This window comes from Dermacentor silvarum, chromosome 6 (genome assembly GCF_013339745.2).
Source record: "Dermacentor silvarum isolate Dsil-2018 chromosome 6, BIME_Dsil_1.4, whole genome shotgun sequence".
Lineage (NCBI taxonomy): Eukaryota > Metazoa > Arthropoda > Arachnida > Ixodida > Ixodidae > Dermacentor > Dermacentor silvarum.
This window is the reverse complement of record NC_051159.1, coordinates 176,218,189-176,348,003: the sequence shown is the minus strand read 5'-3', so window position 1 is coordinate 176,348,003 and position 129,815 is coordinate 176,218,189. Positions and strand designations below refer to the sequence as shown.

General features: G+C 45.3%; 4 protein-coding genes across 23 annotated transcripts in view; 3 read left to right on the top strand and 1 right to left on the bottom strand.

Annotated features, from left to right (window-relative positions):
- The first annotated feature begins 30,395 nt into the window (after nucleotides 1-30,395).
- On the top strand, nucleotides 30,396-37,901 carry LOC119456440 (neprilysin-1-like). The gene is made up of 3 exons (XM_037718227.2): nucleotides 30,396-32,324; nucleotides 32,865-33,215; nucleotides 37,529-37,901. The coding sequence occupies exons 1-3, from the start codon at nucleotides 30,396-30,398 to the stop codon at nucleotides 37,841-37,843; spliced, it is 2,595 nt and encodes an 864-aa protein (XP_037574155.1). The 3' UTR covers nucleotides 37,844-37,901.
- A 1,554-nt stretch (nucleotides 37,902-39,455) lies between these two features.
- LOC119457064 (solute carrier family 22 member 7) lies at nucleotides 39,456-41,933 on the bottom strand (the record flags this gene model as incomplete). Its single annotated transcript, XM_037718890.2, has 1 exon — nucleotides 39,456-41,933. A coding segment is annotated over one exon (1,980 nt), but the record flags the coding sequence as incomplete, so codon positions are not given.
- Nucleotides 41,934-45,179: 3,246 nt separating this feature from the next.
- LOC119456438 (cytoplasmic dynein 1 intermediate chain 2) lies at nucleotides 45,180-113,666 on the top strand. 19 transcript variants are annotated; one of them, XM_049669859.1, is made up of 19 exons: nucleotides 45,180-45,392; nucleotides 45,655-45,739; nucleotides 45,858-45,993; nucleotides 46,861-46,967; nucleotides 54,607-54,630; nucleotides 55,964-55,984; nucleotides 65,653-65,670; nucleotides 66,965-66,985; nucleotides 74,781-74,957; nucleotides 76,930-77,086; nucleotides 79,159-79,258; nucleotides 84,242-84,367; nucleotides 87,050-87,196; nucleotides 89,542-89,655; nucleotides 94,984-95,104; nucleotides 99,229-99,389; nucleotides 100,219-100,359; nucleotides 106,136-106,261; nucleotides 113,054-113,666. In XM_049669859.1, exons 1-19 carry the CDS (start codon nucleotides 45,279-45,281, stop codon nucleotides 113,207-113,209), a joined length of 2,052 nt encoding a protein of 683 aa, XP_049525816.1. In that variant the 5' UTR covers nucleotides 45,180-45,278; the 3' UTR covers nucleotides 113,210-113,666. The 19 variants fall into 19 exon arrangements, with proteins under 19 accessions (XP_049525816.1, XP_049525814.1, XP_049525811.1 ...); XM_049669857.1 differs by having other exon boundaries at nucleotides 74,757-74,957; XM_049669854.1 differs by having other exon boundaries at nucleotides 66,932-66,985.
- Nucleotides 113,667-117,597: 3,931 nt separating this feature from the next.
- Nucleotides 117,598-129,815, top strand: part of LOC119456437 (succinate dehydrogenase cytochrome b560 subunit, mitochondrial) — a 16,423-nt gene continuing 4,205 nt past the window's right edge. For both annotated transcript variants that reach the window (XR_007467604.1, XM_037718174.2), the window contains exons 1-5: nucleotides 117,598-117,751; nucleotides 118,124-118,186; nucleotides 119,061-119,171; nucleotides 121,045-121,106; nucleotides 129,000-129,163. Coding sequence is in view for 1 of the 2 variants with exons in the window: in XM_037718174.2 (XP_037574102.1) it covers nucleotides 117,735-117,751; nucleotides 118,124-118,186; nucleotides 119,061-119,171; nucleotides 121,045-121,106; nucleotides 129,000-129,163 (417 nt within the window). In the remaining variant the exon portion in view is untranslated. The remainder of the gene's footprint in view (nucleotides 117,752-118,123; nucleotides 118,187-119,060; nucleotides 119,172-121,044; nucleotides 121,107-128,999; nucleotides 129,164-129,815) is intronic.

The following is a 129,815-nucleotide window of genomic DNA, read 5'->3' as shown; positions in this document are numbered from 1 at the left end:
GTACAAGGAACAGTTCTTTACGAGAGACGGAGCGCTGTGCCTGTTCCCGTGAAAGAGGCATCTTCTGAGGAGACAGGTCGTGGATGCGAAGAATGTAAGCATCGGGCGAAATCAACCTCTGTTTCCGTAATTCTTGAAGCCGATAACGGGCCGTTGCTTAAGGAAGGCGCTACTACTACAGACTACCGGCGCCAAGTCAACTGACTCTCAATGCAGAAGGACAACGTGAACAAGCTCTCTCGCTCAGAACAGGCGCTTCCTCCAGGCACGAAATCGATCCGCCAAGGCACGGTGCAGGCCACTGCGGCTTTTGGCAAAAACGATGAGAATGTTCGCCCCGACATGGCTGTCGGCCAGCAACTCGGGAACACTACTCGTGAGCAAACCTCTGGATATCCACAGGCTACTGATCGTTTACAAACTGGCAATACTCTGCAAGCTTCAGCGAACCCACAGGCTCCTACCACATCACAAACGCCTGTCCACCCGCTGCCCGCGAGCCCACCGGAAGCATGCCGCTTCCCGCAAGCTCCGCAATACCAACAAGCGCCTTCTTACCCACTGGTACCAAACAATTCACAAGGTATCGGATACGCGCACGACCCTGGTTACCCGCGACCTGTCGAATATCCGCAAGCACCAATATATCCAGAAATGTATGCCTATCCGCAGGCTACGAGCTACCTTGAGTCTTATAGATACCCGCAGGTGCAAGCCTACCCGCAAGCTGAAAACTATTCAGCAGCTTCCGGCTTTCAACCGACACCTGCTCATGCCCAGACTTCTGGTCAAATATACGCCCAGGGCTTGCCGCCAGCCATGGACCCATCCAGCCACATGTACTATAGCGCCACCAGAAACGACATCCTTCCACAAGCGCCATGGGGCGCAGGCTTCTATTACACCGAGCCACCACCAAACGTCGGCGCTCCTTGGGAGGCTGAACCATCGCACTGGATGCAGGGTAATCGAGAGCAGAGGTACGTACACAGCTGTTCGAAAACATTGCGTCCCAATTCAGACGTACGTCCAATGTGGACCGCGGATGCGACCATCCAGGCAAAAAGTTTGCTACTCGAACACATGTAATCGTTTTTTTAATGGGCTATGTGTTGCGTTGCTATAATCACGAGGACGCGGGTTTGACTACCGTCCACGGTGACCAAATTTCGATGAGGGCGAAATGCAAAAACGCTCGCATATCGTGCATTGTGTGCGCGTAACAGAACCTCAGGTGGTCAAAATTGACCCGTAGTTCCCCTCTACGGACGTGCCTCACATTCAGATCGTAGTCTTGGCACGTAAAATCCCGCAATTTAAAAAAAAAAACAATCTGCACTATAAGGCGCAAAAGTCGTACGAGAGCTTCGTCGTCATTGCAAATTAACCGAACGGATGCCACTATGTTTCCATTTTTTTAATATATTATGCCCTTGAAACAAGAAAATTATGTTCTTGTACATACCTTTTGCATACAGCCGACAACCCTGTACGCACATCGACTTCCCGCCACCATCGTGAAGGATAGACATGCGGGCGAGCGCACAACGCGCGTAGAAATATTGTGCACGGCGCGCGGGCGCTCTGTTGCCGGTCCTATTGAGTTTACTGTGATGTTCTGAGATGGGATAGGTGGAATATCCTAGTAGGCTTCCGCATTTGCTCCACGAGAGCATCGTTGACTACTGCAAAGCGAAAGCGGCGAAGGAGAGAAGCCTTGACTGCAGGAGATCTGCAACGTTTGTCGAGTCTTAAAACCATTTGGGATTTCATCGGAGCAAACTATACATGAAAAAGAGGAAAGCTGAGAAGCGCGGCATGCTGCGGTATATCGTGTACTGGTGTCGCGATCCTGCGCGGTCATCTAGCACGGCTGAAGGGGCCTCGCAGAACGCTACAGTATTCGGCTATATAATAACGGGTCAGACTGTTGCAGCTGCCTGGCATACCATCATCGACTCAAGAAACGTGACTGCTGTCGCATACACGGTTGTAAGCGAACGAGGCAGTTCAATTATGACTGCGCTGTAGCTCATAAGTGATATAAGCGGTTAAATAGCCATGTGTGCACTGTACACATTCTTTTAAGTTGTGACTCGTGAATCAAAGCTGCTGCACTTAACTGTTAACTGGGTCACAGGCACACTCCAGCTGCAACACAGTAGCTTTGCGCCTGCCATCCCCGTGCCTCTTTTTGAAGTAGTGCATGAATAAAGTTTCATTCATTCATTGAATCAGCGTAAAATATGGGCGAACGGTTGACACGGCTACGAAGTGGCCTAGTTCAGAGGTGAAAACGCCATATTGAATTTTGCTCACGTACGTGTGTCCCTTACAGCCGGAACTCTACACATACACTGCTTGCATAGGGGCACGTAAGTGTAGGTCGGCATCTCGGATTTCAGTAAAGGGACGCTGGAGAGGAAGCACAGAACATACAAGCACATGGGGGAGCAGGCGACCAGCTGCTAGAATCTATAGCCGTGTCTATCACTAGCAATGGCTGCCAAAAACCAGCGTCGCAGCACATGGTTGTTGGCTTTATGCAAGTCCTCTATATTCAAAATTTGGGAAGAGGCGTTGTCGGAGATAACCAATCAAAATTTGTAGGACTGAAAACTTTGGTCGTCAATACTCGTTGCTAGAACTTTTCGGAAATTTTCGAAAGCTAAGGTGACAGCGACGAAGCATGTTCGGCGCAGTTCTTGCCTTATGAGCAAAGTGCACTCCTCATTTTGAGCAGTTGTGCCACTATTTTATATCATCCAATGCCTGTGCGTTGTCATATTCTGCTTTGCGCCGCTCTCAGTCCTGCGCTGGTCATAATATGAATATCCATTGTGAAGATATCGAAATAACAGCAGAGGACTAAATGTCAGCAAGGGACTAAACGTATGTTCATCGTCAAATCGAACAGCTAGCGCGCTATGCAGCTTTTCTGAAGAGTCAGTCGCTTGGACGACATTTTGTGAATGCCTTCGAGCAGATTCGAACATGGAGGCTGACTGTAAACTCTACAGTAATCAAGAGCATAATTTTAGACACGCTCAGTCACCGACAAATATTGGTTTGGTGTGCGGGCTGACGCCGCTGCCTGTCTTCGACCAAATGATACGCGGCATGTTTACTAGATGCCTCAGTTGCTCATTTCGTGTGTAACTCTGTCTCTTTATTACGCTATATATATTCCCAGCTTTTATGCTATTAATGTTATTACGCTAATCCTAGCGTAGCGGATCCAGTTTGAACGCTCACAGGCATCAGCGCTTAGTAGCTCGGGCAGCTGCATGAGACTGCAGGGCGATAGTATGTTACGGCATCAAGAAATGGGCTTGGACAAGCGGCTGTGAGAGTGATGTCACGTACCACGCAAGAGTGACGGACTGTGACTGACGATGAGTGTGCTGTGCTGTGCTTCTATCTCCTCCCCATCTTTCATTCTCCCTCATCCCACTCCCATGTGTAGGGTAGCAAACCGGTTGTGCTGAACTGGTTAACCTCCCTGCCTTTCCTTCTCCACTCTTTTCTTCTTCCTTCGTGGTTGACGCGTCACTCTTCAGTCGTGTTGATTCTCAAAGTATTTCTTTGCTTAGATTATGATCCCCACCATCGACCTTCACGCAGACCACTGCGTGATCCTTGTTACTAAAGTTCATTCCCTAAATGGCTTTGGCGTTGCGCTGCTAAGCTCGAGGGTGTGGGATCGAGTCTCGACCGCGGTGGCCGCATTTCGATGGGGGCGAAATGCAAAAACGCCCGTGTCCCGTGCATTGTGGGCACGTTAGAGATCCCCAGGTGGTCAAAATTAATCCAGAGTTCACCACTACGGTGTGCCTCATAATCAAATCGCGGTTTTGGCACGTAAAACACCCGAATTCAATATCGTAGTTCTGAGATGTAACCCCCCTCCACCCCCCCCCCCCCCCCCCAAAAAAAAAAAGAAAAGTTTATTCCTTGTCTCACAGTTACATGTGGCGCGATGGTGCGCCGGCTCGCTGCGGGAACCAAGGCTGTTGTCGCAATTGTTGCGGCGAGTGCTGCGGACGGGCGGACGCCGAACGTTGGGATCGAGAGCAGCGAATGCGGGAGCGAGAGTCCACGCTGCGGAGGCCTTGTTTCGGCAGATCGTGGCCTACTGTGCACACCAGCCCTTGCGTAGCAGCCTCGTGTTCTGCGCTGTGCTTGCCACGACACCTGTGGTCCACTGGTGGAAGCATTATCACCAGAAGCCTTTCCTGGTACGATACTCGAACAGTGCTCTCCGCGTACCGTTTAGATCAACTGTTTGAAAGGTGAAAGTCATGATGGTGGTGCTATTTTCTGTAGGCATAAGCAATGTGTTTGTTCTTGTGATGTAATCCAGAACTTTTGTTACAAATGCTGACACTAATTATCCTTTTTTTATGTGTGTTACAATGATTGTATAATATTTTTAGCATTGTTCGTTGCATTTCTCAGTGTTAATTAATGCATATGTACTTCTTTTCCTGCTTAGTATAGCACCAGTCTGTCAGTGTTGTGTCGGGCGTCCCGAGCCTTGCCAAGCCGCACCAAAACGGCTTTTTCTCCGGTTGCCCTTTTTATTGCGATAGCAATTATATGGACACTATAAAGCGGATTTCTGCTGTCGGCGTCGTCGTCGCCGTCGCCGTGAGGTTCCGTATGACGTCAACGGCGATGAAATCGTCGCCGCGCTCTGGAGACTGTATGTGCGAGTGAAAGGGCGCGAGGGACGCGCGCTTTCACGGGGAGCGAACGCACGTCGGAGAGCAAACGCGCGTTCTGCGCCGTGCTCCCTGAAGGGCTGCAGAATTAAGCGTCTCTTTCCTCCTTTACAATCACCATATATAGAGAGCAAACACGACTTTTTCCGTCGCGCGAAAGGCCGTGGGGGGACGGGAGGGAGGGAGGGGAGGCGACGTTTAGCTGCGGCACCAAATGCGTATTTATATAAAAACGTTGCGAGGCGAGAAGGTGGGTAAGATTTCCGACGCAGCTCGACGATTGTCCCGCTCTGATCTCGTCGAAAACTTCCGAGCCGCCCCCAGGGGCACAGGCAACAGTCATCAACGCCGCGCGCGATCGGTGCGAACGCCGTCAAAAACCCCGACGGCGTCGACAACAGTTCTGCGCGTTGCTGGTGCTGCTGCATGTCCAAGTTTATACAGCTGATAAAACTACTATCCTTACTCCGTATAGCTCTCTACTAATTTGCTATCGCAATTGATGCCTTCGCCTTTCGGGTGAAACTGCGACAATTTTTATATAATTTCAAAGCACGTGTCTTAACACCAATGTGCAATTTTATTTAGAAGTACCGCTAATTTCATATAGAGCTTCGGAAGTTTAAATTTAGTCTCAAAGCCTTTTATCATTCGCTTTACTACTGCTATAATATTTTGTCGGCGCCAGTTATTGATGTATGATGCATAACTATACATATAGGTCAGAGCAACGAACATTCTTCTTCAATTACATATTAATGGTATCTGCTGCTTGCAAAGTTCCTAACCTTTTTTCACTTCTATTATACGCAGGCCGCTGCTCGGGGATGCTGTACGAGCAGCTTCGAGCCAGATTTTGCAGATGATCCGTTTTTCTTGGGGCTCTCACGAAGCTCTCTCGACTTGCCAGGGACATTACGCGCCATTAAGGTAAGTGCTATTTCACTCTTACGCGTGGTATTTCGTAGTGAATGCTATACACAATTTACATATCAAATTTACAGTGCAGTAGCAATCTTTCCACTCAGCAGATTTCGTTAATGCCCTCAACAAGGAGTGAACGTGCGTTCGCATTCAGTGGAAGTCACAAGTTTGACCGTTCGCATGTAGCCCCAACCACAAAGAAGATGTTTTCGATGGATTTTCAGTGTTGGCGTGGGCCAGCGTCGCTCGCTCGACGCCGAAGTCTGCTCACAGCTAGGGTGCCTCGATAGTAGCGCCGGCGGGAAGCGGTACTATCGCGGCAACTAGCTCATGCTAAGGCACGTGCTAAGGTCACAGCGCCGACGAACGAAGTGGCCAGCAAAGCATAAAAACCTGGCCGACATCTGCCGACGCCTCGTGACGTCTAAAATTTGTCGAAAGCTTTTTCATTCTGTTTGGGCATCATATGACCGAAATTGAAGTTCAGCCGGTTGCGCACTGTATCTGGGATAGCAGAAGCTTCGCGCGAGTTAAGAGCATCGGGCCACTTCAGCATAAAATGTTCTCACCACTCTGAGTGGCTTCACCAGATTAATACAGAATATCCTGAAATCTATAAACAGACAGTGCAAATCCAAAGAATGTCCAAAATGCAAGCCAATTTTATAGCCATTGGCAATTCAATGAATATTGTCATGACCTACTAGGACATGGGAAAGCCGGTGCACAGCACGGATTAAAGCACCTTATAAGAACCGTCAACGCAACGTAGTTGTCTCTGTTTTCCTATACGCGCGCTACCTCAGCGTCGTTTTCATGGCCTGTAACATACGCGCGGCAACGATTTAGGGCAATTGCCCCCTCCCCTTAAGAAAAAGAAACATCGTCCCGATGCTCTAAGTTCCGAAGGCAGTGCAGAGATGGTGCAAAGTTGATGTCATTAGGAAAAGTATGGCTTCATACGAAGCACGTGCACAACCTCGGACAGACGCCGCCGACGTTTGGAGCAGTAAGGATTGTCGGGAACAACTTCATAATTCACATCATTAATGTGCCGCAGAACTGTGTACGGTCCGAAGTATCTCCGCAGGAGCTTCTCGGATAGCCCCCGCCAACGAATGGGAGTCCATACTTACACCTGGTCGCCAACGTTGTACGTGACGGGTCTGTGCCAAAGATTGTAGTGTCTGGCATCGTAGTCCTGTTGTTCTTGGATTCGCAAACGCGCAAGCTGCCTGGCTTCCACTGCGTGTTACGTAGTCTCTTCGGCACCAGTCTCGTCATCCCCACACTCGTGTGGCAGCATCGCGCCCAACATTGTTGTAACTTCCGGGCCGTAAACGAGGTTGAAAGGTGTCACGCGTGTTGTCTCTTGGCGAGCCGTGTTGCACGCAAATGTAACGTAGCGTAAAATATGTCCCAGTTCTTGTCGTCGATGTCGATGTACATACTCATAATGTCTGCCAGAGTTTTGTTCAAACGTTGTGTCGGCACATTGGTTTGGGGGCCGATAAGCTCTTTTCTTTTGGTGAGCTGGTACTACTCAGTCGCAGAATGGTATCCAGAAGCGCCGCGTTGAATGCAGTACATCTGTCTGTTATGACCACTGCGGGGGCACCATGCCTTAGGACGACGGCTTCGATGAAAAATCGCGCTGCTGCGACTGCTGTTCCCCGTTGGAGAGGACCTGTTTCGTTGTGTCGAGTGAGATAATCTGTGACGACGATTATCTATCTATTGCCGGCAGTAGACATTGGAAATGGGCCTAAAGGGTCCATGCCAATTTGTGCGAACGGCGCGGCGCGTCCGGGATCTGAACAGGATGCATCAGTACAGCTGGCTTGTCGGGTGGAGTTTTGCGGCGCTGGCAATCCAGGCATGTCTGAACATAAAGTTTCACGACCGGCTCAAGTCTCGGCCAGTAGTATTTTAGCCTAATTCTTGACAATTTGCGGGTGTAGCCCAAGCAACCAGTGGTTGGCTCGTTGTGACAGGCATGTAGGACTTCTTCCCGAAGAGATGCGGGAATGACGAGTAGGTGCTGCTGCCACTAGGTGATTTTTTTTATAGAGAACATCATGGCGCAAGAAAAATGAAGGCAGCCCTCTGGCGAATAACCTCAGCAAGCTACTTGTTCTTCCTTCTAAGTAATCAGCAAGAGGAACCAGTTCCACGTCTTCGCGTTGCTGTCGTGGAATTGCGACAGTGGTAGTGCCTAGAAAAGCCGCGTCATCATCGTCGTGCACTGCAGTCTCAACAGGAGACCGAGAAAGGCATTCGGCGTCGGCGTGCTAGCTGCTTCCCCGATTAGTACATACATAACAGTGCAGTCGAACTCCTGGAGCCAAAGACTCCAGCGCACAAGCCGACCAGCTGGATCTCTTAAATTAGTCAGCCAGCAAAATGTATGGTGATCGCTGACAATGGTGAAACGGCGACCGTACAAATATGGGCGAAATTTCAGTACAGCCCGCACCATTGCGAGGCATTCTTTTTCTGTAGTGGAGTAGTTAGCCTCCGTTCTTGATAGCAAGCAATCATTCTTTCGTTGCCGTCCTGCTGATGAACAAGCACTGCGCCAAGGCCGCCATTACTAGCGTCGGTATGAAGAATCGTCGGGGTGTCTTCATCAAAGTGTGTGAGCGCAGGAAGTGGCTGCAGCCGTTGTCGGAGCTCGTGAAATGCCCTTTGCTGGTCTTAAGCCCACACGAAGGGGACATCTTCTCTGGTGAGATGTGTTAATGGCCACGCGGTGCACGAAAATTCCGCAATAAACCACCGGTAGTAGGCGCAAAGGCCAAGACAACGTCGCGCGGCCTTTTTATCAGATGGCGTAGGGAAATTAGCGACGGCAGCGATTTTATCAGGGTCAGGTCGGACACCTTCATGACTAACGACCAAAATGGCACTTTTCGGATTTCAGAGTTAGACCAGCTGATCGTATTGCTTCAAAGACCGTCTTCAGTCTCCGTAAGTGTTCCTCGAACGTGGCGGAGAAAACAATCACGTCGTTATGGTACACCAGGCAGGTTTGCCATTTGAGGCCTGAGAGTATACAGTGTCCGTTAGTCGTTGAAATGTTGCTTGCGCAGAACACAAACCGAAGGAAAGCACCTGAAATTCATAAAATCCGTCGGGCGTTACAAAAAGTGTCTCCTCACGGTCTCTCTCATCAGCTTGGATTTGCCAGTAGCCGCTTTTGAAGTCCATCGACGAACGTGCGTTTCGTAGCCTGTCCAGTGAATGATATATACGCGGTAGCGTGTTTCTCCACCTCCACCAGTGAATTGCGCCTGTGCAACAAAGTAAAATTTTGTCGGCTGGCGGAAGCGGTATTCCTGACCAAGACACAGTGCCCTGGTGTGGCGCAACCGAAAGACGTGCTAACCAGTGAGCCATGAACCAAATGCAGATCTCAAGAGCTCGTGGCACGTAAGGTGGGCCTAGCGTTACTCTATACGGCAGCCATATACAGTAACTCTAGGTCTGCAGCAAAATGAAACCGCATAAAGAAGTGTACTAAGTCAGTATAGCAGATGTCACGCAATCAAGGTGCAGCAAATGATTGTACAATTGAACCGCGTTAGCTCCGGGTTTATTGGTGAAGTGTCTGATAAAGCAGGTACTCAGAACACATAGAAAAGTGTGGATTTTATTGCGGATGTCTCGGTTGTGTACAAAAAAATGCGAAAACAGAATTTGGCTACTATAGAAAGACAAAAGAGTCCTATCAATGCATTGATTTATTCACCCTGCAATAGAGATACGGTGCTTATAGTGGTGTACGACGGTGTTATATGAACATGTGGTAATGCAGAAATATCCCAGTTTGATTTACTTTATTTTTTCTGAACTGATTGTGACAGGATCTTCTATAAATACAAATAAAGCGCGTTCACCTAGACGAGTAATTCAAGAGCGATAATCATCTGTATGACGCTTTATCTGACCGATTTTGCACTGATAAAAAAGTTACGTCTTATTAAACTCCGTGTTCACCATTTTCTTTATTTCACAGGCATTTCGTGGAGCCTTCATTTGAATCTTACGTGACTCAAGTCACGGATGAATGCACGTAAGTACAATAATCAATAGAGTTGTTTAGGCAGTGTTCTACATCATTTATAATTCACGATATAATTTAAAAGTTGCTCCATAGGAAAAATCTGCGTAAAATTGGCGATGACGAAATGCGGAGCCTAGAAAAAATATGTATATAAACCATTCACCAGGGGGAGGGGGGGGGGGGGGGTATTGTGAATGTAAGCGAATAGCCGAACAGTTCAAGAAAGCTATTCGCCGAAAGTGGTGCGCTTGGCGACATATATTTGTTGCAGTGAGGATATTTAGGCAGAAATTGTTGTCTCATTGGATAATTTAGTACAGAACAGAGCCGTTGACCAGCGCACCTCATGCAGTACTTTATCCGCTCTAAATACAGGAAATTACGGGAAGAACTTTAGTGAATAAATCATGCGTCGCAGCCAAACAAATTTATCTGTATGCTGATTGGAACTCACAAATCACCCCCCGCCCCCCCCCCCCCCCCTTTTTTTTTTTTTTTAAGCATGGCACATTACTGCCACGCCTGGAGACAGGGTTTACAAGCCTCGTTCCTGACGCGAATTCTTGGAAACCAGAATTCATCAGGACTTCAGGGGCTCTCATACATTAACGCGTGGAGTGGGTCTGGGCCATTTGCATTTCAGATATTCAATATTACAGTGAGCTGTCGTGAGTTGTCTAGAGGTCAGCATCGACACAGAATAAGACAGTACGGGAATGCACGGTGCACAGAAGAGAATGGCATCTACGAGCACGAACTTCTCTTCCGCCCAATGCTCGGCTGAACTGATGCGCACGAAACATCGGGTGTGAACGAAACATGCGTAGTCGGCTTCAAAACGTCTCCTTTAAAATGTCATCTAATCTTTAATACCGCGTAACAAGAATTTTACTTACCTCCTTTTAGCTGTGTTTCCATTTCGCCTCACAAGATGTCTGCTTACATTTACTCAACCGTAGTGGCCCACAGTTCCTGGCGTTCTTTAGCCGAGAACGAGTGCTCAGACTCGATTCCCAGCCACGACGACCGCATTATGGCAAATGCATAATGCGAAAACGATCAAGGACAGCTTAGGCAACTTCATATATAGGTTAACGCGAATTAATGAATACAGTGAGTGACTATTTGCGTTTAGCGCTCTCTATTTTTCTGTTGCCCAACATGTTCGTTCGATCGGGGCAGCATCAGTCAAATTTTGCTTTAATGTGTGTCTAATGTCCCCCGAGCTCCCGTCACGCACCAGAGCACCTCATGTGACCGGCGTGTCGTTGACCGTACTTTCTAAACTCGTCTGTAATTAAACTCACACGCCTTCATTAACAAAACCCGTATGAACCATCCGAAACTGCAGGTTTGTGGGTGCAGCTTCATTGGTCACAGCGACGACAACTTGTTTGAAGCGGCCTATGCAGCCGGAGTTATGTTGGCGATGACTGTTCGATTAGAAAGTTTATTTTACGTACGTTTGCCTTTCCCAAAATCCGTAGGGAGCCCGTCTTCCAGCGTGTCGTCCCGGTACCTACCGCGTTAGATGTCACCTACTCATTACCTCCTACGGGGAGCTGGGTCAGTTACAGCCTGCCGACTAGCTACGAGCCTCCGGCACCACCTCCGCCGCCACCCCCGCCACCTCCGCCGCCTCCAGCCCCTCCAAGCAATGTGAACGTGCAGAGCACTGTGTCCTTCAGCGGCATGCGGGACCTGCAGCCGCCGCTGCAGCCATCTCCGTCCTTGCGCGACATGCTGTGTCGGATGTCGTCCTACCTGGAGGACAAGAGCCCATGCACAGCACAGCAACCGGTACCGGTGCGTGCCCATATTTTTCCGTTGGCTGTGTTCAAGTTTTCTTGCTGTGTTTCAGCGACCGCGATCGGCTTCATATTTGGCATCTTGAGCCGACAAAGGGGTATACATGGCGGACTTCGAGTGCGCCGCGTGAGTGTGCCGGTATCGTCCTGGCCGTACTGCGATATCCTCGGGACCTTTCGAAGCCCTTTGTATTGGCCCATAAAATGCTTCGCAATAGGTCGACGGAAAATTGTTTGTGCTTTACGCAGCGCACGCCAACACTCCTTAACAACCAGTTCGCGAGTTGTGCAACCACGCCCTATTGTCAGTGCACTGGTGCGCTGATTTGACTATATAACTGTATATCTAACACGTTGCACACAGTATATGCAACGATGCTAAAAGCACAACGACCTGCCGTGGTTGCTCAGTGGGTATAGCCTTGTGCTGCTGAACAAGAGGTCGCTGGTTTGATCTCGGCCGCTATGGCCGCATTCCGACAGGGGCGAAAAGGAAGAACGGCCGTGCAGGTTAATGAACCTCGCGTGGTAAAAATTAACCCGGAGTCCCTCACTACGGCGGGCCTCATAATGAAGTCGTGGTTTCGGCACATAAAACCGCAGAAGTTCTTAAGAGCACAGATATGCAAGCTTTGTTTCTATTTGTGACGTTTCACGAGTGCTATAGCACAAGAGACCACACACTAGAAGATAGCGCGACGTCGACGCGAGCAGTTACGTTTCTGTAGTTGTAGGCTTACTGGTACTTGTTGTTACCTTCATTCTTGTCGTTGAAGCGCTACGAAAGTGCAGCTTGTCCATAAAAATGTTATTGCTTTTTTCATTGTCTGATTATGTGCAGGTTACAGCAACAACCACAAGAACTGTGGCAACCGAAGTCGAGTTCCGCTTTGCGCAACCCAGGTAAAGGAGTTGTGTTCTGCTGCGCATGAGATCTACTGACATTGAATTAAAACTGTTGAATTGAAAATAATTTGAAACACGCGACAAAGATAACGTCCGCAAAAGAACGATACGTATTGTTTAAAGGAACTGCGGTCTTTACTCCATCGAACTTGCATTAACGTAGGATTGGGCAAGTTGTAATTAGGCTACAAGGCGACTTTGTCTGGAAGCACACATTAACCAGTTATGTGCAAACTAGCTCAGTGCAAACCTCTAACACGACTAAACAATTAAAGAGGGTTGTTATCACATTTCAGCGTCTCTTCCGGCATCAAAACAATTGACAGTCGCTTTAGTGTTCTTACGTAATTTGAATGCGAAAGCATTACGACTTTTATAATTGGTTAAGTCCAATGATGTATGACGTCATGCGTTGTCACGTGTCCTTCACAACTCTACCTTAATACACCTTGCTCTAATTTGTACCAACCTTAATCCTCTTTAATTCGCCTTCCTTCACTTCACCTTAATTCACTGTAATTCTCATGAATTATCTATAATTACAAACTTCTTACTAACGAACTTATTCACTAACTTGTTCTAACTTTAATTCACTTTACTTCACTCTAATTCACCTTAATTCACATAATTCATACTAATTACCCATAATTGCTAATAATTCTCTTTGTTATACCATTTACTATCTTCTGTATTACTACTGACGTCATACAAGACGTTGATGACGTCACATTGATTTTTGTTACCACTCGTTGCCGACAACGCCGGTTTTTCTGCCTCATGGGATATATAACGCTTTCGCATTATTAAGCCTTCCAAGAGGAGCAATCACCGAAAGGTCATTACTTGCTAACTTTTTATATTTGGTTATAGTATTTGGTTGCATTACTCAATAATAATTTGCTGCCGGAAACTTGAGATCCTGTCGAAATTTTAGGGCAGAAAATGCAACATTGATTAGACTCCAATTATAGTCAGTTTGTTTAAACAAAACTCAAATTTCGTACATTTTGCACCAGTAACGTGCTCAATTTTGGGGCATAATCAACATTATAACAGCATCGCTGACCAGAGAAAACAGCTCTACACATTGTAGAACTGCTGAATCGATGAGGACAAAGGCTGGGCATGCAGCGAAGAAAGCGTCTAGAAAAATGGTGTTGACGCCAGTTTGTGCTATTCAGAAGAAACAACGTCCATGCAAAATGCGATGCTTGCTTCGATCGTGACGTGTGTTCTGCTATTACGACGTCCACGTTGAATCAAGAAATATGCGTGGAAGCACTGCTATAGTAGTAATATTGAAAAGCGCGCGCTCCAAACGCGTCTTATCTTACGAAAACTACTATACTATATATGTTTCAATAATGGGGTAGCATACTGGTTTAACAGTGTATTCTGGACACCGTGTCTTTCGAAATGATAACTTTGGACTAATGATGCCTAACAGTCATATTACATTATGTCCTGCCTATTCTGAGCGTGAAGCGATAACCGGCGCGTAGTCGCGCCGCTATAGAAAGTGCAGAACATTCCAAGTTTAGGTTTTGTACTGAGCAATGATCGGGACGTAATGCTCATACGAGCGATGACGCATGGGCGTGTCTCTTGGCGTTTGGACTGCCATTTCATTTCCTTAGCCTTATATAGCGGCTGGTGTCGGCAACACTGGGGTGATAAAGAATCACAGTGCCATCTGGTCACTGTAGGGTGTTTTATACAATTACTTACACGAAACACCAGAATGCTTTATGGACTGCGCCACAGGTCGTGACAGCTGATGGTGCATCCGAATGGCAGTGCCCTTTACGTAAGCGGATTCCTGTGCTTTCCATGCACTTTTTTAATCTTGGTGCAGAATAGACAGGCGGAGCGTGAGCGTGATGACGAGCTTCGTGCCGTGCGAGGACGACAGGACAACTGGGGACACCCATTACGAGACAGCGATCTCCCACGAAGTCATCACCCCCGACCATGTAAGACCCTGTATCGATGCCGCTAAGAAATCCTTAGCGCGCATTTCACATAAGGGACAGTGTTGACCTATAGGGAAGACGGCATTGCTTTTCGGAACATAAGTCAGCGGGAACAGTGCAAAGATAGAGTGCGAATAAGACTGTAACAAAGACCACGCAAAGCCGGGTCAATATGTACTGTAGTAGTATCACAGCGCATCAGTATACTGATACTCGCACACATCAGATAAAGGCAACTGCCAAGTAAGCATTTTGGTACATGTACTATTACGTGCTAACTGTCTTTTCATGCCTCGGACACTGCCAATGTACCACTACTGGCATAGTACGCTCACGTGCGTAATTAAACGAGTATTATGATGTGATGGTATACAAAAGACAATGCGCTGTTTATTAAATATTTATTTTGGGTAATGGTCCTTTGCTGCTCATAATATTTGCCCTCGGTTTCTTTTTCGCTCTCAGGAACGAACTGAACCAAGCGGGCTTGAATCAGCCTTAGAGGCGATGGACGCCGCGCCACTAGGCGACCAGTCAGCCTCGGAGCACGGCTGGTACCAACCCCTCCATATTGTGTCGAAGGTGAGTGCAATTGTGCATGCATGACAGCGCTTTGTAACGTTATCGTCAGTTCACTGCAACAAACGGTATTCTCAGCCAGCCTTGGGGCTAGCAATGGACGATGTGCAAAAATATGGAAGTCGCCTGCTGAGTAAAAATTTATTCCCACTGCAACAACTGTCGGCCGCAGACCACCCTGTAGCTCTTTTTATTTTTTTTATTATTTTTTTTTTGCAAAGGGGAATACCAATAGCTTCAATGGTTCCCAGGGATTTGAGGTCCCTATATGCTCGTCTTGCATGCTCAGTGCGGAAGGGAGGGTGGAAGTCACGGGAACAGGTGTCTTTGCATATAGGAGCGCAAAAGGGAGACCTCGTGGTGACGCAGAGCTGTAACCAACTTTTCCGTTTAGTACCAATAACGACAACAACGTCAAAAAAAAAAAAAAACAGAATGCGGGACTCGCAAGTTTCTACGCAGTCTGACAGACCTATCGCCCTTGCCCGCCAATCTTATGATCATATCTCTACATTTGCTATATATACATATATACCTCCTCGTGGCTCCTCTCTCGATTAACCCCAATGCTTTATGTCTCAATGCGTCCTGGATCTCCGCGCTTGCCTCGTCTGTTTAGGGATGAATGGCACCCTCCCACAACTTGTGTATATCGCCGACAGGACGGCGTGAAAGAGATAGCATCTGTGGCCTATTGTTTAAAAAGAAATTTCACCAACGATTGCAATACTCCCTAATGCGAATTTTGAGCACATCTGTTAGGTGTTTTGAATTCGCGATGTATTGTGGCAAATAATTTGATTCTGAACAACAGGGTGCTCTGGGCTGCGGCGCTGAGCCTCTTTTAGCAGCAGCGGCAGATGAAACATTTCCACCGGTTGCGTCGCTTATTGTTCAGAAAGAAAGAGTGAACACGGGAACGCGCATTCTCTAGCGGCGGCGGCGTCGTAGGTGAAGTAGCGCATGCGCAGCTTGTTTTCCTGCTGAAAAGCCATGTTTCTGGCCTCCGCACAACTCCATCATGGCGAACTGACACATCATGGGTAACCGATGAGCTCGATCAAACCCCCGCATGTGCCTACTTGTAATTTATTCTTTTATGTTCTTGACAATCGAAAGCAAAACGCCAAGCTGCACGCGCTTTGTCATTCGTAGAGTGTCGAAAGTTCTTCGTCAAATGGAGCCCTGAAGCCTGCTGTCGCGCAGGACTCGTTTGGCACCGAGGGCACTGCACTGCAGTTTTTCGACTTCACGTGGGACGCCCCTCAGCAGGGACCAGCGCGAAACTCCTGCGCAGTCCGTACGATACGTGCCACCGGCGACAAGGATGGTAAACTCAAAATGAACCCTTTCTCGTGGTCTTCCAAACAACTGCTCAAGCTCAAGAATCACGAACCGACCACAACCCAACAGTTCAAGCCGGCTCTTGGGAGCGGGATAGAAGAGGAGGCGTAAGTCATAGCACTTAATCAAACGAAAGGCTGTCATTCACCTCACTATAAGCGAGAAATTACAAAGCAAATCCACAAGTGTTTCTCACAAAGAAACTGCACGTATTTAGGTTGAGGAGGCTTCGAGTTACTACACTTTAAAATACATTTGCACTCTTTTGGTCTTATGTTCCCACGAAACAACAATCGTCACCTGTCTTGCCTGCTTTTTTTTAACACTCTGTGCCGGCTACCTTCCTGTCAAAGAAAGCTGTGTTACGTTGACACGCGTGCGCCGTTCGTGGCCTGGAAGTACGAGTCGCTCTGTGTTAAAGAAAGATGAGGCACGCAGGATTAATGAAAAAGGTGCACATTTCTCCTGGAGCGTAGGAGACTGTGATGAAGCTGCAGAGCTACAGCTCCGTGACAATTTGGCGATATCCGCGTTCTTCATTCGAGTGATACTCTCAGTAAGCCATCGCAGAGGAAGTACTTAAAGTAAGCAGATTGCATAAGTCGTTCAAAACTCTCTTGGCGTTCCTCCGCTTCTGTGGCTCCTTGCGTAAACATCACGCTTATTTGGCTCCTCCAAATATACGGCGAATGAGCACATGTTGCTATAGCAACGAGATCCGTACTTTGAGCAAATGAACACATGCTCGGGCGTGGGCTGTATGATGTTGCAGTCAACGTAACAAGGGCCTGCGCAATGGCACAGTGCACTATACATACATATATGGTTCATACATGCCCGAAAATAACGTTGTTTGTCAGGTTTTAATGCGATGACCGTTAACGATGAATAATGATATTTTGGTGTTGCATAACCATATCCCGAACACCGCTGAACGTATCTTCATGGATCGTTGAAGCCGTAACCGGCACAAGTACTTTGCAGGACAGAAAGCTTACTTGTCATGAAATACCAACTAACCCGCTATCACGTCTTACTTTGCCTCGTCACCTTGTTCAGTGCGTACACAGAAATGACTGCGTTTAGTGCAAATATTATGCTCCAGGATTTGGCAATTTCTAAGACAAATGCCGCCAAGTTTATAACACTGAGCTATTGCCAGCGGAATATGGACCTTTGATCATATTTTTCCACGCGTAACAGCTGTTATGGTCAGTTGCTATAGATTGCCCTCTTTTTTTTTTTTGCGGGTTGGATTTCTTTCATTAAGACTCTTCCCTGATTATTAAGGTGAAACCCTCAGATGTCTCATGGGCCGGAAAATCCGACAACCGTCCAGCGTTATGGCACCAAAATTCAAGTGACGTCTCGGGTGACGTCTCGCAGGCACATTAAAGAGACTGTTATCATGAATAGAAGCACGTTCGTAATTACTATGGAAGCAACGAACATAGCCACATTTGGTGACGCATGCCCCAGTGAGCCATCAATTTCTTTATCAATGAAAGAGCTCGATTACCTTTGTTCGCGTTGAACGGACACCCTTCTAAATAATCAGTGTGGCCACAAAAGTGTCTGCTTGTGGTTTTTCGGTTTTGTTCATATTTGCCAAGCAATGTACACGTGTCTTACTTTTTACGTATTCGGTCTTTATCAGCGTAAACCATTTCGCGAAAATACTTTTTCTCTTGATTTCTCGCTTTCTGCAGGAGCACAGAAGCTGAACGCGAAGAAAAAACGTAAGAAATACCTGCATTTAGTTCGTTAGGGTTCACGACGGCAGCAGCCCTCACGAAATATCGTAATTTTAGTAATGGTACATGTGTTACCAGTATTACACACAACAATGGTACACTGCATTGCATTGTTCTTACATATTCTGTCGCAAGAACAAGGACAATACCAACGACGTTAAGCATAATCTTGCGTCGAAATGTGAGCGAACCGACATAATGGCTGCGTGATTTTAGGACACAAATACAACAATAAGCATGCTGCGCACACAGTACGCTCACTACATCAGATCGCAAGTGGCTGGGTATGGCTAGTAGTTCTCCATCAACCTGATAGTTGCGCCGGTATAAGAGTGCATCTCGTATTGCAAATGTATGGCGTGCCGGCGAAGAGCACGGGGTTATGCAGTGGTTGAAGAGGCAGAGATAACTTTGAGGAGGGATGCGATCAAGGGGTCTTTCCGCTTTTCTGAAGGCATGTTTGTGACGGTGAGAGTAGCCAGGGGTAAGGAGGCCGTGGAAGGTGATTCGTTGGCGGACTTCACAGGTTATCGAGAGAGCGCATCCGCATCAGAATGCTTCCGCCTTGATCGGTAAACAACGCCAATGTCGAATTCTTGTAGAAGAAAAGCCCCGCGATGGAGACAAGCAGAGGGATCTTCTAGGGAAGCCAACCAGCAGAGTGTATGGTGTTCTGCCACCTCGTCAAAAATCTGGCTGTACAAATATGGACGAAATTTGCCTAACGCCCCCACAATTACGAAACACTTTTTTTTCGGTGATCGAGTAATTCGCTTCAGCCTTGGTTACGGCGCGGCTCGCATAGGCAGCGACATACTCTGGGAAGAGCCGGGCTTAACTGCGTTGCGCGAGAACTGGGACGCTATAACGTAAAATGATTCCAAACTGTTTTGATTCCAATTTCTGCAATCAGCTTCCACGATTGGTCAAAACATTTTCGGGCCACACCCAACTTCGCCTGTCGGTCACGCGACGTCACGAAAACCGCGATAGCTCTCCATCTGATATAACGTGTACACACTGATTATGCATGATTAAACCGCACAAAAGAAAAATAATCATTCCTGATTCGACGCATTTTCACCATTAGCCCTCTGCTATTGGTCCAGTGTTTTCTGGCTACGCCCACTTCGCCTGTCTGTCACGCGACCTCACAAACCTCGAAAACTCACCACGCCAAAGTGACGTGTACGCGAAAAAAATACATTAATATGCTGAACAAGACGGAAAATTTTTTTTCTGAATAGCCACAGACTGCCCCGTTCCGAAAGAAATAGAAGATGGCTGCCCGACTATCGCTCAGGCCCTCGCTATTCGCACCTGCCGGTGAGCATGTATTTATTTGCGCATGATAAACCTTCTTGCGTGGCAGTAAAACGTTATCGAGCCCTTTCGGCACGTATACGACATCGCTCTGCCAACTCTTCCTTGCTGAGGATCCGTTTTAGCGGCATTCTTATCCTTCCGTTGCACGCGGCCGCGATTTTCGACCAGCCACCGCAAGCTAAGTAAGGCGAAGCGGACCAATCGGAGAAGCCGGCACCACCCTCTTCATGCGGTTATCTATTTTCACTGTGCTGGCTCGGCCCCATCGAAACCCTCTCCACTAGAGCGTGCTCCTCGTCTCTTGTCAACCAATTAGATAAGAAAAACCGCTGAGTGTAGACAATGTTATTGGTTTTGAAAGCGAACAAAGGTGACCTCCTAAAAACGAGGAGAGTGTTTGATTGGGTTGTTCAGACAACGCTGCGGGTCACCGCCGGATGCTTGCGTCGGTGGGTACGTAAATTTGACGTCAAGAGTTTGGAATCAAAACAGTTTGGAATCAAAACAGTTTGGAATCATTTTACGTTATAGCGCCCCTGCACCAAGACCGACAAAGCAGGTGTGGCGAAGTAGACAGCGCAGTGTCGCAAAGGCTTCGTAGCAGGCTTGTGTCCATTGAGAGAGGTCGCTATTGACCATTTCGCGGTGCTCCCGTGGGCGCTGCCATGTTTGATCACGTGGTGACGCGTCCATTTCTTGCCTCAGCTGCCTCCGCAATTGACAATGTAAGCGCGTGACGCCGGCGCGGTGCAGCAAACCTCGGTTTCGACGCATATCGTAGACGGTGACTGTGTGCACGACACGAAGCTTTGGCCACAGCTTTAGAGGACATGTAAGCGCTTTCATAGCTCATTACGCCTTGTCCAAATTGTGCGAGCAGCGTACGGTGCTTGTACTAAAAACTGGGCTAGAAATGTATTCCAAACTGTCCAAACTTTCCGCTTATCAATTAAATCGGGATCAGTGTTCTCTTGTTCTTTATTTGGCAAACATTTTGAAGCAGCGGCTTGTCATGTTTCTGACTTAGTAAAGTTCCTCGTTTCCTCGGTGCGGCCACTATATCAGTTTATTTTCCGCCTAATCGCTCGCGGGTGTGCTCTGCTGCGATAGATTTGTTCTTGCTGCGCACAAAGCTTGGAATGTAAATGTTCTGTACTTTCATTGCGGTAACTTGTAGCAAAGACGTATTGTCGCTAGTCCCTCGCTTACTCTGTGGACCGTCACAAAACGTTCGGCTTCCAACATTCGTGTCTTGTCGGTGTATTCGCCGTCACTCATGCTTCGGCACATTGATTCAAGTGTGCGCCCATTCACCTATTATTGATACGTTGGCGATAGGGTGGGCGTAAGTTTGCGTGCGAGTAGGGTTGAATGTGTGTAAATAACGTGCGAGAAACTTACTATGCCAATTAGCGGTGCTACTTCCATGTGTAACGAGCGGTACTCACTCTTAAGTGCCGACGTTCCGGAGTTGAAGTCCTTTCTTTGGAGGTTATTTATACAGCGCTGGCGGATGAATTATCTTTTTTTTATCCTCGAAGAAAGCCGCGCATCGCGAAGGGCGGTAACACAGGCAGTCCTTATCTAGCAGTGGCGACACAGGTTGATTCCATTCCTTAATATGCGAATCACTATTTTTGCAGTAAACTACCGCTCACGTTTTCCCTTTATCGTTACACATTTTGCAGCACGAATTGGGTGAAGTGCATTAGCGAACACCAAGTTGCATTTCCGACAGCTGATCGCACAGTAGCAGGGCAGAAGTAGTAATGGTTTCGTATTCGTACGCATTCGCTGAGGCAACGTATGGCGCGCAGCCGAAAGCGCCATCTCGTTCCTCTAGAGCAAACTGCTCCACGAAAAGGGTCAATAGGGCCAGCCAGTAGCTTTGTCAGCGGTGCTATGATGGAAGCAAAATTTCAGACAAAGCCTCATGCCTCTTGTGTTTTCTAGGCCTTAACGCATATATTAATGTGTAACATCACATGAGCATGGGTTGGTTGGGCCTCCTATAGATATTTATGTCAACTCGCAGTGTTCTAAGCTCACGTAGGAGATGTTTTTCATCGTAACTTACTACCGGATGGTCTGGATGAAATCGGCGTCAGCTTTCTCGAAAGCTGACGGTAAGGTACGTGCATCGCGACAATATTATTAAACCAAATGTTAAGAACGCCGCGCAAAAAATGACAGAACGAACACACACACACAGCATACAAGGAACGAACATTGCTCTTGCGTGTGCACTGTGACAGGAACACCCAGCACACGTTGTGTGTTCATCGTCCCCGTTATTCTTGCGCTGCATTTTCCCCAGTTAGCTATAAACTAACTTGCCCAAGTCAAAGTGGTGCGTGATTAAGCCACTCCCATACAGTACAGCGCGCGCCCGAATTTATGTGCGGGACGAATATTATTACGGAAAATTTTACGTCATTGTTTTTTTGGAGTCTGTAGAGTCTGTGTTTTCCAGCTACTAAGCGCAGTTTACTGTGCATTTACTGTACATAGTATTTATTTGCTCTAATAAACTGATATTTACCTAAGGGATGCCAACTAATCCATGACTAGGGATGCATATGCACTTACAACAATTTTCTCCATAATATTAAATATGGCAAATAAATATGGTTGGTTGATTCATCGATTGAGGTAATTTTGGAAAGTGTTGAAGGCAATGCGAGGGGACTTGTAATGTACCAAGGGTCGCACGGTGATATGCCTCTGTACCTTTCCCAAAATGCACCGTCAGTGTACGTCCCTTTGTGACACTCTCTATGCACAGTGGCTCGACGTCTCCACAGGATGAGTCTTCAAAAGCGGCCGAGACAGGCAGCCCTGCTGCGTTGAGCACCAACCTGCTTTGCTCGGCGACGTCAGACAACGACCTGGTTCACAAGGAAGACGGTTCAACGACCAGCGTGCCTGATGCCCACGAAGCAGCGTTTCCTCAAGTAGGTTAATTTGCTTTTACGTTCCATAGCTATATATTTTGATCATAAGATGCACTGCAGTGAGAGGGTGCTTATTAATTGCGTTAACTGTGATTCACCAAATCGCCTCCATACCAATTTGATCGTGCTTTCGCGTCTACAAAGTTACTTCCGGCTTCTGCGCGCCCGGGCATCGAACGCTCGACTTCGTGCTAAAGTGCAGAAGGGATACGACCATCGTATTCCCCATTTGTGTTTGGCAAACGAATGCAAGCCGACAAGAGGATTTTGTCGTAGCGTGTGTTTAGAGAGAAGCAAAGTTAGGATTTGCGCGTATAAGCATCGTCATTTACGAGCAGGAAGAAGGAATAAAGAATATACGTCTATTGTTCTCTTATATGACATCCACAGGCCTCGATTGTGTCGCTACCTCGTATGCGGACAACCACTGGAAATGTCGCTCTAATGGTGCATTCTTAAAGAAAGCTAAATTAGCGAATGTAATGACACCATACAAAAAGAATACTCGCTGGCCATTTATTGTATTCAGCAGTACACAACCAGTAGGCTATAATGTAGCGGCTGCCTAACAAAAGTGGCCGATAAAGATTTATTCTTCATGTCTTTAAAACTAAAGTTACATCGCTAAAAGTGGCATATTAGCTGCCTTAGCAAGGAATTAAGCACTTCATAGTGGGTGCCACTAATTTTGACGCCTTTTTTTTTTCCTTTTACATTTGTGCGGATGTCTTCTGTGCGATGTTAGCTGAGGCCACATTTTCTTTTAGATCATTCGCTGACTTATGACATTATTTTATGCTGCAGATAAAGCTTCTATTCCGAATCCCTGCAGTATGTAAGCTGTTCGCTGCAATCGCATAAACAGCTGAAGAACAGAGCCAGCCTCGTCCTTCGACATTTTAAGCCAATGCTACAAAAAGAAAACGGAGCGGGGCTTGTATACTGAACATACGTACGCGTAAATTACGTGGTTTGGAGAAGTACAATAAGGTAAATAAATGACCCAAGCATAACAAGAAATGGCTATCTTTTTCGAAAGTCGTTCTATTATAATAGGTCTCAGAAATTTCCTATAGCTCCGTTCAACCTACGGGACATAATGATGCAGCGCTGGCTGAATTCTGCCGCATTGGAGCCCAGAGCTGCTAAGAGCATCGTCAAATCTTTTATTGCGCAAAATGTATACGAGTCCAACTCACGCAATAACTTAAGAACGTTGCTGTGTTATTACTGTATTCTTTTGTATTTTGTCCTCTCGCGTTTACGTTTTCGGTAAGGAATGAACGGAGTAAATGCGTAGCCGTGCAACAATCACGCAGAGTAAGCTTCCCAAGGAAGACAAATTTGAGAGTGCCAACTTCGATGCTGAGGAGGATGAGGAAACGGAAGAGGAAAAGCACGAGGACAAGGAAGAGGAAACAGAGGAGGAAAAGCACGAGGACAAGGAAGAGGGAAAAAAGAAGGAGCAGCAGGAAGGCGGAGGATCCCATGGTGGCGAGGAGGTAAGAGTGTCATGCACAGTTACCGGGCCCTTAAATGCCGACTGCAAAAATATTTCACTTCGGCTAAATTGGTTATAACTGAGCAGTATACAGGGTGTCCCAGCTAACGTAGACCGATCATTGAGGAAAATATGGATCATTTTACGCCAACAAAGTCAAGCGGATATTGTTCACAATCCAGCTGTAAATCCAATTATTTTTGTTGATGACATTCAAATAGGTTAATAATTTATCTGACTCGTAAATTTCTGTTCTAATTGACAAGGTGTCAATTAAGGCGTTGTAGACAGTTAATGGAAACATCAAACTGAAATTTTTTCAGCAAGGTGCAATTAGAGTGCTTAATTTTTTCGGGTGAAAAATAACGCCTGCGAAACGAAAAATACGCCGTGATTACGCACCCACACGCACAACTCGCACCAGAAAGAAGCGTCCCCCAGCAGGCTCAGTGGGAAACATCACGAAAAAAATATCGATCAATCAATCAATATTTTACTTGCCCAGGAATAATACTGAGGTCTGAGTGCACTGCCACACGAGTACAGTATTAAAGAACAATTATACAAGAATACATAAGCAAACAAAAAAGACGCAAAAGCTAAGCAAGAGGTGTGAATTATTGTGCGTAATACGAGATAACAAGCACATTAAATATGCAATGACAATTACAAAAAGAACAGTTCACGTGCAACAAAGCGCAAGGTAAGTTCAATAGAAAAGGAGGAGAAAAGTACTTGAACAACTCGGGAAACAAGTTACGAAACAACAATGGAAAGCTAGGAAAAAATAATGACAGTGACTAATCAAAAATATCGAGATAAAAAAATTCACCGCCCACTTCGATTTCAATTTTTTCTTGCAACTTTCTCTCTGCCGTGAGAACAAAAAAAAATAGTAAAATCAGCCATCACTTCGTCTCATCTCACGCTGAGGACAAAGTAGTGGCGTTGTCTTGTGGTTGTTAATGAGATCGGTTGTTTGTTTTGACGATGTTATGCCTTAGACGCCACCGAGAGCTCACCAGATGGTGTCATAGCATATTTCACGCTGACGGCATGAAACAGATTTCTATTGGCGATGACAACATATTAAAGCTAGATCTAATACACCGTCGTTAAAACACTGACCTCGTGGTACATTTGAAATTACTTATTCGGACAAGGATGTAAATTTGTCGCTACTTTCTTCACGATGTCGCGTCCATGTGGGTGATCCACACCGCGACGCGACAGCGTGACAGGCTGTGCCTGTCGCGTCGCCTGTTTCTGTCGCTTGTATATATAGCGTGCATGTGGTTGCCGCTTAAAAGCAGGTTTTCGAAGAAAATTTTATTCTTCGTAAAAATTGATGCAGCATTCTTAAAACCGTAGAAGGAGGCGAAATTCGTAAACATCACGAAAAATTCGGGAGAGTTGGCAGTTCGGAGCAGGTAACGACGACTCTATGAAGGAGTTCGAAAAAAAAAACAGAAGATGATCAGCACGATAACTTCGGCAACGAAGTGATGGCAGTGACGATAATTCAATAGTGATAGAACAAGATCCAGTGCCGGTGTTAGGAAAGCGGTGATGGCATATGCTTAGAAACTCTCTTATAGACTCGTTTTAAGAAATCACTGTTAGATTTAGAAGTGCCATTGCAGATCACCGAGGCGTATGCAATTTGTAGAAAGATTGTTGTGTACAACTTGCGGAAATGGGTTGGAGAATTGGATTCTCTTGCTAGTCTGCTAGGCTTGTGCGTTTATTCAATATTTTCTAATATTCGATCGAATATTATGCTATTTGACCTTCGCTTCAGCTCGAATTTCGGTATTCAGAGTTTCCTTAGTATTAAAAACAAACGTATATACGCATATTTCCGCGTATAAGCCGCACCCTCATTACAACACCCGGGGAAGAAAACCGCGCGTATAACCTGCGGAAATAACTGCACACAACGCCCAAATCTTTGTAAATATAGCCTCCATTCGCGTATGCATGAATCGTCCACGTCGTATCTTCGACCAGCGGCTCTGTTCCTCACCTCTTCGGCGACGCTGATGGCGGAGAACTTTGCCCTAAAGGAGGTTTCACGGCATTGTGAGTCTCACTGCTGTGAAAGCCCATCATCAGGCAAAACTCTCACTGCGGTGAAGCCACACCAAGCGCGCAATGCCGCCGGAGCTCTAACGACGCACTCTCGCCACATACGGACTGACCGTTGCGTCGGAGGTAGTCTAGTAGTCACAGTCACAGCACCACAGATTTCGCGTGCTTACTATCACTGTCATTGCTTCGCCCTTCGATTGAAGTTGTAATTAGTAAAGGACTGCTCATTTATGGGCTTGAATTTGTGAATGTGCAACAAAACTGCTTACAGGTTCTTTAAATACACGTTATACTGCCGTGTTATAACCAATTCCTTTGAAAAAGGGATGAACCAGTTTTTTAAATGCGAAGCATTTCTTGGCGAACATTTGCTACTTTGACAGTATCTATCAGCCGCCTACGTCTTTGTGCTCTCATTGTTGCTTCGTTAACTTGGTATGTACCAAAATTGGCATACTATGACAAGAGTACATGCCGAACATAAATGATATGTCGTGACATGCGTGCTATGTAGGTCATGAAACAGCCGCATAAGTCTTGGTGCTTTCATGGTCGTTTCGTTAACTTGGTAAGGACCAAAATTGGCATAGTATGACAGAAGTGTATGACGAACATAAGTGATAAGTCATGACATAAATGTCATCGCATGCGTGTCATGTAGGTCATGACAATGACCCAGCGAAAAATATTAACACTCAAAACCACTGAAATGGGTTCAGACGTGGGCACTAAGTGAAGGAAACCCTAAAGGATGATGGTAGAAATCAGTCATGAGCATGACTGAGCAAAAATGACAATGACTCAGCGAAAAAAGATTAATACTCAATAACCACTGAAACGGGTTCGGACGTGGGCACCAAGTGAAGGAAACCCTAAATGATTGTAGTAGAAGTCACAGTCGTGAGCATGACACAGCAAAAATGAGAATGACTCAGCGAAAATAGATTAACACTCAACAACCAATGGAATGTGTTCGAATGTGGTACTAATTGAAGGAAAAGCCTAAAGGTTGATGGTCGAACTCATAGTCATGAGCATTACTAAGACTTTCGCCTTAAGGTCTCTTATGTGTAGCTAAATCGCCTCCTGAGGACTCAGGACATGAATGCCATGACGTGGGTGTCTTGTAGGTCATGAAAGAGCCGCCTACGTCTTGGTGCTCTCATGGTCGTTTCGTTAACTTGGTAGGCTCCCCGCACACTGCTCCGCATAACATCGATTCCCACAGGGCCTGGGATCTGCCGGCTTCTTCTTGTTAACTTCAAACAACCGAATTTCGAAATATCGCATTCTGCTGCGTCGCAGCAGGATCATAGAACGATTTGAAAGCTGGCACGCTGCTTTGCCACACCTATGGTATACATATCACTGTATCACATTCCTTTCTCACGCGACTTCCTGTACAGGAGGAGGACACTCACGAAGATGAGGAGGAGGAAGCTAAAGAAAATAGCAAGACGAAGCCGAAGAAGAAGGAAGGCGAGGTCGCTGAAGCTGTCTCCGTTCCAGTAGCGGTACGCTTTCGCGATCCGTAGCAGATTGAAAATTCTGTGCGGCACCCGATAATGATGTAGCACCTTAGTGCATGCCTAGAGCCGTCATCAAAATGCATGGTGTCGGAACACTGTGGCGTCCAGACATTACTGTGGGCACAGTGCAAATATATATTTTCGGCCCACTGTAAATACTAGAAGTTCGCATTCATTCATTCGGTCGGTCGGTTAGTCGGGTCGGGTCGGTCGTTGTATGCTACACTTTTAAATAGCTACGAGGCTCTTAAATCCGACGCCAGTTTTCTTTCACCTGTGCACGTTGGTACAATACAACGTACGTTTTGCGCTGTGAAAAATTGTTAGCTAGAAGGGGCTAATTTGAAGCGAATCAGCAGAGGTAGAACAAGGAATATGTCCTGGAGCCTGGTCATTCTTTGTTCTATCACTCTTCATTTCTTCCAACCTCTATCTTCCTCTGTACATTTGCATTCTTTTTGGATCACTTTGAATCAGTAATTCATCTCTGTCAGAAACTCAATACTTTTGCTAAGATCTTGCATACAGGGTGTTTCATTTTAGCTGCACCAAATGTTTAAAAATTGCTGTGGCAGATAGCACAATTATAATCCTTGATCTAAACTACTCGATAAGGCGGTCATTACTTCCACGAGAAATCAAAGCGCCATTGAAGCATAAACTCTGTTTATGATTTAATGCATAAAACAGCGTTTTCCTCAAAAAGTTAACTGGAACGTCCATGCAGTGCGTCGGACATTTGAAAATGAATATCTCGTAACTGGTTCAGTCCCGATAATTCGTTCCAAGTGGATACGCCTCGTGAACTCAGCGGCTATAATTCGTAGATTGAAAGATATGTCGTAAAATAATTAATTAATTATTCAATTAGGCGTTTTGATTTCTCGTGGGAGTAATGGCCGCCTCATCGCGTAGTTTAGATCAAGGATTATAATTGGGCTATATGCCACAGGCATTTCTTTAAAATTTAGTGCAGCTAAAATGAAACACCCTGTATAACCATGCATGCATGCGAGCATGCATATAAGATGCTTACTTTGCACAGCGGTCAGTTGAGAGTACGACACTGCGCTCATATATGAAAGTATTGATGAAATAGTAGCTTCGCGGTTTCAGCGAGTCTCTTGGAACACTAGTGAAGCTGCGGCTTTTCTCAAACTGAAGCATATATAATCCTTTTTCACTTATACTTTTTGTTGCACTGTTGTTGACGCTACAGGCGCCAACTTTCTTGTGTCATATATTCTAGTGTTATAGTAACCTTATTCGCTTTTACTATCGACGCACAGGCTGGCGCGGGGCGAATACGGCAAAAATGTGCATATAATGGAATGCATTCCATTTAATGGGTACATTTAACATCCCTGTGATTAAACCTCGAATTCTACCCTGGCTAGTGGCACCGTGGCGGCTCAGAAAGTTAACAGTGCCCACTGTACCCATTTTCATCCGGCGACTGTACCTATACGCATGATATGAACAGTACACTAAAATGAGATCCAGAAAAAAAAAACATTAATCGCTCCTTGCAAAGAACTAGCCGTGAAGCGAATGGGAATTAAGTGCGCAATTTCGCAGAAAAGGGGCTCCTTTCATAATTATTCTGAAAATGTGTATGTATTCAATTATGAAGTCATTCACGCTACTAAGAGCTTACGAACAAATCTGCTTGAGCGATATTACTCCGACAACAAATATGGACAACAAATGTTAGATTGAGTCCATTCGGCAGAAACTGATTCTTCCAACCCGCGCCTGTTTCGAAAGTCTTACGTGCCCCAGGCACTCTGGGTAGCATGTAATAATATGACGAACATGCACGACCTAACGGGAACCACGACCTATCATTATCGTTCATTTTACTGTTACGGTCCTTGTTTTATCATTAATCCCTTCTTCATTGATGTTCCTCCTGCAGAGAATTTAGTAAACCAGCGACAGCGTCCAAATTTCTTTAAATCTGCAGCTGCTTTTCAATCATGTTCACCAATGGCAGCACTATGCCCTTATCACTCTTGTCAGAGATGTTGTCTTCTTTGCAATGTTTTCGTTTTACTTTACTCGTTACTGGCTCCGCAAAAACGATTTACCTCTAGTCTCCAAGTTCGAACGTAACAACGACATTGTATTCTCTTCAACTTTGCGGCGCTGTGGTTAGGTCTCACATCCAGCCCCTCTGCCTGGATGGGAGACCCACCATCGCTGGTTCGATTTATTTATTTATTTATTTATTTATTTATTTATTTATTTATTTATTTATTTATTTATTTATTTATTTATTTATTTATTTATTTATTTATTTATTTATTTATTTATTTATTTATTTATTTATTTATTTATTTATTTATTTATATTCATTCATTCATTCATTCATTCATTTATTTATTATACGTACTTTCAAGGCCTAGTAGGCACAACAGAAAGGAGTGGTGAAAATATACAATATTTGCAGTACAGGACAAGAATGGAAAAATTAAACTATAAGTCACTTTGAACGTTGCCAGTTCTTACCACATGTTTCTAATACGCGGCCGAAATGTTTTACGGACGTACGTACTACGTAGTTCAGACACTATAGCGAAAACTTCCGTGGGCTCGTCCTTCCATGATGTCGCTGCCATCCTTCAGCACAGAGCCATAGACTTGTGTGATTTATTCGAAGAACTTTGGTAGCCGTGCGTGAAACGACGTTATAGACTCATAAAACATGTACAAAGTGTTGCTATATTCAAGCATTCACTCATTGTGATCATTGCATCAGATTGAAGTTATGACTTGTGTGGTGTATCAACATAAATAGTACATGAAATTACACCTTTCTATGAAATTGCCACAATTGTACTCTTCACATTTAGTATTTGTACTGTAACATTTACTTGGCCACATTGCTAGAGCTTCGCTTCACATAGATGCACAATGTGCTTTGAACCTGTATTAATATTTTTTTTTCAGGAACCCACAACTTCAGGGAAAAAATCTTCAAAGCAAAATGAAAATGTAGATAGCGGCAGCGAGGCTTCTGAGGAACATGCTGAGGAGGAGCGAAACCCAGAGACTGGAGTGTCCGAACCCGCCTCCCCGCAGGCTGTTGTCTCTGCTTCCAAAGTTTCATCGCCGAAACATCAGCCTTCGCCATCAAAGCTGGAACCCGAGACCGTGGCGGCTGCCTCAGTTGTTTCGTTGACGGCCCCCGCCGAGCTCACTCAAGAGCAGGAAGAAGCAGCCGATAAAGCTAGCGAAGAAATGGACAAGGAGCTGCGCGACCTAGAGTTGACCAGCGTGCAACTCTATCCCGAGAGCCGGCTGGTTATTCTGCTGGCGATACTCTTCCTAATCTGGATCATATTCCTGGTGCTTTCGGCATCGGTCAAGCACGGCCTGCTTCCACCGCCGAGCGACGAGTCGACGATGCACACTGTTGCTCCAACAACGCGAGATCACTGGCCCCCTGTGTGGCCCCCTATAACGTACAGCACGCAAAAACCAAAGGAACCACCGACCAATTCCACCGCAACCACGCAAGAGCCGCTGCGGGGGGACTTCATATGCTCGAGCGATTACTGCCAAAGAGAAGGCAACTACTTGCGTGCTTTGACCACTCAATCCACGAAGGAACCGTGCGAAAACTTTTACGAGCACGTTTGTGAGGCCTGGAAGAAGTCGGCCTCCCGGAGGATCCAAGAGTTGCCAGGAGCAGCGGTCTCCACCGACACTCTGCTGCAAGCGTCAATGGAAGCTCAGTTGTTGGCCTACATAAAGGACACGGCGCACGCAGATGTCACTCCTGCCCGAGCACTGTACGATATGTGCATGAATAGGGGCTTCGCGAACGCTGCGCTCTTGGACACAAAGCAGCTGCTTCGCCAGTGGGGCTCGGACTGGCCACAAAAGGGTCGCGCTAGCAGCTCTACCAAGGAAGTGTGGCACTTTGCTGCCAAGCTGATGCGGGTGCTGGGTGTGCCGTCGCTGGTGGGCATCGAGATCGGCCTCGACCCGTGGAACCTCGAACAGAACATCATTGAGGTAGGCCCACCGAGAACAATGTTCTTCTCCAAGGACGTCTCGGAGCCGCGGGTCATGACACTCTTCAGTGACGCGACGCGCGCCGCTGCAAAGGCGCTGAACCCGAACGACGCAGACGCCGCCAACGCGGCAGCCAAGGACGTCAGCATCGCCTTAGCCAGTATCTCGCTTCACCAACTCGACGACCTGGGAACGTCGCCCCTGGACTTCCAGCTGGATAAGTTCGGCTCGCTGGGGAAAGGCGTGCAGTACTTTCTACGCACCGTCGTCGAGAACGTCACAACACTCGATTCTCGCACCCGGCTGCTGGTGCACCGAAGTCCGCTGTTCCGTCGAGAGCTGGACGAAACCGTGAACAGCTTGCCTCCTCGCGCCATGCTCAACTACCTGGGCCTACTGGCTCTCGTGGCGCTGTCCCCATTTCTGCCTGAGCGGTTGAGTTCTCTCCGCGTACTCCACTCGGTGCACACGCTTGGACGGGCCGAGAACGGCAGCAACGAGCTTCTGTGCCTGCGCGCGGTGAGCCAGGCTTATCCTGCCTGCTTGGCGGCGGCGTCGCAGACGCTGTACAAGAACACGCACCGGTCCGTGTGGCTGTCGCAACTCGAGTCCCTATTCGTGGGATACGTGCGCAACGTCGTGTGGATGGACAATCTGACGTCCTTGTTCGTGCGCTATAAGATGCAGCACCACCATTTGGCGCGGTTTTTTCCCGCCTGGCCTTTGGGTGACTGCAATGCCACGACCGGAGCCGCTTCTTCCAAAGCCATTGTCGCTTTCGTGGACGCCGTCAGTCTTCGTCAAACACAGGAGCTTCAACAGGTGCCGGCGTTTTGTTTACTTAAGCCAGAGATTATTATAGAGCTTCTGGACGTCATAACATTATAGTCGATGCTAAAAAGTGGTGAGAAGAAAATTCGAATGACGAGCTTTCAGTATTTTGTTTTCTCTGTACGAGATGATGACAGTTCTTCTTGACCACATTTACTCCACCATTGACCGAATGCTATTACAATAAAATCTGAATAAAACTTGCTAGCTGTTCAGTCCGTGCCAGCTATTCAGAAACCATTTCGATGAAGGCATGCACTGGCTTCGTCACTAAAAGCATGTGCGTACAACAGTACGCAAGTAATAAGATACATTACCAGGACTGACATATACGTTACACCTTGGGTGTCAGATGCGCAGTGGTTCATTAAAGGCCAGCAAATTATCAGAACACGATTCATTTTAATATTAGATCTTCATAAAATGACGTTGGTGATCTTGCTCGGGACCTCACCTTCATTGCGCAACCGATACAATAGCGCGAACTAGTGGCGCAAAAAATTGTTTCGCGTTCTTTCTCCGCTCCCGCAGCTCGGAAAGTCTCCGCTGCAGGCGAGCACTGGCTCCCCGTTGTCCGTGTGGCCTCGGTACCGGCTGTGCCTGCGGTTATTTCAGATCCCCGTAGGGCTGGTCAACGATTCGGTGCCGGCCAATGGCACCTTCTTCGCGCTGCACCTGTCACGCCTGGCGGTGCGGCTGTATGCAGCGCTGGCGCAGCTGCTCTACGAAGGCACCGTGTACGAACGCGAGATCCCGCTCTATTTCACAGAGGAGGCGGAACGCACGCTCGAGGACCTACTCGACTGTTTGTTGTGCGACGCGCGGCGCAGATTCCCGCACGGCCTCCGTGCAGAGCGAGTGCGCAACGCTCTGCTGGAACAGGTACGCACGCCCCGTGTCGTGTGACAAAGCACAGCTACTTTAGGTGCCCCAACTTTATAGATGTCCACGGCGTTCGTAGCTAAAGGACCCCGCCACTGAAAAAGAAGGGAAAGGAAAGAAATGCACATTACGCGACCAAAACGGCACGGTTTCATCAGGCACTGCATGTGGCGTAGGCCTCTTTCAGAAAAACAACCCTTCAGCCGAAACAAGCATACCATATGCTCACAGTTGCACTTGTGTATGGAGCACGTCCAGTAACTCTAAGAGGAGAGATCAACTAGCTCCAGCTGCCGAAGGCTTAACCATTGGCACTTACCCTGCTACGCCCCCCCCCCCCCCCCCCCCCCGCCTATTCGCCAAGGGTTGGTGAGGAGACTTGCTGGAAGTGACGCTAATGCCTGTTTGCACTCTTTCTACAGTCTTTGGCGTGAATGCCCCTGTGCAAACTGAATATTCAAGGAAAGCTCCTTAAAAAAGACAAAAGCAAACAAATAAAACATGCAACGCCCGCTCGAAGCCACTCGACTCTTGAAGACATAGTTCTTTACGCCCTTTGAAAACGTCGAGAAGGCAGCTCACAGAACGAACGAACGAACGTACATGCAGTCGTAATCAACGTGAAAGGGAACAGTGATAACTCTGGCTGCACGGGTTCAAATCTGGGAACTTGATACATACAAATTTACTCGCCGTCCCGGCCCGGCGAAAGAGGATGTCCAGCGAAGCTGTTGAAAACCACCACTACAACTGCTGATGCAATGCAGTTCAGTTCCTCCTCCGGCACATTATTCAGCTACAGGAGAATGTGGACGTGCGCACTTCCTCTGTGATAGAATTCCACGGCAATACGACCAGCGGCAGCACGCCGCCGTCGATCATATTGTCGTTTCTTTTCCCTTTGCCGCTCCTCGTATTCACGCTGCTCCCAGGCAGTCCCATAACTGTGCGTTGTGTATACCCATAGCGGTGCTGCTAGAATAATGAAATCAGTTGTTAGGCTGGTTCTTTTATATATGAAAGGCTAGTGACGTCACTCCCCACGTCGCAAGCTGCCGTCGCCGCGGTAGCTAGCGCAACAGAAATCTTTACCGGGAGCGTATGCGTGAAGCTTTACGTGCTTCGCCTTGTAAGCAGGAGCGCCTTATCATCAGTTATGTGGTTTAGATGCTTGTTTTGTGCATGTTCTTTACGAACGTTGTGCTGTATATGTTGTATGCGTGATACTAAAGAATGGATGCACCTTTCGCTTCATTCGCTGAAGGGTTTCTCTTTTTTTTTTTTCGTGAGGACGACGCCACGAAAATTTCCGACCAACTAGAGGCTAACAGCTTCGCTGTAGTAAGGTTTCCTGTTGAACTTGTACTATCATTGAACACTTCTATGGCGAGAATGTGTGTTTCGCCCCTACGCGCATCTGGAAAAATGTAGGTGTTCCCTTTTCATATTAATGACGACGGTAGGCAGATCAAAGAAAAATCTGGGTAAGAATTGTTATGACACCCCTTTCGGGTGCCTCTCATCCACCTTCCGGCAAAACGATAGCGAAACATAGTCGTACACCCTCGCAATGCTGAAAGTGGTGCCGCTAAAGGTTTTGCACTGAAAGTTCGCGAAGGCGAAACGATCAGGTCACCTTAGCTTAACACCCTTTTAAACCGCACTCTTAAGACATCAGGACATCGAGAATGCGCAAAAATGAATCAATAAGAAGAAAAGGCAGATTTGTGCGACCTTGCAGAACCGCAGCCAATTTCCAGCGAAGCTGTTTCTTTGAGCAATATGCAATAATAATTCGTTTCCTGTAATTAAACCACATGCTCTTAAACATTGCCCGATCCACACATATTTTATTTCCCGAGAACATTGGTAGTAATTCTCCCCATATTTTTACTAAATTTAATTTCTGATGGTATTTATAATTCCCCGAGGCAGAGAGTTAAGTATACGCCGTTCCTAAAACGCTCAAGAATGCTTGCCGGAAAGCCTACTGCGAACCTCGTACAACACATGCAAAGAAATAAAATATGAGAGTTCAGCAATTATTTACAACGCTCCTAATTAAGCCACAAACGTCAGCTTTCGTCACACATGACACTTAAGATGTCCCCCATTTCCACAAAAAATATGAACTCAGTGTGACGGAGAGTTCGCTCGTCGCACTGATAAACATATATCATAAAATTGTTATATAACGCAATGATTATTTAGAAAGGCTGAATTTGATGCACACACATTTAACTTCGCATACAGATTTCACATAGCGTGTCATCCGTTTTCCGAAAATTCGACCCTGGTGGCACTTGTTCTTTCAGGGCGGCGAGCGAAAAAGCGAAATTCTGCGCTGTTCGTAAAACATACTTATGTCGCTTCCGAGCGCTTGCATATACGTAATTTACTGCTGAGGTGGTAATTTGAAATTTCTATACACATTACCCATACTATTCCCATAATTTTAGCCACTTAAGATTTAGCCACAAGTATCCTTGTTTAGTTCGCCGAGAACACTGGGGACACACTGCGAACCTCGTATAATGTGTAAAAATAGGGAAAGAACGAGGGTTCCGTAACTCTCCGAATCAAACCAGAAGCGCTAAACATTCGCCAGAAATTAGAGATTCTATTCCCTCCATTGGCAGCACATGCGAGCTTGGTGTAACTTAGAGGCTTCTCTCTCTCTCTCTCTCCTCTTTAGTACAATAGAAAACAGCGTAAAGTGACCATACAAAGCTTTAGAACACTTGTTAAAATAATTTTTGTAATGGCTTATTTAATCCACACGCATTACCTTCGCGCGCAGATTTTCCATAGCGTTCCCCACGTGTTCGCCAAATTTTATCTCTGTGGAACTTATAGTTACGCCAGAGCAGTGGAAGAAATATTACGCCGCTCGTAAAACATACTGATAACGCTCCCGTGTCCTTGCATACGTGATTAATTGCAAATGACGCAATAAATCTACGCCTTCGAACTTTGTCTACAAATCATTCATAACGTGCCCCTTATTTTGACTAAATTTAAACTTGCTGTAATGTAGAGTTCACTCGTCACATTGGGAAACATAAATGATAGCGGCCATATGAAAATGTCGAACACTTGCTGAAGACGTTTTTTTTTTATTTTTTTTAAGGCAGTATTTAAGCAACACACATTTAACTTTGCACATTTCTTTGGCACAGTAGTCCCCCCGTTTTCGCTAAGTCTTTAACTGTATTTATTGTTATGGCAGCAGACTAAATTTTGCACCGTTAATAAAACGTGCACATTAATTCATAACGCTCCGGAGTGCTTAAATATGTAATTTATTGCAAGTGCCGGTATTAACCAACACACTTCTAACTTTGCCTGCGCATTACCCATAAGGCACCTCTTATTTTCGCCAAATATAAACAAGGTGCATTTTTTAGTTCATCGAGGACACGGAGAAACCAACTACGACCTGGTAGACGATATAATGCATGACAATAGGGGGAAAACAAGGATTCAGTAATTATTTGCAACCCTTCTAATTAAGCTAGGAACGGGATAGTTTCGCTACACATTGCACCTAATATTCCCCTCATTTTCACTGAATTTGAACTTGGTGTCTTGCACAGTTGTTTTAGGACTCTGGGAAACATTGCGTATAAAGGAAGTATGACACTGAGGAACATATAGGTAATTTTCTACAAAGGCTGCAATTAACCTGCAGATTAAACATTTATCGTACGTCACACAACGTGCCTCGCATTGTTCACATGTGGAGACCGGGAAAGCCAACTACACGCCTCGTATAACGCATGGAAATTGTGAGACAATGAGTACTCGGTGATTATATTCAAAGCACGTGATTCACCTACACACTTCACACTTTCGATACATGTCGGCCAATGATGGCCCCCATTTTTCTTAAATATGAAATATCCGCCGTTCTTACGTCGGATATATATACGTCGGGTCTATCTCAATCTGCACCCCGACTCCCCCCCCTGTCGCACTGGCTCATTGGCTATGGCGTTGCTCTACTGAGCTTGAGGTCGTGGGTTCCATTCCCAGCCCCAGTGTCCGCGTTCCGATGGGGCAGATAATATCGCACGAACCATATCCAATAACCTCGTATGATCATTTCAGAAGACATCTGAAACGTGCGTGTTCTCATATGATGTCATATGAGATTTATTGCTAGGGTTGCGCACAATGCAGCAACTCTCGCGTACCCTACATTGTGTGCACCTTAAAGAACCCCAGGTCGTCAGAATTTATCCCAATCCCTCGTAATGCACTTTCGGAACGTTCAAAGCGCACGGTCTTTTTTTCTTTTGTCTGCGTATAAGGTGCTGGCCCTACAGCTGGGCTTTCTGGCTTTCCGCCGCCTGCTGGCCGTGCGGCGCATCTGGAGCTTCGACTTCCGCCTCTCGACGCTGCCGGAGGTCACCTCGGACCAACTGTTCTTCCTCTACTACGCGCTGGATCACTGCGAGCTCAGTGACGCCGTGTTCGAGTCGCACCAGTTCGAGGCTTACCGCCGCCTGCCCTCCGCGGTGCGCGTCAACATGGCGGTGCGCCAGTCGACGCGGTTCGCACAAGCTTTCCGCTGTCCGCCAGGTTCACCCATGGTGGCGGGAGAGCCGTGCCAAGTTCTACGATAAGAGGATTCCAAGTGATAAACCAGTTGGGCTCTTGGCAGAGCAGGACCTGCGGGCGATACGGATGTGCTCGCTATAGTGTCATAATCCAAACGAGAAAGACGGTTGTGTTTGTGTATTAACATGTAGATATGGTTGCCAGAATTAATGTAACAAAAATATTTGAAAATGCTAAGGCTGCGATCTCTGAACTCTCTGGGCCACGTCGTTGACATATGTGGTTTCAAATGAGCGTATGCCATCTCAAAGTGAAGTGGAGAAGTGAACTGAAACGTAGAGCTTCGCTTAATTGTTATCGTGGTCTTTGTATGCCGCACAAAGTATCTTGACGCGATGTGCTTGACGCGTACCCTTGCTGCGCCACATAGTCAAGAGTAGCGAAGCACGAGAAGATATGTATTTTGATTTATATATATAGCTTTGGCCGAAAACAGTGTGCGACGTAATACATTATCGCAATATGTACATGTACATGTATATGTATATGAACGCACGATAGCTGCTGTTTTATGTGATTTTTTGGAACATGTCTTTCAGCCGGGACGAGATGATTAAACCACCTTCGTCGTACGCTGTATATTAAAATATGACGACTGTTATGTTCGCTGTAGCATTATCGCAGACTTATTGCTTATCGCGTAGAACTTAAGGCAGTTAAGCACTTCATCGCAATAAGTTCTACGCGATAAGCAATAAGTCTGCCTTAATTGCCTGACTCTTCCACAGCTGATTCTGTCGTCCAATGCTAATCTGATGCATGCTACAGCACTAGAAGAGCATCGCCGTAGTCAAATCATGGCGGCTGGCTGTTAACAAGATGCAACTGAAAAGTTTATCCCGAGTAGTAGGTCGTTTTTTTTTATGTAGTACAATAAACTAGCTTTTTAATAGTGTAATTATTCCTAACTTCTTTGTATGCTCAAAAATGTATTTGGCTCTGAAAGCACTGGAGTGTGCACAGACAAAGCCATTTACCGCAGGCACTCTTTGTGTAATTTTATCCAGCTGAGCTGTCAGCAGTCATATATGCAGCTATGGGAATACAAAGTACATACGACATTACAGATTTAGACCTAGGCTAATACCAAGTGCAATAATAATTATCCAATAATTTCAAGCTCACGCACTTAATCTCCGCGACATTCTTTTCTTTCTTTTTTTTTTCTTCTTTTTTTTTCACTGTATAAAAATGCAGATGAAATGTACTGCTCGTCTTTGCTCAAAGAGAAATAAATCAGCACGGACAGACGCATGCTAGAAGATAGATGCACAATGATAAATTGGGATTGTCCAAAGACTAAAGAAACACGCATGCCGTCATTCGACCGAATTAACTCAGATTAAGGCAGTTTTAGTCACTGTCTGCCAGGTTGTTTCAAGGCAACAGTCATTTTGGGTCGAGCAACTACTATACTGTCCCCGATTTGCAATGGTAGAAATTCCATCGCACAGGCATTGAATTTCGACCGCCTTGCGACTTGTCTCGCCGAAACCGCGCAACCACATCTATATGCACATCCTTTTCCTTCTTTTTTTCCCTCATTTTTACAGTATAAAAAAGCAGATAAAATGTACTGCTCGTCTGTGCTCAGAGAGCAATAAATCAGCACGGACAGACGCATGCAAGAAGATAGACGCACAATGATCAATTGGGATTCTACAAAGGCTAAAGAAACACGCATGCCATCATTCGACCGAATTAACTCAGATTAAGGCAGTTTTAGTCACTGCCTGCCAGGCTGCTTCAAGGCAACAGTCATTTTTGGGTTTTGGACTACTACTGTCCCCGATTAGCAATGGTAGAAGTTCCATCGCACAGGGAATGAATTTCGTCCGCCTTGCGACTTGTCTCGCCGAAGCCGCGCAACCACATCTATATGCACTATTTGCGCTATTCCGCGTCGATTTCTCGGAGCATCGTTAAGCGTCACATGATGCGCGCAGCTTCGAGTAACTTGTCGCGCATTTTTCTCCCTTGAATGAGCTCGAAGCAAGTATAGAAGCTCATTGTCGCGGTACCACAAACAAACGTCCAGACCATTCGCGAGATTTGTCAGAAACAGTTTACGAACGAAAACAATCGCGACCATATCTGCGGTCCGGGAAAGGGGGCTCAGCGCTTCCCCAGGGTTCGGGGCTCATCGCGGAGGCGTCGTGCCTGCGACGGAATGTTGCTGCCAGTGTCGACCAGCGCGGGTGCGCTTTCCGGCGGCGATGTCTCGAAGTGCACGTCCGAGAACTGGTCTGGCAGAGCGCTCGACTCCTTGGTGTCCGGCAAACGCATCGCAAGGCAAGCCGCGGTGACGCACAGCAAAGACACGAAGCCCAGCGGCACCGAAGACGCCGGAAGGAGACCCAGGTAGACGGCCACAGGCGTGGCGACGCTGGCGGCCGCCGAGAAGCACGTGCACAGTGCCATGCCTGAGCAGCGCACCACCGTGGGGTACACTTCGGATGTGTACAGGGTGCCGATGGTCTGTGACGCGTCCACGCTGACGCTTGCCACTAGCAGCAGCGCCGCGCTGCGACCGACGCTGTCGTCATCGAGATTGGCGGCTACGAAGCAGCAGACGGCGGCAAGCCCCAGTGCCGAAGACTGGGAGGCCCTGCGGCCCAGATGCGCCGCGGACACGATTGCGATCAACTCGGTCGGGAACGAGAGCGCCGAGGAGAGCGCGAGCAAGGCCGCCGGGTAGAAATCCAGGTAGTGGATTTTCAGCGAGGCTGCTTGGGCAGCGAACGCCGTCACGGTCCAGAGGTAGCAGAGGATGACGCTGTTCCTCCAGCGGCCCCGAACCCGTAACGTGTCGCAGCAGGCGCCCTCGGTGGCAGGCTCAACCCGCTCGGCATGGCGCCGCGCTCGCGCGAGCTTCTGACGCACTTCGAACAAGTTCTCGCCATTGAGCGTGGCCGCGTGCATGATGACAGTTTCCGCCTCTTCCACGTTGCCCCGCGCTAAAAGCCAGCGGGGGGATTCCACCAGGTGCGTGAACATGCGCAGCAACATGACACATGGCAGCATGCTGGCCAGCTGCAGCGTGTACCAGCTGAACTTTGCCCACATCATAGCGCCGGCTATGATGGCGCCGAACACCTTTCCCAGCATTGACGCCATGGAATAAAGCGTGCGGGTCTCCGGCGACAGTATTTCCACCAGGAGCACGAAGCTGGTGTTGAAGAGGGTGCTGGTGGCGGCTCCAAGCAGGAGGCGCATGGCGAGGAAGCTGTTCAGGATAGTGGAGAACAATATCACCACGCCGGCCGCCTGCAGCATAACAGTCGAAAACTGTATCACTGGTTTCCGACCCAACCTATCAGCCAGCGGTCCAGAGACGACCAGCGTGCAGATGGCGCCCATCGCGAAGGCGGAGCAGCTGAGCGGCAGGAACCAGGCGCGCTCGCACACCAGGTCGAAGTCCTGGACGATGGAGGGGCCGTAGGCGGAGGGTGCGTACTCCCAGTTTGTGCAGGGCACCGTGGCAACGCCTGAACTGTTCACCTCTGCGTACATGCGACACTGACTGTAACTGCCGCCCTCGGTTCGTGGAAGCATCAGGTGCTTCCATTGCTCCACCGACAAGTTGCGCAAGTTTTTAGGCCTGGCGCACCAGTGGTCGACATTGTGCTGTGCAATCTGCAGTGGCAACGTGTGAAAGGGCAGTACGAAGGCAGTCAAGAGGACGAAGTAGAACGTGGTCGTCTGGAAGGGCCCGTGCTTGCCCACAAGCTGTGAAGCCTCCTCACGCCGCAAGCAGATGGCTGCCAAGCCGGTAGCCGTCGCCGGTGGCCACTGCGAAGGATCCTGCGGTAGACTCAGCGAAGTGCGCGACACGGAACGCCGGCTGTGGGCCAGGGACAACTGGCTCTCCTGCAAGTCACGCTGCTCTTCGCGCCCACCGGGCTTGAACGACTGGCTTTGCTCGGGGGGGAGTCTATTGGCTTCCTCGGACCCCAGACTGAGCGGTGCAATGTTCGCATCTGCGAACGTGCTAGCGGGGGAGCGTAGACGAGACAGTAAGGGTGATAGGATCTGCTGACCTCTGTTCGCCCAGTCACCAGAAAAGGTACCGTGATCGCAGTGACCGCAGCTCCATCAGCTCCCGCAGGGATGTGCTCCGCGTCACCGCCGACGGGTAGGAGGCCCCCAACTGCAGGGTCCGCTCGGACGCCGTACGAGTTCGTGGGTGGCACTTGCTGACGCGAAAGTGACGACGCTTGAAGCGGTGGAGGAATCGATGGCTTCGGGTACATGGAAGTCCGCGGCATTCGAGGCGCCGACAGCGAAGTGAGCACCTGTGGTGGTGCAGTTGACGGTGCAGATGGTGCAGATGCGGGGGCAAGGACAGTCGATGGCGGCGGCAGAGGCGATGGTCCGGTGATGCCCATTGACGTCGAAGCCGAAGTAAGCGGCGGCGGCAGCGGAGGGGGCATGGCCGACGATGCGGTGGGTGCAGGTACCTGTGACGGTAGCGATGTAGACTGTACCGTCAACGAGGCTGCGTGTGATGGTGATGCCCGTGACCTGCGGTGTGACGACCTAGACCTCTTTACTGCGCTGCTGATCTGTGACTCTTGAGATGGCTGCGAAGGCGGTGGATGCCGTGGCAAGACCGATGGCGGCGTCTGGTAGTCCGCAGACTTCCGCTCTCGCTTGGAGCCTTGGTGTCGTATCTTGGAACCCTTGGGCATTTCTATTGCGTTTGTGTGATCACCGGACGACGCTTGTGCTATGGTCCAGGCGTAGAGAATGGCTCTTCGCGCAATCTGCGGAGGGAAGGCGATGCTGCTCGTTCCGTGTTCGTTCTTCTTCTGGCGCACGGGCAGTCGATGATCTCGAGGCGCCCCTTGCTCGTGATCTTCTTCGTCTTCTCACAGCCGTCATTGACGGTGGTGACTCGCAGCTAAGTCCCTTGCGACGAGCAGGAATCGCGATAGTGCACCCTATAGCTATATCCAGCTAACTAACGCAATAAAAGTATCAGAAATATATTGGTCCCGGAAAATAAGAGGAATGAGGAAGCTACATGTGGCCATCAGCATTATCTTCTGTGAACTCTGAGGGTGCAAAATAACGGCCATTTAAATATGTGTTAGCACGTACGTCAATTATTTTAAGAATTCTGACAGAAATTAATTTTTGGGAGACCTACCCATGGGACACGTGTTCCTTAAAGGTCAACTGCAACGGGATTTCGCTTTGGCTAAATTGCCTATGAATGAGATATATATACTGCGAGCGCTGCACTATAGTGCTTAAACGTTGTCATATATGTACATACTCATCATCGATCATCCCTCATCACCTTCTCCGGCTTGACCTCGCCCCGCACTCTTGTCAAAGGTATACAGCGCTTGTAATTACCTTTATTATTATTATTATTATTATTATTATTATTATTATTATTATTATTATTATTATTATTATTATTATTATTATTATTATTATTATTATTATTAACAGCCCTTAAATAGCACTTAAGAGGAAGCTTTAGCTCGGGCCCAACTCCAATGCTACCTGTTCAAATACATGTAAAACGTAGAAACGCTTTTCTGAGATTACCCCTGTACCGATTTTAATGAAATGTATTGCACTTGAGAGAGAAAGTTAAATTCTAGTGACTGGTGGAAGCGGAATTTCGACTTAGGGCGTAAACTCAATTTATTAACTGCGACGCCACGTCACGAGCGCGTCTCGATGGAGCAGAGCGGGCGAGAGGGGATACCTGCTGCAGCGATAGTGCGCCAGGTGTTGCGTGAGGGGAGGAGGGCATCGCCGCGACGCCACGTAACCCTCGCTCTCGCTCTCGGAAGCCGGCGTGCGGTCCGTTCATGGCTTGTTAGCCACTACTCGCGTTACACAGCGTTACACAATACAAAAAATGGAATACTTGCTAATTTGCGAGTGATAGTCATAACTTTGGTGTTGGCAACATTCAAGGTTAGGTCATTATTTTTGTACTGATGTGAAGAACAGGTTCGACTGCTGGATACGACAGTCATCGACAGTTTGAGTTTCCTTTGAAATCTTATGTCATCAGCATATACAACGAAAGAATAATTCCGAATAGAGGAAGAAACGTCCTTTCAAAAACGGTAAGCGACCCTAATCTTTGACTTAGGTGTCTCTTAGTGACACTCGCACCTTGGCGTTGGTGTTCTTTAGGTTAATTTTGTGTGTGTAAGTTTCGAAAGAACGACACAGACAAATAGAACCATCGTCTGTAGGTCTTCTTCTTGTGGGTAGGCTGTACTTGGCCCGGCGGCTTCCTCGTCGACCACCTCCATGGCGAACGCAACGCACGAACCAAACCAAAAGCTCATATCTGAGGAGGGCATGGAGGTGTTCACAGCAGCCTTTTCCCCTGATATATAGCAACTCCTCAACAGGGCAGGAAAAGACCAGAAAGGCGCGTACCCATCTGAGCTGTGTGCATTTTCGTTAACGCTGCACTTCTATAAAAAAAATGGGATTTTACGTGCCAAAACCACGGTCTGGTTTACGTGCCAAAACCACGTATAGTGCGCTCTGTTGGCAGAGCTCCATTAAACTTCGATCGTACGTACTCATAAGCTGACGGAGAATAGAAGTGCTTAGATTTAGGTGCACGTTAAAGAACCCCAGGTGGTCCAAATTTCCGGAGTCCCCCACTACGGCGTTCCTCATAAACATATAGTGGTTTTGGAGGGTAAAACCCCAGAATTTAATTTTTTGTCACTGAGTGGCTGACTACGGCAAAAGTTTTGTTGAGGTCACCGTAAACGGTGTCAACTTCCCCTCTGAAGTACCGGCACAGAACACCTATTTAAACTGGTACCGGCGCGGAGATCTGCATCATGAAACTTGCAAGATTTGGGGTAGTTGAGAGACCAGAGAGAAATCCGTGTTGATTCGGAGTCAAGGAGCTCTTCATACTGAAAGACAATATGTTGTGAAGAGCAAGCTCAAAAACTTAACATATGGCACAGAAAAGAGAAATCAGACGATAATTCGAGACATCGGTTTTATAGCCAGACTTAAAATACAGGAAAAACATGAGTAGTTTTCCACATTTCCCCCCTTTCATTTTATTTCCAATTTCTTACACGGTGTACCGGTTAACCTGTTCAAATTTTGCGCGATAATTATTTTTGTTGCTCGCAGCGACGCTCAATCAACCCACTAGGACAAGCTCGCTATTTGTAAAACAATATTCACTCACAAATCTCAATTTTATTAGATACAGCAGTTGTTCAAGCATTTGTTCGCATAAAAAAGCAAAATTAATTTGCAAAGAAAACATTGTCTTCTTTGCAGCGCCCTCACACCAAACAAAAATATTCATTCTAGCCCACAGTTGGCGTGGCCTGGCGCTAGGACGGCTCGCAGCTTTTGGGTGTTTTCGGTGTTAGGGCTGCGGCCGAAACTCTACAACACCGATTTCACCACAAGCTACTCACGATGGAGGCCAGAAGAGCGGAGTTAGAACGGAAACGCCAGAAGTTAGAGCAGCTACGTATGGAACGGCTGAAGAAAAAGGAGGAAAAGGAGAAGAAAGACAGCAGGTTGAATGACGTAAGCCGTGGGTTTTCTCCCGTCTCAGCTCATCTGCTGGGGCTCCCTAACATGCCCCAGCGAAGGTGTGTCTCACAAGCAGCAAGGTAGTACTGCTCTAAGCCCGCCGCGACACCTTGCAACGCGTGATCGCGCTGGGATAGCAAAACGACTGGTGTGCTGGGCATCGGCATGATTGACATCTGCAATTACCGCCGCTGCGCCTTCGCTTCTCCCCGTTGCCACTCGGTTGTTTCACACCACGGACGATCTTGTTTCGCAGGTTGACGACGGGTCGAAATCGAGGTCGGACCATGCCATCGACCCGGATGAGTTGTTGTCGTCGTTGGGGATAACGTTGACGCGAGGTGAGCTACTTCCAGCGCCCAGAATTCTTTCAATCGGCGCCTAAGTTGGCACAGGGCGCGTCGCTACAGTGCAGCGCGCTCGTTGTGAGTCGGTGTGGTGGCTTGTTTCGCTTTCCAGATTTGAGCGTAAGCAGCGTGTCAACGCCTCCGACGGGCTCGCCGAACGCCAGCAGCACTGCCTCCAGCCTCGACCACCAGTCCCTGCCGGCGCAACAAGAGCCTCAGCAGCAGCCGGCGCCGACCAAGACTCAAAAGTTAGTTGTTTCTCTCTCTCTCCCCCCCCCCCCTTTTTTCTTTTTCTTTTTTTTTTTAATTTGGGTTCAATGTCAGTGACTACTTCGAATAAGATGCGAAAGTAATTTTATCACTGCAGTGCGCTAACGGATGTTTAGCAGCTCAAGGTTAGAAACTGCTTGCAAGTCGCTCTATTTTAAAGGTTGTGCTGTCCTGCACTTATTTTACTTTGTACTTAAAATCATCCTTTTCTTTTTGTCTTCTTTTACGCTAAGCATAGGAGTTCTCATGATGGCATGAGTGGCAGAAATTTAGTGTTATTGAACACCTTGCTTGATATACATCCCACATATTTCTGTAACAATATAATGTGGGCTATCCTTTTAAAGCTAAATGTAAGGGTCCGATTATCCTCTTATGCTGCATATGCGTAGATGTCAATTATTCCTTTGTCACAAAACTGCATCTCTTTTTCTCAATGCGGGCTTGGTTCTTCTTAGCTGGTTGTTCTTGTTCTTGATTTTTTTTTGTTTTTTTTTTCCTTATTCTCCATATGTGACCTCTAGAACTAAGTTTTGATCTTCTCCAATGTAAATGCAGTCAGATGCATAATTTTAATGCATGAATGTTGTTCCACGAGGAAGCTCTTACAATAATCCCTTCTCTCCCGGCCACGGCGGCCGCATTTCGATGGGGGCGAAATGCGAAAACACCCGTGTACTTAGATTTAGGTGCACGTTAAAGAACCACAGGTGGTCCAAATTTCCGGAGTCCCCCACTACGGCGTGCCTCATAATCAGAACTGGTTTTGGCACGTAAAACCCCATAATAAAATAATAATAAAATAATCCCTTCTCAGGTGCATGTAAATATTTGCTTTTTGACAGGAAACCTAAGCTGAGCATCTGCACGGTGCACCAGACCAACATACCACCCCGGGAGAATGTCACATACAACAAGCAGACGCAGACAGCTCCGTCAGGAGAAAGAGATGGTGAGTATTTTAATATTGTCATTCCTTCCGATGGTCCTTCACTCGTATTTCATTCACTTGCATTTTTAAATTCCTCATATGTCTCTCAACTTTCTTTGCTTTGCTCAATTTGGTTCTATGCAGCTGCTAGTTACTTTCTTCTGTGAAGTCTGTTGCTGCAGCGCTGAAATACAAATTAGCCCTGCCTTACTTTATTTACTTTATTTGTCCACTTGTTTATCAGAAACTGTTAGAAAATGGTGCTGTAAACAAATGCTTTTGTTGCCTTAACCGAGGAACCATCTCACAATCTCTGCCACAGGAGATTGTCTCCATTCCTTTATTTGTTTTGGCACCACTTTTGCGCATCCTTTCCTCATGCAAAACTGATCCACCCATTCTTCTAGTGCTCCATCATACCTTCGGCATATCCAGCTGCACTGCGTTGACACCTGAAAGCATGCTATTCTCAGTCACAATACAGCAAACACCTGTGCAGTTTTTTGCATGCCTCCCATAGCTTGGCAAGGCCAGTTTGGAGGGACATATTTTTCTCTGCATTTACTTTTTACTTAATCTAGGCTAGACTGATACATAAAGGTGTTTACTTACTTGTGGTTTAAATTTTCAGCTGAAGAACTTCATTTGATACACGTTTGAAAATTGACGGTCTGTTACAGTTCACTTCCATTAATTTGACCCCAATGAGTATTCGTCTAATTGTCCAGTGGATTGAATTAAAAGGTGGCCGGATGTTTGTTGACATTGCTTGCCCATGATTATGAATGGCTATCCGTGCCTAAGAGGAAAAGCGTGCCAGCATGAATACGTCTGCCTCATGCAAGAACACTTGTGCAGCACCGAGCACAGCTTCCACCCTAGTCTGCCACACTCGTCGGATATTGACAAAAGCTTTGCTCCATTTGTTGTCATCACCACCAGTCATGCAGTTTCTCAGGTGCGTGTGGATGCTTGCTAAGTCAAACCATCAACCTCATTGTTGATATTCACAAAACCCAACAAGGCACTGCCCACGGTAGGTCAAAGATGAGTGCGACTGGCCAAGAATAGCATCCGTCCAATTACCATCTCCTGGCTCTTTCCATCAAGTTAAGCTCATTACTGTTTTTTGCCCTTTTCTGTCCCATGATTTTCTTTTTTCTCTTAGTCTGGGAACCTCCTGTGTCTCCGTTTGGCCTGGTCTCCCATAGAAAGTTGTAATAGTAATAATGCCACTTGTATGACTTCCTGCCCATGAATGTATGATTCCCTGCCCTCTTTTTTCCATGTCAACCTCTTGGGTTTAAGTGCAAGGTTATGTTCTTGCTATGCATTCATGTTTCCTCTCTCCAATTCACTCTTGTCTGCAAACGTAACATTTCACACGTCACTAGCCACTATGGTGTGACTTATTGGGCTGTAAATGGCACACATGGATGAGGCCAAATTATCCATTGCATTCCTCCCTTTTTCTTTTTTCCCCCCACTTTCACGCTCTCTCTTTCAATATAATGAAAGGCACAGTCCATTGAAATGTACTGCCACCAGCCGGGACCTTCCAGCACGATAAGTGAGAAACCTAATTAGCGGCTGTCTAAATAACAGAAGTTTACTGCACCATTACTCTTTTGTGCCGGTCTCATGCATGGCCATTTCAGCTTGCAAAGTCTTTAATAAGTGTACTTGTCATGCTGTTGTATTTAATTGGACCATAGAAATTGTCAGACACAAGGATGCCTAGATTATCAGCATGTCATGTCAAGCTGTGGCTTTAGATGTCAAGCTAGTCAACGGTCTTTCAAATTTAGGGCATCAGTGTTCAACACATTTATCTGTCCACCTTTATAAGTTGCTTTTTTTGTGTCCAGCATTCTTTCTGTGCGTCTTGAGGTTTCATTGACATTGTTGTGAGTTCCAGAAGTAGTTTGCACTGTAGAGAAAGGAACACTAAGGTGGCTTTACTAAGGGGGCCACTAGAAAACACTGTGGGAACCTTGTTGCTTTTTCTTTCTGTCAGTTGTTCCCACAAAAGTGCAGGTGTCATTTATCGATTACTTGGCAAAAGGCAAACCCTTTGTAAATATACAGGAAATAATGATGTTGGCATTCTGTCTTATCCTGTCAACTAAAATTGGTTTAATATTATTGTAATTTGTACATATTTGCTTTTAACATTAACTTACTGCGTTTATTGCAAGAGAAAATGCAAAGGGGCGCCAAATAAATTTTATTTAATTTTGTGTCCCACACTAGGCATAGAAAACAATTTCTGCTACGGAAGACATGTAATATGCGCAAAACAGCTGGCACTTTGTCGTCTGAAGAAGCATGAAGCTTGGCCATTTAGTGTGCCAACTGAATAGAGTTTGAGAGATGCAACAGGACAACAACTTTTAGGTGTGCCTAGCTGTGCCTAGCTGTGCTTGTGCACTTTGTCCACGGCATGTGCTGTTGCAAACACACGCAAACTTTTCTCTGCTCTTTTCTTTCTTCCTTCCTCCCTTTTTCTTAACTGCTGCCTGAAGGCTCTTTAACATCTTCTCCTAGAGAGCATGGGAATTTTTTCAAGACCCGGAAAGGTTTGTTCCTGCTGTAACCCTTGTTTTCACCCTAATCTGCCAGGTGCACTTACCAATGGTTTAAAGCCTCTTGTTAACACCTTGTGCTGTGTCTGCTGCCGTCGGACCACATGCTGTCATGTCTGCATGGCAGTGCAGTTGAACCTCGATATAAAGAACTTGGATATAGTGAAGTAAATCTGAGATGCTTCCTGACAATGTCAGCATGTAATGAATGTATGTTAAAGCGGCCCTGAACCACTTTTTAATGAAGTGAAGAAATACATTTGCAGTGAAAATAGGCTATTTCAGAAATACTTTGCCGCAAAAACTACTTCAATGCGTTCAGCAAAAGCGGAGTTATTGGAGTTCGAGATGCAGTAACTTATTGGGTCAGTACCAACAATAAGTTTGCTAAGTCAGGAACAGCTGAAAGCAGCCACAGCCACTCCTTCTTTTACAGTTAAGCATGAAGGAAATCTTACAAGGTAGGGTAAAATGCACAAAAAACGTGGATAAGAACTAAAAAGACATGACAGGAAGGAAATCATTGGGATATTGCGGTGCATTCTCCAATGTAGTTTTAATACACACAGAACACTGTTAGACATGTGCTCTATCCACATGCATGCTTTAGTGACGGAGCAATGAAACCTGTTCTACTCACTGCAAACCACCACATTAGTATTTCCAATTTTTTCTACATAAGTGGCAATTAGTGTGCTTTTGAGGGTCTCAAAAGCAGTATCTCTTACAACTTTTTGGGCTGTTATCAGCCCTAAGGCCATGTGGAAACTGAAAGCTTTGATTTGCCTGCAGCATTCACCATGTGTTCCATTTTGTCCGAGTAATGTAAGGCATGTCTTGTGTACTTATGTTATATTTCTCCATTGATCCGAAGTGCTGGTGCTACTGTGAATTGTGCCTTGTCAGCTCAAAACTGTTGCAGCTTGTTTACACAAACCTTGTATTTTATTTATTTGCTCTAGGATGTGATCTCTGATTTATCTGATCATTTATTGCTCTTCATCTCAAGGAATTTACTTTTAAGGATTGGTGTTGTCAAAAAGGTCCTCTCACTGGTTGTCATAAGGTCCAACAGTCGTGTGCCCATTTATGATTAGGTTAAGTGTGAGGCTTAGCACAAGGCACCTGCAATTTAAAATGTCATGTGCTAATGATATTTACACGTGTGAGGCAGTCGCACTGCTTGCGAGCCACCCGAGAACACGCACTGTCACTTCTAGTGCCTGAACATCCATAGTGCTGTTCTGAGCTGTCCTCCAAGAGACAGTAATATTTAAACACATCAGATGAATAACTGTGTGCAGTGACAGCAAGGTCAAGCTTATTAAAGACTAAGGGCAGCAGGAAAAGCTTTATAGCATTCCAAAATGGTTTTGTATGCAGTCAGAAGATTGGGTGAAGCTGCAGTAGTAAACAAGACATGTTTTGCATTTTGAGTCTTCTGAGCTAAACTGTTCAGGCATTGCAATAGTCCAGACCACAAGCCTTTGACAGTAGTAGCCTCCCGAACCCTCAGAGCCATGTTATTAACGCCATGTAGCCTACCTATTGTCTACAAAACCTGCATATCCCAAGAATGGATTCCAAGGAAGCCATATACATACATCGACCAATATGTTAGAGTCCTGAACCACCCCTCAAACTAGGGGAAAAAATGCATTCCGTGGATAGCGTATGCTGCTGTGAACATCTCAGCCAAATTTTGCACTTGTGTGCAGCACATGGGGCTCACAAGCAGAGCACGAAGTCGCCTTTTTCTGAAATGCTCGTTTCAACAGAAGCCTTCTCCTTACCATTTTCGGGGCTGCCATATTTCGTCATATAGCACATTCCCATGCACGGCTGCTATTAATTAATAGCTGACATCAATCAAGAAGCATGAGCCAACTATCGTCCGCTCGCACACAGCTGTGCTCGCCCCTCGTAGGAATGAAACTTTGGCGACATTGCTTATCATGGTGTCGTAGCTGTCAGCTCTCGTTAATTTCGATTAGTCTGGAACATTCGAGTAGCCCCAGACTACACGAAACCTAAACCCAGACCACATGTACGCTATGCCTGCCACGCCTCGCAGTCAACAGTGATTAGCAACTACAAGGGACGCACAGCAGTGCACGCTCACTCCCGGCTGATCCTGAGTAGGCATGCTTCGTATTGAGTGCTACAAAGTGCGCATGCCGGATTTGGCTACTATCCATGCAGGACAAAGCCTTTCCACACCACGTAGCACAGCCAGGCTGAAGCACGTGAGCACACACTCAAGGCGGGCTGTGCATTTATAGCCACACGTAGCTGCGTCTGCTGTGTAGTTTAAATACCGCGACCACTGTGGGGCGCTATTGGGTGCCCGCTCGCCGTAACGCCGTAGGCGAGGTATTGCCCCTGTATCGCCACTGGTGATCCTCCGCTCCTTCAGAACGGAGAACATTGAGGGTGAATGGGAAAGGTACAGTAGAGCATCTTTGATACCATAGAGTTTCATACAGTAATTGCTAGAGGGAACCCTGGCACTGCGATCATTCAGCCACCATGGCAATGATGGTTAGTACATGAATCTGTCTGATCTTCGGACATGTGGCTTCAGATGTTCTTGTGGCTTTGTTTATTACTATTTATCTCGTTCATTGGCCTAAATTGCAAAGCAGTCTATACGTTTTTAAATGCAGAAGGCAATAAAATTCTGCGAACTCGCATAATCACTGCTAATTACAGCGGTTCCACTTGCTGATGCATCCGTGATGTAATGGTTTCAATATCTGGCTTCTGTGCTAGAAGCCCTGTGTAAGAATCCTGTCGTCGAACAATGTTAACCATGTTTTTTTAATGATTTATAACGCTGTACTTTCTTGAAAATGATGAGTTTGCAAATGCACAAGCCGATTAAAGCCAGAAGGACAAAGTTTAGGCAAATCCATCTACTACCCATCATTCCCATACTGGCTGAACCGCCCTGCTTGCAGCCTCTAGTAATTGTATGAAACTCTGGTTGCTACGATGCCGTTTCGTACTATTTCCAGGTGCCAACGCTCCCAATCAAGAACACAAAAAAATGACTCAATACAGTTACACTTCTTTTTTGCTGGTTGATAACTGCCCGGAAACAACAATCTTTTCGGCACTGAGGTTCAGTACATCGCTAAACTGCCATCGTGTAATTTGTTTTCCAGCCGCTTGATCTCCTGTAAACAAGAAAAGGTGCGCATATTCGCAAACAGTAGCTGTTTGCTGCCGCAGCTTCCCTGCACTACTCGCCTGCCCGTGTCGCAGTGAAAACGGTGGCGCACACTCAATTTCCTATTCTGGTACCAGCAAATCTCTTCACGGGTCGTCGCACATCGCATTCGCAGCTATCGACACCAGCCCTATTGCGATAAGCATCTTCACCTATCTGTGTCACAGCATGCTTGGTGTAGTGCCATTGGAAGCATACACATTGCACGTTTATAAACAGCAATAACCCAAACATGCCACCGTTCCCTGCTGCAGGAGGCACGAAGTTTCGCTCTGGCGGCATCGCATTCTGGCGAAGCCCACCAGCTAGGTTTCCTTTCGGAAACACTACGCAATAGAAAAACAGTAACGTGCCTCTCAGGATGCTCGGGTCTTACCAGCTCCACACTCGTCAGCATCTTGTGTCGCAATGCTTCGCCTTATGTAGATGTCAGATACAGTCGAGTCTGCCAATTATTTTAGTGACTTCAGATTGTATTTTTTTTTTTTCTAAAATGTATGGACAAGGTTCTACCGTAAATACCGCAATAAATGTATCTAGGCCTGTACTAGGTCTTCTTGAAAAATTATTTCGGAAATATATTTCTGGGAGGTACCTTGGTTTGTTCAAAGGAATATTTGAGACTTCAAGGAAATGTGGTTCAAGGCCCCTTTAAAACAGTTGTGTGTGAGAGAGGGAGAAATTTTAATAAAGTTAGCTTAGTGACAGGCTTGGCATGCTACTCAAGGTGTAATAGATGAGGGATGAAAGACCATAAGAGAAAGAGAGAAAGAAATAAACGCGTACAATCATGCGTGAGATGTGCTGGCATGCAAACTTGAGAGAATGTGAGTGTTGTGTTTGTCTCTTTCTTGTCCCAATTTTGCGCTGTTATCGTCCTTAGCAACAGTGAGCACTATGTATGTTGTGGGTGAAATGATAGGCAATGTTTTAGCTATAGCAATAAACAAAATTTTATTTATTACTGCTCCCCTGGTGGCAAAAGTGCTCATCCTCCAGGAAATTGCTGTGAAAGTGCAAATGATAGGTTTTGAAATGCAGGCAACATTTTTTTTTTTTTCAAACACAAACAATTTGTTTTTTTCTCTTCTGTAGGTGTCATTCACACAGCTGCGTGAGGTTAGGCGAAGCAAACTTGAAAATGCGCACTTTTAACGATGGAAAACATTCTAATGAATTAATGTCCTTGTCATTGCTCAAGCAAAATTTTTCGTAAGTAGGGGTGTACGAACATCCTAAACTTTTGAATAACGAATCGAATGGTGTCCTATTCTACGCAGTCTTGGAATTGAAGAGTCACTATTTGTAAATACGAGTATTTTTAGAATATTTTAAGACATAAACTTAAAACTGGACCAAAAGTATGGTCAATTTTATCCACCACAGGCATAGTATAGACATAATACATGAGAACTTGCTTACGGGAGCAGGCTACGTCACTTTAGTAGCCATACTTTACAGGCTATACAGTGATCATTCGCACTCTCTGAAGAGCCCTGTGCACGTATGCGAAGGAACTACTTGCTTGTTTCTGAGTCTCCATTTGTACTTTTAATAAACAATGCTTCATAACGTACTATGTAGTGACAGAAACTTGCTAACCTTTAAAATACTGGGATGTGAACATCGTTTTATATTAATTGTGATAATGGCTAATCTTTATTCGAAAACTGTTCGACAAATATTTGATATTCAATTCAATTCGCAGGCCCCTATTCGTAAGGTTAAAGAGGGAGATGTCAGTAAGCGTATATATTTTAGCTTGCTTTGTTTTTTATTTGGCATTCGTTAGCACTTTTTGCTTAATTTGCACTCGTTGGGATTCTTTTTTTGTTGTTCACAGCATCAGAGCCAGCTGGAAAATCCGGTATGAGTGCAACTTTTTTTTTTTTTTTTGTACTGCTTAATGGCTGCCCGGCATCATTTCGTTTCTGTGGAGGTGGAGGTCATTTGTGGCTGGTTGTGTGTTGGAAAAACTGACGGTGTGTTGGAAAAACAAGCAAGTTATATTTTTCTGATGTAATCTGCACTTTAGTTCTTACTTCAAAAACAAATGACAAAAGTTTAGTGGTATCATATTACAACCAAGTTGGCACAGTTGCCTGGCATACAGTTATAGCTCAAAGGAAAAAAAAAAAAAAAGAATTTATGGCTGAGTGTTTTTTTCTTTCAGCATTTTGCAATTTTTGCCATGTCTTTCCAATGCATTTGCAAAAAAAAAAAAATTGCTTTTAAAAGGAGTTGTATTTGCATGCTTGTATGGTCTGTGGGCCGTTTCGCATGTAGTAACTTTTGAGCACAAAGGGTGTGCAAAATGTTTTTTTTTTTTTTTTCAGCTGCCATGTTGTTTCTTCTTTTCAATGTTACATTTGATTTTAGTGCATGTTCATCACTCCATCTCACATTGCATGTTGAAAAACCTGCTGTACTTCCTGTTCATTTACAATCTTTCACACCAAGCTTATAATAGTACTCTGTGGTTAATGCATTTGGGATAGCACAGTAGAAAAGTTTCTGAGTACGTATTACTCGAATATTGAGAGGGAATGGCTTCAGCATGTCAGGATGGTTGGAGGCGAGCGTGCATGCTTTCAATCTTGCGCATTCTGGTGTAAGTTGTTTCACATAACTTGATTGGCTTAGTTTCGTTCTGTTAAGCACTGGTTTTGTTCTGGTAAGCACTGGTAATGCAGAGAGGTTTGGAGCCGTCGGGTATAATTTATTGCAGCTTTCCTTTTGTGCGCAATGCTTTAAGAGTGCATTCTCTGTAGCACGGTGTGGTTCCCAATATCATCTGTGAATATTGGTTGTGTAAAAGATGGTTAGCCTGACTGTGTGCCACGTTAGACCAAGAACTAAGGTGCTTATGCCTGGGGCTGAATCTGTGATTGATTGATTTCGAGGATACCTTCACTTCTGCATGACGTCGCATATGCCTCATTCGATCAATGAGCATTCAGGCTGGAGGCTTAGCCAATCAGTGTTCACTGTAAGTGATATTCCCAAATGCCATCGACCTAGAATGGGCAACCTCTGTCCAGAAATGTTCTGAATCAGCAGTGGGTTTGTCCGGCATATCAGCTTTGCTACAGTTAACAGGGCTGTTAAACTCTTATCTGCTCACCAACTATTCGCATTTGATGTGTAGGGATTGGAATAACTGTGATATTTTCTTTCTTTCCCTACCTTTCTGCCCAAAGCCCACCCACTGGATTACTACGGTAAGTCTTGCATCAGCCTAAACCAATCCTTGTCTTCTATTCGGTTCACTGTGTGCTGTGGTTCTCATGCGTAGAGAATAGAGAAATCCCACTTGCAGAAAACTCATCCCTCCTGCTGCCTGCAAACAGTGCCATGGCAAATGATGCGGGTTGCCACATTTCATTTCCACTCAGTATACACAGGCAGTGCTTTGCTCAGTCCACAATCTGTACTGGAAAATGAACCGTCTCTGCAAAGCTGCCTTGTTTAACTTGGGCAGCTTATAACTCATTACTGCAGTGCATGTTTTACCAGTTTCCAAGCCTGTACTGCCCTCAATTTCTGCACTGCCCTCCTCCTCCCTACAGCATTCTTTCTATATTTTAATTTTTTTTTTTTTCAAGTGCTTGACTTAGCCAATTGATATGGCATGAGAAGGATTACATTGCATTACAAAGACATCAAAGGCTGAACGTAGCAGGTTTTGGTAACTTTCCGTGCACAAAAACAGCTCCAATATACCAGGGTGTTTACAATCAGGGAAAATCTAATTTCTAAGGAATTTGTCAATTCTGGAAAATTCTAAGGAAAGACTGGGAATTTTCAGCTTGGTAGCGTTGAATCAGGGAAATTATTACCCATAATGGTTATGGCGAAACCAGTGGTATGCCAGAAGAAAGTGAGTCTGGGCAATTCTCAAATAATGGTGTTTTTGGTTTGTTTTGTTAGTGTGAACTTGGCTCAGTGGTTGGAATATCATGAAACAAATTATTCACACAAATCTGATAGTGCATCCCACCTGATTTACAGCTTGCTGGTGGCAGTGGCTGAAAATTATTGGTACGCATATAAACTTGTCAAGCTACTAACCACCGTTTTTTTTTTTTTATTATTATTTGTACCTAAACATTCGGTATCATTAACTGCCACCAATTTTCATGAAAATTGTCAGGAAATACCTGCAAAAAAATTTGGAAATTTGAAAGTGATAACATAGTAAACACGCTCATTACAAGAAAACATCTTGAAATCCATGGCATCACACTGATGTACAGGCACTGTAGTTTATGTGTGGAATATTGTCCACATCAGTGCTGTATTGCTAGTAGAAGAAAATGTGGTCCTTATTATGCATGGCTGCTTTTACTTTCGCAAAGTCCTTATGTCAACGCCTGTAAAAAAACTGAACACTTGTAGTTGGTGTTTGAGAACTTTATGCCCTCATCATTAGCAGAGGGCGAAATATAAACTTAAGAATTTGACAAAATCGCAAGAAATATCTTCAAAAAAGTATATTTCAAGGAGCAAGAGGCAGGAAAAAGCCCCTACTCCAAATGGCAGCTCCAGATGCCGAAAACCATTGAAGAGATGCTACTTTTGCTTTGTAGTGAAAGTGAAGAACCAAACTGCCAAAAGTATGAGTTGAAGAATGTAACTCTTTATTTGGTAGACTTGTGTTTGAAAAGACAACCAACACTCAAATCACAACAATAGCAGCGAGCACAGTCAAATCTTATCTCACAGGTCAAGTGCGTCTGCTATTTATGCATGTCTCACAGTACACTTCAGACGAATTGCTGGTGCTTGTGTACATTCAGGAATGTACAGCACTGTTCCTGATGTGCGCGCAGTGTGATCAGATGTGCCTCCTTTGCTGCAGGATAGGCTTCAAGGTTCAGGAAATTTCAGACTGTTGGTACGCACTGCAGTGGGTTAGTGGCTATGGTGTACTGCTGCTGAGACAAGGTTGAAGGTTCAATTTCAAGCCACGGCCGCTGCATTTAGATGGAGGTGAAATGCAAGAACACCTGTGTACTTGGATTTAGGTGCATGTTAAAGAACCCCAGGTGGTCAAAATTCATCCAGAGCTCTCCATTCCGGTGTCATCCAAAACCCACTATGCAGCTTCGTGATGCTAAACGCCACAATTCAGTAAAAATTGTAAAGATATTTTAGGTTCACCTTGTGCCTAGCAACAACTTAACACAGATGATTCAGTTAGAACAAACACTGACAAAAAGTAAAACAAGGAAGTGTGGCACTATGTTATTTCAAAGGTGCTGATTTTTTAGCTGCCCTGCTTACCAGCAGCCTCTCATTTAATTATGCTAATTTGAAAAGAAAGTCTGCTGGTCCTTGACAGTGAAAAGAATTTGTGCAATTGGCAGTGATGACAAGAGCATCAAGGATAACTTCATAGGTGTCGCCAAGCACAGAAGAAACAGGGTACTGCAAGGGTGTGGCCAAGCAAAGAAGAAACAAGGGAAGGGTTTCTGATACAATGGCCCATGCCTAGGAGATATCTAAAATATTGAATACATCAGAATGCATTGCATTCAGCTGCCTGAGGTGTTTTCTAAGTGCAAGTGGCTGCTGATGATTACAGATTGTTTCGGTAAATGATAGGACAATGTTTGGAAAATGTTTTGTGTTTTCTTTTAATACAACCTGCTTGATAAATGAGCCATTCGTAGTAGTCTTGTCATGGCCCAGTTAATAGAAGGCTATTGTATCATATGTTGTCTGTCATTTCATGGGTGTGTGCTAGCACATAGCCAACTTTGTGCTTGTAATGCTCACGCAAGTGCAACACAGGCACTATTAGAAGACCTTACATTAGGAAGAAAAATGATCCGAATTTTGACACATCTGTATATAGGCTACTAGCCTACACTACACTTTCAAGCGAAAGTAATGAACTGGCCACCGGTTATAAGGCCCATGAAGTACCATATCAGAGAGAATTCATCTAGCTTTTCTGACACCTAGCTATACCCAAGCAAGAGTGCCTGTGTGTTTCAGCAGTCCCTTGATCGTTGAGTGGTTTGTTGCCAAGTGCCGTATTTACCTGATTCCACTGTGCACCCAATTTTTGAGGGTTTAAAGTAAGAAAATAAAAGTGTACCTAAATGTAACATGCCACCAATTTGCAAAAAAAAATCTCTCTCTCTCTCTCTCTCTCTATATATATATATATATATATATATTAGCATGCCCCCAAGTTCACGATCAGAAAAAACTAGACATGCAGAATTTACCTTCACAAACAGGATTTTTTTCTTAGGAGCTTTTATAATGAAGGCGGCGCGGAGGCAGCATCATTTGCACTTCCTTGGCCACAGATGCCAAGCACAAAGAGGCGATCTTTACGAGCGATAGCTTTTACAGATACTGCTTTCACTCATCAGACTGTGCATCGGACTTGTCGAAGTATGCATCCGACAGCGTTCCTGGCACTGTGTGCAGATAGCAAGCGTGGCACAGCGCCAGAAACGCTGGCAGCCGATTATGCCGATGCATGCAGTGCCAAGCTGCGTGAAATCTCGCAAAAGTGATAGTATCTCCGAAAGTTATTGGCCTTCAATACCACTCTAGATCGTAGTTGAGCACAATACGAACCAACAGCAACATACAAAAATGCATTTTGTGATGGTGATGACGCTGTGGCTGATGGCTCGGACAGTAGGCTGTTGCGAACGGCGCAAACGCGGTTTTGGTTTCATATCCCATTGTAACGTAAAGGCAATTTCTTGACCCAGTTTCTCTGGAAAAAAGTGCGCGTTAGATTCTGGTAAATATTGTAGTGGTGCTTGTGCCCCTGTACAGATGGTTGTCAAACATTGTTTGTTTGGTCATCCCTTATTCCGCCATGGCACTGTTTCCAGTTGCAGTTTTTCTCCTCTGAACTGTTTGCGTCTTTCGCTTACTAGGTAGGAACAAATGTTAGTACTTGTGGTCTCCTTTTAGTGCTTCAGTATGTTCTATTTTTTATCATTTGTCCTCGTTTAAAGCATAACATGTGGAGGAAAAACTGGCCTTGCTGTTTCCCCCTTTTCTTATGCATTTTCTGCATCCTTTGCACAAGCATGAATTTTGGCACCTGCTTGCATCTTTTTCACAGTGCACAAGAATGAGGAAATGGACAGGGTGTTTCCCTGTCTGGAACCCTCTTCTCGTGCGTGTGAAACAAGCATGTACCACAAACTAGCTGTGATATGTATTTTGCTCTTGCCATTGCTGGCATTCTGGCTGTAGCTGCAAATCTGCAGTTGGCACTATTTACAGAACCAAGCCACATTAAAGGCAACATCTGATCATCTCTTCACAACTTTTTGTCACATAGGGAGGCTACTTCTCAAATGTTAATACTACATTGAACAAGTTCTATCACATATGCTGTTGTCATGATGCAAACAACCATGTCACTTAGGCAGGGAGCACACCAGTTTTGCATGCCTCCTGCATACCTTGCCTGCCCATTACTATCTCCCAAGCTGGCTGAAGCTTGTTTAGCTGCCTGCTTTTACCCCTTATCGCACAAGTCGAAACAAATGAATTTTTCAGAGTGGCTCATTGTACGCGTGTTACGCAAAACTAATATACGTTACAAAGGCCGATCTCTTGCGTTTAGGATTTAATGTGTACTGCAGAAATTTGTATTGCCTGGCTCAGAGATGGCGCACAGTGCTCCTTGCTACTCCTGGGAGGTAGGCGTCGAGTGCACCTCCTTTTGGTCCAACCCAAGTTTCTGTATTCATACGTATCTTCAGCACAGATTTCTTCCACCTCAACAGTGCTTCGTTCATTTCTTATCTTGTCCGTTTACTATCTGCATCTTTATTCCTTTGCATTGTTTTTAATCTTTGTTGTATTTTCAGTTTGGTTCCTAGCTAATTGGTGCTTTGTACAATACAGATGTTTCTTTTTTTTTATTTTTTATTTTTTAACTTCTTAGAGATGCGTAACATAAGATTTTGCATTTTACCCTGCTGACTTAATTGTCAGCAAGCCTGGCTTGATCCAGCGCTAGGAACATGTCGCTGTTTAAGCCTTAATGTCCTTACATTTTATTGTTGCAACGTAGTAATACCCTATAATATGCTTCAAAAAGGTTATGCTCCAGTTTTCTCAATGAAGCCGTTCACATATTTATCTATTGCATACGCTCCCACTTAAGGCTGCAATTTCTACTGGTCAACACATATTGTTGATTCAGTGCAAGGGTTTCGTATCCAGTTTTTATAGAGATTGGTTAAAGAACTGACAGAAAGGTGATAGCTGATTTGTGCTAAATTCAAACTCGCTTCAAAGTACTTGATCCTTTTTGATAGGGAATCATTCATGCAAATTTCTTCTTGCTCATTGCCAAAATCTACAGGCCAATCAAGTCCCATCAATCGAATTGAATTCATTCATGGTAAACAACACTGAAACGCCTTACAGTGGCATTCCATTAACCCCTAAGTGCCAATCAGAGATAAACAAATTGAATTGGGGTCTGATATTGTAATTGGGTCATTTTGTTGGATTGGACACTTCATCAGAAAATTTGTTGTAAGTTCCAAGTACACATAAGACATGCGCATTGTCTGTGAAAATAACAAAACTACCGTATACTGTGTACAATTCTATCATTGGTACTATATTGTTATGTTGTAGTGACTGGGAAAAACATGCTGCCAGAAGTGTGAGTTAAGAAGCAAACTTTTTTTGCCAAACTTGTGCTCAGAAACACAAGAGACAAAATGATGGTGATGATCATCAATTGCCAAGTCTAATATGATGGGTCAAGTTCATCTGCTATTTTATTAGAGGTGTGGGAATATTCCAGACTTTTGGATAATGAATCGAGTAGTTTTAAAATATTTTAAAGCATCATCTGTGCACAATCAAACATATATTGGAGCAAAAGTACTATAATTTTCATCCCTACAGGAATAGTAATAGGCATAAAATTTGAGAACTTGCTTAGTGCAGCAGGCTATTTCCCTCAGTGAGCCATACTTGACTGGCTTTACAGTGACCATTCGCACTCTCCGAAGAGTCCTATGTATACGAACAAATTGCTTAATTACTCCCAATTGTCCATTTGTGCTTTTTAAAAAAATAAGCAACACTTCATAACATGCAATGTAATGACAGAAACTTGTGAACGTTATAAATATTATAATGTGAACATTGCTTAGCATCAGTTGTGAAAATGACTCCTCATTATTTGAAAACTGTTCAAAAAGTATTCCATATCCAACCCAATTCAATTTGCTTCTTGCACTATTTGATTCATATTTGATTCTCAAAAAATCCTATTTGCGCACTCCTATATTTTATACTACGTGTAACATTCCCAAGTAATCGCTGGTGCTCACGTACACTCCAGAATGTACTTCACCATTCGCATTGCTCGTGCAATATGATTAGACAGGACTCCCTCGCTATAGAATCGGCAACAACAATAAAGAAATTTCGAATACTGTAGGCAGGTTTTGTGCCAATTAATAACTTAATAATGGGGATAATCCAGTGAGTAACTTTCACTGACAATGTACATGTAAAACAATGTACGTGTAACAAAATAATTTTTTAAAAAACATTGCTTTTGATGCTCTCATCCAGCTCCTTATCCTTGTAAGAACTTCACAGTACTATTTCCTGACAGCAGTAGTTTGACCTCCTGTATAGAATACCATCTCTAAAACCCTTGTTGCTGGATGCATGCAGTAAACCACTGTTCTGTAATAGTTATTCCAGGATTTTTGAGCTGCAGCCAACCCAGCAATTGAAGTATGAATTGGCTGCTGCATTAATGACCTAAGCACCAGTTTTATTTTTTATTTTTGCTACAGGCTTGTCAAGGAATTGTCTTTTATTTTCTTCTTAAGGCTCTAAATATTTGTGGAATGTAGATAACGAAGCATCTGTCATGGAAGAATTTAATAAGATAAAAATATAACTCTGCATGTTGGGACAGGCAACACAAAAATATCTAACAAATGTTATCTTCCTGTTTGAACTTGACCTACCGAAGCTCTTCAAGGCCATGTTCTCCTGATAATTTTGTTTTCATCAGAATAGAAATCCTCATTAAATGTTGACAAGTAAAAAGAAAGCGTAGTTTTGCACCACGCACAGTACGGTCTTGCTGAACAACATGAACCTTGTGGCCAGATCGGCATAGGGAGCATGATGCATGTGGTGAATTTTCTGTACTGTTGACACCATGGTTCCGAACAGGGAACTGCTCAAATCATTTAAATTACACTTAATGCGTGGTCTTCCTGCTTCTCGCATTAATTTGAGGGTTGAGAATGAGTTCCGAGGGTCGAGACCATAGAGTTTCCTGCAAAAATTGCTAAGAAAACTCTGTCGCTAGTGTCTACGAGAGCAGCAAGTTCGGTGTTTTAGCCGGCATGGGACTGATGGGTAGTGCTACATGGATTTACATAAACTTTCATCTGCCATTATTGATGGCTTTGTAACTTCTCAGATTGATAATTTTTAATTAAATATTGCATTATAAATGCAACAATTCACAATGGTTATGCATGGGCACAGAACCTGATTGTCTTCGTGCGTTTAGAAAAATATGATTTCTTTGAAATTTAGAAAGACAAAGAGTAATAGTGCCACAAGAACGTCTCAAGCTCTCAACCATGAAGATAAGACAAATCCATGTACTACTACCCATAATTTCCATTGCAGCTGAGCAATTGCAGCGCGAGAATCCCCTCATGTAATTTTTGCCGGAAACTCCTCATGAGCAGTTTCTACAAAATAGTCATTGACAAGACTGTCTCATCATTGGCGTCTAAAGGGTCAAAGTGGCAAGTGCAGCCTCATTCTTAGCATTGACAACAAACAGTAGAACGCAGACAAGACACAGGCTCGGCACTTATAGGGTTAAAAGCTTTCTATGGTGTAGGAAATAGCCCAGAGCCGCTATAGTATAGGCATACTGTCTTGGTTTTTGCGAGTGTCATGTCGAATAGCCCACATTTCACTTGGCACTTGCATATTCTTTTTGTCTTCTGTGATGCATGCTGATATACTGAAATGCCAGTATTTCTAGTACCTCTGCTGTACACATTTCTTTTATTGTCCTTTCCTATATAAAAATATATACCTTTTCCTTTTTATTTTGCCTGCCATTTTTTGCGATAATTTAGCGCACCCTTCCAGAAGCTGACCAGTTTTGAACTCTAAAAGAAGTGCATACTGGAAAACAGTATAGCTGAGCTGTGTTGGTAATGACTCCATCAATATTGCATACTTGTCGCCAGCCTTGGTGCGCTCTGTCAAAGTGTACTACAACCTTCTAACTTCTTTTTTTAAAGCCATGCATAAAATGTTTCATTGTGTTTCCCTTCCCCACCCTTCTTGTTTCATCTGTTGCTTGTTACCATTGACAGCCATTACAGTCTTACTCTAGTAACTGTCACTGTGTCATACGCCCCCTCTTTTTTCTGCTAATAAGCTGGCACGGTGTAAATGCATGTTGTATCTCAGCAAAGCCTGTCTTCTTCCGTGTTAACTTTTCCTTCTGGGGCATCCTTCCTTTGTTTGTACTCTTGAGTGTACAGTACGATTCTAGCTGGCCAGTCCAGGATCAACTACATGTGTCCAGTTGAGCAGTGACTACGTTAAGAAAACTTCAGTTTAGCTGGCATCGGAACATTTTGACATGCACATCTTGTGGCCATTTGTATGTGAAGACAGCAGCCCATGCAAGATAAGAAACTTGTGCTGATGTCTTGGAAGATCTAACTTGAACCACATCAGTGTAAACATAACTTGAGTACAATAATGTGTGCCCGCCCATTACCATCTCCTCAAAGTGTTTAAGCTTTGGTGTAGTGATAGATTTGACGGTGCAACTGCACAAAGGTACAAGAAACAAAAGGAAAAAAACGTGCGCACACAGCACCGAGGTGCATCCCCTTCTTATCCCACCCCCCACATTGTCTAAGTGGCTGTGAAGTTCTACTTCTGAGTACAAGGCCACAGGTTCGATTCCTGGCTGCGAGTTACCTTCTCCCACAAAAGTTTTTGGAACACGGGATCCGTGTAAAATCTAAATTTCATCGCAGCCTAGGCACAGGTCCTTCGACCGAAAGACAGAGTTGATACTTCTCCATACAATCATCACATTCCTGACATACATTTCACACTCTTTGGTGAAGTCGCGAGAAAATTTAACTTATTCTCATTTTCCGTGCTTTGAAATATTTTGAGGGTGGCTGCACATTCCACTGTGGTTGTGTACTGTCCTTTCAGGGCACGTTAAAGAGCCCCAGCTGGTCAGAATTAATCTGGAGCCCTCCACTATGACATGTACCACACACCCTGTTTTGCTTTGAGACGTAAAGTCTCATCAATCAACTAGTTAACCTTCTCGTTTCTTGTCACTTCATCTAGTCATGCAGTCAATCTTTAGTAACAAACTAGCGCCAACTATTCTACCATCAGGGTCAGCCAGGCTACTACATTTTTCATATTGCCAGCACTGAAGTATCTTGTTTATTTACACTGCTGAAAAGATGCCACTTTCATGGAGTGAGTGCCTGGCAAATTGTCTCGTTAGTGCAGCTTAAATATTAGTGTTACATGGATGCATACATGTAAAGAACAATAACAATGAAGCTCACTTCTTCAATGTCTGTCGCAGCTGGCTAGGACACTAAAAGGAGTTTCAGGTATTTTCCTCAAAACACGAAATGCGATATTACTTAGAATGTAGCAAGTATAATGGTGACGCAAAAGGATAGGCTGTCTTCTCAAGGCACTATAGCTTCGGGCCTGAATATCTCTTGTTAAATTAATATTGCTTCTGTTAACATACCATTCTGTTTTGAGGCTGGTGTGTAAAACTGTCGCCTGCTCTCTTTTTGTTTTCCTCCTGTCCCTTCTAAAGTGATACATTGGGATGAAGGTACGTTCTCAATCCTCTTCTCTGCACTCTCGTTTCATTGCACATTTTGGTTGGGTGGGGAAGATCACAAACTACATTTAATGCGCTGTTTGAGGCATCTCCATCGTTTGTCATTTCTTCCTCGTTGCGAGAACCTCAGCTCAGCCTGCATTTTCAGCATTCACATGTACTTTGCTTATTCATCTGCCAGAATTAGTGCAGGCTTCCCTTACACCAAGCTCATGCCAACGCTGCTCAGCTCACTGGCGTACACATTGACTACTCTCACTTCATCCCTTTCCATTTTATGTTGCTCTGCTGCTGCTTTGCTCTTTCAGTTTGCTTTATTTCTTTTTCTTGCACATTCACTCATGTTGCATTGGCACTCAGCTTGACTTTTTTAGTTCAGGCAGACCTGTGGAGCTTTGTTGAAATCTCGGGACGTGGCCTGCACACAGGCAATGTGTGTTGTTCTGTGTTGCTTCTTTTCCACAGTACCAGTGGCATTTGGTACCAATCGTCAGTTAATGTTATGCCTCTGAAATTGGCCAGATTTCTCACTTCTCACGTGTTACTTGTCAACAAGAAATATTCACCAGTGGCTTGTTCTAGACGCAACCACGTAATGCTAGAGAATTTAACAATTTGATTGATTACTTTTTTGCTACAGTGTCTGTCCACACTACTCTTACCTACTTAGCACATTTTCTCTAAGACCTAAGCTTCCCAATCGGAAGACATTTGTTCTAAATTGCTTTCAGCTCGCCCAGCCTTGCATTATGGGCTAAGGTATTGCTTGCCATTCCCAAATGACGAGAACTGATCTCGTCTCCCTTTGGTGACATCTGTGTGCAGGACTTTTATAAGGCCCCCCTATCATTTCTGCAGTTTGATGAGCGCTTTTCTGCAACCTCTACTGTCTCGTGGTGCTGCTGGCTGAAGATTAACCTTGTTATGAGGCCTTTGACATTCCAGTGAAATCCAGTAGGAACATGCAGTGTTAATACTTTTTGCATGCTGACTTTGCCGAGAAGGACAATTTCCAGCTTTCTTGATGCTTCTTAACTGGTTCGGTGGCCCCTGACTTCTCTCCATTAGAGCGAGAAGGCAGCAGTGACCGTTCCGCGAGTGTCTTTATTTATTATTATTTTTTTAATATAAGTGTGTGGTTGTATTGTCTGGGGCCATTCCAACACCTTGACACGTGTCTTCTTGCATCTTTCTTTTTTTTTTCTTTTCTTTCCATTCCTTTTTATCCATACCCAACAAAAAACTCACAAAGACGACGGTCACTTTGTTTTTCCTACCGCAATAGAGTGGGATGACGAGTTTCAAGGTAGGTTCCACTGGCCAGCACGCCATTCTTGTGCCCATATTCTTTTTTTTTTTTCTCTCTCTCTCAGTTAAATTACTTGTGAGCTCATGCCCTGCTTCGCTCAGCCTTTTGTTTTCTTCCTTGAGGCTGGATTGTCCTTTCTGGCTTGTCTCTGTCTAACCTTGACTGGCTTCCCCATTTTGCTGTCTTCATGCGGCCTCTGCATGGACCTTTAACCGAATCGTTGCATTGTACGCTACCACACATTCTGGTCCAGAACTCTAGCTTGTGCCATGAAAGCAACCCTTTCCCACCTTTGTGCTTATGTGCTTATGCCTTGTGTCTCTCTGGCTTTGCTCGTAATATTTGCCTGCTTGCTGACTGTTGTTATCTTTCTGCTGGCACATTCTTGCAGGTTAACTGGCCTTTCATTTCTTGGCTTGCACTGATGCCTTTGCGTGTGATGTGCGTGCTCAATATTGTTGTTCCACTTGTGTTTCACGCTTCCTTGTGTCGTGTTTGACCTCGCCCTACGAGTTCCGCATTTTAGAGGTGCCCTTCCATGAAGTCCTCAGTGTAGCTGCTGTTATGTTGCACTATAGTCGTGGTCTTACTAGCTCTGAGAGCTGGTCCCTTCATAGGAAGGCTGCGTTAAGTTATGCTGCTAAGGCATCATTTGTTCTTTGCTTGAACGTGTGCGACACAGCATTGTGGTGAATGTGGTTAAGGTCATTAGTGTGTTTGCACTTGTGTTGTTGACACTGCTGCCATTTTCGCTCTTATGTCCAATTGTTCAGTCCTGGCATTGTGCACAGCTTGTGTACACTGGCGTCCAGTGCTTGGAAGCTCTTGGGAGGCAAGTGCACTGGCACCATTGCCGGCTGCTGCTGCTGCTGCTGCCGCTGCTGCTGCCTCATGTCCACCAAGAAATGCCGTTGTGTTCTCTCCTCTTTTGTCACCAGAACATGACTTCACCACTAAATGCTTAAGTTTCGAGAACAAATGGCAGAACGTACTCATTGCTTCAGCTTCTTGAAACTAGAGAAGGTAGCGGTCACTGTCTAAGCCTCAGAGTTGCAATTACCTAGTGGCAGAAGTGACACTGTGGCGCAGTTGTGTGCGTGGGAATGCTGGGAACTGGTGACTTCTAAGTGGCACCTCGCATGGAGAGACAGGATAGCTTGATGCATGCAATGGTTTAGTCTGTACTTAAACAGTGTGTAAGATGGCATTCTTGCTATGTTATTGTATAAGGTATCGTTATTAAAACATTCATGCTTGTACTAGGTATGGGAACAGCACGAAAAGCTGTTCGCTAAATCAGGAGAAGCAAGGAGAAGGTGCGCAGTCATTGTGTTTCGGTTTCATTCATATGTCTGTTTTGTTCATTTAGTTTTGATCATAAGCAAGCAAACATAAATGCAAGTTGCAGCAGAACCAAGACTTTTTGATTGCTTATTTCCAAGACTATTAACTCAGTAATTGACCATGCTCAAGACCTTATTCTTGAATATGCCCAAGCCACATTCAAGACGAGCCGAACCTTCCATATTCCAGCATTCCCATAGTGTCACTGTGTCCTTTAAGAAACTCACATAGATGATGGCACCAGATTTGCCTCTAGGCAGTATGATAAAGAACTATATGATCTTAGGCTAGTGCAGCACTAAGCACCATGCACAACTATGGGATAAGTAGTTCACAGTGCCTGCAAGGATTCTCTGTAGGATGTTCTGCATTGTCTAGTACCTATTTTAAACCGAGCCTGAAATATATCTTTTGACGCATGGTTCTTAAGCATTGTAAGGGTAAGATGGTTCCAGCCAGTTAAAAAATGCGAACACTAATAGGAGGAAGGAGATGGGACCAAGTTGGACTTGCAATTAAGTTTTACTGCGAAAGCTGTATATGGCTAGGCGAAATGAAAAACCGTTTGCCACATGTTTTGATAAAGGTCTCTATTGGCTGCGCCGTCAGTTACGTCGTTCTCTATGTCGCACCCAAGCGCGCGCGCCATTGGCAGCACCGTTAGTGATGTCTTTCTATGCGTAGTACCCAAGCATGAGCAATGCCCCGGCGAACGCGTTCCCACCATTGCCACGTTGACGCTGCTCTGCCCGCAACGCCGTCTCCTCGACTCGCCGTTGTCGCATGCGTTCGATATCTCGAGTTAGCTCGGCGTCGTGGTTAGCAGCATCCGCCCGCCGTTGGCGCTTGTGTTCCACTTCGCGATTTTAATGTGGACATTTCGTCGCAGCCGAAGCCAAAGTACCGTTCGATAAACTCCCACCGAAAGCGGGTGTTGGCCCCGGCGAACGCGTTCCCGCCATTGCCACATTGACGCTGCTCTGCCCGCAACGCCGCCTCCTCGGCTCGCCGTTGTCGCATGCGTTCGATATCTCAAGTTAGCTCGGTGTCGTGGTTAGCAGCATCCGCTCGCCATTGGCACTTGCGTTCCACTAGAAACACAAACATGTAACCAATAATTCAGAAACGCTTCAATACAGTGTCGGGATTAATCCACTGCTAAACACCGGGGCTGCACGTTTCAGCTTCGCTGGTTAACCATCTGTACGGAGTGCTTGGGCGGTGATTTTTAATGTGGACGCGTGTTTTCACCTGCTGGAATCATGTTACCCTTACCATGCACCAACTCGCCCAGCAAACCACTCTGCTAATATAAGCATTGTTACCAGTTTCAACGCTTTGTGCATTCTATAGTAAGAAGTAAGATTTGCAAGTGCATGACCAGCGCAGGTTTTCTTTGAAGCATTTACCGGTGAACTCTGCGGTCAACACCACACTGTAACTTAAACTGGGCTTTTTTCTTCTTGTAGTGCCTCAGGCAATGTTTGTACCCATACCCACAGGTGGCAATACCTGTAGCACAAGCGACATCGTAGTGCATTTGCCCGTACAGTGGACTGCCCTTGTAACTGAGCTGTAGTCAGTCTTATGTGGATGTTTGATACTGTTTCCCTATACTTCCCCAGTGTTTCACATTTGCAGCTTTCACATATGAAAGAAAATGTGTGCATCTTGGTCTGGTTCAGATTGAAGCTGTTGATAATTGCCTTCTGTACCAATATTTGCAATATTTTACCTTTGCTTTTGTACATTTGCATATATTTGGTTGGTTCCACATACGGCACTGATATATAAACATTCCATTAAACAAATACTGCAAAAGGTAGCAATATACTTGCCCTTGCTGTTGTCCTAGGAAATCATTCATAGGCAAAAAGTCTGTGATCATTATTAGTACTGATAATGTGGTAACCTTGTTTAGAACATCTGCTGTTAAATTTTATCACCTATGTCACAGAGAAACGTTGCAGAAGCAAGTAACTGCACCTGTTTATATGAACACATGCTAGTGGAAGGCTTAGTTAAAGTATTTTATAGCATTGTATAAACATCAACAACGCAGTTGCCACTCCCTGGAGTGAGATCCTTTACCATATCTTAGCTGTTCTTAGTAGAGTGGACGCCTGCTAGAAACTTGGCAGCCTTGGCATTCTGTTTCAAAGTGTGAAAGACAAAAGTGTGGGTCATCTCCACAATGACATGATTATAGAGCAGGATGAAAATTGCCTTTATATTCATATTTCAGTAACATGAAAACCTCGATTGCTAAAAAAAAAAAAAAAATCAGTCTCGTCTCTGTTGCATATAAACATACTATATGCCCAAATCACAGGTGTAGTTTTGAGATGTGAAGCCCTATCAGTCATCTACCAGAATTGCAAACTTGTCAAAGCAAACTTTTGGAATGCCCATATTCTTTCTTCTTTCTCTTTTCATTCTTTATTTTTGTACTTGTACTGGTAAAGCAGCACGTTTGTGAAATCTTGTCATTGCGGATGTAGACATCAGCAGCAGCAGCAGCAGTAAGTGGTGTGGCTTCATGTGCTCAACTGCAGTGTAGATTGTTTGCGAAACAAGTCCCACGGCAGCCTTTCTGCAATCAGGAGCCTTCTATTACTGATGTAGCTGCACACTTTATTCTTCTGTAATGCACTTTCCATTTGCTGTGCTTGTCATTTTGTATAGCACCCTTAGGGTTGCTTGTTAGATTTTTTATTTTCTTTAATTTTTTTTGCTATATTTTATTTACAGTGCTTACATTCTCGACAGAAATGGGGATAAGGGTGACAATGCTGTCTTGGTTGCTCCAGCATGGTATTACAAGTGGCTGAGACGTGAACAGAACAAAAGGACAGTAGGCGGCACTTATTCTCCGCATAATCTTCTCTGCAAGAAACCACAAATTATGTGTGGTGCAATGTGCATGTAGGTAAACTAGTAAAAGAACACTGTTAAAAAAGCATTGTACTTAAAACACGTTTACCAGTACAAGCTTGGCTCCATTACATCACCGTGCCATACTGCAAGAAACACAAAAGGACCTGTGTCTTTCTAGTGTATGTCGCGATCTGCAGAAACACATTAATGCTTGATAGCCATTCACGTCGAAAACCATAAAACAGCTATAAAACACTTTTGTTGGGCTGATGATTTATGATTTATCAAACATTGCTCATGATTTATCAAACAATGCTACTTTCAATAAGGTATGGAATGGGATGGAATGTTGACTTGTTGAGTGGTCTCTATGTTGTCATTAAAGCATTCTAGACTGAAGAACACAAGCAGCTTGCATATATAAAGGAAATGCAGGGCATTTGCATCCTCTAGCCTAAAGCCCTCTATTATAAAGAAATTGTCTTGCATTCTTTTGTGATGTCCTTGTCTCAGTCGCACTGCCACAGTAACTATGAATCAACAACACCCTCATCTGACCTTCAGTAATTTTGATCCAGCATGCCCAGTTAGAAGCATGCCTTTATTTTTACTCTCTTTGTGACAATATGGCCTTTGGCTGGGTCTCTAAAGCACCTTTTCTTCTTTCCAAAAATGCGCCCCATGGATATCTGCAGTTGATGATGGTAAGAGATCATTGCCAAAATATTTTTAACAGCATGGAGTTTGAAGCAATATATTTGTTGGCTCTTGTCTATAAGCAGCATGTAAAAGCATTTTCTGACATTCAGTAGCATATTCAGCCCCGTCTGTAATACTATGACTTATGTATGGCTTATGTGTCCCTGTGCGTGCTTCAAGCTAAGTATCCCTAGTTAATGCATAGTTATGTGTTTGCATAATTTGTGGCTTATTGTGTAAAGTCCATTTGCAAGTGCATTAGAAATGGGTTGTCTATCCATAGTGGTTCTTATAGCCCCTCTTGCATAGTGTCTCATTAGAATTCCTTGTCCATACCTTAATTATTCCTTTCTTTTTAATTGCACCAGAAATTGCTGGATTTTGCTACATTTTAAAATGATTAAGTTTGAATTTTCCACTCACATCTACATCTCTGAAAAGTTTAAATAGGGAAGCAAGCCACATGCTGTGGTGCTATTGGAATTTGCATCATCTCTTTCAACTAACATTCAACATTCTGAAGTTTACTGGGCGTTCAAGACATGGAGCAGCCAAGGCCAGCATGATTACTGGCTTCGTGCCAATTAAGCAGCAATACCAATTTCAGGGCGAGCTCATGGCAGCGTTTATTGGTTCAGGGATGCAAAATAACCTACTATATATTAGACCTGGAAAGCGTTTGATTTGCTTTCATCAATAACATTGTGATATTGCCCTCTCATTTAATGAGCTGTACATAAATGTGTAAAAACTCACATTATTGCAGCTTCGAATTTCTACCATGTGTGCCAGGTTTGCAGGCATGCACAAAGTGAATCTTACCGTGGCACCACATGAGAGAGAAACCAAAGTTCAGAAAACACTACATCTTCAACTAAGCATAGATGAAGCTGTGTGTTATGTGTCACGGCAATGCAGATTGTGGTTGGCATTCATGTCACATTGGATGATTATCGTGGACCAGCACCTGTCTGTGTTAAATACCACTCGGCACTTTTCTTAATTCATGTTGACGCATGCTCAGCATCAGAAGAATGCTACCAAGGATGCAGGCTAGAGGCTGCTCGATTTTGGTGCCATAGAAGGCCTCGTGAATATGCATTACATTACCATTTATTAAAGCTGAAAATTTTGTTAGCACTATATGTCGGAGGCCTGTCTTACGATATCTTCAACATAAATGTCTTGAGGACCTGCCGTGGTGGCTTAGTGGCTATGGTGTTTCGCTGTTAAGCACGAGGTCGCGGGATCCAATCGCGGTTGCAGCGGCTGCATTACGATGAAGGTGAAATGCAAAGACGCCCGTGTCCCGTGCATTTGGGGCACGTTAAAGATCCCCTGATGGTCAAAATCAATTCGGAGTCCCCCACTATGGTGTGCCTTATAATCAAATCATGGGTTTGGCACGTAAAACCACAGAATTCAATTCTTGAGGTATAGTATCTTCAAACAATAACTTTTGATATACCACTCACAGTGAATGCAGTTTAGTCAAACCATAGTTTCTTACAATAATACCTGGAAGGGAACATGGTGCCACCATACAAGCTTCTTAAAAAACCAACTGTTATGAAATTTTGCACCACATAAAAAGCAGCCTCCACGCAAAATTTTATTTTTAATATATAAGTGGAGTGTTGGGAAACGCCAGTAAAAATAAATGTTTTTGATGCCAAAACTAAAAAACTCAGCCGCTACTGCTCAGCAGAAATGATGCAGAACCCAAAAAGTTTAGAGTCGGCGTAGTGACTTGGCGTGGGAGGCCTCAAAGTTTGGGCGGCACACTGAAAATTTTGAAGGTCATGGTCTGGGATATGCGTCAAATTCACTAAACACTAGGTGCCTGTGTCATCTGCTGACATACTGTTTTAATTAAAGGCTGGTAACAAGAAATTGAACAATTACCAGTCCTACAGCTTTGTCAAAATTGCTTCAGTAGTGCATAATGCTCATTTAAAACAAATTTAGGCAAAGTGAAATATTGCTGTTGGCTTTCAAAGGCCACTGTAGCATGGGAATGCTAGGATATAGATAGTTTAGATTGTCTGTAATGTGGCTTGGGCTAAAATATGGCCATGACTATGTAAAGAAAGCTTTCTTGAAATGAAGCCTTCTTGAATGAAAGTCTTCATTCTCTCATATTACGTCTTAGCAGTTATGTTTACTCAAGGGTGGTACAACAGATAATCGAAGAAAATGAAACGGTATAATTTAAAGTGACGCATAGTGCGTGCAGACTTTGTCTTTCCTCCAAATAAAGCAGCCTGCTACCATTAGACATGGTATATAAAAGCACTTTCCAGCATGAATGCTTTTGTTTAATTTTTAAGTTTTAATTAAAGGAAAAAGCTTTAACGTAATAAAAGAGAGAAAAAGCAGCATTTTAGGTGCTATTTTAGTAGGCTGAACCATTGTGATAGAACAATAGTCACCAGATGCACTTGCAAGGTATCCTGGCTCTCCCAAGGAATGTGCCACTCCCTGGTATTCCCATGCATGCAACAGCACTGCGGCATCACTATATTAACTGTAAGAAACTTGATGGGTCAAGCCTACTTCTGCGTAGGTGTGTTGAAAGAGACTTGTGGGTGGAAACAAAACTTTCTGTCAGCATCCTTTCCACGTTGCCTGCATGTACAGTATGCAATGAAAGTGGTGACAGAAACATAACGATGTCAAGAAATTGTGATTGCTGCAGTGGCACGTGACATTGGATGCCGCATCGCCTCAAAAGCATTGCTGAAGTAGTCAATCAGAAAGGGCAGGCAGGAAGGGCAGTGCCTGGTAGTGCAGCTCATAGTTGCGGCATTTGGGAGACTGAACTTGGGCTGTGCTTGTTCACGGGCAGTGTTGGCTTTTGGGGACGTCCTAGCGGAGGAAGACGGCTCCTCACTGGGAGCGGTGGTGGAGGGAGCGCTACCCCTGCATGAGCCACACCAGCACAAGGTGACAGGTCTGCCCCACATCGAGCCTGTGCGGCCTGCCCAGACGCCTGCTGAGGGAGCCTCTGACGGGCACCGGCCAACTGCGGAGCAGGACAAGCCTAGAGGTGGGTGAGCTCGCAGCCATGGAAACTCTCATCTGGCATTGGAATTTACAAACCTCGGCAGGTGATGTCCTCAACATGGTTTCTGGCTCCATGGCAGGTAGCTGGTGGGGCCTGAGCGACCCGAGACGCAAGACGTGCTTTGTCATTTCCTTATTGCGTAATGTTTTAAAACTGGGACAGGGATCAGAAACAAAATTGAGCTGGTGGGTGACACCAGAATACGATGCCGCCAGAATGAAACATGATGCTCACTTAGCACTGCAGAGAACATTGGCGCGTTGGGCTTATCACCTATTAAAAGCATGCAGTCGACTTACAACGGCACTATGCCACACACCCTGTGAAGCAGGTAGGTGATGACGTTTATTGCAATAGGGTTGGCGGCGATAGCTGCGAATGCGACGTGTGACGACCCACGAGGTGATTTGCTGGCACCAGAAGAGGAAACTGAGTGTATGCCAGCATGTTGGCGAGACGGGGGCAAATGAGTACTGTGGGGGAAGCTGCCATGGCGATTGCCTGCTGCTCTCGATCGCACGTGCCTTGTGCCTTTTCTTGTTCACATGGGATCTAGTGACTGGGAAATGCAGCCCCTTCACTGCCTCGTGGCAATATGATCACAGTTAGTGAATGTACTGAACGTTGGTGCCAAAAGATTGTGTTTTCCGAAAACTGCACTAACCAGCTAAAGAATAGCATAACTGTATTGGGTCGCTTTTTGTGTTCTCGATCACGAATATTGCCGGCTGGAAATCGTAAAAAAGGGGTAGTATGAATGAGGTTTTACTTTTTATCCCCTTCAGGTGCCAATCAATTCCGTCCATTAAAAATTTAGGTCCAGCTGATTCCTGTGTGTTCAAAATCATCAAATGCGTACTGCAGCAGAACAGGTTAATGGTGCCCTGAAACACTTTTTGAACATATAGTAAAAAAAAAAAATGTTGCTGATCTGGGAACGAGGCTCCTGTGAACGTGTGAGCCAAATATGATTGCACTGCGTGCAGCAGGTAATTTATAATTTTGTGTCAAAAGTAGCAAAAAATCGCTTGCTCTTGCTTTCGTAATATCGCCATGCAGTGTCATCGCAAGCCGCTGGACCCAGAACAGCTATTGGCTGATTTCGGTATCGCGGGAACATTCTCTGTAATATTGCTGATTTTAGTTAATTAAATTAAAAATATATGTCTGCGACCTTAAGACAGAACAACCATTTCATCTTTGCACTGCCGGTCTACACACAACAGTTGCGTGTTGCTATGTCTGCTGCATATGGCCTCAGAGATGAAAAGCATAGCATTGGATATTGCAGGCGCCACAGGGTACCACCACAAGCCGTCTTTTGTCGGGGCCTGCAGGGCATTGCTCCCTTGCACCCCCTTGCCCTCTCCCCTGTGTAGCTTCTAGCCCACCAGTGGAAGTAAAGGAAGAGAGAGAAGCACTCATCATTCCGATAACTGCAGTCTAACTACACACTTGTGCTCGAAGGATTAGAAAAAATTCTACTGACAGGAGATTCGTGAGGCGACGTAATTTAATAGTGATGTCATTCTGCGATTAGTTAGAAAAGTGTTTCAGGGTCCCTTGAAGAATTTTGAATTCATCAGTCACTTTTGTCAGATTTACAAAATGTGCACTCCATGCATCAACTCTGTACAGGAAGATCAGATATGAGAACATACATCAGAAACAACGAAAGGAGTGAACCCGTCTGCATGACTGCATGCTAGCACCGACAGCCAGCACCCAGACGTCTCTCTACATTCCACCTCCTCACTAAAACATTCTGTGCATATTCAAATTTGCAGCAAAGGTCCAGTCTGAAGTATCTCGAAGATCTATGTAACAAATTTAAACATCATATTTTTCAGCACAGCATTTCATTTTATTGTGCAACCTTGGCGTGTACACACAGTGCCTGAAGGTGATATCCACCAAGTGCTGTGTGTTAAGAGGGGTGTTGCCTTGCACGCAGTGCCTCGTGAACTGAGCGAGGAGGAACGGCAGCAGATCCTTCTGAGCGACGACTTCCGCAGCTTCCTGGCTCGCTCTTCACGTGTCATTGAGCGAGCACTATGCGAGAATGTGGACATATGCATCGACTACAGTGGTACCACAGAAGAGCAGGACAGGTGGGCTCTCTGTCCTCGCAGCAATGGCGCTGAACTTGTGTGGTATTATTTTGCAGTGTGTGTTCCATCTCATGTGTTGAGTTTGCTGACATTTTGAGAGGTTAGTGGTATTTACAATCCTGCAGAAGCAATGGAACTATGCTCGAGGCCACATGACATTTTAATTAGTCCACGTACAGTCAAGCGCCTGTAGAACAAAGCAAGCGGGACCCAGAATATCTTTTGTTATACAGGTCAATTCCTTATAAAGGTTACATCCTATGGAGCGCTAAAAAATAAGGCAGAATAAGAGTACTGAAACAAATCAAACTTGGTCCTTACTGTGCTGAGATGGTTATAAACCGATGTACCATTCTCAAACTATGTTGAACTTTCGCAGACTGTTATTATGTCTTCATTTAATGGTGGTAGCATTGTGGCATAGGTCAGTGAGAGGAAAATCATATTCTGTGGCAGAGTAGGGCCTGCGATATTGTAGCAATGCGTTCCACTCAATTCTGTCACTCTTAACATTGACCATTCGTGGCCAGCTTATCCCATTGATAACATGGGCAGAGCTTCACTCTGACCACTGTTGAAGCACAAAAAGGAATAACATTGGAAAAGACATCGTTACAAAAATTACGGCAAGTTGTCCACCACAAAGGCAGTCTTCCACTTAAGGGGCTGCGTCACCTTTTACATATTTAGGAACCAGTCTTGGATAAATGCACCTTCCGCATGGACTTGCATGTTGCCAACACATATTTGCGACAAAGAGCCTACGCAAGTGCTTTGACATAGCTTCATTCTAACAGCCCAGAGTATGACCAGGGGCATGTAGATTATATTGTTAAACAGATGCATTCTTTGTAAAATCTGTTATAGTGGCGTCCAAGATACTTCGGTAGCTGGCTAGGCCATGTTGTCCCCTTTGTCATACAGGTAATTTTGAAATTAAGGTGCTCATTGATATGGTGTTTGACTGTATGTGCCATGTTTCAAACATACATTAGCGCAGCAATCTAAGCCAAATTTTAATGGCCCTATACATCCGTGTACTTCTGAAAACGTTCCTTTTGGCACATTTTAGTCACAACTGACGGCTGCACCAATGCACCCCAAGTGTTCGTTGTGAGAAAGTGTTTAACCTACATGCTTTCATAGGGATGGATAAATCTGTCTGCAGCACACCATAGGGAATGGGCTGCAGTTTTGTGGGGCATATGGTCTTCCAGAGATTGGCAGCACTACAACGATCTGGGAAGCTTACTGATAACTGTTTATCCAGTTTTATGTAATATTTTGGTATGGCTGCATTTAAGTGCTTGTATCAGGTGCTCACGTTGAGTGGTACTGGCAGCTTGGATAGTTTTCTCAGTAGCTGTTGGGACCTGCTAGAACACTGCACCATGACATTAAACACGTATTTTCTATTTTTCTTGCAGCTAGATGCGTAATTGTAGGAACATTCTAAATGGCATTCTCAAGACTTCGAAATATTTGGGGAAATGAAATGTGTTAGAATAATTCTGACCTAGTATGTCATCAATTACCAACAAATCGCAGAAGCATGTTCTATGTGATTTCAGTGCATGTGCTTCTCTGCTATCTAATGCCTGCGATGCAGGTATTCTCAAAAAGTGATAGTGGGATGATTACTGCACACTGATCAATGTGTGCATATGAATTAGTATTTGGGTTGCATTATGGGGACCACCTGTATGAGTTGCCTGAAAACGTTGCGGCCAGCTTTTGTGCATTTGCACCGATTATGTAATGCCCTTGTAGAGAAATGGCCTGATTATTTCATTTACCCATTATAAGCAGTAAATAATAACAGAAAAATTGGGAACATAGCTTAAGATCGTAAGATCTGTCAACTGTCGTCGTCATTTACTGAGTGGAGGTCAGGCAATATTTTGCCTATAGTTCCAAAAGTGTGCAATTTGTCTTGTACCATTGGCATTGAATGGCATAGACACAAATGAGCACGCAGAGCATCATCTTTGACGGTTATGGCTAGAGCTTGTAAGCTCCGTGTTGCACTTGAGAGATTAATGTCAGTGCTCCTCGTCTCTCTGTTTGCCCAGTGATGACAAGAGTGGCATCAAGCTGTCCCTGAACAGGGTGTTCGCAGATGATCGGTGGTCCAAGAACAGGATTGTCACCAGCTTTGACTGGTCTTCACAGGTGCTCTTTGCCATGGCTCTCTTTTGTGCCTTGATTTGTTTTGTCACTGCCTAAAGCAAACTTTGTCTGCATCTGTGATGTGTTCACTTTTTATTTTCTTATTGCAGTAAATTTAAAATGTTGAAGATATTGGCTGCTACATTTCAGACTACTGCACAACATTTTGTGTTGTGTTTCTTGGGTATTCCCAAGTAAACCTTCACAATACAATTAAAATACAGTTAAACCTCAATATAACAAAATTGGTAAAATTGGCATTTTCCTTCATTACATCGAAATTTCATTGCATTGAAATTCTACCTTTTATGCTAAATAAGTACAGTCGCCGATTTATCTTTATTACACAGAAGGGGCTGATATATTTTACAAATTATTGAGCAATAGAAAAAAGCTAACTTAAGTGATAAAATTCATTTTGTTGAATTTAATACTCGGTGACGAAAGATAAGGTTTCATGCCGTGTCGATGATGTCTTCACTTGGGCAGTACAAAGCGAAGCCAGGCACGCTTTTGTGTCCACTTCGCCCCCGTGGCTGATAGTGTCGCCTGCAGTAGTGCATAAAAAGTGCCGGCAGTAGGGAGCAAATGCTGCTTCTGCCTCTCACTTCATCATTGAGATTACGCAACCTCTAGTACTAAGTGCACGGTGAGGCTGCGCACATGATGCCATGCCATCTTGGCACGCCCACTCTTTGGCCATGCTGCAGATTATCTCAAACGGCGCACAGGCTGTGCATATGAGCTCAGAGGTGTTGCACCGCCGCACTAGAAAATGAGACGGGCCAACGTGCCCCTTCCCCACCCTCCTCCTCGTCGCGCACTTGACTGCATTGCCACAAGCTTGCTACATTCCCCCCCTTTCCTCTTGCTTGTGGAGGAGACAGCACTCAGCAAGCCACCATCCTTCTCTGTCCACCCTCGCAAGCTTTCATTTGCACCCAAAGCATGCACAGGGCGCGATAGGATCTTATCGCACTTGAACTTCATACAGAACATGACGCTGCTCTGCTTTGGCTGTCGTCGTTGTTCACGGTGATCGATTTAAGAGGTGCGTTTACAAGCATCCACTTGTAATTTGTCGGGATATGGGGGGATGCCAACGGCCCTCTGCCTCGACCACGGAGAAAGAATACAGGAGGCGCAACTCGGCTCCTTCCCGCGTCGTCATAATGTCACACAGGAGCACAGGACGTACCATGCGGCGCGGACGTCGTGACAGCGCCCCCTACAGAATGCCGGACGCATAACGTATGGTCACGTGATAGTTTGTCGAAGTGATGCCGCGGATCCGTGGCGCGGCGAGCGCGCTCTTGCAACGCCTCCGTTGGCTCTTGTCGTCTGCTCACACGCGACGGCTTGATGCCAGTGCGCCGCCTTGGCTACTATCGCAGAACGTCTGATCTTTCATGTTTCTTGGTCTTATTGCCACATAAATAGCATGTGATCCTAAATAATAATCTATAAAAATATCCAACTAACACGGTCTACAGGTCTTCTATCCCCGGATTGCAAACCGCGCTGGAGCAAAACGTTTTGGGCGGTATCCGACAGTAGCAGACGACGCCGGGCGCCGTCGGAGACCGCGGCTACCGCGGCCACACGCGCGCCGCTGCGACCGCGAGGGAAGTAGTTCCTTCCGTCACCGCAAGGGGCGCTGCGCCGACGTTCACCGCCAGCACGTCTCCTCCTCTCCCAGCGTGACATTATCACGACCAGTGCTCGCGCTGGCGCCGGCCCCGAGTTTCGCCTCCTGTTATTCTTTCTCCGTGGCCTCGACACACCGAGCCCCACGGTTGGCGCATGCCTGCGCATCAACCGCGGTCCGGTACAAGCTCGAGGAAACAAAAGACGACAACCACGTGTACACTCGGAAAGCATTTATTACGACTGCAACTAACACTTCGAGCAGGCCAGCTAGCTATGGCTGACATCGCTGAGGGTTCCCTCGAAGAGAATAATACACTAGGTAAAGAAGGGCTTCCGACTTACCAACTTGGGAATACGGGGGGGGGGGGCGGCGTTTGCCGCGGCAAGGACGCGGTTGACTAACCACGTGCGGGAATACGGGAGCGATAGCGGAGCCTTCCGCCGTCGCCGCTTGCTGGAGACCCAAAGAGACCCCGGGCGATATCAGCGGGATCTCACGTGACCCACCCGGTGGCGCTGATAGCGCTTGCGATTCCCGCGCGCCGCCCGTGGAAGGAAAGTTTCCCCTCTCCCAACTCTCCCTGGCACGCATGCGCTTGACGCGACGTTCGCTGCCCGTGCGGCGGTTATGGGACCCGAGGATTCCCACATCCCTCCACCCTTAAATATTGCCCTACGGCGGAGAAATCGCTGAACGACGGCATTGACAAAGTATCCGGGCAGATGCGATGGTAAACTCCGGCAGGAAATGTCCGAATCCACGTTGATAGGCAGCACTGTCCTGTGTGGCGGCCGCCCACATGTGGCAGCCGTCGCAGTGGTTGACGATGACGGGGGCTGAAGATGGCTTGCCCTCAAGATGCGCGCCGCAATGTCCACCCGGGAACAGCGGGTCAGGACTTTCTTGAAGCGGCGCGCGCGCCGGCACGATGAACCTCGCACCGACGCACCCTCGTGGGAGTATGATGGTAGGCCTCCCTCCTCGTGGCTGCCATGTGCTGCTACATCGGGCCGCGAACAGGGAGGGGCCGAGACAGCAGGCAGGGATGTGGACCATGGCAGCAATAGCAAGTCGAGGCGGCTGCACTCGTTCTGCAAAGTCGCTCAAATGCACTCCACAAACACTTAGAATTAAGGCAGTAGAGCCCGCCACAGCGTCGGCCGTCTGACACGATGCTGAACCACCCGTCTACCGCATAGCTTTATGCGGCAACGAGAAAAAAAAAACAATCCAGTTCGTTTGAATGAAGTTATTCGCTTCGACCGAATTTTTCTGGTCCGATACAGCGCGAACGTGGGCGATGCTCGTATGAACAAAGCGCTCTCTGGTCCCCCGAGATTTGTTATTCCGCCCGCAAAATATTGAGTTCATCTGAACAAAATAAGCTTTCTATTTCGAACAAGGTTTCTCCGCTCGGGCGAGTATAGTAGAACTAGCGAATCCGGTTGCACCCGCTAAATGTCACGGCATGGTCGTCTTCGAACATACGACCGGCAGCTCCGCAGAGCCTTAGGCTCGCGTCCATGACGGATACCAATGCCACAAAAGACCCATAAAGGGTTCCAATGAGCCGCCGCGAGGAGATGCAGGCCTAGCTAAGTGGTCCCCGCTCGCTGCTCAACCCGCAGCTTCCGAGAAGACTCCTGGGACTGCACCCCGCTGACGTCCTAGCCAGCGTTTCCGGCGCCCGGCTCCCAGAGCCAAAGATACAGAAAGGAGGTTATTTACATATGTACAGGGGAAAATCGACCACCGCGCCGGCTGCTGCACTCACTCGCTTCGGGCGTACTCTTAAAAGAAAACTTGCTGCAAATCTCAGCGTCTACACGAGTTCGGCGACACTGGGGCAGCGTTAACTCGCCCTCAAGAAAGCACACACAGATCTAGCTAGCAATCACGCCTTCGGCTGAGGCCTAACGCTGGTCCGGACAGATCGTCATCCCGTTTTCCAAGAGCTTGCCCCACGTTGGGAACGCCAAAATGTCGGGATATGGGGGGATGCCAACGGCCCTCTGCCTCGACACACCGAGCCCCACGGTTGGCGCATGCCTGCGCATCAACCGCGGTCCGGTACAAGCTCGAGGAAACAAAAGACGACAACCACGTGTACACTCGGAAAGCATTTATTACGACTGCAACTAACACTTCGAGCAGGCCAGCTAGCTATGGCTGACATCGCTGAGGGTTCCCTCGAAGAGAATAATACACTAGGTAAAGAAGGGCTTCCGACTTACCAACTTGGGAATACAGGGGGGGGGGGGGGGCGTTTGCCGCGGCAAGAACGCGGTTGACTAACCACGTGCGGGAATACGGGAGCGACGGCGGAGCCTTCCGCCGTCGCCGCTTGCTGGAGACCAAAGAGACCCCGGGCGATATCAGCGGGATCTCACGTGACCCACCCGGTGGCGCTGATAGCGCTTGCGATTCCCGCGCGCCGCCCGTGGAAGGAAAGTTTCCCCTCTCCCAACTCTCCCTGGCACGCATGCGCTTGACGCGACGTTCGCTGCCCGTGCGGCGGTTATGGGACCCGAGGATTCCCATAAATTCAACCATTTGGCGATATTTCCATTTATTGTCCCGGTATTCCTTCGCGGCGTCGGTGAAATCTCGTTGAAATTGAAATTGTGTATGAACACACTTTGTTATACGTATTGAGGTTTTAAATGCGTGGTGTTCTAGGGACAAGAAGCTATGAATAGTTAAATACTTCGTTATATCGAGAATTTTGTTATATTGGAGTTTGTTATATTGATGTTTAGCTGTATTTCGATCAATATTCAGATTTTATAGGTATCCTATATTTGCAGGTGGCACTTTTCTGTTTAGCCAACACATTTAGCTGTGAGGTATGGCATTAATTCGAACTTTAACCAAGAAAATAAGGTACAAGCTTCATTAAGTTTTTCAGTATAATGGTCTGTAAAAATTAATATGTCCTATTTCCTGTACATTATTAAGGTAGTGCCATGATTACAAAAGTACAGCCATAAAGAGCGGGGGTGGGAGATTTTTCTAGCTCTGAAGAATGTTTCATTTTTTTATATAATCTTTTTTTAATATATAATTCATTTCTTAATATGTATTTGTAAATGGATGAAATATCAAAATCAGAAATTAAGCTTAAGAGCACGATTTCAAGACAGGTTTCATACTGATAACTATGACCCCTCTACGTCATGGCATTCTTCAAAAATGCTGAATGAATTACATTACTTTAATAAACACTCTTGTTTGAATTTGGCCATTAAAATTATGCTGCATGGGCACAAGTTCTCCTGAAACATGCAAGGTTAATTGACATCTATGAAGTGGTAACCGAGATTAATACTCTGCAGTTCCCGGAGCTTCTGGTGGCATCGTATGGGAACAACTACGACTCTCCAAATGACCCTGATGGTGTCTGCCTTGTATGGAACATGAAATTCAAGAAAACCACACCTGAGTATATCTTCCACTGTCAGGTGTGTATGTGTCACATTCACGAATTCTTGTCGATATACCGGGGCCGTATTCTGAAACATTCCATTTAGGCGATATGCCTAGGCAATAGTCACATTCAGTAAATCAACCGGCCACTTACCCGTGATGTCAGCATGCACTACCAACACACGCATTCGAACGCTTTGCAACACACGAGAGAGAGAGCCGTACAAATGCAGAGCGGCTCAGGTGTGTTGTTTTCGAATGTATCGGCCGCAGTACGACACAGGCGTGTTTGTTTATTCAATATTTGTCGGGAGCACCCAATGACACCGTGACATCAAAATGACGTGCACCAGAACTACTAGGTGGCGCAATTTATTTTCTGGTTTTGCTCGACCAGCCAATCAGCGCATGCCTAAAGGCGAAAGGCGAACTAGCGCCAAAGTGGAACATTTCAGAATACAGCCCCAGCCCTGCCATACCCTGTATGCAGCTGTTTTCACATGTTATAGGCGCAGATTTCTTTTTTCTGGGCTGTTGTAATTGGGAGCGTGTGTTATACATGAAAAAATACGGCAATCAACCCAGAGCCCTCCACTGTGATTTCTCTCATAGCCACTGTGTTTCTTTCAGACAATGCCCATCAACCAATCATTCTGCCTTTTTAAAATTTCCTACATTTTCTATATCCCATAAATTTGTGTACTCTCGTGGGCTTAGTCATTGAAGTGACATTTTTGTTCTGAGGGATACACTTAAAGGGCCCCTCATCATGTCTGGTCATTTCAAGCTGACAAGCGCAGTGCCATCAGTGCACTTTAGCGATTGTGCCTGCAAAGTATTAGACCGCTACATGCCGTGAAAAGAGCTTAAATTTCAAACTTAACGCTGTTTGCTCTCCTCGCGGATGCTGCACTCCCACTCGGAGAGTCGACGTCTATCGCGCAAGTGCGCCTATGTACAAGGCAGTGTTGTGACCACGTGACTTCCAGAATTATTCAAGGCAACAGCAGTTATTTAACTGTTGCTTCAATAGACGAATTAAAGTTTAGAGAAATAATAAAATATACAAACCGTATGTCTGCGTGTCCTTGTTTTACTTTGAACCGTAGCAAGAGAGATATACTTCCGTTTTGTCTGCTTGTTCCCACATCGTGCAGTCGCGCGTGCAAGGAGCAAAACTGTCACTTTCTACCGTGTTCCAGCACGTGATCAGCGCACAAAATTGTGCGCTGTGCGAAACGAGACAAACGCAACAGCTTGCGCGCGTGACCTTCAGCAGATGTGCTCCGCACAGCAAAAAAAAAGGCAGGGCCCGCAACGTATGCGTCACACGATCCTCCAGCTCCGGTGTCGGAGAACGCAGGGAAGGAATTTCGCTTGCGGAGGCTAGACGGGGGCCAGTAGAGAGAGTATTATATTGGTGGTGACGCTCACCTCCTGAAATCATGGGTTCGCGGCACTGAAATATTTCTATCTCAGCTATCTTTTTCTATCTTTTCAAGAAATCACTTCAACTAACGATCACAACCATCTTAACACCGCCCTTGCTAACATTTTTTAATGGTGTGAAACATGGAATATGTAGCTTAATATACTGATAAAACCGTCTTTCTTCGCTTCTCTTGCCAAAAAGCTCCGTTCTCTTTTACGTACGCGATAGGTTCGGCGCCACTGCGGGAAGAGACTAAATACAAGTACTTAGGTGTTACACTTGCCAATACTTTATCTTGGAATTTACATATAAATAATATTTGCTCTTGTGCGTTCTGTAAATTATATTTTTAAGACATAAGCTTAAAAATTCACCCCCAAGTGTAAAATTATGTGCGTGCAATTCAATAATTAGACTGAAACTTGAATATGCATGCGTGGTTTGGGACCCATTTACTAAACCCGTCTCAAAAAGGTACAGAGGATGGCTGTAAGGTTTATTTACTCAAAACTTTCCCCATATGACTCACCCTCTGAAATAATGCAGGCTAATGGCATTCAATGTCTCGAACAAAGAAGGAAAGCTTTACGTTTACAATTTTTTTTCTTGCTGTGGAATCGGGACCTAGTAAACAATCCATCACCCTATCTATCGTTTTCTACATCAAGGCATACTCGCCACCATCATCCTACTTCACTGACACCGTATTTTGCATGAACAGATTTATTCAAGTTTTAATTTTTTCCTCGCACTGTAACCGAATTGAACGATTTTTTATTGCCTTTTGCCACAGTTTGATGTTTTGAAACTTTATTAACTTTGTATTTGCTTTGTTTACCTTTTTACCCACCCTGCTTGGACCTATACAAGGTTGGCAGTATTGAATAAATAAAAATAAATAAAAATAATGAACCAGTTTAAAAAATCCTTGCGGTCGAACACTCCCTAGAAGGCACGTAACAACTTTCAGCCTACATATCACCAAAATTTGCTATGTGGCCTGGTGAGGGGCTTTGTAAGCCATGGATGATCAGCGCTTTAGTGCCTGGTTTAAGTAATGTACAGCCTTCGTCATATTTAACCCAAACAGATTTCAGTGCCGTTAAGCTTTTTTTGCGGATGGTGCTGGCGATATTTGGTTAGGTGACTTGAATGTGCTAGCTTAATGCGCCTCCAAAGCATTTGGGAGCCCATGTTTTTTAATTGCATCTAATTGCAGATATGCATCTCCATTGCTCGGGTTAAGTCTGATGGCGACTGTACTTCACATCTTTCCACTTTGCAGTCTGCAGTGGTGTCAGCATGCTTTGCCAAGTTCCACCCGAACCTCATCATTGGAGGCACCTACTCTGGCCAGATTGCGCTTTGGGACAACCGGAATAACCGGCGAACGCCCGTTCAACGGAGTCCTCTTTCGGCCGCCGCACACACAGTAAGTATTGCCTGCAGCCCATTGGAACATGATCCCCTGGGAACACCTAATGAGCAAACCAGTACAAGCATGCTGTGCAAGAAGTTTCATAACTGGAGGAATGAATTGAAGGACCGAATCAGAGTACATCACAAATATTAGAACACTGCATATATGAAAACAATGGCAAGTCTGGTGCCAAACGACAGAAACCTAGCTCTGCCTTTTCTTCTGCTCACTATCACACGTATATTTCATTTATCCTACTCATATCAGTGCAATCACTTGCATAATATACATTATTTATTTATAATAATCTCGGGAATACGGCATTATAGAGGGTAGGGGAAATAAAGGAAGGTTATTTACAAGCATTTAAAATTCAAATGAAGAGGAATAAACTGTCTAGGAAAAGCAAATGTGCACCATACTAAGTGTTCAAAATACAGTGGAATCTCGTTGATACAATTCTGCGTAATACATTTTTCGGGATAATACGTTTCTTTTTCTTTTCCCGATAATACGATTTGGTTGAATAACGGGATTATACGATTTTCGGGTGATACGCTTTATTTTCTGGTTCCCATGAAGATCGTATAGAGATTCCACTGTACATGATAAATACCTCATTATGTGTAACATGGTTGTCAAATTTAGTTGATTCAACAGTCTGCCTCAAAATTTAAAGCTATGCTGTAGAACTGTTGTGAAATGAATTACAGTGTAGACCGCTTATAAGCTAAGTCGCCAGAGTTGCTAATATCTGCACTATAAGCGGTACCGCACTATTACCAAACAACGATTTTCAAGCCCTGCACGTATGCAAAACATGTAGACCAAGCATGTAGACACGCTTTGTACTTTCGTGCGCGCATTGCAATTACATTTTTGCCAGTGAGCTGGTGAAAACAATCGCGATGTAATCGGGGCTCTTCAAGCTCAGCAGCTTTGCTCCGAGTCAAAACGAAACAACTGTTTGCCACAACTGCTGCGGAAAAAAACGTGACCGTTGTCTACGCAATTATGAGCGGCGACTTTGCGGTGCTACGCAGTTTTTTAGGCATGCGGCCAACGCGCGTACCGAGTAAAAATGAAACTACTGTTCGTTGCAACTGTTGTGGAGAAAACTGCGGCCGCTATCAACGCGATCGTGGATGACGACTACGCAGTTACGGAAGCCCGCGGCCAACGCGGTGTTATGCGCAGCGGTAAACGCAAGAATAGTGGCTTTAAAGACACAAATAGGCTCGAATCGTTCCAGCGTTGCTGTCATTCACGTATGATTTCAACTGATGGCTGTGGCAATGCGGACACCACCGCTCCGTTTCGGTTGGACGCTAGCACCGTTCTTGCTCTTGAGCTCCAAAAGTAGTCCGAATTAACCGATGTGCAGCCAAATAAGTCCGAATTAACGAGAGTTTGATTGCATTGAATAATGCATACGCCGGTCGGGAGCACGTACCTTGTTGAGAAGCGTGCTCGCTGCCGCCCTTGTCGGCAAGATTTTCCCACGGAAGCCGCATTATAACCGGTATTTTGTCTCACGCGGCCGCACTGTAAGCGGTATGCGTATGCATGGAGTGCTATGGGAGGGTAAACTGGAGTCAGAAAAGGCTGCATTGTAGCCAGTTCTGCACTATAAATGGTTACGTTATAAGTGGTCCAAGCTGTACCAAGTATTGCATGAAAAGCGATTCCAGGTGTGCGCAACACTTGCAGCAAACCTGCTGGCTTTTGCATACTCAAATTTTGTGCAGAAGTAGCATTCTGCAGTGGGTTCAGTTTAAAACTTTTTTTTATGGGTTGGGCATTGCTTATCTGTTTCATCCAGAAAAAATCTGAAGTCGGTTTTGTCTGGTGTAGCACCACTCAAAACATGTCATTCTGCTGCAGTGGCACAGTGCCGCCATCTGTCACAGCTATAGTGAACACCGTGTGTTTGCAGTAGCCCTCACAGATGGCGCCGTCATTTTGTTGCAGCAGAATCAACATTTTTTAGTGGCATCACCCACTTTGGATAGTTGTGGATGAAAAAGGGAAGTAAAGCCTGCTAATGGGACTGGACGCACTGCAAAATGCTACTCATGGGAAAAAACGTGAACGAGCCAGTGGTTTAGTCGGATAAATTGTGTACCCCTCGAGCTTCTATTTATGCGGCATTCGGTACAGGTGGCTGCACTTGATGGTGTAACTCTAGCTTCTATTTATGCGGCATTCGGTACAGGTGGCTGCACTTGATGGTGTAACTGAAGGAAATGCAGTTCAAAACTTTCCCACTGTTGCTTGTCTTCTTCTTTTTGCTTGCTGGCCTCAACACAATGTTGTGGCAGTGGTGGAATGGTCATTGGCTGTAATTCTGTTTGCAGCACCCCGTCTACTGCGTCCAAGTAGTCGGTACGCAGAATGCCCACAACCTGGTCAGCGTATCCACAGATGGCAAGTTCTGTACCTGGAGCCTTGACATGCTGTCAGCGCCGCAGGTCAGTGGACTTTGTACAGTGATTATATGCCTGCAAAATCCCTCACTTATTCACAGCCCACAACAACAGTCCTGAATACTTTATAGAATATCACGTGGGCATGAATACCACTGTCTTAACAAGATGGCCAGAAGGTCTCACGTAGGATGGTGACAACGCACACCTCTGTCAGTCTTTGATTACAAAAGCTTATTAAAAAGTTATGATAATTTGCATGCCGAGCCGACTCTAACAAAGTCTCATCGCATGTTTTCAACATTCCGGAGAGTTGAATGTGTAACAGGATGAACTAGCGAAGTTGTTTTGCCATTTTCAGTTGTTGCGGAGTTGTTCGATAAGTGCAGAATATCGAACACACAATGGACTGTACGAAAAATGACAAGTGGTGGTCCACAGGCAGCGATAAAGTGTTGTTCGAGAGTGGCAATGATGGACGTTACATTTAAATAGATTTCCAGTTTCTGAAAATAAACAATAACATCAGTGCAACAGTAGTTTCATCTTTTTCTGATTGCCAGAATCATGCTAGATTTTTTTCGTTAAAAATGTCAGGTGTGCGTTAGATTTCACTTTGTGTAGAATCTCTAATGTCATCTCTACATTAATTTTCTACTAGGAACACAAAATTTGGGTGCACATTCATGTTATAATCAAGTAAATACTGCCAAATGAAGCAGCGGTGTATTAGGATCTGTTCTTTAATTTGACGCCAGATAAGTCATTCTTCAGTCCCGTCAAGGTCGAATTAATGAAAATCGACTATTATCTATTTTGTTTCAGGTGAATCTCTAACCTATTTCTTCTAAACATTTCCTCCCATGCTCATATTGTACATTCGAAATTGTCATCTGTGTTGGCAATGGTGCGAGGTTCTTGAGTAAATTGCTTCATCTAAGCATTGGTTAACCCTGTGAAAGACAAATCATTCTTCGGTTTGCAGCTGTCACTATTTGAAAGGTAAATGCATCATAACTACATTATCAGACGCACTGCACTTAGCACAGGTTGCCATGGACAGACGCTACACATTGGCCAGGAGCCCTGCAAGACACACACCGTATTTATTCGAATCTAGGCCGAAAGTTTTTTTTTTTTTTTCAAATAATCATATACAAAACTCTAGGGTTAGCTTAGATTCGAGGATTTTGAAAAACGCGACAGTTTTTAACTGAAACTGATAAATATGGTGCATAGTTAGCGCCATCTAGAAAAGTCAGTATCGCAGCCGCTACTAGCAGCACCAGTAGCCAACCGAAGTGTACTAGCGACGTTGCCATTTTGACCTGTGTCGTATCGATATGGTGCAGCATTGGCGCGCGGCGTGGCATTATCGTAATGGCACCAAACAGGCGATGCCACTATAGTGCCGCTTTCTAACTAACAGTTGTGCAAGCCGCAGAGGCATCGTCAAACGTTCAAGCCGGGTGGGACTTCGGCATTGATGAGAAAAACGTCCGTCGTTGGAGGGGGCAACGGGAGAAGCTTTTTGCGTGCACCGCAAGGAGGATGACATTTACCCAGGAACTTTGATCGTGCGCTCCTTCAAAAAAGTGCAGCATATCTAATGCGCTTGATGGTACTGAATATAGTGCACTGTTTGAAAATGGCAGCTATGTACAGTGTAGATCGCTTATACTGTAAGTCGCCGGAGTTGCGAATATTCGCACTATAAGCGGTACCGCACTATAACCAAACAACTACAGTGTAGACCGCTTATAACGTAAGTCGCTGGAGTCGCGAATATCCGCACTATAAGCGGTACCGCACTATAACCAAAGGAACAATTTTCAAGGCCCGCACATATGCAAAACATGTGCACCGAGCCACCACGCGTATGCGACAGTCGAGGAATGCGGCTGGAACGTGTGCATTCAATTTACACTCGAATCTCGTTAATTCGAACCAAATCATGCGGCGGCGCCTCCGACCGGTATTGCTCTGGCACCGCCATAGAGTAAAAGCTTAGGAGAGACCCGTCAATGTCACGCGCGAACAAAACAAAACAACAACAAAAAACATGGCGTAAATTTTGCCCTCTCTCAAATTGCAAGGTCGCCGATTCTGCGTTGCGCCGGAACATGCGTACGCACCTACGTCTCAGCCACACGTAGAAAATGGCAGTGAACCCTTCTTTCTCCTTTATGCTTCCTCTACTTTCTAGTCACCTGTTGACCTTGCACGCTGCGGCTAGGCGCAGAGGGAAGCAGCGGCGCTGTCCCAGGCCGGCCAACGATACTGCCCACGCCGGCAAAAGCCCGCTTCCCGATAACGGCAGAAAACGAAACTTCGGGGAGCTGGCGGTGGGCCAGCTGGAGCGGCGGCGCCTGCAAGGCGGTGGTTCTGTATTTCTTAAGCAGTAAGCAAATACAGAACCTATTCTAGGTTCTGTATTTGCTTACTGAATAAATTAACAAGCACGGTGTCACGCGCACACAAGCAAACATGAACACATCTCGCTCGTTGACCACGGAAACGAACTGTCAAAACGCTCGAGTGACGAAGCACGGCAAGCAAATTGACCTTTGTGCTATCATGCCTCTCGCTTCAACGCGACCTATAAGCGGCGAAAACACGGCGCGCAGCTGACTTTCTCTGTCGCAGATTGCTTTCAAGATAGGACCAAGGCGACCGTATCGCCGAAGTGGATCGTCGCAGAATACGTCCTGCTTCGGTCCACTGAAACTGTTCCGCATTGCTTTGCTGGCGAAAATCCTCTCCTTCTGTTTGCGCCAGTCCCGAACGCAAGTTTCGGATTCTCCGAATGCCGGTGATGTGGCCCGATTTCCGTCCATCTTTGTACACATGATCACTTTCCTTTTAAATGCGGCCTCATGACGAACTCGGTACTTCATGCTGATAGAGCAGACGCAGAGAATGTGAAGACAGACAGTAAACTGTTGCCTAAGCACGTGTACTGCAGCACATTGAGGAAGCCACGGTACCTAGGCTCGACGCGCATTCGGGGCGGCCATTTTGAAATGCCGACGGCTATATGGTAATGCAGATTTAGGGTTCTACTCGATTCTAACGCACACGCAATTTTTGGACCTGTTTTATCGGAAAAAAAGTGCGCGTTAGATTCGAGTAAATACGGTATTTGTGGCTTGAGGGGGAGCATTTGCCGTCTAGGTTGACTGCCGAACTTCCAGGCTGCCACACTGTAACCGGTATTTCGTGTCCCGCAACTGCACTATAAGCGATACACGTATACATAAAGTGATATGGGAAAATTAACGGGAGTCTGAAAAGACCGTATTATATCCGGTCCTGCACTATAAGCGGTTATGTTATAAGTGGTCTATACTGTATAAGGAAGATAGCGACAAGCCTAGTAGCGATGATGACTTACAATGAGCTCGGCATGTTCGTATTCAATAAATGCTGTTTTCATATTGTGAACCCGGTCCTCGCTTTTGTGTTCGGCCTACATTCAAAGCAAGTCTTTTTTTTTTTCCCCTTCTTGCTTTTTTCCCCCCCTTCTTGCTGCGGACTGTTGGTGGGGGGTCGGCTTAGCATCGGAGTCGGCCTAGATTCGAGCAAATACGGTGCATACACACTTGCACTCTGTAGCACTTGCTCACATTCACATCCAGACTCACTCAAGTCAGCTCACTTCCTCTCATTCTCAGTGGCAGTTACCTAACACACATTTCTGGTATCAAAGTGCAGGTTTAGTACCGTATTCACCCGAATCTAATGTGCACCTTTTTTCGGAGAAAAATGGGTCTGAAATTGCCTTCACGGTACAATTGGATACGAAACCAAAACAGTGTTTGCTGCGTCGGCAGCAGCCTATGAGTTTCTTGTATTGGTTTCCTTTATACAGTATAGACCACTTATAATGTAACCGCTTATAGTGCGGTCTTTTCAGACTCCACTTAATTTTCCCATAGCACTCCATGTATACACGTATCGCTTATAGTACAGTTGCGGGAAACGAAATACCGGTTACAGTGCGGCTGCCTGGGAGTACGGAAGTCAGCGGAGACGGCGAACGCTCCCCTCCCCTCAAACGGGCACCCCAAGGAGTGCTCGAGGAAGAGAGACGAAGTGGAGGAGAAGGGCACGTGGTGCGAACGAAGAGCCAGTGAGGCTGAAACCAGAACCTTGAGTGCGAGTTGTGAAATATCACGGCGCGCATAGCGAGCGAGTGCCACGAAACTGCCAACGCCGGCCAACGCTCGCTTCACGATAACGGCAGTAAACGAAACTTCAGGGAGCGGGCGGCGGCGGCACATCACGGCGAAGGGCGCACGCGGAGACCGTAGAATGTGAGGGAGGAGGGCGGCAGGGAAGCGGATTTTGCCTCTGCAACTCCGCCGCTTCGGTGGCTCCCCTCGCCCTCCCTCGTAGCTTCCTCACTTTCGACTGTCACTGTGCGCGCCCACCGGCCCGGCGCCAGCTCCCCGAAGTTTCGTTTTCTGCCGCTATCGGGAAGCGGGCGTTTGCCGGCGTGGGGCAGTTTCGTTGGCCGGCCTGGGACAGCGCCGCTGCTTGCCTCTGCGCCGTAGCCGCAGCGTGCAAGGTCAACACGTGACTAGAAAGTAGAGGAAGCATAAAGGAGAAAGAAGGGTTCACTGCCATTTTTTACGCGTGGCTACGGTAGCGTGGCTGAGACGTCGGCACGTACACGCTTGTTCCGGCGCAACGCAAAATCGGCGACCTTGCCAATTGAGAGAGGGTGAAATTTTCGTCTTTTTTTTTTTTTTTTTTCCGCGCGCAACATTGAGGGGTCTCTCCTAAGCTTTTACTCTATGGCGGTGCCGGAACAATGCCGGTCGGAGGCGCCGCCGCGTGATTTGGTTCGAATTAACGAGATTCGACTGTAAATTGAATGCACACGTTCTAGCCGCATTCCTTGACTGTCTCATACGCGTAGCGGCTCGGTGCACATGTTTTGCATATGTGCGGGCCTTGAAAATTGTTGCTTTGGTTATAGTGCGGTACCGCTTATAGTGCGGATATTCGCGACTCCGGCGACTTACATTATAAGCAGTCTACACTGTAGCTTCATGCTACATTTCAGGTGGATGACAACTTTTCCTTTTTTATGTACTTTCCTCCACCTTGTGGACTTTCGCAGAACTCATTTGCCATTTTGTCCTATTGTGCGGTAAATATTTAAGTTTCTTCGATTACCAACTAGCCCGAGCCAGCATTTCGCTATGCTAGTGTACTCATGAGTAGGTGTGCTCAACCTATTTTACTAGGTGACTTGATCTTGGCATGCTTATTACTTAAAACCTGCCAAGCCTTTGCCTTTACTACCATGGGGTTTAAGTGCACAGCTGCTGGCAATCTGGATTTTTTGCTTTCTTTTTATTGTAGGACGTGCTGGATCTGACACAGCAGAAGCAGTCACGTGCCATTGCGGTCACCTCCCTCTCATTCCCCATGGGTGACTGCAACAACTTCATCGTAGGAAGTGAGGAAGGTGCCGTCTATACAGGTACTAACACTTGCTGTTTTGTGTCTGGAATTGCTGTGCTGGAACTCCAGCTATAATTGCTGGAACTCCAGCTATATATTTAACTTAAATATATATCCATGAAATTTGTGCTACAGTAAAACCTCGTTAATTTGGATTTCACGGGACTGGTAGAAATGTCCAAATTAACCAAATGTCTAATTATTGAGGGTATCAAGAAAACAAATGAATGCTGACTACGTCAACACGCTTGTTCCTATTTTGCACAAAAACAGTGTGGAAGGTGCAATTCTCCTCATCGTGTGACTGATTGACTCTCGCAGCGGTGAACGTCTTGTAACTTCTTTCGCAGCGGGGCTGCGGCGTGCGCCTTCATCTGAGATACGCTTTTCGATACCGTGCGCACATCCCGGTTATTTTTTCACCAGTGAGCTGGTCGCCAACAAGATTGTCTGTCCATGACGATGTAGCTGGTGTTTTTCATCCTCGATAGCTTTGCACGAAGCCAAACGAAGCACCTTTTGCCGCAAATGCGGCGGACGAAACCATGGCCGCAGTCTACGAGATCATGGATGATGACCTTGCGATTCGAAAGGCATGCGGCTGGTGCACGCACTAAGAACGAAACTACTGATTGCTTCAACAACTGCAAATGAGACCGCGGTGGCTATCTCTTCTAGCAGTCAACCTATTACTGCAAAATTCTTAAAAATTTAGTTTTCAAATAATGTTTTATCAATCTTAACTGATTGTGTCTTTTTAGTGTCCTTTAAAGATTGGGGTGCATACTCTCTCGACTTGCGCCTTCAAAATGTTTATACTAGCCACCATGTGATTGCCATTTGTGATGTCAATGTAGGAGTAACAGTGCTGGTGCTTGCAAATCTATCCTCCAAAATCGGTGCAGGGCACTTATTGCCATGAGCTGCTCTGTCCTGCATATCTGCTGACAAGCATTCCGGTGGCTCTCTAACCTCCGTGGCATAGTCTTTTCGTTTTATCTTTCTCACCAAAAAGAGCAGTGCAACGTAGGACCTTTTAGAAGTTGTAATTGAACACATTAGCCAAGCTATCACTACTAATTGTATTATTCATGATGTGTGCCTGCTTGTCCACTGCTGTCTGAAGCCACACCTTCAACTTTATGCAGAAAATTATATCTGCATTCTATCTGAAGATTGAACTATCTTACACAAGAGAGGATGCAGAGAGAGATTCAAAACCACCAGAAATTCAAAACCTGACATATTAAAATAATTGCCACAGTTGCCCTTGAAGGGCTCTTCTATCACTCTGGGTACTGTCGTCAAAAAACAGAGTGCCATTGTGTTCATGAACATTAAAACCAGCATAAGCTTAGCAAACTGAGAGGGGTATTCTATGAAATCAGATGTATGTTTCATTAATGGCATTCGTTGTATGAATTGCTCTTTAAAGAAAAACAAGGATAAGCATGTTATTTGTCAATGCCAAAATGTTTTTTTTTTTTTTACTGTAATGTAGTGAGCTTCGCAGCAACCTCTATATAATGAAATTTGTGAATTCTTTTCATTTCCCTAATCTCAACCCCATTAGCAACCATGTATTTCTGACTGTGGTTCCAAGAAGTAATTTCTCATTGCGGTTTTGATTTAACAATGTCCTGTCGTACTTCACACATGCGCCAGAGTTGCATAACAAGCGATGATATGGTAGCGTGCCTGAGGCAAGCATCAACAGTTGTTGAACAATGGATGTCTCTGGAGCCAACGTTTTTACAAAGGGACTTGCCTTTGTCAAGCCAAATACCTGACAAAGACAAGTCCCCTTGTCGAATGTTGCCTCCAACAAGACTTTTGTTCGACCAGCGTTGATCTCAAGTCCCCATTTTCTCTTGATCCTCTGTCTTGTGTCAACAGGCATTGTTATTTGCATGCGTCTGTCTGCACGACGACACCAGTAAGCATATGTGAGCAGCCACCCTGCCATCCATCATCCCAGTACAGAGCCTGCATGTAATGTTTGTATGCCTTAATGACAAGGGCCTGGCATGCAGTGCATCGCCAAAAAGAGAAGGAGAGAGAGAGAGAGATTTTTTTACACTTCAAACGATGATGTTGGCCTATGTGAAAAGGGAGGATAATATGCGGACAGTGGAGTTGGAACACTGAATGATCTGTTCTGTGGATCGGCAGAATCAAACTAGGGTATGTGGTAAAGAGCCACGATCAGTCACAACAGTCAAGCATACAGCTCATATTGAATTATATTGGTTCAGTGCTGGATGGAAGTGGCACATCTAAGAGTGCCTTCAGCAGCAGCAGGAGTAGCCAGGCGGGACGGAAGAATTTGAATGACATTTCGGAGGCATAGTGCAGCAGCCACCAGAACAAAACGTTTTTACAAAACTGCAGTACAGCCAGTAACGCTAAGTGGAAGTGAAGGAAGGTACTCTGATGGCACACGCAAGATCCAGGTGGCAAAAAGAGCCAAGATAGATGTAAGGTGTCACAAGGAAGGATAATTTGAGATAACTACATGTGAGCAACAGTTATAGTTGTGGTCTTTGCAGCCAGTGTTCAAGAGGACAGCTGAGGTGTGATAGCTATATCAACAATGACAGTTACACTCGAACCTCGTTATAATGAAGTGGAAGTGTAAGCCAAAGTTATTTCATTATATCTACTATTGCCCTTTACTTTAGTATAGGCCCAATGGTATGCACAACTTTGAACATGCAAAAAAGACTATGGCTCTGCAGCCCACCAAACTGCTACGCGGCCACGTGTGCGATGAAAATTCAATAAAACAACAGCAAAAGATTCTCCGGTGTGTTCAACAGCCGACTTTTTAGCACCCTGAAGCAACAGCCATTATGATAGCATCCTTATGTTCCAATGTGATGGTCTTTCGCTTCCTGTTTCCACATGGCTCGCTCATATTGTTGTGAAACTGGCAAAACAGCGACGCAGTCGAAGGGAACAGCTAGCACGCTGTTATGTGAACGAAGTCCGTCGTTTTCAAGCAGCACATGGCACACAACACGGCGCGCCGACTAAGTACGCAGCTGGGGCGGTATTCTGGAGCGACCTTCGTGACTTTAGGACATAGTTTCACTTTCATAAGATTTCACAAACCTGTCGAAGCCAATAGAGCTTGGCCAGAAACGCAAACGTATATGCGGACACATTCGGCTCTTGAAAGCAAAACTATTTCATCCGCCACTTTCTCATGGCCCCGCGGCTCCACTGTGTGAGTGCGATGGCTTGACTTGACCGGCTCATGCCAGTTTCACACGATCTCGGAGCTCACATCTAACTGCGCCAGCACAGCACGGCGCACCGCAGTGAGAGAGCGAACTGGGGTCACTGGTTTTAACACGGTGTGCGCAATCATCATCATCGATATGTGGCCCGGCACAGCAAGGCGTGGCCTCAAAGATTGCGATCTCGGAGTGTGTGCCTAACTTCGCCAACTACGTGCCGTAGCCAGAGAGAGGTGCGATAAGATAAGAACGAAGTGCTGGTGTGTGTGGCCAGCGTGCACGTGGCTACACGGGGCGGCGAGAACGGCCAATGTTGCTCGACGTTGTATTCGACGCTGGAATTTTTAACTGCCGAGCCGAATGAATGCAGAATTTGGCAGAAAGTGATATGCTTGGTACGCAACAGTTGGTATTTTGGTTTCAGAGATGAATCTAGTTGTTATATTCATTGGCAGAACAATATTATACATTGTTAAAACGAGGTTTTGAATACATGTATCTCTATGGTGATTTCAAGGGGAATTGCATTTAGTTCGTTATATCCCATATCATTATAACGAGGTTCAAATGTATTTACATATGGAAGAGTATACGAGGTCATTCTTACAGGAAGGGGTGGGATAGTATTGAGGAATACTTGAGTGCCAAACAGCTGTCACTTGCTCTGTGCCCCGCAATAAAAAGAGAGCGAGAGATTTAGAACTTGGTTGTGGCAGCTTTTTTCCCCATAACCTGCAGGTATAAAACAAGAAAAAAAAATGTTTTTGCAGACTATATACATTGCCCGGAAGATTTAAAAATGATCTAGTATTGGTGAACTGTGCTTGTCTTTTGCATGTATGTCTTATTTTATGTTTGTAGCTGTTATATTTCACTGTACTACATGTAAAAAAAAATGCAGCATGTCGGCACGGCACCAAAGCAGGCATCCTGGAGGCATTTGAAGGCCATCAAGGTCCCGTGACAGCAGTGCACTCACATGGCTGCCAGAGCCAAGTGGACCTGTCGCACCTCTTTCTCACATCTTCCTTCGACTGGACTGTCAAGCTCTGGAGCCTGAAGGTCTGTTACCCTGCACCATCCCCTGTGTGGTTTTATACATTTGAATAGCATCAAACAAAGAAAATGTAAACTATTGTTGGTCATGTTTATTTTATCCGGCGCTCTCCTTGTGTGACAAAAACTAAAACACAGCTTCTGGTACTATCTTGCCTATAGCAAAACAGATTTTTGTTCATGGTTACCAAATTGCACCAAAAATAATGGCAGATCTGCTGTGTGATTTGGCTCCAGTTTTTTATAGAGACAAACACAGGAGTCCTAGGTTGATTTACATCAACATCAGATTATTAGTTTATTACTTAAGGTGAAAAATTAACTCTGTTATCCACTTCATATCCTGATTCAGATGAAAGTTCGAGTTTTTTATCGGTGTACTTCGAAGCATTGTTCATATTCAAACACAACCTACCCCATGAATTTATTAATAAATTTTGAGAAGTTTTGCTTACACGCAGCAGCTCAGAAATGCAGAAGTATGTGCATTATGTAAATGAATATAGTTTGTGTATGAATAGCTTGTATATTGCTGGAAGTTCAATAGAGTAAATTCGTATGTGCAAAACTGCTGGCAACTTCCTCTTCTGCAATCAGTTGCATGGTCTTTGCATATTAACTTTGCATTCCTTTGGAGTTTCATTGCAATTCTAGATTAGGTGGGAAGTGTAATATTGTAATGATGTGGTGAAGGTATCATTCTGTCGGGTGTTGAATGAGACTGACATGCAGACTTCGAAAGGCTGCATGCAGAGTGTACACATGACAGCTCTGCAGATGGTGCACAGGCAGTTATATTGCAGCATTGTGGATTTTTCATTGTGCTTAATTGCAGGAGTCCAAACCCATCTACTCATTTGAAGACAATGGGGACTATGTGTACGATGTCAGATGGTCCCCAGTGCACCCAGCACTGTTCGCATGCGTTGATGGCACGGGGCGGCTCGACTTGTGGAATCTCAACAACGACACGGAGGTGAGTATGCAGGATCAACTGGTTCTTCGGTGAGGTAGAACTGCTCTGAAGGAATAAGACTGGAACACCTTATGATGTACAGTTGAACCTCATTAAGTTGCACCTCACATGGAAGTGCCTTTGTTAAAAGGACATTAAAGGTAAATATTAAGTCTAGCTAAAGTGATGCTCGATTAATGCTCGAGAATGCCTAAGGCATCGTTGTTATTGTGAACAAAGTTTTAGTATATGAGAAATTGAGGTAAAAATGCAGGGCACGATTTGCGACTCAATTGGGAAATTCATGTACTAGCCCGATGACGCAAGCACTCCTCATTATAATTCTATCACTAATACTCTCGTAATAAAAATATTATGGTATTGCATTATAAGATGGAAGAAAATGGTACTTTTCCAGTTTTATTTGATGTTTAGAAAAAAGAACTCATTGATGTTACCATTGACGACGTGGGCGGTCGAAAGGTTCTGTTTTGCTCGACTATGCGCTGCCCACACTTTCGCGTTTTAGTAGTAGTTTCATTATCGCGTAGTGCTGCACTGGTTTTGCTGGCTCGCAGAACTCGCGCAAACTGCAAGTAGCTGAGAATTCCACGTCCATGTGATGTCACGGGATGCCCGAACGGTCCACGCCACATGACCAAATGCAGCTGCAGCGGCGAATGCGAATCCAGCGTTCTGTCTCCAACAGTTTCTCCATGGCCGTGCGTTTGCATTTCACGCAAAAAACCGTAGCACCGTCTGCTGGGTGCAGTTTTACTCCCCAACAGCAGCAAAGGGCAGTGATGGTGTAGCAAGGTCACCACTTGCCTGCTCAAGGGCGGTCGATTAGAATTGCGCTAAGGGTATGCACATCCTTCAGATGCGATTTTCTCCTATTAAAAGAAGTCTTTTCTTGGCACGAAACAAATGCTCACTCACAGTCCAGGTTCACTTAATATTTGCCTTTAGTGTCCCTTTGAATCTGATGTTCATTATAAGCATGTACAGTAGACTTCTGTTAATTCGACTCCTGTTAGGTAATTCGATAACGACCGAAAGTCCCAGCCGGCGGCCATGCATTTCTTCTGTTATTTCAATCCTAAAATTGGCCTTAGGGGACAGTGAATGCATTTAACACACGTGATCTCCTGTTCAAAGTGCATATTTATGGCCTGCCCTATAAAAATCTTCAAGCAATAATGGTAGCTCACAATGTCTGATTATGGCTTTTACCCAATTCTAATGCACGTCTTTTTTAACCAAAAGAATTAAGCCAAAAACTGCGTTGACGGTGTTCATATGCTTTGCCGCATAACACTGGTGTACTGCGGTGAAGCTGACTTTAAATATCGCCAGCTCGTCCTCTGTCGAGAAAATGGGGGTAAGCGAAGCTTGTCGTGTGTGAACCTGACCTACTACTTTCCTGTAGTTACGAGGTGTGCACCACCGTTGTCGGGTTCCTGGAGGGCAAGACAATGTTGTCGCAAGCGTTCCGCTTCGTTGCCCTAAACTCGGGGTCGGCGGCTCTTCGCTGTCGTTTGGCCTCAACATCGCGCTCCTGCAACTCGGGAGTCCGCGGCTCTTCGCTGACATTTCGCCTGGGCTTCGGAAGCCCTCACGCTAGAATCGGCACGTCGACGACGAGCCCTTTCCCGAGCGAGTTGGTGGCGTCGTTGCTCAAACACAGCCTGCTCCTTGGCAGGCTGCGTTCCTTTTCTGCATCTTGTTTAATTTGACCTACCGGATACTTCAATCAATTTCATCGGACCCGTCAGGGTTGAATTAACACAAGTCGACTGTATTTCTTGCATGCTAATATTGGCGAGAAACATTTAAAGGGGCCCTGAACCACTTTTTATCGAAGTGGAGAAAGGCATTTGAAGTTAAAATAGTCTGTTTCAGAAATACTTTGCCGCAAAAGTACTTCAATGCATTCAGCAGAAGCAGAGTTATTGGCAATCAAACATGCCCTTCGCGGTGCTTCCGCTCCTTCTTCAATGCCTTGCACTGCGAAGGCTGCGGTGTAACGGGGCATGCTCACAACGCTCCACCTACTAAATGTCACCGTGGCATGCACTTCAAACTTGATTTTGGATTTTAACATAGACACCGTTTCCGATTTTGGCACCGACAACGCGCAAAACGTAAGCCAAACGCGGTTGTCCTTGGCAAGCTGTAGTGCGCTCAGCCAGTGGACCCGTCGTGGCACCCCGCAACTGCTGCAGTATCTACGCTACGTAGCAGACCGCAGCTACATGCAACTGCAGCGTTTGCTTTGTGCACGACAGGACTAGAGTGCGCGCTCGTGCTCATATGCTCCTGTCTCGCTGTGCTACGTGGTGCAGAACGCTTTGTCCTGCACCAGCTTGACTGATAGATAGTAGCCACATTCAACTTGCGCATTTTTGAAGCGTTATCAATCAGTCTTCCAAGGCGTCGAACCAGGAGCGGCCAGGAATGAGTGCGCGCTAGCAAACATGCATGTGGTCTGACCTTAAGTTTTGCGATGTTCGAGGCTAGTTGAGCATTCAAAACTAGTCGAAATTCGCAATACTCAACGGCTACGACACTGATAAGCAGGGTGGCAAAAGTTTAATTGCTGTGCGGGCCGCTGCAGCCAAGCATGAGCAGACGATAGTCGGCTTCTTCTGGAAGTACATAATTATCGAAATTCGAAAGCACATTTTTGCTTACTTCAGCCTGTTTATTAAATATCTTCAATAAATATACACGGTAACAGTACGAAGAAGCGCACTGATCCAATCACCCTTCTTGATTGACATCAGCTACTGGCCAATTGCAGCCGCGTATGGGAATCCGCTATATAAAGAAATAAAGCGTTCAAAAAAGAGTGAGGAGCAGGCTTCTGTTGGAAAGAGAGCATCGAGAGAAAGGTGACTTCACGCTCCATTTGCAAGCTCCACGCACCGTGCACAACTGCAAAACTTGGCTGAGATGTTCACAGCAGCTATTCACGGACTACCGTAAAATACCGTGAAAGCACCCAGTTTTGCAAAAGCGCCCAGTATTAACATTTCCAAAACTTTAAAATTCTGAAAATTATATGTTAAGCACCAGCATCAGCCGAAATATTCACCCCACTGCAGTCGCTACGAGACCGCTAGGGTGATGATGGGCATGTTCACTTCCTTGCAGTGGAAAGCGAAAGACCGATGGGGTGAAGGTAATGCAGAGTGACAATGAACAGTCCTTGAAAGAAAACCTAGTGGTCGCAGGGGTTTTCTGAGACACATCTTGATAAAGCATCATTTGTTTGGGCCGAATTCATGTCATGGGCCGAGTTCATGAGGAAGGGAGAAAAGACTCTTAAAGAGAACCTCCAGAAGCCTTTGCACCAAGACGTGCTGAACTTTGTGTCGACGGCTTGTGCTGCTGTTTCTGAAGAGATGGTCACGCGATCCTTTAAGGGGTGTGGGATCAGTGTCGCGTTGGACGGCAACAAGGACAGGCACTTGCCTAACTGATTTGCAGGCACCGGAGAGCCCGCGGTCTGTTCAAGTCGCGCGAGTATCACCGACGAATGCATTGACCTCCTATTCTGCACCGACTCAGAAGAGTCGTTCACTGGGTTCAATGACGACGAGTAGCCTAGCCGCTAGTGTACCCCATCATTTACCATTTAAAAATAAACATGCTTTCTTTGATTCTGTAGCCACCATAGTCCTGCCTCGAAGTTTTTCGTTGGCCGCCATCTTGGTTTTTACTGCAGTGAAAGTGGGGTGGGCACTCCCACTGTATTTTACGGTATGCTTTTTTTTTTTTTTTCACCAAGCCCCGAGGGGTGTTTCAGGACCCCTCGTCTTACTTTGTAATACCCAATAATTCATTACATCCATGTTCATTATTTGAAGGTTTTGAATGTATTTTCAATTGAGGTTCTCATGGCTTGGCAGAGGCGCTTTTGCGGAAAAGGGGAAAACTTCAGCAGCAGCAGTTCTTACAAGCAGTTTGACTCATTCCACATGCTGCCCATAGCCAATTGAAGCTGAAACAAGTACTCACTATGTGCCAGAGCAGTGAAGGTTATACTGTAGACTTTCGTTGATACGATCCCATTTCATACGATTTCCTGGCACCAACATTTGCGATCGAGAACACAAGAAATTAACCAGTACAGTTACGCTTCGTTTAAAGCAAAGCTTTTCTTTGCGAACCTCTCCTGGTTTTCGTAACCTTGGGTGCTGCGTGGCTGTTCTCTTGCCAAATAGGCCAACCAATCACTGTGGAGGATGTGCGTGATGACACCGCCGCTGGGTTTCTTGCACGACCAGCAGAAGGCGCTTGCCTTCGTGCATCTGCGACGGCAATCGTGTGGGGGAAAGTAAAAAACAAAAAACAGGAAAACGCCAGGACGCCCCGCGATCTAGTGCACGTGTGTTTCTTTTACATAACATTGCATTAATCTCTCTACAATGCCTGAATAAAGCCTTTCATGTCACTGTGTGCAGACATTCAATAAACACACTCATATTTTGGCTCTTTATGCACTCACACAAAACTTCGCTGTATGTAGATTCCAACTCGTTGGGTCTGCTGCTTTCTTTACCGGTTGATGTGTTCGTGGAAAATGTGATCTTTCAACACCAACATTCAGTACATCGCCAAGCTGCAATAGTATGATACGTTTTCTGTCCGCTAGATGTAAACATGAAAAAGGCATTAGATGCGCACAATCGAAAACAGTAGCTGCCCGCCACAGGAGCTTCCCTGGAGTACTTGCCCGCTCATGTCACGTGAAAACACCGGTGCACACTGTTTCCTATTCCGATACCAACAGATCTCCTTGTGGGTCGTCACCCTCCACAATCACAGCTATCGCTTCCAACCCTGCTGCAATAAGCATCTACACCTACCTGTTTCACAGCATTTTATGCGTACTACTGCATGCTTTTAATAGGCTATAACCCAAATGCATTGCCGTTCCCTGCTGCAGGTGGGGCGAAGTAATTCTCATGTTCCATTTCACTCTAGTGGCACCGTATTTCACCGTCAACCACCAGCTCGATATCATTTCAGTTTATAACATTATTCAGTGGGAAAACTACAGTGCGCGTCTCGGGCTGCTCGGGCCCCACCAGCTCGACGCATGTCGGCGTCTCGTGGCGCAATGATTCGTGCCGAGGGGGGCGAATAAAAACTTCCTGCCAAAATATTCCGCTCAAAGAAGCTGCTAACCCAGGCCGAATTAGAGGAGTGTAAACGTAAGCTTGTCGAAGCAGCCAACTTGACAACGCGCATCTCGGGCCGCCCGGGCCTCATGAGCTCGGCGCACGCCAGCACTTTGTGTTGCAACTATTCGTGCTACGCTTCGTGTTACGTAGATGCCAACTACAGTTGGGTCTTCCAATTTTTTTTGTGACTTCGGATCGTGTGTTTTTCCAGTTAGTATGTTTCTTTCCAAAATGTATGAACGAGGTTCTACTACTATATACCATTGTTACCATGGCAGCAGACGCTGTGATAGATTTTGTTTTCCGGGCAGTGATGTACCAATTGATAATGGAAGTGGTTTTTGAAGTGAATGCTACAGTTTGTGCTTATAAATGGATTGAACAGCCAGGACCTATGGAGCAAGTGTCAGTGTGATTAACACCCACACTGCAGAATTTAAAAAATGGCAAACAAAAACAGTATAGTTACACTAAGGGCACTTTAACGTGGCTCAGAAATAGTGGCGGCGGCACTTCATGTGTGCGAATGCCAAAACCATTTGTGCACAAGGCTGGTAGCATTTGCAAGCTTTGGGTCCTCTACTATTCTTGTTCTTGTCCAACAGCTCCCCACAGTGAGTGAAGTGGTGGATGGAAGCCCTGCGCTGAACAGGGTCATCTGGACACCTTCAGGACACCAGGTGGCAGTGGGTGACGATGCTGGGAAAGTGTGGGTCTACGACGTTGGGGAGGTGAGCTTCCCGCACAAGTTTTTCCATTGCTTCATGTTTCATCAGCTTGTCATCACTGCCTGCACCTTTTTTAGTCTTTGCTTGTGTTAAAGATGTATTACATGCAGTAGAATGTCGTTAATACAACCATTGTTAATTTGATAATTTGAACTTGACTTATGCTCTCGGCAAGTGTGTGCATTATTTAATGGCATCAAACTCATTGATTATTAGTTATTCGGCTGCACACTGGTTCATTTGAACAACCTCCGGAGCGTACCGATTGCAGAGTACTGCAGATGTCTGAAGGGAAAATGCAATACTATTTTTTGTGTGAAACATTTCGCTGGTCACAGGCGGCGTGCATTTTCATGCGCCAACCGCAGCCCCAGCTTCTTCAGCACAGGGTTGAAGAGAAGCACCATCAGCCGATACAAATTTTCTGAAATCGAATTCAAGCATGTAGGCACGAAATTTTATGCATAATAAGATGTACTAGAATCCTGCTTGTTATTGACTTGTCAAATCATGACAAAACGCCAACTCATCAGTGTCGCCGGTGGCCAACGTGATCGCTGCGAGCAGGCATCCTCGAGCGATTGCTTGTGCACGATTTCGCTTCTGGGCATCGGACACGTCAGAGGCTGTTTAAATTGTTGCGTTGTGGAAAGTAAGGTGCCCACTGCACATCCTGTGCAGAGTCACGCAAAATCTCGCAAAAGTGATCGTATTCTCTAATGGAACTATATATTTTCAAGATAGCAACGCATAAATGGGCTGACTACGCCGGGCGCACGCTGGCCGCTGCCATCCTGGTAGTACGTTTACGTTAATCCTGCAGCCAGCTGTCCTGGCGTTCGATTTTGCAAGCTTCGGGCAGCTTCGGGTTGTCTTGGGATCCCAGCCCATGTAACTTCCCTTCAGGACTGGAACTAGCTGGCTGCCGTCTGGCTGCCAGAATTCCGAAAATTGAAGAGGCCCATTGTAACTTTAAGTGTGGCCAATGCGTCCTTTACTGGATGCCCGCCGAGTCGCTCGCTTTCCCATTGGGGCGGCGGTTCCCTTAGTTTAGCATAAATTCCGTGAGGTGGCGCTCAGTTGCCTTTTCAACTTCCGGCGGCGGTGGCAGCGGTGGCCGAAGACTTCCGCCGGCGCTTTGGTAGCGCCTGCCGACTCCGAGACGGCAACACGTGATCTAGGTTGCAGAAGTGCGCCACAAGCGGCACTCGTTGCCTTTTTGCGGAGAAGAGAAAAGGGAGAGGGCACGGAACCGGGTTTACCAGACCACGCGGCAGGCATCTAGTAAAGGAGGCATTGGTGTGGCACAAGGTGCACATATAGGATGTAAATTACAGGGAAGACACACTAGGGGGCATTACGAGCTGTAATGTTTGATGTTTGCTCAGCATTTCTGCAGGCAGCACATAAACGCCCATATAATGCGCTCACGCTGGAGACAAATATCACAGTTATTGACAACTTCGAGAGTGGTTGCTTCACTAAAACAGCAATTTAACTAAATTACTTTTTATTTTTGTAAAGATGTTTTGTGCTGCTAGGTCTAATCAGCGACAGTGTGCAAGTAGAAATTTTGTAAAAAAAAGAAGCTTTCTAATCAGATGCGCCACACCTATTATATGCTGTTGACAATAAAGTATCTGCCCCTTTGAAAAGAGCATCTTGTGTACCCTTAAGCTCAATCTCTTGGTAAATGGAACTCCTGATAAACGAAACTTATTTCCTTAGCCCCTTGAGTTTTCGTTTAAGAGGAACCTTTATCTCGGGCCCAACTCTGATGCTGCCTATTCAAATACATGTAAAACGCAGAAACAGTTCTCTGGGATAACCATTGGGCTGATTTTAATTAAATTTGTTGCATTTGAGAGATAAAGTTAAATTCTAGTGACTGTTGGAATCAGAATTTCAATTTAGGGCTCAAATTCCTTAAAAGGAATTTTCAAAAATTGGTAAATTTGGGAAAAACAGAAGCATGAAGTTTACAAATTCGTAGCTGTGTGCCAAGAACAGATAATGCTGTTCTGTAAACTGCATCCATTAGAGCATCCAATGAATACAAATTTGATATGGTATGATCTTACGTGAATTTGTTGCATTGTTTAGAAGGGTGTTGCAGAAGTTCTACTCGTATATTATTCGTTTATTTGAGAGCCGTGTATAATATACCAACCTTGTCCCACTTTAGATGTAATATAAGGTGCAGTTTACAGAATTGTGATATGCTTTTTTCATTGCTGAGTTAGAGATATAATAGTTTTGTTTTCTTAAAATGTGTTATTTTTGCAAATTAATATTTTATTAAATAGGCGACCTAAATAAAAAATTGCGACCAACAGTCGCTAGATTCTAACTTTTTCTAAACTGATTCAAAAACTTGGAGATAATAATCTTCATAACATTATAGTTTCTTGGATAGCAGCTCATCTTTCCGATCGCGTGCAGTTTGTCTCAATTGAAGGTAACAACTCCAGCTGTCTTCCCGTAACATCCGGTGTATCCAGCGCTTCCGTTTGGGTTGGTAATTTGCAGGGAATCATGTCTGCATATGGAAAAAAACTGTCACGGTGTTGTCAAGGCCTTGACACTCTGTGAGGTTTTGGGCGCGAATGTGGCGGCCGCATTCTGAAACAACAAATGCGCAACAAATGAAGCAACAAATGCGGCAGCCGCATTTTAGAAGAAGGCGAAAATGCTCGAGGCCCGTTTACTTAGATTTAGGTGCACGTTAAAGTGCCCAGGTGGTCGAAATTTCCGGTATACATTTCCGCCGCTTCCCTTCAGGTGCCGGTTAGGCCTCGTTCGCGTAGGAACTTGGTCTCGAAGCTGGCGGAAGCGGCAAAATCTTGCAAAAATCCGCCCGCCTAGGTGGCAAAACAGGCAGAATAAGGCTACGGTCACACTTGGGAAGCGGCAAGCGGGTGGAGAGGCCAAAGCGGCCGGAAAGGCCAAAGCGGCCGGAAAATCTTTTCCGCGCATGTCCAAGTTCACATTTGTTTTGCTACCACCCGCGGCCGCCGCTGCCGCTTTCGTCCACATCCATCTAGTCTGCGTACGTTTGTCGGCGTGGTGGCGCTCATTATCGCATTATTTGGAGCGGTATGTTCATTCACTGACCCACCCGTCATCAAAAGTGATCATCTTGCGCAATTTCGCGTGTCATCTGCGACCTTCGGTAAATTCCTCGTTGGCGTTCTGCAATTCTCCTCACACGGGCGCGGTAGCGCTGTGTCACAGGTTGCTGCCTAGGCGTGATTATATTTCTTTAATAGCTTTTATTTACAAGTTGTAATAACATTTCATCATTTCGTATTATTTTCGGCGCCTCCAGGACACGAAAGTGGCAACGGGAACACCAAAGCTAAAACCCGGGCTGGCCCTTTGTGTTGAGGCTCGCCGAAGCCTGCGCGTCCTATACGTGAGACCTACGCTCCCAATCTATCGTCGCGACGAGAAAAGCACCCCGCGATTTCTGCAACATACCGTGCACGTGCGAGGAGAATTATGGAGCGCCAACGAGGAATCTGTCTAACTATTGTCTGTCATGGAAGTGGAAGAAGAAATGGCTTTTATACTTCTACCTACTTGTTTTCTAGAAATGGACAATGAATAAACGGAAGACAAGAAAACCTCGGAAACGGCGGTGGTGGGTTCGCCTGGCTTTGCAAAAGCGCGAGAAGTTGGGTCACGCGACTCCGTTGGCTTCGTTGCCGCGCCTCCGGTCGCGCGAAGTTGAATACTATCGCGAGTATTGCTGACAGTACGTTTTAGTACTTCTCTTGTCGTAGAGCAAGGGGTGGTTCTTGATCGCGTCGATCAGCATTGCAGCCTCCACTTTTGGTGCCATGTTCAATGTTACGACCGGAAGCTTACATGCTAGTGTAGCTTCCGGTCGAGCAGAACGACTTTCCGCCACGTTTCCGCTTCGCCATGGCGAAAAAATCGGTCCGAGACCAATTGGGCTCGCCGCCTGTTATAGTCTGCAGCGCAAAACGTCTCTCGTTTGCGATTGCGCCCCTACGGAAGGCTGGCAGTTACTGTTGTGTTGCTGAATCTCAAACCAGCAATTACGAAAGGCTGGTAGTTGCTGTTGTGTTGTGGAATCCTAAACCAGCAATGTACACACCAAAGGGTTGATGCCAGCAGTGAAATTCCACCGACTCGCAACAGAATGCACGAAACAGACAGCCGACAAGCTACATGTGCGCAGTACAGCGTAAGTAAACTCTTGTTGCAGGCGCTGACAGTTCTCGTCGGAGTTCACGCGTCCTGAGAAATTGATTATGTGCACTATGCACTGAACAAGACCGGAGTTCATTCCTGCATCACTAGTACACCAATCAGTCGAGATTCTGTGAGGTACAAGGCCGCTTCCTGTTTGCACGGGCCTAAGTGAAGCAGAAATGACTCGCACGCACTACTTAAAATGCGTACACATGCCATAACTATGCAGTGCGGTGAAATATTCTGTACAATTCTGAATCTGTTGACGTAAATGCAAATGACGGCTGCACGCTAGCACACAGCGGAAGACACAGCGGCCCATGCACTTGCCGCAGGAAATGCAAGGCGACGAAAGCTTCGTAAAAAAAGCATTACTCGTTTTTGCGCGTATTTCAGTTTTCTAGCGCAAAGACGCAGCGAACAAGCTATTGCTATGGGAGTAGGTATATAGCCTGCATGGTCACACGTGCATTTTCACGTGTATAGCCGTCCTTGACTTGTGAAACTCACTTCGCCCCGACGAGGACGACGCCATCTACGCTTAACGGAGATTAACAATTAATGATGTCTTCTCCGATCGGGCGGGTCGTCTCAATGATGCGTTTTCGAAGACTGGTCCATTCAGTGGCGCGATGAGAGACGGTTGCTCCAAACGCCCACTGTACCTGTCGTACTTACTGTATTTTACTGAGCTTACATTACTTTTTACTTAATTTCTTCACAAGCACACACTAGAGCACTGCACGGGCCGATTTTTTTCAGCCCGGGCCCGGCCCGGGCCCGTTATTACGTTGGGTGGCCCGCCCGAGCCCGATCAAAACTTTTATGGCGAGACCCGGGCCCGGCCCGGGCCCGGAAATAATCTACGTTACCCGCCCGGCCCGGCCCGCCACCCCTTTACCTTAGGCCCGAGGCCGGCCCGAGGCCGGCCCGAGCCCGACTCTAAACCGGCCCGAACCCGGCCCGAGACCGAAAAATAATGTTTTTCAGAGTTGAGTCGCCCGAGAATAACTCACTGCACGTTACATGCACACGACCAGAAAGCCCGAGCCCGGCCCGGGCCCGGGTCAAAAAGCACACGCCGTGCCCGAGCCCAGCCCGAGCCCGTGAAAAAACAGTTCTGCCCGGCCCGGCCCGGCCCGGCCCACGGGCCCGGGCTTTCGGGTAAGCCCGAGCCCGTGCAGTGCTCTAGCACACACACACGCGAGGGGGGAGGGGGGTCCCATGTCTTTGATATACATACATAGAGGGTGCTTAACTACCGATATTTATTATCGATCACGTCACGTAGAGGAAAGCAGACGCTTCGGGGGGGGGGGGGGGGGTTCATCGGGCCGATGAACCCCCCCCCCCGAAAAAAATTTCTGGCTACGCCCCTGTATCCCAGGGTAGCGTCCTGGGGTGATTGCTGTTTCTACTCTACATAAATGACATTGTCACCATTGTTACACCAGGTACACAAATTAGATTGTTTGTGGACGACTGCATCTTATTTTGGGAAATATCTTCAGTATATGACCAGACCAAACTTCATTTAAGCTTATGCAATATACAAGAATGGTGTGATAGGTCGAGCATGCCTTTGAACAAAGACAAAACAGTCTGCCTTCATTTTACTCGCAAGAAAAGCCCGTTAAAATTTTGACTACACACTGGCTGCTTCACCGCTAAAACCTTTCCTGGAATTTACATATTAGCAATAGTTGTTGTTCTACCTTCCATAAACTTTGCTTCCTAAAGCACAAACTGAGAAATTCACCTGCCAGCATTAAATTAAGTTATTTTACTTTCATCAGACCTAAACTAGAGCATGCTTGCATTACATGGGATCCATACACTAAACGTAACATCAAAATCATGGAGAGAATTCAGAGAAAGGCTGTTCGTTCTATTTATTCTAAGTATAAGCACACCGATTCTCCCACGCAGCTAATGATGGCAAATGACATTCCCCTCCACGAGACATGGAGGCAGGTGCTTCGCCTGAACTTTCCTAAAGCAACTAATTAATCGCGAGTTATCCTTAGACCTCACGGTATACATGACCCCTTTGTTCACAAGGCGTACACATCATGATCACACACGCATTAACCCCTCATCTCACCAGGACAAATACATAAAAATTTTCTTTGTGTAAAAAAATCAGTGTCTAGGTGGAACTCCCGACCCACAATGTATTAAAACCTACCTAATGAAGTGCATTGCTCATATGTTCTGTTATGTATATTTATTTGTATTTATTGTATTGTATTTATATTTCTATATTTGCGTATTTTTGTACTGCTCGCCTTGTATTTTACTTTTTAAATTTAATTATTTGCATTGTACGCTTGAGTGCCCTTCCTGCAAAGACCAATTTGTGGTCCACAGTATGTTATAAATAAAATAAAAAATAAATGTAATAAACCTCATCAAATTTGGAGCAGGGGTTGCCGAGAAAAAAAGAATTCTCCTTTCCCATGTATTTAGATAGAAGTCCCCGAGCCAAAGCTTCCTCTTAACAAGAGTCCAGCGTACTCCAAACGTGGTGTTTGTAGGGCGATCAGTCATGATCTGTGTGCCTTGTACATGCAGCAACTGGCCGTGCCAAAGAGTGACGAGTGGTCCAGGTTTGTACAGTCCCTTCAGGAGCTGAAGAACAACCAGGCTGACCAGGAGCTCGACAGCTTCAACTTGGCGCCTACAACAGTGACTTTGTCGTCGTCTTCGCCGCTTTCCTCTTACGCCTGATTGATGTTCTCCTTGTGCGAGAACACCTGGAGGTGCCATTTTGCAGCGAACCACCAACCACACTGCTGTGCAGCTAATTTATGCTATCGCATGCAACGCTGTTATTTAAGAAGTCTGTGGACATTGGGGGGCGAAAGGAACACAGATTTTTGTTACCATTCTTCTTCTTTGTTGCTCGTGCAGCTGAAAGAATGTGGGAAGAGGTGAAGGTTCTGCTCACGTGACAGAACCTGCGTGTGTACACATGTACAGAGTAGGCAACATTTCTATAGAGAGAGAGTAAATTAAAACTCAACACGCAGCAACTTTGGTTGCAGTCCCAGTTTTTATCCCTTTCCTTGTGTTGCACAACCCCTTTCATGTGCGTAAGTATGGGTGGCGCTGTCGCTTGTTCCGGTGGCCTGTATTAAAGGGGGAATTGTGTAGCATTTATAAATAAAGCTATGATGATGTGCAATTTTGTTGCTGGACAAGTGGTCTTCTGACTTGCATTGTGCAAGTTATCCACCTGTACTATTCACTGACAAGCCTAAACTCGGCACCCCTCGTCGGCTGCCCTCTAATGGAGGCTAGCACGGAAGTAGTCGCTGCTCTGCTTAGTGTTTCCTGAACCATAACTTATCTATCAGGCAGATTCAGCATCTACATTGAAGGCCGCACAATTTCATTTTTATGCAAATTAAGTAATTTCTATGTCTAACTTTTTGCATAGGGATGCTGCTTGTAGTCAGTGCAGCAGCCACAGGGTTGCCGTGCTTTCATGTGCTCATTCAGATGCATCATACCTGCACACAGGGATGAGCATGGCACATTCTCATGCACCAATAAAAGCGCACTCCTTAGTCTGTTGGACAGTTGTGTAATTATGACTCAAATTTTCATTAAACTTTTTTTGCAAGGACGCTTATTCACGACATACTGTTGAAGGGGATTTTATAGGAATAAAATTATTTGCACTATTAACCCTTTGCGGTCCGTTGTCGGGAGCCACCCGCCATTCCGGTCCACTGTCGGGAGCTGCCTGCCAAGGTGTTTTAAACTGAGTTCTTTTTCTCGAAAAGATGTGGTGGCATCTTTTAGACAGTCACGCAAGTGTACACAACTTGTATTTTACCATGTTTCCTAGAGTTGTCAGCACTATACAAAGCAAACAAAAGGCAAAAAAGCATTATCAGCTTGCGCTGTTTTTCCTGCGCTGGAGCATGGTGGCATTCTCCACAAGCATATCTTATGGGAATGATTTTCTTGGTTTTATTGAAAGCGACAATTTTAGCGAAGAGGAAAATTGGTATGTTCCTCCATCCAATGAAGAAACCTCACTGGATGAGTGCACTGATGACAGTGATCAGGAAGACGACATGGGTATTGTAGACAGAGCTGACCACTATTGTGCGAGCTATGTGTTTTCATGAAAATCTGAAATGGTGGTGAAAGTTTTTTTTTTTTTTCTTTTCTGGCTTGTTGAAGTTTCTGCTTATGCAAATGCAGCTGAAGAAACAGGGACTCAAGGCACAGCGACACTTGACATGCCAATGGAACCTGAGCGAGCAGTTCCTCGGTGATGTAAGGGCTTGACCCACAAAGAGAGGTCCATCTACAAGTGTAGTGTGTGAGCAAAAGATGGATGGTAGGCCGCACTGCATATGCAAAAACCCCAATGGAAACATCTTCTTTCTGGGGTTTTACGTGCCAAAACCAGTTCTGATTATGAGGCACGCCGTAGTGGAGGGCTCCGGATTAATTTTGACCACCTGGGGTTCTTTAACGTGCACTACAACGCAAGCACACGGGCGTTTTTGCATTTCGCCTCCATCGAAATGCGGCCGCCGGGGCCGGGATTCGATCCCGCGCCCTCGTGCTCAGCAGCGCAACGCCTTAGCTGACTGAGCTACCCCGGCGGGTCCCAATGGAAACAGCAAAGATTGCACTTTTTACAGCAATAGAAAAACAAAAGAAGGCAAGAAAGAGATTGCGGTGTTGTCGGTTTTTTTTTTTTTTTTTTTTTTTTTTTTTTTTTACTCCCCAAGACATGCGCGAAAAACCCCTGCGGAATGCTTTGAATGGCAGCATACTGTTTCCAAGTATCGCTAAAGGACCGCAACAAACAAAAACAGAAAAAATATTGTACGACGCATTTGCCTGTATGACTCTTTCTCGTGGCGCTTAAAGCTAGCGAAATAGTTCCCGACCATACCGGTGGTAAAGTGGGTAAGTAAGTTTAGGACTGCAAGGGGTTAATGTGCAGAAATTCTTGATCTACTAAAGTTTTAAGTTGCAAGAGTTGCTGCCAGGCTACATGCATACTGATTTGGCAAATAACCACGTGGTCGAATTAGAATAAAACCAACCCTATCATAAAATATATGGTAGCTGTTTTATTACGTCGGACCTCATCGATATGATAGGTGTTAACCACAGTCGCTGCCTCTCGTCATGTGACTCTGCATGCTTGGCAAACAGCTGTTACTATAAATTCATGTACGTAGTGAACGAAAAAAACGAGGACGAAAAGAAATGTACACACACGTAGTACTGACCGAACCACGGAATTCCTGTAGCAGCAGCAGCTCTGGTATCAGGTCTACTGCAGGCAGCATGCTGTTTGGGTGAGTTGGTAAATCAAGATTTAAACTCGCCCAAACTTCCACACCTCTGTTTACTACGAAGCTATACGTGAACATCTGTGACACTCAGGTGTGCGCAAATCCAGGACAGAGTGAGCGCGCCTAGCTCGTCTATCTGTGGTCCGTAGTCCTTCGCTGGACCACAGACCAGTTGATTGCTCACAACCCCTGTCAGCCTAAAAAAAGGAATTCCTGCAGCGACACTCAGCAGCTCTAATCCGTCTCTCAATCTCTGCTTCTTCCAGCGAGGCCCTCAATGCGATCTGAGATCGCAGTTGTGTGCTGCAACTGACCCTCTCGAATGCCACGGCATGTCACCAGTCGAATCACCTAGCACAAAAGTGGTTGCATCAATCAGGTGGCGGCGGTTTGTCCTCAAGCACTCGTATAAAGTAAAGCTGTTGTACGGAGCTCGGCGCCTGCCCATCTCTAAACGAAACAATCTGAGTGGCGATGCAGCGATCTGAGAGAATCCAGGCTCCTGCACCTTTAAGTCGTAGCACACAAATGACTCTAATGTCTGATTCTGAAGCAAGGCAGCGGCCAGCTCAGAGAAACTTTTCATCAGCGTCACCAAAGTCAAGCTCAACGAGGCTCTTGTTCATGGATAACGCTTCCATGAAAACTGGAATGTTCCAACCACGAAGGGATCCGTACATGAACTTAAGTTTACGCAGTGTCCTCGTCCTGACCAGGTAGTTGGACAACACCTCGGCATTCCCCACATGTCCAGTGTTCATCACTCTTAGCACCCTGACGTTGTCTGTCAGTGTGAGTGTCTCTATCAGGTGTTCCACAGCAGCTTCAAGTCTTGGCAAGTTTGCAGACCCTTCTAATAATTTCTGAGGTCGCCCGAATGCTGGAACAGTGAACTCCTCCAGCCCTCCACACTGCTTCAGCACATTGGCAAAGTCTGCAACACTCTGGATATCCCAAAAGACATCTATGCGCTGCCAGGCCGAAAGATTCTTGATAAATAATTTGCAGAGTTCTGTGCTAGCTTGATCACTCACTTTGATCCGGCCCAGCTTGATTTTGATGGAATCTGCACACCGGAGTGCACGATGATGATGATGATTTATTGGCATCCCCTTTGAGTTCAGGTCTTTGAAACGGAGCGGCGACAAATAGTCACCTAGCCTGCACTGTTGGCGAGGGCAGCGACACCTGTGGCGCCAAAGCCCTGGACACCATTCAAAAGCACGATGCCTAGTGAAGAGCTCTGTGCAACACCTGCGGCCTCTGTCAATCCTGTTCTCCGAGAGGTCCAGATGCTTGAGGCTACCGCATACTGCAAGCATCTCCGCCAAGACCCACGCTAGCTAGAAACAGCTGCTGGATGGCTCGGTTGCCACAGCTTAGTGTGCGGCACAGCTGTACAACACCTTCGTCACCGATTTGGTTGTTGCAAGACAAGTCGAGGACGGCGATTCTCGAGTTGGCAGCCAAGGCATTCAAGAGAGACTAACATGGCACTGGAAAGACGACAGTTCCAGAGCACAAGGGAAGACAAGCACACTGTGGCTACAGTGGCTCTAGCCACTGTACTGTAGCATTAAGACCACACAGGCTAAAGCATGTATGCTGTCCGAGCTCAATATATTGTTTCTCACTGACAGCTTCTTGAGAGGGCGCCCTGCAGCTTCTTCGTGAGGGCCGTTGAGATGTTCTCGTCGCATTGTCTCGTCAAGGCGGTTTAAAGTTTAAATCGCAGGTGAAGTCGCTCAGTTGGTCAATGGAAGTCGGAAGACAAGCTGACTGCAATTCATGTCGAGCCGATCCAATCCAACAATCTCCTTCAGTCGGTCGTCTGTCTGCTTCTGCTAGTTTCTGCAACGCTGTTTCTGCGAGCTTCTCATCCAGCTTTTGATATTTCATTTAGTTGAGAATCTCATCTTATCATGGCATATGCAGTGAGGTAAACACCTAATTGATGCATGATAAGATTTTTCCGTGTTGTTTCGTAGTTACGAAAGCGCTCCTGTGTGTCTTGGGCGCTCTTGCTTTAGTACTTCAGCGCCAGTTTAGCACCACTCCGCGCTTTTGCCCAATGTTTTGAAGTTAGAAGACTTTTCTGTAGTTTGAATGGCAGAAGCGCAAAGCGCGCCGTTCAGCTTACTGAGTGGTTGTCTGTGGAATGGCAAGATTAACGAGGGCACTATCCCGACTCCGCCAAATTATATTTGCATGTACGTGTGTGTGAACAACTGCACAACTGCAACTAAGAAAAGTTGTAGTACAAACAGGTGGCCTATCAAAGCGATCTATGTTTCGGTTTTGTTAATTTCAGGTTCGCCAACAAAGCAAGTGCTATGTCGCTTCTGAGACCAGCGACAGCTTTACCCACTGCATGGTATGCCCAATTTTCGCATTGATATTGTTCTTATTATAGTTATTCTAGGCACTAGTGGTATGCGTAGTTTTGTTCAGACTTGTACACGTTACAGAAAAAAAATATTAACCGAATGCAATTAATTAAACAATGTAATTGATAGCTTTTTTTTTTTTTTTTTTACTTTCCTCCCAACTTTTAACATAAAATGAGCTGGCCTTGCTCTTTCAGGGCGTCCTCAGCAGCCCTTCACACATTGTTTACCTTTACGGTCAAATTTTTGTCGATCTTCACTCATTTTGTTGTGAATACATCGGCAGCGCCACTGAAAACTCGCTCTGTGTGCACGCTGAACGGTAGGGCAGTGTTGTAACATTCGAAAAACTTGTGCATAACACTGGGTTTACTGTAACAAATGGAGGCTATGGTCATAGAACAGCATTCCAGCTGATACGTCTAGATTGCAGCAGGTCAGCCTACGAGGTCGTCTGTTCTAGGTCTCTGCAGCCGCCCCATTCTGTGAAAGGGGTAATGAACGCGTCAGGGCCTGGCTCCACTAATTGCTATAGAAGAGCCAGCGTCCGACACCTTCTGTAGGAACAACGTCCACCAGTGCCTCCGTATCACCTCATCATTGCGTCATATGCAGGAGCAAAGGCGCAAGATCAGAGGCAGAGGACAGCGGTCACATGCATTGGAGTTACAGTACGGGCAGTTAATCTGCACACACTATAGATTCAGACATCTGTAATTTGAACCCATTTTGCCCGTCCCATCAAGGCGTGAGCCAGTGAGGGGCACCTGCAGCTTATGTTGACTCGGTGCGTTCACTGTTGCAGCCTACTGACACAGTTACTGGTTGTGTTGTATATCTTCTGATCTTTTTCTTTGCCAGTCTTGCACCCATGTCAGCAATGAGTCCTAAGCAGGCAGAGGCGACAGAACACTTCTTCAAAAAGAACAAGTCACTTGAGAGGCCATTGTCTCCTCACCTGAGCATTTATGCGTAAGTAAATGTTCAAATTCTTTCTTCAGTCATGTCTCATTGAACAGCATTAGACAATGAATAGCAACACCTTGAATGTATATCAACTTCCTGCAGTGTCTGTAATGTGTCTAAGCAGAATAAAGTTGCTGACATACTCATTTTCACATACTCTGAAGTTGTCCCACATGTTGACAGCATTGTGTAGCAACTTAATATTTGGCATGTATTGGTATTGAAGTATAATGTGAATATGCAATACCCAAAGAAATACTTGAGCCAAGTAGTATTTTAAACAGGAAAGTTGGATGTGAATGCAATGATCATGTCACAGGTTCTTCTAGGTTAGCTAGATTTGTTCTCTTACTTGTATAGGTAATATGTACCCAGAGCCACAGAACGAAATGGTGCAAGATTGTACTGTAGACTTGGCTTCCAGAATAGGTTCGCACCCTTACCCATTAACCCCATTTGTTGAGCTGTACTCGTCATGGGAGGTTGTACCAATTTCGCAAATGACTAGTCACACTCATTCTGCCTAATGTTGTGCTGCTCCCACCACCAAAGACAAGTTATAGTCAATAATTGGCTTTGGGTTCAATTTACGACACTAGAAGTCGGTAGAAGCCCGGAAAAAACATGTAATTAAGCATCAAGAATCTAGTAATATATTTTCAGAATCAGATTGACATAAAAATTTATGGCTACATAAAAAAAAAGAAGGAAAGGAAATTATTTTGGGGGTTAAAGGCTTAAACAGAGTTCTCCCAAGGGGGCACATATCTGTTACAATAGTTTTAACATATGCGCACGTAATAAATTCAACCCAGAAGAGGCTATTGCAGGAGTGGGCACAGAGTGCAAAGTTACAAAAGTATGTTAAAAGAATTGTAGGTTTGTTTCAGGCAACAAAATCGGGACTTACATGAAAAAGTTGAAAAAAGGTTGCAAAGCTTACACTGGCATCAAGTGTGGTGAGAAACTAATTTTATGGAAGGGAGCGGATATTACCTCCTAAAGGTCAATAGTATGCAAGAAGAAACTGTATTAAACATGTTAATACTTCGAGCGTAGGACGGTTTCTAGTAAAGTTCATGATAGCTGCAGGTCGAAAACTGTTTAGCAAAAGATAATGATTTGTTATTTAAAAGCTAACATAAACAGGTAGTGATATCCTGCACAAACTTAAAAGATTAACCAATTTCAAGACAGGCTGAGAGAGGTGCTAAGTTTAAGGATGGAAGAGCAGAGAACAGTTAAAAGTATGTTGTGCATGTGCCATATAAAGTGCATTAATTGCCTCCTTACTGACAGTGCAGTGTTAGATAGGTAACAAGGACACATGCATAATCTAGTATGGGCCGAATTAGCAATTTTTATTATACAGTTTAGTATTTTTTTGGAGCAGTTACAATTGTACGCCTCATCTATCTGACCTTTTCTTTAGTGCTATGTTATTGACCATGTGAACACCGCGAGATTAGGATAAGTTGCTTATGAAGATAACTATTCGATATTTATTGTTAGGTACCCTGTTTAGAAGTGAAATTCTTAAAAGTTTTTAAGGCTTTGAGATTTATATGGTTCCCCACCTGCATGCTATTCCTGAAATATACTTGTAGCGTCAAATTTGGATGGCTTAAAGCACTTTTACGGAATTGAGGCCATATTCACAAAAGTTCTTTACGCTAGAATTCCTCGCAAGAAAAATTTCCAGCCAATCCTGATGCTGGGCATATTATTAGCGAAGGCAGCCGGCCAATGACAAACAGGGCTTAGGAACAAAAGGCTTTGGGATTGGACCCTTTATATTCGGAGGAGTATTTGTACGCTTTTTCTTTAATTATACGTGGTGATCCAGCAAATATGAAATACAATCTCATTTGGTTTGCAGGCCGCAAATGTCATGGGTGCCTTCACTGATACACAGGACAACTGGCATTGGCATGACAGTGTGTGAGTAGTTTTTCAAAGCCAAAGCAGTGCTTTCTTATCTCTGTTGAGCAGCTTTGAAGGAGATGGTGAATTCTTTATTGTTTCGGAATTTTTCCTCTCTTTTGTACTTGTGCTGAGAGATGTCTTAGTCACTGAGAAAATTTAAGGCCCAAGATGTTGCACAATTATTCTGCATTCCAAACTGCCCACGATGAATGGGTGTTGTTGCATAGCTGTGGGGACAATGTCGAATGTTATACTCTCCTTGGCACCAGTGCCTGCTTTGAGTTAGAGACCTGCACAGAGAGGGTGCCACACTCTCCAAGAAAGCGCCAATGAAGTGTCAACATCCAGCACCAGGAAATCTTCTGCAGGAAAGTCCAGTAAAATCGAGCAAGCAGCATTTTCTAGCGTGTTCAAGTACGATTTTCTTTACCTGTTCCCCCTACTTTGTTGGTTCTGGCTATTGTCTTGCCAAGTAGACGTAAGCCAATTACCCACTACCACCCTGCATGCTACTGCACTAACTTATTGTGCATTTGTGCATGTCGCTTTGAAGAAGCTGTTGCAGCTACATCAAAACATTTGCGTCATTGTGTTAAATCTCCGTCATTGTATTATATTTGCATAAACATTGTATGTATGGCATATGCATTATTGTGCACAAACATTTGCATCATTAGCATTACATTTGCATAAACATAAAGGAAAGCTCTTAAAGGGGTCTTAAACTACCTCCAGGTTTGGCAAAAGAATGCAGTCCGCGGATAGCATATACTGCTGTGAGTGAACATCTCATCCAAGTTTTGCAGTCGTGCGTGGCACGTGGAGATCACAAACAGAGCGCAAGGTCACCTTTCTCTCCAATGCTCTTTTCGACAGAAGACTGTTCCTCACTCTTTTTGGGCTGCTTTATTTCGCAATATAGCAGATTCCCATGTGGCTGCAATTGGCCATTAACTGACATCAATCAAGAATTGTGTTTGGATCTGTGCGCTTCTTCCTACTGTTAGTGTATATTTATTGACACAGTTTAATAAACAGGCTGAAGTAAGTGAAAATCTGCTTTCGAATTTCGATAACAATTATGTACTTCCAGAATAAACAGACTATTGTCTGCTCACGCTTGGCCGCGGCCACTCGCATAGGAATTGAACTTTGGCCACCATGCATATCATTGTCATAGCCATCAGGTATTGCGAACTTTCACTAGTTTTGAACACTCAACTAGTCAGCCACGCGTAACTTAAGGTCAGACTACACGCACGCTTCCCAGCACACGCTCACTCTTGGCCACTCCTGGTTAGACACCTTTGCAGACTTTGCTTCGTATTGAGCTATTCATAGCGCTTAAAAATGCGCAAGTTGGATGTGGCTACTATCCATCGGTCAAGCTGGTGCAGGAGAAAGCCGGTTCAGACTGGACCTAATGAGCGCGAGCGCGCACTCACGCCCTGTCATGCACAAAGCAAACGCTGCGCATACTCGCTACAGTTGCATGTAACTGCGGTCTGCTTCGTAGCATAGATACCGTGGCCGCCGCGACAAGTCCACTGGCTGAGCACACTGCGGCTCACTAAGGACAACCGCGTTTGGTGCGTCGTAGGTGCCAAAATCGAAAGTAGTGGCATTACGGGAATATCCAAAATCAAATTTGCACTGCATGCGATGGTGACATTCAGTAGGCGGAGCGTTGTGGGCACGCCCCGCTCCGCCATAACCTTGACAGTGCAAGGCATTAAAGGAGGAGCGGGCACATCACAAAGGGGATCATAGGCAACCTTTGATTGCCAATAACTCCGCTTCTGTTGAATGCATTGGACTACTTTTTGCAGCAAAGTATTTCTAAAAAAAGTCCAATTTAACTTGAAATGCATTTCCCGACTTCAATAAAAAGTGGTTCAGGGCCACTTTAAAACTTATTCTCACATATGCATGGGGTTCGCTAAATTTTTGTGAGTTTAAGCCTTTCTATGAGGGCAAATAAAAAAACGTCACAGTTTCGCCCTCAGGGTGAAGCAATGAATGCGATAGCAACACAGCAATGTCATACGAAGTAAGGTGAGCGGCTTTGGTAGCAATATGAATTGTAGTAAACATGAGCTGATTAAGTAAGCAGGTGTGCTGCGGCGTAAGTAGACCGACATGAAGAGAGACTCGATGACCACGAGAAGGCGCGTGTGAAACGGTGGTGTTGATGAGAAGCGCTTCCCGTGGGCAGCGCGTGTGAAGGGACACACCTGTAGCGCTGCACTGCCAATCCGGGCAGCATTGCATGTATTGCGTGCGTTGGAAAATGTGGCCCGACTATTACTAACTGAATGAACCAGCGTGGTGTGAGCGCGCACAAACAAACATGAATAGATCACACTGAATGACTGCAGACAACGACTGTCAAAACACTGGCAGCAAGCGCATACGCCGCAGCGGCGAAGGTACGTGCGGTTTATCGCTTCAACGGAAACTGAGCGGCGAATGCACGGCGCATAAAGGTCAGAGCCGTGTGGAGATAAGAGGCGGTGCGGGCGAGCGACGAGCGCGGTTGTTGGCAGAGTAGAAGTGCGCTCCCCGCTCCCTCCGGCGCTGGCTTCCCGCTTCCTTGCTTGCTGCGTGGGAGATTGAGTGCGTTCGCTCTCCGTGATAGCGCGCATCCCCACACGCTTCCGCTCGGGCATACGGCGCGCGGCGAAGATTTTATCTATAGGGAACCTCACGGCGACGGCAGAAATCCGGTTGAAGTGTCCATATAATTGCTATCGCACTAAAAGTAAAGGCAATTGTCACATAGCATGTTTATTTCCACATACCACACATACCAGTTTTCCACATACAGTAGTGAACAATGAGATCTGATCTACACTACACTGCTACACTGCTCAAAATATTTGGTGTTGCATTGTGCCATACCGCTAGCCTAGGGCACTAGAGACGTGAACACACACTGCCATGTTACTTTATTCGCACAGCGTAGCCCACCCACCGTGCACATAATTAGCATATTCCAGTAATGTATAACAAGGAAACCATAACACCAACCAGCAGTGAAAACACATGCGCGCTGGTGCGAGAAATATTAATGACAGGTTGGGACGTTAGCCAAGTGAAAGGTTTGGCATGCGACTAGATATAGGTTTAATATAATAACAAGAAATAATATGATGTGAGAAAATGAAAATAAAGATGCATGCATGGGGGGGGGACCATACACTTGCACAATATCTCAGAAAGGGACAGCAGTGAGCATCATGAAATCTATAAAGTGGTAAGTGAACCTTTATGGGCACCGTCAATAACCAAAATGTTATTCATCTCTATGGTGCAGCCAAACGGACAAGGATGGATAGCATTTTGTTGATTGACGGTGCCATAAGGCTGCACTTTCCACTTTGTTCAATTCATGATTGTGTTTTGTTTTTTTTTTCTTCTTCTTTTTCTCCTTTTCTCTTGTCAATTGATTTGTTGCCCTCATACATTGAGGGCAACAGTAGACACTGCGCACCATCTTAGCTTTGAGTTGCTTCCCCATTCTCCGTAACGCCATCAGATTACCAAATCTTGGTACCTTTGAAGTAGGCGCTGCATGGTCGTCTGCTAATGTCAGATGACGAGGTCCAGCAAGTGACGCAGACGTGGCTTTGTGAGCAACCAAAAACCTTCTTTACGTACAAGATACAGAAGCTGATTGCATGATGACAAAGGCATGTTGCATTCAGGAGGCATATGTGGAAGAATGATATGTGTTATTCTTTTTCCTCTGTGGAGATAAAAACAGTATGTGAAAATTGATTTTAGTTTTTCATTTACCCTTGCATAATTAATAATGTGCACTGCCATTTACAGAATACCAGGATAGTGAGTGGTGGCAGCTGCTCTGATAGCAACATCTTGCATTCCTTCTTTTTTTTTTTTTTTACTGAAATGCGTTAGGAACTTTTGGCGTTGCATGACTTCTTGTAAAAGGAGAAGAGCCACTATATGGCTCTGTTGCTGCCTAAGCAGCACATGATCCGTCATTGCTATAATTGATACTATAATGGTTCTGTGCAGTATGGTTGAACTCGGCATCCCAAGACAGCACAGTACCACTAGTGCTGTTTCTCGCATCCTCATTTCCTGTATTCCACTAATACGTATATATACTGACAAAAACTATTATCTGTAGTTGATGTCAATTTACTGATTATGAGTGGTACATGTTACACTATGGATGCTGGCATTGTAGTTTCACAGTGGTAGCCTTCAATCCTCTCTCATACTAATGTCATAATCTTGCTTACCAAGGCTTTATTCTCACTAAATGTGATGCTTTGTACACCTTGAAACAATAATCACTAACTTTAGCTTGACTTAATATTTGTCTTTAGTACCCATAAAAGGGGCCTTGCAGCACTCTCTTTTAAAGGTGCGGACTTTGACTTGACTTGTATTGAAAGGCATCACTTAGATAATTGCTTCCAACAAAAACCTTTTGGACATGCCTTGGGTTAACAGAGCTATTGACAATCAAATGCTGCTACGTATTACAATGCCTTAGTGGCCTTCCTCTACATTCTTTGTGCTGCATTGCTTTGAGTCCAGCCCGTTGAGCTTTTTGGGTCAACATGATCTGAAGACCATGTGGCACAACTCTCCCCTGTGCAACCAATCTCATTGGCCGTAGTATCACAATGGTATTGTTCTCTGCTGCCAGATGAGGCAACCTTTAAGAGGAAGCTCTAGCTCGGGCCCAACCCTAATGCCACCTATTCTGATGCATGTAAAGTGCAGAAATGCTTTTCAGAGATAACACCTTGCTGATTTTAATGAAGTTTGTTGCGTTTGAGAAATAAAGTTTAATTCTAGTGACTGTTGGAAGCGAAATGTTTATTTATGGCCTGAATTTTTTACATCTTTTTTAAAAATTTAGTTGTAAAAAATTCAAGCCCAAATTTTACAAATTTGTCTCTCTGCATCAAAAACAGATATTGGCATTCTGTAAACTGCATCCATTAGAGCATCTAAAGTTGGCAAATTTGATGCATAAATTTACAGCTTACACGAAATTGCTACACTGTTTCAAGAGCTTTGTCGAAGTCATACTCACATAATAACAGTATATTTCAGAGTGCTGTATAATACATCTTTTATTTATCCGCTTTAGATTTAGTTAGTTAGTTTTTTTGTTTTTTTTTGTAATACCTGCAGTGGCCCGAAGGCATTATTGCAGGGGGTGGGAGAATATATAGTGTTTGCATGAGGCCTGGCGTGGAGCAAATAACAAATTACCGTGCACGCCATTATACGCCAACAAAAAAATAACCGCACACGCCATTATACATCCAGCAACAGAGCTCGAAACAACGGTTCAGTTCATCATTCAATAAGTTCTTGTGGCAGTTGATTCCATTGACTGATGGTGTACGGAAAAAAAATTAGACATGGAAGGACATTTGTTCTACACTATATGTTCTATTAGGTGCAATTTACAAAATTGTGCTATAATTTTTCGTTTTTAATTACTTGTAAGCTTGATAGTTTAGTTTTCTGAAAACTTGTGATTTTTGACAATTTTTATGAAAGAATTGACGGCCTAAATCAGAATTCTGCTTCCAACAGTCACTATATTTTAACCTTTCCTTTTTATATACAACAAACCTCATCAAATTTGGTCCAGTGGTTGCTGAGAAAAACAATTTCTGCTTTCCCATGTATTTAGATAGGAGTCCCCAAGCTAAAGCTTCCTCTTGATGTATACAGATGACATATCGCTATTTGGAGGTTTGCAGAGGCTTACAAATATGTGTGGCAGTGAAAAGACATTGGCCTTAATTTTAGTCCAGAGAAATCGTAAATTATGTTCTTTAATGAAGACATAGGTAATGACATAGTATCAGTTCAACAGCAAGTCATACCAATAGTCAAGCAATATAAATACCTGGGTGTATGCATAAATGAAGGAAGGACATACTCAAACATCCACCATAATAATCTGACGACGAAGGGGAAGCAGAATGCAGCTATAATGAAACATTGAGCACTCTGGGGCTACAATAAATATGATGTGTTGCAAACAATTTGGATTGAAAGGAGTAATGGTGCAAGCTCTGGCATTCACAAATGCCATTCTGTGCTTAAGATCGTAGATCTTGTCCAGGCTGGAAATCAACTAAAGGTCGGTGGCCAACTGTCATGGGCAGCCCTAGGTGAAACCAGGCTGTGCAGGGCGATATGGGTTGGGCCTTTTTTGACGTCTGAGAAGCACAGGGCAAAAATGGTTTTGAAAAAACACTCAAGAACACAGATGAAAACAAATGGCTGGCTAAAGTGCGCAAATATCTGCACCCCAAAAGCGTGGGCACAGAATGGAAGAAAAGGTAAAAATAGTTGGCAACCAATTAGGAGGTAATTGAAAGTGCTAATGGACAACTGGGAGTCACCAAAAAGAAAGTTAAATTGGGACGGTAAATTGTATGGGATGCAAGAGATGAAAACAAAAAAGTCCATGGAGATTTACAAATTTGGCAAGAAATAAGTTACAAGCTGGCTGCCCGAGGACAAAAGTATACCAAAGCAGATATTCACAACAGGATGAGGCATGTCTCTTCTGCATGGAGGAAGGAAACCCCAGAAGAGGCCCTGGCCAGCACGAACGTATTGGAGAAGGTGTGGCGGAAGTCACGTGCTGTTTTTCGCAAAGGATCACTGGGACGGGTACACCAAATGTCAACGTTGCTATGGCAACTGCGCTCCTGAAGCATTCGCTGCTGCTCTCGGTCTCTGAAAAGTGAGATAAGATTTTTCCGCCGGTGTATTTCCCGCAGCACCTTTTGTTCGCGAGAAAAGCTGACTTTGGAGTGTTGTGTGCAAGCTTGAAAGTTGGGTTTTGGGTCTGTGAGGGTGAGTGTCAACCAGCAACAGATACACTCAAGCAATCACGGTGCGGGTCTTCGTCGTCTTCTTCAACGTGCCACGAAAAAACACAGGAGCGCGTCTGCTTCACTAAAACTGCTACAGAAGTTTTGTAGGCTTTGTTTTGACGCGCGTCGGCAGCACACACTTCCGGCGGCTCGTAACGATGCAAGTTCAAAGTTCGCGCCCATCTGCTCCGGTGAGCTGCAGAACCCCTGATTGAAGGCGCAAAGAGAGGTGGCACACCAACATGGCTGCACTTCCGGCTTCAAAAAAGTGACATCAGGGCCTCTCCTGTTTTGTTTCCTTCCTCCATGCTCTTCTGCAACAAAAATCTGAAGACGACTTAGCACATCGAAATGGGATGCCAGGACATTCACACAGCAAGAACTATGAGGAAAGTCCAACTTCCAAAAGCACTGCAATGCTGAGAGGATGGTAGCATTAACTGGTTAGCAATCAAGATAAGCAAGAGTTTAGAGTATTGGTGATAGATCCAGAGTTGACGAAGGCTTAGGTAACTGTAGAAGATAGATATAAATGTTTTAATGAAGGAGAGATCAAGGAGAGATAAGCAAAATGTTCGACTGTGACAGATGTAGTAAAACAGATTAGCTCAGGCTGGGTGACTATTTGTCGCCGCCCCATCTGAAAGGGGATGCCAATAAAAATCATCATCATCAGATGTCTGTAATTATTTCTGCCAGTGGCATGGCTTCATAGTGGTGTCCAAGGAAATTCACTCAGTAGCTGTCTGGATTACTTCTGCATAAAAATTAAGGGGAAAAAAGCTGCCAAGATTTTGAAAAGTTGAAGGAAAAGGCAAGCAGCCTTTAGAAAAAAATTTTGGAATCCTGGCTTTACATATAGAATTATCATTTGGCTAAGATGCTCAAGGCAATACTGTATAACCAAGTTTGTTTATCATGTACAAAAAGTATTGCAGAACCCCTTTTAAGTACGAACTTGCGTTAAGTGCGAGCAGCTTCACTTTATGACCGCGGTGTCTTTCTTTCTCGTGCCCAGGTCTGTATGGAATGGGTGTGATGCCGTTTGTGTGTTCGCACCAGTTCCCGCACTATGTGGAGGCACTTCAGGCCATGCACATCTCGCCCATCCTCACTTTCCCAGTGAAGCTTGGGCTGGCCTTTGCCCTCTGCTACCACACTTTCAATGGCATGCGCCACCTGGTGAGTTGTACGTCATGGTGAAACGTTAAGGTGTTCCTCAGAGTCTACCTAGCGTATAACAAGCAAGACCTTAAGAAGCCTTCTTGTGTCACCATTTAGTGCATAACTTCACGCTGTTTCTTGAAAGGCTACTGGCACGTTTCTTTTAAAATCTTGCCATGAGAAGAGACTCTTTAAATGTTCAGCATTTTACATTCAGCACTACCATACTTGCAGCTGGGCCCATCTAGTTTAGTGGCCCATACATCTGCTGTTTGTCAGACCGGAAACAAAAGTTACACTGAATGTGTAGTATGATTTGCGCATTGAAAACCTTAATGTAGCATCCTTGACAGAAAAAGGAATGTTGATAGCAGAATGTAAACCAGTATAAGCTAGTGCAAAAAAAAAGACAAAAATACATTGGCAGTTTTGTATACAGCATTTGTTTTGTTTCGTTTTCTCGTTTGCCACTTAATTGGGCTTAGTGTTACCACAGGCATTATTGTCAATGACTCGAACGAATCCACCCAAAAAAGTAAAGCAAAACTGCAATGCCATGTTATTGAAATCAAAATGACTGTGTGTGCTACTCTCTTTCATACAAAATTACTATGTACAGTTGTGTCTAACCATTCACACGCAGCACATGAAACTTCTGCTTGTCCATGCT

Coding starts and splice junctions, on each gene's coding strand:
- LOC119456438 (XM_049669852.1), top strand. CDS start 45,279: ATGGAGGCCAGAAGAGCGGAGTTAGAACGGAAACGCCAGAAGTTAGAG. Junction 45,994..46,860: donor GCGCCGACCAAGACTCAAAA/GTTAGTTGTTTC, acceptor GCTTTTTGACAG/GAAACCTAAGCTGAGCATCT. Junction 99,390..100,218: donor TCAAGCTCTGGAGCCTGAAG/GTCTGTTACCCT, acceptor GCTTAATTGCAG/GAGTCCAAACCCATCTACTC.
- LOC119456440 (XM_037718227.2), top strand. CDS start 30,396: ATGTGCTTTGAACCTGTATTAATATTTTTTTTTCAGGAACCCACAACT. Junction 32,325..32,864: donor AAACACAGGAGCTTCAACAG/GTGCCGGCGTTT, acceptor CCGCTCCCGCAG/CTCGGAAAGTCTCCGCTGCA. Junction 33,216..37,528: donor GCAACGCTCTGCTGGAACAG/GTACGCACGCCC, acceptor TCTGCGTATAAG/GTGCTGGCCCTACAGCTGGG.